Raw genomic sequence first — 144,179 nt, forward strand, 5'->3', positions numbered from 1 at the left:
TGGGTCTTCGGAAGCTGTTACCTCCTCGTGGTTAGACCCGGGCAATGGTGTTTTACTTTCAGCATAATGTTTAACATATTTTATATGCTAAACATTCCATTGCAAGTAAAACCCAGCCAAAGACCGCTTACCATAATCATTATAATGATTATTAGTTTCTTTCATTTTAACAAGTAACAACCTATAGGGTAGTGAAAAGTAATAGGTTAATCGTTCATAATATATAAACAATTGGTAAATATTTTTATTTTTTTCTGCTGTTGCAGTTCTATGCTCAGTTTTTTGTGCTAAAAATATTGGTATCTGAACTTGAATTTCTCCATGTAAGAGAAAACTATATTATCGACGTTAGTAAAACTTACGACGGTAACATGGGGTTGACTGTAGAAAAGATAGACCCTAATGTTGCCGATCGAATCTTTGTATCCGTTGATTTAAATTGATCTTATATTTCTTATTATCAACTGAAAATAAGGAACAAACTGCACTCAAACTGCACTTAATATTTTCGAATTAGACTGTATTAAATAGTGTTACTATGTAAGCGAAATAAAATATAGTTTTAATAACTTGTTACAAGATGTCGGTTGTTCCTACTACTTTTTGAATAGTTATCTTAAAAACTTGTTAAAATAGCAACAAATGTTTGTAAATTTTATTACGTAGGTATTAAACATTACAACACTTTGAAAAAATTTCCAAAGATCTCCAATCTCATTTTTTACTTTTACAAGAAACGAACACTAATCTTTGCTATGCAATTATTAAAATTAATTTCATATTGAATCATGGTTAATGCAATTTGAATAAACATCCTTGTAATTTCTTTTACAAAAATATTATTAACAATTCAACAGCTTTGCTTTTTATATTTGTCTTTTTTCTATTCATCATAAATTAATCGTAAATAAATGAAATAAAACTTAAAACTATAGGTAATGAAATTTTTATAATATCTGTTGTTTTTAAAAAGAATTTTTTTTTTTCTAATAATATATTTTACAATATAATTTATATAATTTGTCTATGTGATAAATTGTAACAAACGTCTCTCTTTTTGTTGTTTCATCGCACGAACTCGTTTTAATTTTGTTAGACTATTACGCTATGTACATATACAGAAATACTTTAATCATAAAATAGAAATTAACGAAAAGTTACTAAAAGGAAAATAATCATTTATATAAACATTCGATGGAAATTTGACAGATTACGATTAAATCACTCCGTACCATCAATGGTGATTTCAACAGCGTAGATGGAACTCTTACGAAATCGTTCCTATAATACAAACGTAACAAATATGATAGATAAAAGAGAACTGCAAATATATTCTTTTATATGATTGATCAAAATAAAAATGTTAAAAAGTAATATTGAAGAAATATTAATTATGATATATTCAATATTAAAACTTCATTTTTGCTCATTGAGTTAAAACAGATTATCTCTCATAATCCCAATTAATAACAATTCTTTCGTTAAAAACTTCCGTATGAATAAACATTATTAAATTAATATCGTTTTCTATTGCCAAAAACGCATTTCCAAATCGTAATTTGTTACATGACATACGATCGATTGTGTTTAAAAATAGAAAAATATTAATTTCTAAAAAATCATGTGTATTTAAATGAATCACATGTACCAATTATATTGTCAATATAATTATACGCTGCCAACCATTTTTTAAATTAATTTATATTCGACAAAAAAATATTGATAAGGAAAATAAAAATTATCTAATGAAATGTTAAAAAGCGAATAAGAGCGTAATGAAATAAACGTTAAATCAGTGCTGAAATTTGATAAGGAACAAATTGTGTGTGAAAATATAACAAAATGAGAATTATTTAGGCCGTTCGTTCATTCGAAAAGGTATAGGTTTGTGAAGCCATTAAGAGAAAACCGAAGTACCGTATAAAACGGTCGCGATGCACCGCCGAAATGTCTAATTAACGGAAATTCGATGATTCCCCCACCGTCGTTGGTAAAGCCAATCGGTGAGTCGTGGCCAGTTGATAAGACACGCCCAGTCACGCGCGGCCGCCAGCCCTCCGCCTCCGCGTCCGCCCTCCCCCGGCCCGCCCCGGTTCCACCACTACTGCCATCTCCCCAAGCACCAGCTCGCGTCGCACCGCGCCAAGCTGTTGCCCTTTTCCTCGTGACTAACCGGCCACAGTTCGTGGGCGAACGTTCACCGAGTGTCGTCTCGCGTTCTCGTTTTCGAACGGAGGTTTCGTGTTCCTTCTCATCCTCTTCCTCGTCGTCGTCATCGTCGTCGTCGTTGTCGTTCAGCGAATTCCAAGCGACCCCTTCGATCGTCAAACTTTATTCTTTTGTTCCTGCTTACTATCGCATATTTCTCCTCCCCTTTTTTATTCCTTCTTCCATTTCCTATTCCATACCCTTTACCTTTTCCTTCTTTACCTAAACCCTCTTCTTAATCCTTCTAAATCCTTCCATTTTTCTCCCGTGCATTTTTTTGTATTTTTCTAACGCCAATTAACAGGGTAGGAGGAAGCCCATAGGTGAGAGAAAGTGTGTGCACCATGTGTCCGGCAATGTCGGGGGCGTAAAGAAAAATGTAAGAAGAAGAAGGAAAGGGGTACGTTATCGAGAAAGACCGGAAAGTAAGAGCGGAAAGGCTCGTAAGCGTTCCCTTAACTAACAGACGCCCCATACTCGACGAGTAAGTCAGCTTTGTGGATAGACAGAAAACAGAGGAGATAGATACGTTAAAAAAAGAAAGAGAAAGAGAGAGAAGAATAGAAATAGATAGAAAGGAAAAAAGAAAGATTAATAGAGAAAGAAAAAGAGATAATATAATGCAAGAAGTTTGAAGAAAAAAACAGTTAGTGCATTTAATCATTTTCTTCAGGAATCCCTCTCTCACAGATTTTTCTTCGGTGTCAGAAGTTTCTGTGTGTTGGGGGATTTGTTCTTCTTCTGCAGAAGAGAACACGATCAACTTTATCGTCTTCTTCATTATTGGAATCGTTTTTCTTCTTCATCCACGAAGATGAGAGGCCTTGTATCAAGCAGCATATTCAGCTTACTCGTTCTGCTTTTTGCATGGCAAAACGGAACGCGGGCTAATTGGTGGTGAGTCTTACTAATCGCTTTTAATCCTACATATTATATCGGACGATTTGAATAATCATAGAGTTTTCTTACTTTTTTTTATATTATATTGCCTGTTTCATTCACTCAGTTATATGAATGTTATTGAATTTTCAGAAAGAAATTAAATTTTTACACAAAAATTTTGAAATAACACTAATTTATTTCAACTAAAGATCGAATGAGATACGTTATATTTAATTGTAAGATTTATTTTGTTAGCATTGATAATTTCAGTGCTTGTGCGAATCAATTTAAATCTAATACATAGTATATATTTATAATTATGTGACTGTGTTTATGGTGTTTTATGAATATATTGTAATTATAATCTGAGAGATATTTTAAATAATAAAAAAAATACATTTCATATATATAAGATTTCGTATAAAAAAAATGTTGAAAATATGATATTATATTTAATCGAAATGATTTCTCCTAGAATAAGAAATATTTATTATAGTTTCCGTTTTATTGTTTTACTTTTTCGCAGGCATATCTTATCGCTTGTGAATATTTTAAAATTAAATAAAAAAAAATAAAACATAAGAATTAAAAATCTCTTATCACAGAGGATTAACATAAATTGAAATTTCAACTGAAAAATGAATTTTGATCGTGATCTATATTTTGTGAATACAACTCGATTGCCATTCTTTTCATTAGATTTTCAAATGTTTCTCGTCTCATCCACCAATAACAATAACGAGAGAAAAATTCTCATCCTATAATATTAAAGTTTAAATAAAAACAACAATTATTACGTGCTTTTATCTCGAAAAAATGATTGATGGGATCGATATAGTTGCATAGCGGCTAATACAAAATGAATTTCATCCATTGGAATCAATGCATTTTCTATTGGAACAAAAACAAATATTATATTGATATCAAAAATCACAGGATACCTTTTACCCCTTGTTTACAATTTTTTTTGTACTTTTTTATTCACTTGTTATTAAATAATTTGTTAATAAATAGTTACAATTAATTTTTCACTTTTTAAATATGTGTTAATATTAACACTTATATAATATACTATCGTACTTATTATTTTTTTTACTTGTAATTATAGAGAATACTGTTCACATGCAATACATATTTCTTTTTTTTTTTTCTTTATTTCTCGATAAAAAGGAGAACATAATCGATACAATGAATATATATCCATTTTTATTGTCGTTTCCCTTCGAGTTACTCACTCGGTACGGAGCGAATTTCCTAGGTCGACCCTTTTCCTTCGATATTATCAATGTTTCATTCCTTTTACCGGTATAGTAATACAATCCCTTCGTCAAGTTCCCTTTACATTTCATATGTAAGGTTCGGCAAAAATGTCATAACGTAAATTCATTGAAAACCAGTCGGTAGAAAGGGATTAAATCATAATTCTATAGGATGATACGAAATTGTTCGAAAAGCGTGATCGAGATTAATGTTCTCTTATCTCGCGGCCGAACCATAATGCAAAGAGATCGGGTAACGAGTAAGAAACGTGGACAATGACCTATTCCAAGTCCGACGACAGAACGCAATAAAACACGGTCGGACGAGTTCTCCAGGCGCTCGAGGAATATCTCGAGGAAGAATTTCTTTCTGTATGTATGTGTGTATGTGTACGTATGTGAGTAGGGAGAAAGAGGAGTGTATGCTGCATCCTCGCTCGTATTTCCTGCATTCATATTATTATTACGTTGGTTGTCGAACGAGTCCTAGAATTAGTACTAAATTGCTTATGTATGTACCTACCAACGATAGAATCATAAAATCTGTGTTCATTAATCGCTCGCTAATTTTGAGGACTTGTTAACAAAAAATTCGTATATATCTTTATGATAATTCTTCTTTTGGATAATTTTAAATAAACTATTTGGATGTGTTCATTCTGTGTATATTTTTAATTAAATACGTTCGTTTACCAATGTTGCAAATATTAACGCCAAGAATAAAAATCTATCATTTATAATTTTTTTTTCGAAAACAATTCTATTTATAATAAAATTCCAAATAATTTCATTTTCCGATAAGATATATCTATAAAAATTAAAATGTTTAATGCATGATATATTTATATTTTTAATAATAAATAATATTAATTTTTTACTAATCACTTTTTCGATATCGTTTAGATATATATGTATTATTTGAAAAAGAATTAACATGCACTAGAAATGGTATAGCAAGTTTTAAAAATATGAAAATTGAATAAAAGACAGTGGAACAAGCGGAATACGTGTTTTTTTCTTGTTCATAAATAAAAGGATTAGAAAAAAAGTATTCGATGTAGATGAGAGAGAAAGAGAGAGAAAGAGAAAGGGGGTAAGAATGCATTTCCCTGTTAAGTCAGAAGAGGGCTCGTTCGCTTATTCGCTTGCGTTCGAACGCTGAAGCCCCGCTGACAGTGCTAATACTACACACTCGTGTTTACACAACTATATTACCCGTAACGGGTACGGCGATGTGATGCGCACCCCTGCCAGGCATGCCTTTTCAAACCCTAGGACTCCCTCGATGGGCCACCATCGCGTTCATTGAAGGAGAGATAGAGATAGAGATAGAACACGGTTCCGATCACGAGGAATATATTTTTCCCACCAGCTGCTAACCACCCCCAAAAAAAAATTCTCGATTAATCGTACACCAACCGGTAATTTTGTTTTTAGTAACCACTTTTATATTCTCTCTTTTCCCCCTTTGAAACATCGGGTATGGTGCAAGTCATTGAATGGGATATGCTTAAAACGTTCACTCCTTCAAATTTACTAATTCGTAACTGTTTAAAGGAAGTTTAGATAAGGTTAATGTTTTTCGTATGTTACAATCTAACTCATCCAATAGATTATTGCAAAGTAATAAATATTAATGCAAGTTTATATAATTTTATCCTCTATAAAATATATTATATTTGGCTAATAATTACTAATATTATACTTATACTATAAATATTGTACTTAGCTAATATAAATATATCGATTTGTTTCACTGTTCTTTTTATCTTTCTTTAAAAAAATAAAATATCGTGGACATTTTTTTCAGGTCGATCTACGAAACTAAGGCTTTTTTTTTTTCGACACATGAGAATACTTCATCAATGTTCAACGAGGAAAATCAAATATCCTCGAACGTAACTTTAGCCATTTTTTCGACCAATCGGGAGGAATTTACGAAGAACGTCGTTACAGTACCTACTATATTCGTTACTTTTATGATATGACGAGATCGTATTACGGATCTCTTTATTCCTGTTATATGAAAAATACGAGCGAGGATCACAAGGGGGAGGGATATGGGAAATCGTTTATAGTTCCACGCTTGTGTCCTATATTGTATACGAAAATGGCTCCATAAAACGTGCCTACGTCCTACGAATCTCTTTTCGTATTAACTCTCACACGTAACTGTACGCAAGTTTTCATTCTTTGTTCTTCTTTGTTAAATTCGTCATCTCTCTCTTTCTCTTTTCCCTTCCTCTATTCTGTTATTTATGAGAAACGCAGGTTTTTCTCGTTGTATTTCAATTCGAGAAGGATATCTTACATTAGCAATACGCATAAACCATTTCTTCCCCCATTTTTCTCTCGAAGGGTGAACGAATGGCTAAGGCTTCGAAGGTTTTTCGTAAAGAATCGATCGAAAGCACCGGACGACTATGACTATGACAATGACAATGACAACGGGAACAATAATAACGAGGAAGCGTACCTTTAGCTCATTTCCCGCGGGTTACGATCGCACGTTAACAACGGAAGGGCCTTTCCACCAGTCCGCGATTCGCCCGCAAATACCTCGCAATACGAGGATATGCTTGTTTCTTCTACGTGGAACACACATACGTATATCCGTGTATACATATATATGAGCATTATACCGCTCATAGTCAGACTCGACTAGTAGTTACGGCTGGKATGATGTAGCCAGTAAGAGAGAAAGAAAAAGAGAAAGAAAAAGAGAAAGAGATAGAACACACTCCCTAGAGAGCTCAAGAGAAAGAGAGGGAAAGAAAAGAGGATATGAAAGTTATGAGGAGGGGGGGGTGGGGAGACAGAGGCCGGTTATCGCGCTGAGGTCGGCCCGTTAATGCGACTTTTAATCGCCCTCGTAAAGGAACGCCGATGCATAACGCGGACCAGCCAGATTCGCGACGGCAGCATCGCCAGCAATAAACTTTTTTTATCTATCTCTTTCTATATTTCATTTCTCGCGAGACTTCATCGCTCGAACTTTCCCCACTTCTCGTCTTCGACTCCTTTATCGGCAGTTATAGTTACGAGCGTGATATCCCACTACTTCTCTCATTTTATGGAGATATCTTTATTTCTGTCTTTTCCTTTTTCTTTTGTGTACTTCAATATTCATTACTATTGGGAATTATAAACAAAAGTAATTAAGGATATATCTGTGTGAAGGATAACAGTATTCCCAGGAAAATCATACGACAGAACACATACTATGTAATTGCTACGGAAGTTATGATCGTCCCTTTCACAAATACTTTCCAACCAGTCTGGGATAAGATTCCTTTGCAAAATAAAACCTTTCTCTGGTATCTATTCTTTTTACAGAGATAAATATATATATATATAGATATGTACACGAAAGATGCCATGTTGCAAAGAGAGAGAGAGGTGATGTCTGCAGTCCGATATTCGGATAATACCCCTACCTCATTCAATATTTCTCATTCGACGTCAAAACGTTCCTTTTGCCTCTCCGTTCTCCTCCTACCTCAACCCCGTTGTTTCATTTTGCCTAAAAAATCTCCGACAAAGGGAGCTACTTTGAGAGAGAGAAAGTCTGCCTTTGGGAACTCTTCGGACAATGTTTTCTTTCGTCCCAAGATATCTTACGTATATTGTCATAAGCATAACGAAGAGACCGCCAGACAGATACGAGATTCCTTTCTCCCTCCTCTCTTACTCCTCTTCTTCTTCCTCTATCCAGGGCTCGCCATTTCCTTTCCCTCGCTTCGTCCTTATCCTCTCGCTCTCTTCTCAGTCTATCTCTTTTTCTCTTCGAACCCCCCCCCTCTCTCTTGTTCTCTTACTTTTTCTTATTTCCACTTCGAAGTTCGCTGCTCGCGCTAATCTAAGCTTCTATCCTTATCGGGAAGAGATCGTGGTCGTTTTCCTTTTCTATTTTCTATTCCTATTCATTTTCGTGAAATTCTATTTTGATCGATCGATAATTATATTTCTTTATTTAATTAATATACGAATTATCGAGGAAAAATTGTTACGTCAATTTCGCATCCAAAAATGTACGATCACATTTTTCTTGTTCTTTTTTGTTTGGTTATATTATATTATGTGACTCGATTAGATTGAAATCAATGGGAAAATTATGTAAACGAAACGATGACTTTTCAATCAACTCGTCCGTCCACTCCTCCTCATTTATTCTTTTTTTCTCGCGCAACAAAAAGTTCCGGCTTATTTGAAAAGGGTTGTGCAAATCGAATGATCGTGGAAGTCCAGTGTTCTCCAACCTCAGCTTGCGTACCCTATTGTGTTCCATCGGACTAAATGAATGCCCTAACGCAACGTTTACTCGCCTTCGCTTCCGTTTGCTAGCCTTTACACGAACCGCGAACTCGCGCTTTTAAATCAACTACATTGTGCCTGTATGTTTATATACATACATACGATATACATACATACTATTCCAGCTGCCTACGCCTCGAGCGTTTAACGATCGTCGACCTACCGATCGTCCTGATTCGATAATGCAACTTTGATTTTTACGCACAGACCAATCATGTGCGAACGATGAAACATTCCTTATTGGTCTACGCTCTCAAATATATGCTTTTAAAAAAAAATATTACATTACCTACATCATAATCAAAAGTTTTCGTTATTATTACGGTTGATTAGCTATTATTTGAGTTTTATAAAGCGAGAAATTTAAATTAAACATACGTTTACTTCTCCCCTTCCCCATTATTCTTATTCTCATTCTCATTTCGGAAAACCAATTTTTCTCCTTATTTTTCTTCGTTCATTTTTTTTGTTCTCCTTCAACGATGAATTATTTTCGAACGTTTCTACGGTAATTTAGTGGTAGCTAGCGAACGATGGAATCATTGATGATCGTTCGCCATATATCACCAACGACGGGATATTATATCTCGTTATATACGTACACGCAAACCTTATACATACATACGTTCATTCGTTCGTTCGTAGTGACGGACGTCCATTATTAGCACACTTCGATAGCATTCGATGTAACGGCGTATGTGGAGCACGGTTGAATGTAACGCAAGGAACAGCAGATGCATAACTACAGAATCGCATCGATCATATAACTTGGTCCCGTAGGCGATGTTGACCGTACCGTTGCTTTGTTCTCTTCTCTTCTCTTCTCTTCTCTCCTTTCTCTATCCTTCTCTCTATCTTTTTTTTTTGTTCGATCAAACCCGTGACTTTTCTCACTAAATCATCGAAACTCTATTCTTGAAGTTACCAACGCCACTTCTGATCATATAATTCAACTTTTATTGATATTACTTGAAACTAAAATATTGTATATAAAAAATAAATAAAGTAACTTGTTATGATTCGATATTTTGATAATCATAAAGATATACAAAGAAACTTTTAGGTATGAGAGAATGATTTAAGAAGAGTATCCAAACAAGTTTTAAAAAGTTTTACCTTCTTTAAATTCTGCAATGATTGTTCTTTGAAATTTCTTTTATCTAAAATGTAACAAATTATCATATATATGATTTAAACAACTTGCGTGTAATATACGTCTTACTTGGTGAATAAATATAATAAAAGAAACAAAATGCAAACGTAAAGAGAAAAAAGAAAGAGATGGAGAAAGATCTTCGAATAAAAATCGATCGTTTAATTGTAAGGTTAATTGTACTTTTCCGTGTTTGGGACTATGTGCTGAATGCGTAAGTTAGATCAATTTTGAGATTGATCACTAATTTTGTTCGTTAAAGGTGTCTTTCGTGTCATGTCAGACCATGAAGAACTGTTGGCGACGCACACTTGTTGAACGCGTGGTTTATCTTCGGCCATAGATCACACAGGGCGCCGCACGTCTTTTGCTACTACTACTACTACTACTACTACTATAACTACTATACAACTATCACTACTACGTTTCTCTTTTTCACCCTCTTTTTTCAACTCAGGTTAACTTCTCTCTCTTTCTCTTTTTCTCTTGCACGCGTTCCTCCTTCTCCCTTGACGATTTCCACGATCTCGCAGTTCATTATACGACACTCGAGTCTTCAGATTTCTTCCCGAGAGGAGAAAATAACTATTCCACTATTCGATAGATTCGCAAAGTAAAGATTCTTGGGAAACATTTACATATTTTTCATTACTTTTTAAGATAACACTTTGTTTTCATCGATATAATTAACCTAACTTTATTTTTATTTCAAATGTTATTCTTGTAATTAAATAATACATTATGTATCATTATCTTATTGTTAAATATTATTGTAACATAATAATTGAATTTTTGGTCAAAACTGTTGTTACATAAATGTATATATAGATACATTTATAAATAGACGTATCAATATATACATTTTTCCGCTTATAAATACTTGATGTAAAAGCTTTCGATTTGGAGTAAACGTAGTTACAACGCAAATCATACCAGCTGAGACCCTTACTATCGCGGAAAAACCATGAGACGGCTTGTATATTTCAAATAAAGCGATGCTTCTCGTTCTTCATATTTCATGTTTCGTTTATTCGACCTCGGAGGAACGTACTCGGCACCAAGACATAATAAACGCGATGTCTCCCTGTTTTTTTCCATCTGCTTCTCTTTCTCTCATTTCCACCCTCGATCTCTCTTTCTCTTTCTCTCTCTCTCCCCCTCTTCCCTATCACCCTCTTCCTCCCCTAACAGCAGCTAAGCTCCTCTTCCAGTCTTTCCACTTTTTCTGCTAGCTTCGTCTCACCATCTCTCCCTTTTTCTCTTTCTCCTTTTCGCGTCTTCGTCCTTTTAACGTTTTCCTTTTCCTCTACGAAGAGCACGGAATGTGTCTTTCTCTTTCTAAAAGAGCTTAGTCGCATGTCAGTTTTATTTCTCCCTCGTCTACTCGTTCGTATTGGCTGGGCAGGCGGTGTTACCCGTGTGGTATCTCGGTTACCATAAATTACGATGGTCCTTTTATTTGCACAAAGCCACCGAACTTAAGTAACTAGATCTGGAGGTCCTGACTCCTCCGCACGAGGGGGTTAAACGTTCCTTCCTCCTCGTCGACTGCGATACGCAAGACTGACCCGCCCTCCGAAAAGCCACCCTTCTTATCCACGGCCACCACCCTTCTCTACCCGTTTCTTTCGATCTGTGTGTGCATGTGTCTGCATTTGTGTCTGGCTATGCTTATGTATGTTTCGTCGAAGCCAGATGCAATTGCGTTGTCCCATGGGGAGCAGAACTGAGGAGAGCACAACCGCGGACTCCTAGCTGGACCAAGGGCTCTACCATAATGGCAATTTGAATAATGTAGAGAAAAGAGAATGAAACAAAAGTAAAAGGAATGAGTTATCGGAGAGAGAAAGAGTGAGAGAGAGAGATAAAGAGGGATAGGATTTTAATTTCGATCGGATCCTTCCAGAAAAAATATCAATGTTACTGAAAATGAATAAAGATAACGACGTAAAAAGGATATATATACATTGTATTTCCTTATTCGTTCACTTTAATCATCATAATTTAGCAAGATTTTAATTTAAGTGATTCAATTTTCTGTGAGAGTATAAAGTATATATAATATAAAAGCTGTGTCTGATCTATTTTGATTTACTTGATTTTTAGGAAAAAAAAAATCGAAAGTTGAAATTCTCGACTCGTATTCCAGAAAAATAGAATAGTATATCCTTCAGAGAGAGTTCTATTTACTGTCTTACGTAAAAGGGTAGATAAACGAACAAGTAGACATTTTCAAACGAGCAAACGAAAAGAAAAAAGAAAGCTAAATCAGTGCTCTTAGTTTTTTCCCGTTTGATTCGATTCGTACCCTTATTCCTACCAAATTTCCTACTAATTTGATCGACCGTTTATCGGCTGTGTGACATGTCCCATACTCTGACTAGGGGAAGAGAAATAGAGATAGATAGATAGATAGGTAGATAGATAGATAGATAGAAAGAGGGAGAGATAGAGAGAAAGAGAAAGATAGGCGGGAGAGAGTGAAAAAATCGTTCAGGGTCTACAATCCCGTGGCCGAACATAAATTAGCCGTGGCTTAAAGCCCGCCCTAATCCATCATAAATAACTCCGTGCGTGCAGATGCGTGTATGTGCATGCGTACGGGGATTCCGTCCCCCTAAATTATTTCGAAAAGATTCGCAGTATACTAGAAAGAGAGAGAGAGAGTAATGTAGCAGTAGTAGTAGTAGTAGTAGTAGTAGATTCGCATAACTTGAATGTGTTGCAAAAGTTTTGACCTACACCTACACAAATTACTTACATTTTTTTCCTCGACTATATACTTGAAATATGTGTACGTACCGCGTATTAGTTTTTCTGTCTCTTTCTTTTTCTCTCTTTCTATCTCTATCTATCTATCTATCTATCCATCTATTTCACAAGTGCGTACACGCGCGCACATTCAACTCGCGTCGACGAACTCGGGCGATCGCGTGTCGAGGGCGCGAGACTTCTCGAACTTCTTTTTTCAACGGTGTCAAGCATTGAAAGAGACGTATATATATCTCCATTAACCTTTTTCATTCTCGAATAAAGACTACGTTTCTTTTCTTTCTTTCTTTTTTTTTCTTTTTCTCTTTTTCTGCTTTTCTCGACTAGCTCGAAGGTATCTCTCGTTCTCCCTCGTATTCTCATTGATAGCGACCTCCGAAAGAGGAATAATAGTTATATATACAGTGTACACATACAACACGCACATACATATATGTACGCATCCGTGATAATATTTGGTGGAAATGGAAATTGTATAACCCCGTCAGCTACATCGTTAAAAACCTGCTTTCAAATTGTTTGACTTTGTGATCTGTATATTGAGATGTTCTCTTTTTCAAGCACACAAATTGTTTGTTTCTGTAATTGATCCAATCATCGAACTTTGTTTAGATTAATTTTGTGAAAATGAAAATTTATCTTGATTTCGAGATCATTCATAATTGATTTGAATTATTTTAAATCATAAAAATAATAATCATTCGTCTCTATCAATCCTAACTTATCAGCTCCGAATTTGTTCAGCTTTCTGAATGAGATCTGAGTTTGTGTTTAACTTAGATTTCGAATTATCGTATTTTTTTTGTATTATCTTTCTTCAATTTATTCGAAAACCTGATCGATTCGGGTTATCTAAATTGTCGCAATGCCTGTTATTTTCGAAGACTATTCGAAACAGTTAAATAAATCAGGTTACATCGGGTCAAGGTGAATCCTCTGGGACAATTGTTATCTTTGAGACCGTTTCATTGCTGTCCTGCTCAATAAGATCTATACTACTTAGATCCGATCTTTGATAATGTTGAATTACTAACAAAAAAGAACCTTAATTGTATTCAAGTCTTGCTTAAATTAATAGCAGTAACTAAAATTATTAATATTTTAATCAAAATACCACTCATTCCAAATCGAGATTCAATTTAGCGACAAACAAAAATGTGTTATATATTTATCTGAAAATAATAATAAAGAGTTGCATTCAGATGCAACATCGAAATAGATTAAAAAATAAATAAAAATATGTCGAAAATAAAAACACACGTTATAATATGAATCAACTTGACATATGAAACTCTTATAAAAACATTTTTTTTCGAATGTAGTAAAATAACGATAAGACGAATAAATTTTTGTTCATAAAAAGAAATAAAAAATAAAGTAAAGTACAATGAATGAAAATGATCTTCTTCTTTTAAAAATGCATAAATAAAGATTCGTGCAGGAATTTCACTAAGAACATAAAGAAAAATCTCCGATTTTAACAAAAAGAAAGAAACGAAGTAGATTTATTCCATCTTTCTCCCCACTATTTGCGTTTTCACGTGGAATGGTAAAATCTTTTTCTGAAAGTGCAAATGGTAAAATTGTCTCGCGAGCGGGCATGCATGTTTGAAAATAAAGCGAAAGCCCGTAGCATGGCTTACGGGGTGGGTAGGTGAGCGCTCGCGCAATGGTCTCTCTCTCTCTCTCTCTCTCTTTCTTTCTCTCCTTCCCTCTCTCTCTCTTTCTCTCTCTCTCACTGAGTCTCCCCACGGATCATTAATATTAATGGACAAGTTAGTAGACACCCTTCTGCCCGAGTGCAGAGTGTAATGATGTCGGCAACGGGTGCCACTGCTGTTACGAATGTGACAAGCTTACTCTTTCCCTCTCTCTTTCTCTTTCTCTCTCTCTCTCTCTCTCTCTCTCTCAGTGTACATGTATTCCAAGCTTGTATTGAGCGAGTGCAGGTGAGTAGAAGTACTTCGTTCTCTCCCTCTTTCTCCTAGTCTTCATCGTAGCAATAGTAGCAGTCTCGGTAGACTGGCTGGATTACATTTCGTCAAATGTCGGAGGAACCACTGCATTGGATTTCTTCTTCTTCTTCTTCTTCCTTCTTCTTATTTTCTTTTTTTTCTCTACTAGTGAAAAAGTATGAAAGAAAGATAGATAACGAAAGAGAGGGAGAGAGAGAGAGAGAAAGACTGGACCTAAAGATGTCTTCCTTCTAAACGAAAATACATACTTTTGAAGTTTTTCTCGTTGTATTATTTGACTTCCGTCTATACAACAAAATCTTTCTTTGTCAAGGTGGTAAAAGTTTTTCATTAAAATTCGACTAAGATATATTTTTTTTTTTGGATAAGATGGTATAAACATGGTATGACAAAAGAATAGTCTCTTTGACTTGTCTTAGATCTTGCACAGAAGAAAGCTTTCCTGACCAAGCCAGAAGAGGACGTTCTGGTGTAGCAAGCAGCAGGTCGATAACCCTAAAGGATACCAACACAGATGATTTCGGAACTTGGTGAGAAGGTTGGAGCTCTCTTGTCGGACTCTTTGCGAGTCGCTCCGTAACGAAACAGGCTCGGTTCGAGTCTTCTTCGTCTGCTTCTTCTTATTCTTATTCTTATTCTTTTCTCTTTTTCTTTTTCTCTCTTATTCTTTACTCTATCGGGTAGGAGAAAGAGTTTCTGGTTTGCTCAGGTAAAAGTCAGGGCCATTTTTTCGTCCCAAATCGTCTCCCCTTCCTCTTTCCTTCCCAACACACTGTCCACTTTACCTTAGAGGTTTACTAGGACCTACCTCTCTTTGCCATCATCCACCTCTTTTTTTTTTTCTATACTCCAACAAATAACTCTCTCAAATTTATTGATTCAAAGATAGGGTTGAACCTATTTGATCTGATTGAAGATAGTTAATTATCCCTCAATAAATATCAATTCTTATAAACTTATTCCTTATGAAAATGAAAAAAGTTTTATTTCGTGACCGATTTCAATCGTAATTTCGCAAGGAAAATATGAAAAACTCGATTAATATTTTCGATCGATTGTATTTATGTAAATGATATTTCAAAACAATCGGTCGAAAAGAGAAGAAAGAAAATTCGAATTTTTCGCGTATAGTAGTACATCACGGACGCTAACATAATTAACTCGGAACAGTGTTGCACTGATTAGAAGCCAGGCATTAGAGTCGGCAATGACCAGTACAACGACTATGACTATGACGACGACGACGACTCGACGGCGTAATTGCTACACAGAAGAAACGTGTAGTGCATTAGAGAGGCGAGTGTTATGCAAATAAAATGAGAGTGTGTGTGTGTGAGAGAGAGAGAGAGAGAGAGAGAGAGATACGCGTGCGGTGTATATTCTAACACGCACTCGCGTGATCCTTTCGAGCTTAGCGCGATGAACCTGAGATTTCTTCTTTGATTGGCCAGATGTTATACCTATACAGATAAATATTTATACGACGCTATTTCTTAAGTTATAGAAACAGTTTAATTAATACAATTAATTACTCATTTGATATCTCCTCGTAATTATTACAGTGGAATAAGTAAAAAAAATGAAAAAGTTGACTTTATGATGTATTTTATATTACCATTATTCATATTATAAAATCAATTTTTTCCGTTTTTTTTTAGCTTACTCCACTGTAATAATTATCGGTCAATGTAATATACCTTTTGACATATCTTTGAACATATAAAAAAAAACAATGTTATATCTGTGTTCTCATTAAAATATTGTAAGATTTATAAGAATCTTATAATATGTTAATTTAATAAATAATAAGATTATTCTCTTTGCTATTAAGAAATTATATTTTTATAACGTTATTACAAATCATAGACAAAAAGATGATAAGCAAAAGTATAAATTAATTTAAAATATCCATATTTATATATACTATAATAATCTATCTATATAGAGATAATATTATTAGAAACTCTGCTTGGTATGATATATCCTAATTCAAAAAAACAAAAAAAATAGAAAATAAGAAAGGAAAACTAATAACGATTAATTAACCTCGCTCGGGTCAAGTTAAAACCACTTAAATGAATGGAATCGATATATTAAAGAAAACCAAGTCAGAGGAGGAAGAAGAAGAGGTGAAAGAGGTGGAAGAGGAGGAGGAGGAGGAGGAGGAGGAGGGGAAGGAGATTAAGGGATGGGGAGGAAGGGGAATGAAAGGATAGGATCTGAAAAGCATAACTCGCGTTCTAGTGAAAGGTCCGGCCTTGCCTCTTAAGAAAGTTACGAAGGTCGCCTCCGGCGATCGAAACGGCAAACGTCCTTTTCTCGAAGAAGAAAAGAACGAAGAAGATATACCGATAGAGAAAGAAAAGACAACATTTGTATGTATAGGATGTTTCTAAAATTGTTGTGAAAAGATTTAAAAAATAATTTCGGTTATTTTTCTTTCCAATACAGTGATATCAAAATTAACAAAAAATGAATTTGGAATCATTTTATAACACCTGTTATATACTGAATCAACTTTCATTAAGTTATTTACTGTATATATGCTCATCAAAAATTACTGATAACTCTTATAAACTTTTCTTCATTTTTTTATTTAACACATTTAAATATTCAAATATTATACTACATGCGTTCTACTGATTTGTACTTTGAAAATGATAAATATTTATAGAATTATATTAACTTCGCATATTTTCTATTCTGTTGAAAATTTCGTTGCATTATTTTAGAAATACTCTGTATAATATAATCATATAATATGTATATTCGCATATATATATATATATGTTAGATACAGAGGAAGAGAAAAAGACAGGGGATATTAGGGACCTAATAAATAGCCTCTTAAATTGCAAAAAGAAAGATGGATATAAGCGGCAGAGAAATTGGCAGGCATTAATACGAGGCTGATCTTATAGGCAGATAGCAAAGTATGGTAGCGAGGAAGCGCGGGTAAAGAAACAACAAAAGTTAGACAAGGATGGCTTGAATGAAATAGGTCGGAAGGTAGACGAGCAAGAGTCCATTACGTTGGCCGTGCTGCTGCTGCTGTTGTTGTTGTTGCTGCTGCTGCTGCCATTGCATCTGGACTGATCTTTTCTTCATCTTGTTTTTTTCTTTCCTTCATGGGAAGGTGATTTCCGTTCGATTCATTCCCGAGACTTACGCGTATAAGAGAAAGACTATGTTTAAGGTAAGAAATTGTATACTGTCCTGTTTTACCTTAAATCAATCTCTCTTATGTATTATTGGACAGCTCGGTTTTGTTTTCGATCGTGCCATCTTTTCGATTGACTCCCTCTTCAAAAAATTTGTCAATTGTTTCTTACATTTTTCATCGGTCATTATTTTTTGTTACTTTCTTTGAAACAATTTGTGATTCGTTCGTGAATTCTTCATGAATCTTCTCTAACGTTGTTGCAGCATAACGACTGAAAATTAAAAAGGAAGAAACTATGATATATATTTAATTCTTTTATACGCTACGTACCTAAATATATTAACTATGTGAAATCTAGTTGTTTATTCGAAGCGTCTTTTTTTTTCTTTTTTTTTTTTTTTGAAGTTATACTTCTTTTAGCGCGTTTTGGAAAGTGAATTTAGATGCGACCGAAAAATCGACACCACGAGGGTCAAAGCGATTTCAAATTTACGGCATGAAGTAATTCATAAATAAATAAATTAGATTGTACATATGAATTAAAACCTTTATCAATGGTTTTTTAATATCTTCATTTTATTTTATCATATTATTATCGTCTTTTCGACAAATGTAGAGTATTATATTGGTACGCGAGATAATTGAAGTTATTTTTGAGGTTATTGAGGTTATGTTCGTTTTGGTATGCTAAAGAAGTATAACTTCTTACGTGCGTACATAAGTACACACATCAGTTTTTTTTTTTTTAATATTTTCTATTGAAGTTAAGAAAAGAGAACGCGTAAAACGAAATTTAACGCTATACATTAATCGATGATTGAAAAATACAATATTCGCCTACGATAAATTATGAATACTTTAAGAAAACACATCGATCGTAAAAAAGATATGTTGTTAAGAATTCGTATCACGATCCTTCAAATCTCAATTGGTTTCCGGTAATGATTCAAGTGTATTGTAAATCGTCAGATAAAAGAAAAAAAAAGAAAAAGAACCGCAGGTACGGATCCCCACATCTGACGTGATGTTTATCTGTCCATTTTTTTTTCCAAATTCTCCTGTATTTCTAGGTATTGTGTTCGGTCGAGAATCGTCATGGAAGAAGCCAAGCATAAGGGCTGTGAAGCTCGGTAACTGGGGCGCAGAGTACAAGCTAAAGAAAAAAAGAATATATGTACGGATAAAAAGGAAGAAATAAAGAAAGAAAGAAAGAAAGAAAGGAGGGAAAGAGAAGGAAGAAAAATGGGAAGCACTCTCGATTTACCGGTAAAGTCTGAATCTTTTACTCGTCGTCGAGCTTTTGTCAAGAGGGAAAGTCTCCACTGCGAGCGTTCTCCAACTCTCGATAGAAGGAAGACGATGGTGATTGCGAGCAAAAGAGAAAGAAAGAAAGAAAAAGAGAAGGAGAGATGTGTGTGAGAGAGAGAGAGAGAAAGAGAGAGAGAGAAGCGAAAAGGGGTAGGTAAAAATGGCGCAAGTTGCTAACAAGCTTTCAAGCTTGTAAGAAACAAGCTCGAGGCTCGTTTCGTGGTTGAAGAACACTCGAGCGGAGAAAAGCCGAGCGTGCACGCGCGTGTATGCTGCATTACTCTCTCCTCTCTCTCTCTCTTTTTGTTTGTTTCTTTCTTTCTTTCTTTCTTTCGTTCTTTCTTTCTATCGCGTATAGCACGTATCGCCCTCGAGCCGTACTCTTGCGCTCCACCCTTCGGGCCGCGATGTCGCTCTCGAAAATCCAACCCTTTTTTAGCTGGCTAACCAATCGATGCCAGGACTCACTCTCTTCTTGCATACGTGCACGTACGGGCCCGATATATTATTCCTCTCTCTCTCTCTCTCTCTTCCTACCTCCCCCGCCCGCCCCCCCTCTTTTTCTCTCATTTCCTTTCCTTTCCCGTCAGCATCTTCTTTCGATCTCTCACTCCTATAACATCTCGCGGGTTCTCCTACCTTTTGAAACTTATCGCAAGTGGCCTCTCCATTTTTTCCACTTCTTCCTGTACCTTTCGAGGAGCCTCTCCTGTTGCCACGATCACTCCTCTTCTTCCTCCTCTTATTTTTCTTTTTTTTTTCCTTCTTCTCTTCTGCTTCTTCTTCTTGTTACTATCCCTAGGAGGATGTTGTTGTTGTTTCAAATTTCATGTACACAATATACCGTTCTTGAGGACTCGCGTAATTATTTATGTGTTTGGAAAGATTCGTAACATCCTACGATTTGATTGATTTCTTCATTCCATATAATAGAATTAGTTAAAAGTGTTAAACCCATATTTATGATGAAATTAAAGACACTTTGTTGAGATTTAAAAGTTCGGTCAGTTTGATTAGAATACTATTCGAAGGAATGTAGGCTTACGAATGTGTTATTAAAATAAGGAATACGACACTAGTGTTACAAAAATATATTTATTTAAAAACAATTGTTTTTACGATCGTTAAGTAATAAATTGTAGATCGAAATGAATCGTCTCGACTTGTCTCATCTTAATTCTATTACAATTAATTTTTCCAAAAGATATTTCTATTGGTTTTTCCCTAATGTTCAATATAAATCTCTACATAAAAAATTATAAATTCCCGAGCCTAAAACTCAGGTCGTTATAGGTGCAAAACGCATAATAATCACAAATATTTATTGTTGTGTAACAATTTATTATTGAAAACTTTATCGACATCGCATTGTTTTTATTCTATCAGAAAAAAAGAAATTTGACAGAACAAAATTCATAATTATTACAATTGACATTTAAATCCAACTTCAGATCGAAGGAAATGAAATTCAAAATGATAAAATTCAAGAGAACCATTCACACAACTGCTTTTAATCATATTTTTTTTAATGTTTTCTTTGGTCGTTGACTTGGAGGATAAATAAAGTACTATCATGAAACGCAATTACCTTTCAGAAAAGCCGTGTTTTTCATTTCTCTTTTATATTTTTTTTTCTACGAACCTTTATTCATCTATTCTTCCTTAGATTCCATATACAGAAAGCCATCCTCGTGATTCAATCGGTGATTAAAAGAGAATAGTGAGCGATCCCAAAAGCGGGGAAGGCATTCAACGAGGCGGAAGGAAAAAGCACGCTCTCTAGAGAGAATTTACCTACTGTTGCTCCTCCATCATGATTTGTATCCTTAGTCTTCTCTTTTTCTTTCCCTTTCTCTCCCTCTCTCTCTCTCTCTTTTGCCACTTGTTTTTGATTCTTCTTCAGTTCCACTTCCGTCCCTTCTCACTTATATGTTTCATTTCTCATTTTCATCAGTTGCTGATGAAGAATGATATGAAAGATGTGGAAGCAATGTCGAGAAGGAGCTATTTCAGCATCATCATCAACTTCCATCTTTCTTTCTGTTCGTTCGATAAGTGCCCTAGGTAATTTCGCGTAAGAGAGAGAGAGAGAGAGAAAGAGAGAGAGATAGAATAAGAGCACGGTTTCAACGATGTACGTGCATATAAACGAGAAACCGGAAACAGACGGGGCAAACAAACAGACAAACAAGCCACATTCAGCCGTCCGTGGATTGTTCCGTGAATTTTGCAGGAGCCATATTCATTTCTGAGATTGGCTTCTTCTTCCGACTCGTTACATGGTGGCAGTCAGGCAAGCAAGCAAGCAAGCAAGCAAGCAAGCAGACACACTCTTGCTGCGAGCTCAGCTGCGTGCCACGGAGGACGAGAGAAATACGAGAAAAAGGACCAAAGGAATCTCTTGGAAGAGAGAGAGAGAGAAAAAGAGTTGCAACTCGGAATGCTGATCTATCGATTCATCTTAAGAACCTCGCGAGAACCGCATCGATTTCGAAATCAATCTATTTGCCGTTCTTCCTTACTCTACAATTTTCTGAAACTTTTCAAACTTTCCAAGTGTTTTATAAAACTAATCATCAATTTATACGCTTTATTTGCAATGTTTCAATAATAAATCTTTACTCGCGTTTACGTGAATATACATTTCACGATCAGTTAGTAAAAACAGAAAATTTTACTTTTCTATAACTTATGTGTATGCAAATATGTCATCTAACATATTTTATTAGATTATGTGCAGATCACAATTTCTATGCAAAATTGAATTTTTACGAAAGGAATCTTTTGCAAGCTTTCATCCACACAATGATATCATTCAAAAATATGTCAGAAGAAACTGGCTACTTATCCTGATTTTTATCTTAATTTACGTGCAATTATGGACAGGTATACATACATATCTACTATACTTGCTAAAGAAAGACGAGGAAAAGGAAGTAGAACGAATTGCAGCACAGGATGCTGCTATAATCGTTCGATTCATCTTGTTGAGCTACGCGAGATGTGTTGATTTCAATTATCGTTATTGGCTCTGGTACGCCTTGTTATATCTTTTTTGGAAAGATACGTGAAATATCGTCAAACTTATTAATTCTTCTATCTATATATTCATTTTGTTCATAAATGTCTATCAAAAAATTATGTCAGTTAGATTCGCATATGAATGCAAAACATTATCCCAGTTAATACACGAATATCGAAAAGTATTATATTCATTAGTTCTACTTGACTTTTCATTTTAGAGTAGACAAAGAAGGAAACATATATACCTACATATAATCCTTATCGCTATATGAACAATAGAGTTCAACGAGGGAAAAGAGAAAAAAAGAAAGAGAGAGAAAGAGAGAGAGAGAAAAAAAAGAAAAGTCGTTAGCCGAGTAACCGTATAGAAAAAGAAAGAAAGAGAAGGAGAAACTGAGAAAGAATTAGCGGTGAAATAAAGTAGGAGAAAAATTGTTTCGAAAATGTGAATCGACGTGCGGCTCTTGTTGCTCTATTACGGTATACAGTATGCTTTTTATTCATCAGCGAATAACCACGCCAAGATCTCATTGGTCCCGGCAAGCTCCGCCCTTAGCTAACTAACCCTCTTTGCTAATTACGTCGTATGTACGCCGGGATACGCGCGCGTTCTCCGAACCAAGAGAGCCGAAGAGAGTTCGAGAGAGAAAGAAAGAAAGAAAGAAGAAGATGATGATGGGGAGAGGGATAAAGAAAGAGAGAGAAATAGAGGAAACATACGTACAAGAGGGCCGACGTGTAAGGGGGTCGCCTCGACATGTACCATTGTTCCACTCCACCGTTTCCGCGAGCCATATCTCTCCCCAAAAGCTAAAGTAAGAAAAAGAAGAGAGAGAGAGAGAGAAAGAGAGAGGGGGGAGGGGAGTATGCTACCCCATTTAACGAATTTCAAAAGATGCCAGCTAATTCTGAGACACACGTATTTCCCACCAAAAATCCTTGTTTATGAAAAAATCCGATAAAATTGTTTTTCATGAAAATCTTATATGTAGTTAAGCATTGTTTCTGCGGGTATATGTATTATATTGTTTTATCATTAGAGATCTTTATAAAAAAAAGTCTTCTATAGATGGTCGTTAGTTTAGTTAGTTAATTATTAAATATACATATACTTATTCTTGAAAAAATCTTATCGAATTACATCTAATACAGAGATCCGAGCATACATATAATCTTGTGTCCTATTTTAATTAAATACGATATTGTAGGTCATTTTCAAGAAAATATTTGAGTTTAATGAAGTTAAACTATCGTGCGAAATTATAAAACATAAGCGTACGGGTTTTGATTGTATCCTAACGTTTCAACAAAAACTATCAAATTATCTTAAACTAATTTTATTAAATAAAAACTACACGGTTAATATCTTAGTATGTAGATATCTATTAATATTAAGATTTATATCAATACCAAAAAAAATGTTTATAAAATATTCTTATGCAGATAATCTTTAGTTTATACAATTGATACTTTTAATTGCATGTTCGTCAACAAAATTGTGGCTTTTGTTGAAAAATTTTATCTAGATGTATGTGTGCAAACATGTGTATTATAATTGTTTTAGTCACATGTAATGTATACTACTGATTATTCTGCAAACAAAGTTTAATTTTAAAAAGATTTCTTATGTTTGTAATGATTAATTTATTTATAATTTAGATCTATTATGAAAATTATTTTTATTTATTTGACAATTTTTAATAAATTTTATTTATGTAATATCAGTTTTTACGAATCCTTATTTTCATTTTACATTTTATCGATCTTTCACATTCACGTAAATACGTCTAACAATAAGTTGCATCGAAATTAACAGTAGTTAGTTAGTAGATGCAGAAGAGTAAGCGCATTACGCAGGATTACTTGTGCACTAATAAGTCTTGGATAGGCTAACTTGCCCGTTTCATAATTTACTTGACCAGTCAGTCGTATTCTAATTCGAACATCGTAGGCTTTGAAAAACAACAAAAACAAAAAATTAATTATGCATTGATGCAAAAGAATAGTTGATTAAAAAATTAGTTTCGAAATTCAAAAAACGAAAAATCGTTCAATAATTATTATTATGTATATAATTGTACACAATTGTAAACGCGTCTTAACATGTTGACTGTTATAATATTATACTATAAAAAAATATTATATTAATTTATTTATTGTCATTAATACTTTTGTTTCTATCATAAATAGAAAAAACATTTCAATTGAAACAAATTGAATTTTTCAATACGAGAAAATCTCACATTTTATTATACAGCAGGTTATATAAAAACAGTAGTCAAAACATCTTTGGTATATGTATACACTATAACCGATATTTTATCATCGTAAGATATTCGATGAGAAACAAACTTTAAAAACAGAACAAAATATCTGCCGCATGTTTCGATACTACGATATTGCACTTATAATAAAACATATAAATTTCGCGCGTAGCAGTTAATATTAAATTTAAGATTTCGGGAAAAAAGACACGTCTTATATATATATAACGAAATAAAATAAAAATCAAATCGTAGAAAATTTTGTTCTCTGTGTCCTTGAAACGACGACCCTTAATATGTCGGACTTCTCACGGCATTCAATATCATTAACTCCACGTGAAAACTGGTTTCTTTACAACTTCGAATGCTAAGAACTCTGGAAAGACTACCGGCAGTAATAAAACTATATTTAGAAGATAGCTAGTTTCTCTTTTACATCTCCGACCCAGAAACCGACCTTCTTCGGAAACTCATCCGTCAATGATAAGACCGATGACAGATAAAACGCGAAGCAGATTATTCTATAATTACGATTAAACTTTTATGTCGTTTGGAATACGAGATTAAAACGGTTCGTTTAATCGTTGAATGAATGGATGATATAATATACAAAATTCATTTAACTTCAAATTCACTCGTATGTAATGTTTGATAATCGAATCGAATTTTTATCATTTTTTTGTAAAGAAAAAAATCTTAAAATATTGAATATCTCTATAAAGTATAAGATCTTATACATATATATATAAATATATATACTTTTATTTTTAAAATCGATTAATAATTAATAATCTAATATTTTCTCTAAACACTTGACTATCCTTCTTAATGATAAGACTGTAAACCAGCTTAGATTTGTCCTGACATATCCATTAAAATGTCAAAATTTGAAGAAAATAAATGTGAAACATTTAGGACAAAATCTATTTCCTTACCTTTCTACTTCGACTTTCTGATAAAGTGCCATTTATCAGATTAATAATACCAGCCAATATTAGAAAACAATTTGAACTGTTAAAGAAATGAATGATCAAAACGATGAATGGATCCATCAAAAAGCCAACAAAGCTAGAAAACTTAAAAAAAAGCTAGCGAGTTTTCGGTATCAACTGGTATTCAATCACGGACAATAAATATTTCCTAATAACGATGCAAGAAGCGTACTGATGTGTGTGTATCTTCATAATTTTTTAGAGCTACTGTACAATGTAAATTATAAACGTCTAATATAAAAAATATTTATGATAAACATTTTTTCCATTATATATTCATATATAAAAATATGTTAATTATTTGAAAATTATCTTCGAAATTAGGTAATTTCTCAAAATTATTCTTAAACGTGTATATGCATGATATATTTTTGTAAATATTAATTTTTAGCATTTTGAAAGAATTATCCTATATCTATCGCACCGGATCCATGGCATACATATGTTACACGTTCTGGTACAATAGTCAGAGAATGAACTATAAACGAACATTCGTGCTGCTACGATTTATCTTCCAAGTTTCTTTTCTTTTCCTTTTTCGAAAAACTATTTGGTTGTCTTAATAGTTAACGGTCTCTTTTTCTTTCTCTATTTTTCCAAACGTAATTTTTATCGCACAAGTCAAGCTCTTGCTATCGATTTATAGAACGACTTTCACGAATCGTTCGATTAAACAAATATCTCTGGTAGAATTAATCAGTGCCAAGCAAGAAGGTCAACGAACGTAAGTACTCCTATCAATTGATTGAACTTTCTTTAATGAGGCTAACGTCAAAAAAAGTTGGAAGAAAAGAGAAAGGACATGCTCTTAAAGGGCGTCGATCGATGATCGAAGGAAAAAAAGTGTGGAAGTCGCAAAATTCAATACGCTAATGGCTATCGAGCCCCTTCCCGAATATCGGCCAACCGGTTTGCAAGGTACACTAGGATAAAATAAAACGACGTGGTTGAACGTTGACGTGCAGTTGGTGATCGTACTCGTTAATACATACCGCGTAAGCTGTGGTAAAAATAAAAGGGTCTACGTTAACTAAGAAAGCAATGCGAGCTTCCTTTCTTCCTTTTCTTCCTTCTCTCTTTCTTCCTTCTCTTCTTATTTTCTATTCATTCGTTGTTCCAAGCTTTTCTCACTATTTTCAAGCTTTTTCTTCAATTTTTCAAGTAACTCTTGTTCCACTAATCTCTTCTTCTGTCTTTCTCTCTTCTTCTTCTTCTTATTCTTATTCTTCTTTTTTCGTCATCGTCGTGGTAGTCTTCGTCTTCTCGGTGATCAACGTCGAACCTCAGCACTCTTTACATTTTTCTTCCAGCAGCAGTAGCAGTGGCAGAACAGCATCAGCAGCAGCAGCAGCAGTAGTAGCAGTGGCAGCAACAACAGCACCACCACCACAGCCACCAGTATTTCGGTCCACTTCACATTCAGACAAGCTTCGAACGGACGTCAGCCATCATCGATCGTTCTGAGCACATCGATATCCGTCAGGTTTTCCGGCCTCTTAACGTGATTCCTTAGAAGGCCTTTCATCTTTCAAATGTCGGATTTCGTGTGCTCCGTTTACTTCTATCCGTTCTTATATATCATCGATGAAAAGGGAAGCTTCTCCTATCAGTCGAAATGAAATCTTTATTTGATCTTTTTTTAAGAAAAAATCTTACCCACCCATTGAAAATTCTAATTCTCCAATCTGAATTCTGAAAATAAAACTTCTTTTCGATAGAACTTTTATATCATTAAAAATCCAAATACTTAAGTTTCTTGTTTATTTCTTCTCTTTGACGCTTAAAATAAAACATTTAGAAGTATACAAATGAATCTAAATTATCCTTTACTCTTTTATATATTCAACAATACTGATCAACTCCACATTATTCGTTGAATATTTCCAAAGATTCCTCTTTTCTTATTAAAACTTGGAATCTTTCGATCGTAACAGGAGCCTTATAAATAGTTTCATCCCTTCGTAGAAAAGATAATCGAACGGATCCATCCCCCTTCTAAACGATATCTCTTCCTTCTTTCTTCGGACCGGACCACCGAGTTGGAAAATCACGCAACTTCAAGTAGGCAAAGCCTACTCAAAGAAGATGAAGAAGAAGAAGAAAGAGAAAAAGACGTCTACTTCATAAGCGAGATATCAACGTGTTTCGCTCGAGTAGTAGTACTCTTGGCTTGCAATGCACATTCAACGAAGGTCCACTTATGCATTTTCCCTATGCAATCTCTTTCTCTCTCTCTCTCTCTCTCTCTCTCTCTCTTATACTTTCTCCCTACTCCCCCAAACTCGTACCTTTCAAAGAGAAAGAACGAAAAGAACGTACACGGTCCCGCGTGCCAGCCCAAGTTAAAGCCTGCCTCTAAATTATCGCTATTCTCGGAAGGTTAAAGTTCTCTTTCCGTGGGAGAGCTATAGAATGAAAGAGAGGATTTCAAAAAAGAAAAAGAGAAAAAGAGTGGATCATGCCAAGGTATCTGCGACATTTCGTAAACACGAAATCAATTTTAATTCCGCTTGTCTCTATCTTTCATGTGTATGCTTGTGTGTGTCTTTCTTTCTTACATGTATAATTGTATGTATCTCTTTCTCTCTTTACTTCTACTTCATCTTCTTCTTCTTCTTCTTTTTCTTCTTTTTCTTCTTCTTCTTCTTCTTCTTCTTCGTCTTCTTCTTCCTCTTCTCTCATGCACCAAATGAAAATGGCCAACATGGGCTGCCGTGTGGCCGAATGAATTTATTTATAAATCTCGTAGCGTTGGCTTCTTTGAATCGTCCTTACCAGCGCATATATATATATGTATGTATATATTTACAAGCCAAGCGATGATCCAGCGAAGACTGTTGCGCTTTCCAGATCGTTTCCGTGCCTTTATATTAACGATTAACATCCAAAATTAGTCACACTAGCGTATTGTTATATATTTGAATAATTTTTAAATCATGGATTATATTTACATATTATTTATATTTATTATCAAATATAATACGGTGTAATATATGTAGTAGGATGATATTAATAATTGCAAATAATACATATAATCTATTTAATTTCATATAACAAGACTTTAATTGATAGATTCTTGTTTCAATTGATATTATTAAGGTATTTTACCTTATATTGATTAATTCTTTCAAATAAATCAAACAAATAATAATGTTTTAAAGAATATTTTGTTACTAGAATAAGTTATTTACGTAACAAGTTATGTGACTAAACCCTATATATTTTACGCAAGTTTCCTCCATTATCAAAGCTATAGATAGCGCGTAACCACAGATATCTCATAACAGGTTATGTCACTTTTGTATCTACCATACTCTTACACATAATACACAGGTGTTTAAAAACATATTGATACACATATATGTACATACAATATAATCTATTTAAAATATTTCTAGTATGTGTTTTTTTTTTTGTTTTCATTAGAATTCGTGCAGTTGTTCCCGTAATTTAATTATAATTCATTACTTCTAATTCGTATAATTTTTTCGGAATCTCTTTCTCTTTTAACTCTTACACTTTTCAACCATCGAAAGTAAAAGATTGAGCGTGTAAAACCTTAACTCGATAGTCTGGACTCATCATTGTCAATCACTCTCCATTTAAACTTCCTTTTCTCCATCACTTCCTCATCCTCATCCTCATCTTCATTCTCCTACTCTTTCATTTCCCTCAACAGCTGGCCGCACTACCTTCCGATCCGATATCGCGACCCGCCTCTCACCTGGCTTATGGGTCTAACAAGAAAATTTCATTAAATTCACGCGTGCCCGTAAATAATCAGCACGTCGATACGAATACGCTGATGTGGCTCCCAAGAGTCGATGGTATGAGGAAGTGGGGAAAGTATTCAATAACACATTTATTATTAGGAATAGCAACTATTGTAAAAAAAAAAAGAAAGGATAAAAAAGGGTAAGTTTATTTATCTTCTTTGGTTATTAATTTCATTACAAGTGAAATAAAAATTAAATTTATTTAATGAGAACGCGAAATTTATTTGATTTTCTTGGATAGTGTTATGGTTATTAATAAAATTAAATATAAAATACAAGAAATGAAAACGAGACAGAAAACAGAATTGGTGAATCTAATTAATTTTTCTGTTGTTATATCTTAATTTTGACAAAATTTTAATGAAAATAAAAATAATATAAAATGCAACAATATTGAGAATGAGAAATAAGAAAAAAGTTAGACATATTGAAACATTCTCGTACACATATAGAATGAGTGAGGTGCAGAGAGATGCGAAGGAGGCTCGAAGCCGTAATATACATCGTGTTATGGTTGCTGTTAGCACCGTTAAACTAGCCTTTACTGTTCCGCCTTGCCTTTGAGCTCGTGCCGGCTAGTCGATCGTAGCAGCTGAGGTCAATAAAATGCGTTCTCCATAAAATGCCATAGAGCTCCCTGACGCTTACCAATGGCGACGACCAAGAAAATGACGATAACCTCGATCATGGTCGAACAGACGAATAAAGGAATTCACCGTAATTCCAAATTATTTATTCATCGAGAATCTTAATTCATTTATCATGCAAACTTGCAAACTTCTCTTTCTCTACAACGGTATTAAAAAAATATATATTATATAAAATTTTTATCTTGACAACAACAAAAAAGAGACAGAAAATTTAAATTACTTTTAGTTATTGTAGATATATATTAAACAGTAAACAAAAATCCTGAAAAATATGAAAAAAAAGGTTTTTATATTTCTGATCTTAACAATATTATTAAAAAAAAAAAAAAGAAACTGTAGCTACGTAACATTTTCCAAACAAACAAAATTTTCATGGTGGTCGGACTGGCATTCCATCGTTCACCAATCTCCGTCTTTCTACTTGTATGATAGAGATAGAACAAAGAGAAAAATTCTCGACGACAACGTCGTAAATCATCGTGTCGACTGTAAAATCCATGCTTCGCAGCGTTTCATGAATATCATTTCAAAAAGTGATCTTTCCTTTTTTCTGTCTCATTGTCAGTATAAAAAAATAAAAAAAATATAATAATTCTAGTATATCAACGCAATTATAAATTTATTGGTTTGCATCCGCAAAGCTGTAGCTACGTATCATTAATAAATCGCTAATTTTAAATAATATATCCTTTAAGAAACATCAGAAGGAAGATCTTGCTGGAGAAATTAACTTTATTTTATCATCTTCGCATCTTTTTCATAAGAAAACACGTAAAACTTTTTAACACAGACGACACATATGTCCTTGACAGTGAACGTATTTTAAAAATGTTCCTTCCTTTTACCTCCTACTCCTCCTCCTCATCCCCAAGCATCACTACCAGCAACAGCCGCATCCGTTCGCGGTTTCGATGCACATTCGTTTATTGCCTGGACCAGTCCCGACCGTTCCTAAAAAGATTCGTACGGTTAACCCGAGTGAAGATTTTCCAATAATCCGCCGCTTTGATGTTTTGCCCGTGAACACCCGTCGGCGGTACCGCTTCTGAACTTTTATTTTAGAACCACGCTACAAAACAACATTGAAAGACGTTCAAGATAAGAATGTTACTTTCTTTCCAGCTCTGTGAACAATTCTATTCGATTAGATGGGATGTTAAAATATTCATTTTCGAATGTATTTGAAATTTATCAATAATTTACGATTTGATATGCAAAATGTTTCATGCAAAGTATTACCAACACGAAAAACAAATAAAAGTAATATGAAAACATGCGTATTCAAGTTCGTCAAATAAAAATAACAATTGTCAAATGAGATTTTTATTCGCTAATTATTAAACATTTTACACATGAATACTTGTGCGTACAGTAGAACTAAAATGATACGTTTTTATTTGGAGCAAGGTAATTTCTATAATTCGTAAGGAACTTTAAGCAACATGAAATGTCAAATGGTGAATAATTATATTATAATGAAAAAGAAATAATTTGCCTTCGATAAATATTAAATAATAATAATAATAGTTAATTGAAAGTATCAATAACTGGAGCTCTATTGTACCGTAATTATATTTAATGATACATCATATACTACGTACACACAATTGGAATAATAATTAAAGTAACGAGCATAATATACGATAATAATTTAAAATCATTAAAATTCTTCAGTATAATAGAACATTACTAGTTGCCAATGCATCGAACGAGATAAAAAAAAAATAAAAAAATTAAAATAAAATAAAATAAAAAAACAAGAAGAAGAAATTATACAAGAACACTCGCTTTAGTGTTTATCATCGCTGTCTTATGAATTTAAATTAGGCATTATCGCTTTTACTGTGACTTTTACAACATATAACTTACATTAGTTGTGACAGCTCAGTGACGGCACAGAAACCACAAAATTACTCGACCGGTATGCGAGTCCTTTTCGACTCGGTCGAAAGGCAACCACGAACGAATGGCGAATACCGATCGTAAATACATACCACTTGCTCCAAATACTTTTCCTCGTATACCGTGAAAGTGGTTATGGTTTTGTCCTCGTCGTCATCGCTCTTCCATGGGATTGTCATTAACCAGCTGGTAATTATTATTCGCGGGGACGTACGACGAGCCCTTCCATGACGTGTATCCCGTTAAGTACCAGTACTTTTGCTACGGTACTCGAGGGTAAAGTGCCTTGTTGCAACGCTGTTCATATACTGCCAATGCAGCGTGATGCAGTGGAAGGATTCCTGTTTACCCTACAAGCTGTGTGCTGTTCCTATCGCGTCCGCCTCGTTTCTAATAATTATCAACTCTTCGAATTAAACGAATCATTAGTAAAACGTAACTCATCGGTATCGGTCCTCACAATATCGTTGATCTTTCAATTGAGCGAAATCACTTTTTTCATGCTCCAAATTTATGATTATTTTCTCAAACGCAATAAATGAGTCATATATTTATTGATTTCTGCAAAGTTTATTTTTCATTTTTCATAGATAAATAAACAAAGTTGGTAGTAAAGAACATAAAGTAAAGATTATAACAGACGATTCAGACAATATTTCATATATTCGAGTACTCATTCAAATATATTCGATGTGCCACTATAATGGCTTTCCTATCATATTTTAAAATATATCATACCCCAATTGTATTATTAATTATTAAAGTGTATTGTTAAATATGTGGAATATATTTCTAAGGAAAATTATAATTTAATCATCAAATACTTTATTCCAATGTATTCTCGCGTATAGAATGAAGAAATGAGAAGACATGAGAAATGTATACGAAGAACATTAAAAAAGAAAAAAAGAAAGAGAGAGAGAGAAAGGGACATGTAAAGAGTCTTCAGAATTTGAGAAAGATCTTGAAACGCTGCCAACTACCGAGCAGAACCTCGCTACTTCCTAATGTAACTGAATTTAATGAATCTTATTGTTAGTACACACTAAAGTGTCGAGCTCGTTGACCTCACGACACAGAGAACACCCTGACCGTAGCGTTCCTTGAGAAGTATCTTCGTCGTTGTCACACGCAACTAAAATCTTACTAATTCCGGATTAGAGTTTTATAAATAATTAACCGTTTAAGTCCCAAGCAACGCGATCGAGCTCTTCCAATTTTCCCAGTACAGTAAAAATCCCAATACATTTCAATGACGATGCTGTCATTGGCTGTCGAAGTAGCGTTAACGCGCTGCTTAGGAATTTTCGCACTCGATTAAGACAATTGCGTTATTCGGGCTTTTTCTACCTGTGGGGCTCAAACGGTTAATTGCACTACCTCCTGTAATTATACATTGTTCAATTCAAGCTGAATGAGCGTGAATAAATTATTATTGTAAACGCGGGTAAAAATATATTTCTCTATTATTTTGTTTGTTTTATTTGTTCTCTTGTTTAAGTAAAAAAGATTTACAATCGTTGGTTAACAGCTCATTAGAATCATTGTCTTAACCTATAGATCATAGATAAGTATTTTTAAGATATATCTTGTACTTTTCTTTCTTATCCGTCAAAAGGTTCTCGACTGGTTGCTAGACTCTTGTATAGTAACGTGAAACAGCTTGTCTTTAAGTAACCGTAAGACGATGTAGATGTTCAATATCTAGAACATTTGCAAGCATACTCACATTAAGACTAAACGCATTTACTGCTACAACAAAACTCCATTGCAAATACGAACTTTATAAATCTCACTCACGTCACTGTTTAAAAAAGAAATAAAGTAATCGATCGTATGATCTCTCGTCCATGAAGAATTTCGACATCAAATTTATATCTGGAAATTGATATAATAATTTGAATTAATAAAGATAAGAGATAAAGAGAGAGAAAGAGAGGGAGAGAGAAAGTAAGTTAGATCAGAATTGAGAGAAAAAAAAGTTAAAAGAATTGGGTAAATACCAAAGTATTAGAGAGAAATCATAAAAAATTTTCTACTAAATTAAGTCGAGATGGAATCTACCTTATCCTTCTCTTTCTCTTTCTGTTTTTCCTTCGTGACGACGTAACCGAAATGAAAGTTTTTCCAATAAGAAAAGAAAAAACTAATCAGACGGGGTTCTCCATGATATCAGACTGAGCTCAATGGTCCGTGTACCTGTAACTTGTAGATATAAGTTGTAGATATACGCCTTTATCAGCAGGCCCTGTACCATGATCCTGATTTTCTTCCCTCTTTTGCCTCTATTCTATCCTTTCCTTCTTTATTTCTTCCTTCTTTCTTCCTTCCTTTCTTTTTTTCTTTCTTTCTTTTCTTCCTTCCCTCTGCTTTGGCGTCTTTCAGAGAACACACGAGATTGCTCCATACGCAATGTACCGTATCGAGCCAACCTTGATTTCGTTTTTTGATCTTTAATCTCTAGCCAACGAGTATATCGTATTCCAAAAAAGAAAAATAAAATATAAGTAAAAGTTTACTTAGTCCTGATTATAATTATAGAATATCGATACGTTTTTATACATATGAACAACAACAAATTAATAAAAATACAATTATTCGAATAAAAGTAATTATTAAACACTACATAATGATATTGAATTAGATAAAATATTAAATATTATTGTTTTGCTTATTTCAAATACGAATAAGGATTGATTGCGTTATAATTAGAAACGGAAAGAGAAATAGAAACGAAAGTTAAAACCAAACCCAACGAACGTTTCCTGATAATCGTTTTTACGATCGTTTTAACCGTCAAGTATAAAGATCAGGATTCATGGAATGTACGCCCCACTCTTTATCTCAAATATTTTTCGAGCTGAGAAAACGAGACATGATTCACTCGGAGTCCCTTGAAAGAATGAAGGATTAGTTTTACGAGAAACACGACAAAGATATGTCCTTATCGGTAAACCAATAAGGAGAAACGGGGTAATCCGTCACTTTACGAGGTAGGATAAAGGTTTGTTAAGGGTTATATACCATGTAAATAGGCGGGCTCCTTTCTTTTCAAACTTACCTGAGGATAGATAGCATACCATTCGAAGTACTTACTTCTTCACTCAAAATTTCTCCTTATTTTACTGAGTAAAGTATTGAAATATCATTCAGAAAAAATATATTTCTTTTATTGTTAATTTAGTTTGTTTTTACTATAACACTTTGTACTATTTTACCAATTGACATGTGACAATCTCGCCATTTATATTAATGGATTCTTCCGAAATCGCGTCTCACACAGTCAAAAAGTTAATTAACAATTATTTAAAGTATGTCAAACACTCTCAAGGTATGTCATATTTCCACTAATCCTTCCGTAAACAAACGCATCTCGCAATAACTATCGATCGACGTATCTCATCGAGCGCGCGCGCACACACACGTACACCATAACACACTATACTAGACTTTTCATAATTTTTTGTCAACTGTCGATCGACTATGGGTTCTATCTCTCTCTCTCCCACTCCCAAAATAGAATATACAATAAAACACACACATAATTAATGAATGACAACACAGTACTATTAATTAATATACTTGATTATAACAATTATAAGTTTCTCATAAAAGTATACAATAAGTATCGCAAATCTGAAGTATTACTTATATATTATTTGTCAAAGAATCGAGTTTCTTTTTATCACTTATTGTTAGATTATTGATGAAACGATCAAAGAACGTAGCTTTTATGTAGATATATTGAAGATCGTCGAGTAGGTCCAAGGCAAAGGAAGAAAATCTTTTTCTATCTCTATATGTTATTTTTCGTTGGAGGGCGCGATTTATAGCGTGGTGCAACGGCCCTCGCACGAAGAAAGACTCGTCGTCCTTTGCCTGATGTTGCTCGTTAATTTTCGTCGCACGTGTACCACCACTTTGATCGCGCGAGTATGCTAATTGTCGTTCGCCGCCCACACTCCCTTGCTCCTATAGATAAGAGATAAAAAGACAAGAAATATGCCGGATATTCTTTGCCATGACATTTGCCAGCAATGTCATTCGCTAAAGTAACTCAAATTATGATTTAAACGAAAATAAATAAATCCATCTCTTAGGTATTATTGACAACACAATTTTATCTTCTTTTAAGTAATCTTTGTTGAGTTTTTGTTTATTCCAATTTGATATTTTAATGTTGGAAAATATGATGATTATATCGATGAAGATCTCCCATTGATATAATAATAATAATAATAATAATAATCCATATAATCAAGCAACAAATTAACATTGATAATAAAAGTCTTAGTTTAAACGATAAAAGTTGTATGGTTCTGTATATATAAAAGATATAAAGAATACGCAATTACTAGATGAGAATTGCAAATGATAGAGATAGAGAATTAACGAAGTGGATGGATAAGAAGAAAGAACGATTATATACCAAAAACACATAAACTAAGAAGAGAGAGAGAGAGAGAGTTAAATAGAAGACGGGGAGGGTTGCTAGAAGAGAAGGAAATACTGAGAAAAGTACCGTAAAGATAGGTGGCGTACATACCAATGTAAATATGAGCGATCCATCCCGCACGATGTCGCAAACAGAGAAACTAGTACTCTATTTGATATCCCTGGGGCTCGAGGTCTGCACTTTCAGATTTACTGCGTGCGTGTATATGCCGACATGTGTACAGCACTACGTGAAAAGGAAGTGGTGGGGAGCTGAGCTGTGTTAGGGACCCTTATACAATGCTGTTCCCGTGAGGGAAGCGTTGCATCCCCTAATTAAGATTGGCCTTGTTTCAAGCGGCCCACGAAATGATTCGCTAATCTCTAGAGGCTGGATCCTACGATATATACATATAAACTCATATATCGTACATTCGTTTATATGAGTATTCGTTGGATGGTGTAGTACGTGTTCTTATACCAACCAATCTCTGTAAATCTCTACGAACACTTTATATTCTTCTTTCTTTACGCATATTAGTTTTGAATATTACGAGGTCATCGAGGCATTAAAAATACGCTTGCCTATAAAAAAGATATTCGTCGATTAATTTTCTTATCATTCTTGACTTTCCCCGCGAATAATGACTTTTTCAGATTTACCAGTCCGGTGTATGAATCTATTTCGATGAATACGATATTCCCATGACGCGAACTCCTCTAAAATCTGATATATATACAAAACTACAAACAAGTATTGCATGAAATATACAAAAATAAGATTAAATGTATTATATTTCAAATTTGTAGTATTTTAATTATAATTATTATTTCTAATCAAAACAATAGAAGAATATTTCCGTAGTAATAGAAATTAGTAAAATTTTCTCGACACATTGTGTACTTTAGTCGAACATCTTCGAAAGTCATAGTTAACTTCTCTAACAAGTGAGACTTTTTTGAGACATACCGAAGGCCTGAGGAAAACTAAAGGGTTGATCAGAATCATGGGGTTGATCCATGGACATGGTTGTTAGAGAGTGTAATCGATACTAATTAGCATTGTACAAAGTTACGTTCGTACGATGGCCGGCGGCGATTCGCATCATAAACGCACGCGTTTCAACCCCTTCTCTTTCTCTCTCTCTCTCTCTCTCTCTCTCTCTCTCTCTTCATCCACCTAACATACCTAGCTGCCTATCTACCTACCTACCTACCTACCTATCCCACTTATAGCTTTTAATACTAAATATAGTATACACGATTGTACATCGTATTGTAGGCTTTTGAGGATTTATCCCTCCATTATACTGCCGCTGGTGAATGTTCCCGACGTAAATGGGCCCTATCGCTGTCACGTGGACAAAGCGCTGACCGACGTGGTTATGACGGCAACGCGATACCCCTTTAAGTAATAATAATAATCGCGGCGGTAATGGTTGTGCCTCGATATACCTATGTGTATGTGAGTTCTCTCGTTTTCAATGCTTCTCGCTTTCTCTCATTCCCAAATCCCCTATTCCACCCCCGCAAATAAGGACTACCTACCCCTTTCCCCATACCAATACTACTAACCTTCATCATCGTCGTTATAGTCGGACGACGCGACGCATCATCGGATCTGAATATGGATTCTTTTCTTTTCTACGGACTCTTTGTCGAGTTATTATTCGCCCTCGTATCCTTCCCCGCCACTGCCGTCGTCACCGAGAACGAACGAGCAACGAGCCTTATTCCCTAACCGTCTCGACTTACCCTTGGCCTTACCCTTCGATAAAAGCCCGGTACTCTCGCGTGTATCCGCGTTTCTCGACTCCGACGAAATCGCGAGACTCCTTTAAAGGAGTCGTCTCAATCCAAATATTCCTTTTCAATTACTTCATTTTCAATGAATCTCCAAAATAGCAATTAAACGATCACGTGATATTCGTCACGATATTTTTTAATCCAACACATGATCGATTAATACGTATTTTATTATTATTAAATAATGCTTTTAGTAAATTAAAAATTATATCAAATTTCATGTATAAATGTCATATATAGGATGATATTAATTAAAATGTTTCACTAGTTTCAACAAGTTCTACAATATACATTTTTAATATTGTTTTTCTTAACATCAAGTTATATAAAATTAACTGTGATTAATATTATATTGTAAATTATTATATTATATTATTCCGTCCGTATATCTTACTGAAAAATATACCTTTTGAAATAATAAATGAATAATTTGACGTTAACGATGAAATTATTTTGATAAAAAATCCTACCGATTGTATTTTAGTCCTTGGAACTTTAGTTTGGACTGCAATGCTAACACAAACTTTAATTAATTTTTGTTGGGGTCTAAAAACGATCCCCTCTTAATAGTCAAGGGTTAATATATACGAGTTTAGGAGCGAAGTCAAGCCGAATATATATCTTGGCGATGAAGGGCGATCGAGTAATACACAGAACATCACCCTCGAAACGTTCGATGAGTCACGACGATCGACCAGGTCGGCAGGATCCTTCGAAGGCTTTACAATTTCTCGTAACGCGTTACGTCTTCGATTTTACGGTCGAGGCTTTAGTTCTTTTTCACTTTAATGGCCCGCAGCGAGTTTTCCTCTTCGGCATTTCTCGACCATATTGGATACAAGATTTGTCCCTTTAACTAATGTACGCGATCAATGTATCCGTTTTTCCACGACTACATTTACATTTACAGGTCGTCTTTACAAGAATTTTAAACAAATTTCAATAAATTATGTCTCAACTATACTGAGAAATTAGATTTAGATGGAAATATATAGAAACTTTAACACATATGGCGTATCTTTGCAACTTCAAATAAACTATCAAAAATTTTGAGTAACATCCTATATGATTACAAACCCACAAAAGAAAATATTCCTATCTATACTATTGCTTTTCGTATGATTTAACAACGAAGTGTAATACAAACATATACATATTTATTCATAGAACCGATTTCATCATATTCGAGACGTCTACTATTATGCTCTTTCTCTCTTTCTCGCGTATCGATTGCAATATCGTGAACGCGCACCCATATCATTCTCCTCTCCTCCCTAATTCTTCCTATCGTCATTGAGGAAGGGTGCTGCCACCTAAATCGGTTATTTGAGCGTAGGCTCAGCTCGACTGTAAACACGGTGCATGAATTCTCACAACACAAGACGGATAACCTATCGTCTTGACAATGATTCAACTGCAAATTTAACCTCTTTCCAAACGATCTTTCTCGAAATAGTAAAAGGGAAAGAGATGCCCTTACTATCTTACTCTCTCTCTCTCTCTTTCTTTCTCTCTGTCGGTTTTTCGAGGTCCATGTATGTACTCGGAAAATACACAAGAGATAACACGTTGAAGATAGAGGCCGAGACACGCGAAGCAGTGTGTAGACCATAAAGACAACGTGGACTCCTGGAAGGGTCGTAAACCGTCGTTACCAAACAAACCCCGAAATAGTCGAAGCGTATGAAAAGTTGGGAATCTCATAGAGGTGGATGATACCTAAAAGGAGAGGCCTTTAAAGCGTGAAAAGTATTTCTTCGTTCGAAAGCAAACAAACGATAACATGATACCAACTGCCGATGTCTTCTAAGGATCCCATATTTCTTTTTTTCTTTCTAGAAAGAAATTCAAAACCTTGTCTATTTTTCCTCGATTACAAAACCAGCATTGTCGACGGTCACGGTCATGGTCACGGTCACGGTCACGATGCGTCCATTCGAGTCACTCCATAGAATGGTCCTTGACCGATCCATCGTGTTAGTTAGTTCTTCATATTTCGTCTATTTAATTCGTGATTTTATAAGAAGGAAAAGATAAAATGTCTCGAGGACACAAATAATTCCTTTCTTCGAAAAATCCTTATCTCTAAGGTTTGTCTCTCTGCAACAAATAAAATTGTATAAATAACACCTTTAGAGAGAATAATATAATGATAGGAAAGAGATAAGATATTTTTAAAGTTTTATTTTTTTTCACTTCAAAAAAGATAAAATAAAGGAGAGCAATCAAACAACATGGCAAGGTTCTGTGTTTTCTTTCTTCCCCTCTCCATCTCTTTTTCCCCTCTTTTCAAATCAGAACACAAGAGGTCTTCCACCCTCTATAATTTTCACTCGGGATACCTGCTCTAATTATAGGTACTTCAGCGAAAGATGCCGCAGTAGGCGTTTTTCTTCTTCTGGTAGCGCGCAAAGACAAGAAATATGTGTGTACGATGAAAAAAAAGATGAGCGATCTCTCTTCCTACTCAGTGTTCCTCTTTTTTCAGGTATTTGGGATTGGAACCTCGCTTGAGTGGATCGGTCCAGAGTGTTGGAGGCGGTGCCGATGGTGCAGACGGACAACAGGGTTTGGGTATCGCTGGCGCAGGTGTGATCGGTCCTGCTAGTGCCGAAAGAAATTGCAAAAGTGTCCACCTCAGTGTCAAGCAACAACAAATTTGCTCGCGTTCACCACCAGTCCTTCAAGTACGTTATTACGTAAACGACTAATAACGTTTAACTTGCCATTAATTGACCGTCGATATCGACGTTTCATCACGAATCAAAAATTGAATTTAATGTATGAAATTGTGGGGTATGAATTTAATTTAAAAAATAATTATTATTACCTTTTTTTCCTACTACAATCTTTTTATCTTTTTTCTTTTTAACTTATAATATTAAAATCGATAAAAAATAGAATTATTATTACTATTTTTCAAAATAACTGCTCACTTGATACTGAAAAGATAATAAATACCTGTGTTATAGGTAAAAAATTTCATTTTTAATTATCTGACGAATAATTATACCTTTATTATATATATATGTATATGTGTAAACATAAATTTGATATATTTTGGATAAAATAATTTATATATATCTTGTTTTTTTTTTCTTAATGCAACGAAAAGAACAGCGCTAAGAGATTTTAACGAGTTTTTAATGGTCAATCAAGCAGTTCGATACAAAGCAACGCGTGATTATTATTTTCAAGCTGGAAAGGGATCGTCAAGACCTTATCTTAAAGCAAAGATTTATGTCTTACGTGAATAATTAATATAAAAGTGATAAATTTCAATAAAATAATAATAATCACATTAAAATAAATATATGAATAAGAGTAAAAAAATATCAATTGCACATTTAGTAGGATCTTTTAATTCTGTCAAATTTCACTTAAAAAAAATCCTTTGATTATTATAACCATTACATTAATTAAATTAAAACGTGCAATTATGAGTTTATACATTCAATAACTAGAAATTTATATATGATAAATACAAATACGTGTCCAGTATCACAATATCTAACATACGCAATTGCTGAATTTATGTCGAATTGATTGAACAGTACAATGACAACGTAATTATTTGAAAGTATGTATTAAACTTAAAATCATGAGAGAGTGAAAGAGAACAATCTCTCACCGATCATGCTGGGAAAGTATCGGCCTAGCTGTTTCGATTTCATGCGTTACGAAATGGAGAAGGGTCGGAAAGATGAATACGACGAGCGAGTTTCCAAACGTTAAACCGAGTACAAATGATGGTCGTCTCTGTTAAAAGAATTACACGGCGAGTTATTCGAAAGAAAAAGACAAGAGAGATAGAAAGATACTTCTTGTTTTCGTTGCACCGTAAAACTGCTGCTGGTGAACTCACCTGGATCACGGTGAAACACGGCTTTACATTCCCAAAAATCGCGTTTACCTTTCTCTAATGCACAAATCCTGTCGGATGACCTAAAGGTGGAAGAAGAAGGTGGTTAGCAGAGGTGATGATGGTCGACCGACTAGGAACCGGTGCCTAGGTAAACTTGAGACTCGATATTTCTTTGAACGTTGCCGACCATCCCGGTTTTCCCAGACTGACTGCCGACATTCAAGTCTCGCTCGAAGTTACCGACAAAAGACACCGACATGAATATTCATTCATCAAATAGGACACACCTATGACCGTCTCTCTTCTTTCTCCTCGTAGTACCTTCATTTTTCTTATCCATTGGTTTTTTATTGTTTCGATCACGAAATCAAAGGATTACAATTTTTAAAAGAGAAATAATTAACTGATGGATTCATATTCTAATACTGATGCTCGGAAATTTGCTGAAATGAGAGATTCATTTGCGCTATTATTTTTGCTGTGTTAATAAAATTTACAAATAACAAGTATATAATATAATAATATTATATATATATAATTATTATATTTATATAATAATAATTTGTTGTATACCTTGTACAAATATTATGTGTATATTTAAATGGATGCTTATGTACGAGCGATTGGTATCTTGCTCCAAATATGTCGAAGCTCACCTACTTAAATTTCCACAGGCGGTAAGTGCAGGCACAAGATTGGCAATCGAAGAATGTCAGCACCAATTCCGGTCAGCAAGATGGAATTGCTCAGTCAGTCCAGACAATCCGGACAATATTTTTGGTGGTGTCATGCTAGTCAGTGAGTACTGATTATAACTTTTCAATAGAATGCGTCATTATACCCATATAATAAATATATATAAATCAATGACTGATTTCCGGCTTTGACGATAACATATATATAAATATCACATAATTATTATCATGCATGTACCATATGTAAACATTTTAAAGATAAATATTTATAGGAAAATTAGATCAATTGCTTATCAATGTATTGGCATTGAAACAATTCAAAAACAATAAAAATAATCATTTGAATTCACAGATAGTCGAGAAGCTGCATTCGTTTACGCGATATCAGCAGCTGGAATCGCTTACAGTGTAACTAGAGCATGTTCAAGGGGCGAACTGACAGATTGTTCCTGCGACAATCGAATTAGGACGCGCCGACCGAATAACTGGCAATGGGGTGGCTGTAGTGAGGTCAGTATATCTCTCTCTTCTTATCTAATTGACTGTTCAGAGAACGATTAAATACTTAAATGGTATTTGACTATAATTGACACAAATTCATCATACGAATTCTTAATTAATCGATGCGTATTTGTCTACAAAAAAAAACTACATAACAACGCTTTCGTCAGCAAATTCGGAGAATTGAGTTCGATCGGCGATGTAAGGTTTCCTTGAAAGAAAGTTTCACTCAATATTCCCGTTGAGTATCATTCTTTCTGATATCTTTTTCCTTTTTTAAAATTAATATTATTTATCAATACAGTATTTCCAGCCGAAAAACGGTGATGCTCCAGTGTAATGAGTCGAAAGTAAAGGTTTCTTTTTACTCTTTTCAAATATTTCTCCTTATAGTTCTTCTTCTTTATACCCGTTACTTGCTAAACTAATCGCCTTTTACTTTTATCTGCGAAACAAAGGAAAAAATAAACGCGTTTTTTATAGCGAACAAAAGCTGGTAATACGAAATAAAATCTAGTTAGGACGGTCTAACGAACTAGAAATTGAAAAAAAAGAAGAAAGAAACTAAAAATACAACGAAAACGAATTTCGTTCCCCATCTTTCGTAACTGCTAGGTTATACCATTGTAGGGGGATTAGATAAGCTACTTTTTAAGGATTACTTTCCCTCGCCCCGTTACTTTCGATACCTCCGGAAGCCCCCAAAGTAGTGTACCTCGTAAATTAAGGTTAAGAAAGTAGTGTAAACTAACCACGGTGGACTTTCAAAACACGATTCTAAAGTTTTTTCAAACGTGAGTTTATACAGGGATGTTTCATTAACTCTTTCGTTACGAGCGGTGACTATGATCACCCAACGCCTGACGCTTGCAATGTACACTTTGTGCATATCTTTAAAACTGTCCATACGAAATTACATTATTAAAAGTTATGTGTATTTTCTAATTGCATTATGTGATAATTCTTACAGACGATTACAGATGTTTCGTAAGTGCACACTTTTGATGAGGCGCCGAAAAATCGGTCCGTAACGAAAGGGTTAATCGTTATAATCAATTAATCGTACCATTGTACACATGGAATGTATTACAATGTGATAATACTTCTCTCAGGGTCTTGATCGGTGCATAAACCAAATGTTAAGTATTGCACTTGCTATTTATTGTTAGTACAAACCAAGTTCTTGTATGTCTATCGCAAGGAGAACTAGCCAAATTTGTCTAAACCGGTTCGATACTCCTGTCTCGATACACTAGCTCAGAAAGTTGAACTTCGTTGAATGATCCTGAAGAGACTACTTTAGTACGTAGCTTCGAAAAATAAAATGATTTTTAGAAATTTGTTTTCTCACGAATATTACTTAACACTTACAATTAGAGATAATTTAGTCACATTGCACACTATTTCGTCAGTCCAAATATATGAATTTCTTTGAAATTTTAATTCTGTTGAATCGCCCAAACTAATATAAATACAAAATTTATAAAATATACTTTAAGAAAGTAAAGGATTTAAAAGAAAAGGCGAAAATAGTAAATTTATTTTTCTACGCTTAAGCATTTCCTATTTTGATATACTCGGATATATGCAGCAATGATCATTCAAGGAGAGCGAGAAAAAGAAAGAGTAAGAGGTTAAAGATAAAGAGGGTAGAGCGCTACCGTCTCGACCTCCCTCTCTAAGCGCGTAAACCTTAACCCTGGTCGAAGACAAAGCTTGTTCTCTAAACGGATGCATTTCGTGCGAACGGCTGACCCCTTGTAGACTTTGCAAGCTTACAACGGGATTAAGGGGGTTAAGCTTGTTAACTTGCAACAATCCGCCGCCGCGCCGACCCCTTTCTCGTTCGTTCTTCGCTCTCCACATGGGCGCAGTGCAACACAGAGAACGATAGCGATGCTAGTGCGATTGCGATGACGATAGCGTTGCCATTGCCGTTGCCGTTGGTAGTAGTATATTGGTGACAGTGTCGGTGGTGATGTCAAGGAGCTCATCGCGTTTCCTCCAGGATTACCATCAAGAGATATGATCGTCCATTTCTCCATTTTCGTTCTCTGCTAGATTCTCGCCGTCTTTGAGCTCCCCTTAACGAGCCAGATCCCATAGGACAGATGTCTTGGGCAAGCGAGCCGACAGATTTTCAAGATAACGATGTTTGTTTTCCAACCTTGTCTTCCTTCCTTCCTTCCTTCCTTCCTTCCAGCGAACAAGCAAGCAGCAGGATTCATCGACCGAAAATATTGCTGGCGTATAATTTCGTCTTGACGTAAGAAATTTCGTTGAGATACGCAAAGGTTGCGTCAGGGTATTAATTAAAAGTCGATTAAACACTCGTTAACAAAGATTTCTAAATTTATCCCATTTTTATGTGCACATGTGTCTACGTAGATCGCTTTACTTATTCTTTAGGACATACATTTTGGGGACAAGTTCTCTAGAGAATGGACGGATGGTGCTGAAGAACCAATGAAGGAAGGAATTACGAATAACGTTAAAGGATTAGCCGGTCAACTGATGAGGAAACACGACAGCGAGGCAGGCAGACGGGCTATCCGTTCGAAAATGAAACGTATTTGCAAATGTCATGGTAAGTTATACCACTTCTAAGCTTAAATACCCTAAATTTATCTGATCAAGTTTTGGTAATAAAAGAGAAAATAAAAGTACGTCATTTTTAAAGAAACATTCTCTCTATAAGTTATATTATCTTATAAAATCTATAAAATATCTTTAATATTTTGAATGAGTATCGTTAATAGATTAAAAATTCGTAGGCATGTCCGGTTCATGCAGTGTTCGCGTATGCTGGAGGAGACTTCCAGCATTCAGAGAGGCCGGGACAGATCTTGCAGCTCTTCACGATGGGGCAGCATTGGTACGACTGTCTCAACGAGGCGGCAGAAGACCCGCAAGACTGAGGCCCGCGCAACCTGATCTCAAACGACCGAACAAGACGGATCTAGTCTACCTGGACGATAGTCCTGATTATTGTGAAAGAAACATCACGTATGTTTTTATATCCATTAACACAAAAACGTCTTACACACAAATGTCTTTTATCAGCTTAGAAAATTATACAAAATAAAGAGAAAAATAAGCAAGTAGATTGAACGTTGGGCTGATCGTAGGTTGGGCATTCCTGGAACGAGAGGAAGAATCTGCAACCGAACATCACCGGGACTCGATGGTTGCCGGTTATTGTGCTGCGGTCGAGGTTATCAGACAAGGGTACGGGACGTCACGGAAAAATGCAGTTGCCGATTCGTCTGGTGCTGTCACGTGAAGTGCGAACTCTGCAGACAGAGGCGCGAGGAACATATTTGCAATTAGAGAAGAGATAGACTGTTGTCGCACGACTCATGCCATGTGACGTTATTCTTTTCGATGAGAAAGGCCATCGATTTCGGGGTAGATTGATGTGCCCGCGAACTAGTTCGTTTGTTCTTATCGCTCAATTTTCCGTAGCGTTGATAAAAGGAAAAAAGAAAGAAATATACCAATATCCGCCGCGAGAGGCTAGAAAAAAAAGAAAAAATAACGATATACGACGTATTGAGAGGAAACATGACAAAGAAGATGAAGAAAAAAGCATTCTGTACCTGACAGTCAGAGTGTCGTAAATAATCCACTCTTCGGCAACGTTTATTTAAGTTTAGTTATCTATAATTTCGGATACTCAGGGTAATACGCTTTGTCCGCGCTTCTCTCGTATGATAGAAAAACCCATCGATAGCGTGCGCGAGGGCAAGCGGATCCCTCGAGTTTCAGTATTAATAATGATATAGGTATGTCAGGCGACGACATAGATATATGTATACCCTCGTTGGAGTTACGAACACGTGGCTCGTTATGCTAGTCTGGCTCTCAGGTGCAGCGTTAACCGCGTGGATATTGACAACTGAACATTGAAAAAGTTTATACAACTGTCGCTCAAAGAACAGAAGACGATGATTGTTTTTTCAAAATCTTTTTTCAAAATCTTTTTTCAAAATCTTTTTTCAAAATCTTCTTTTGTATAGAATATCCCATTTGAAATCAAAACCAAAAATATAAATATTTCTATTGGATAGTGGGATGTTACAGAACGAAATTGCACTGTTCGTAGGAAGAAATACAATAAAACAATTTCTTTTTCTTTTCAAAAACATTTCTTGAGATATCAAGATCGTTAATACTTTTTTACGTGGAGTTACGTTTTTATTTTATTTTTTTTGATATTATAATAATAATATAATAAAGCTCATAAGGAAATACTATTTTATTTAACGTTAAAATGATTTTCAACAAAACTAACGTTTGAACAAAAAATTATGTGAAAATCTTAAACTTACACGTATTAGTCTAATATCGTTTAATATACTATTATTTATGTTTAGATTTGAGATGACACAATATGATCTTAAAAATATGTAATTGTAACTGAAACAAATAAGCTTAAGACTTTTTGGTTTTATTTAAGCATGATTTTCTCACTCTAAGTCATTTTCAAATCAAAAGAGAATACCCATTGAATTTGTTTGGTAACGAACTATCGTATATAGTAACACTAATATACCATTCTATCTAAAAAAACACAATAATTTAAGTACTTCAAAAAAATGACTTAGAAATAATAAAATTCATATCATTATATATTTCCTTCCAAACAATGTAACGTTGCTCTGTGACATTTTTGTATTTTAATCAATTTTAAGAAATTAATTAAATATTCTACTTTAAATGGGACATTCTGTATACTCTTGATGATACTTCCGATTATAAGGAGATATATATATGTATGCCTGTACTACTGCATTGACTGTATGCATTATTATTATAATGAGTATTTGAAATATTCAGATACTTTTTTGATATCGAGTAACTTTTTTTAACTAAATAAATAATAATCAATATTCTGTATGAAGTATGTTAAAGAAGAAAATATGACTAGCTTTAGCAATAAAAGCTTTAGCTTTGGCTTATTGCTTGTAACGACAGAAGAAAAGTAAGTTATATTATAAAGTATATTTATAAAAATTAAACATATACATTTTATAGGTAAAATTGTCGAAAGATTTCTTAAACTTTAATGATATATTGTGTTTTGCAAGACAAAAGTAATTTTAAAGATCTTTGGATGAAATATATATAATTGCTATTGCATTTACAAAGATATCTACAATTTACATTTATGACTTATTAGAACTTTGAAAAAGCTTACTTTATATTTCTTGTCACAATTACGACTAATCACTGTAACATACTTTATACAAACATTGATTTCTTAGTACATTCAATACATTTTAATCAATCTAGAAAAAATTATTCAATTATAAAAATTGTCCAAAAAATGTCTACAACTATGAAGCATATCAGAGCTCTTGTATTACCATATTGAACGATGAACCGTCCTGGTATGCTCGTCCAATGATACATACCTTGAATAATAGTGACTGTTACCACCTTAGTGTTAAAAGCTTGAAATATTCTAATTAGATTGCAATATCCACGTGCAAGATGAAAGAGAGAGAGAAAAATACAGAAATTCAGAAAATGATAAAAGAAAAAAAGAGAATACTCGCATATTCGTACACTATAGTGTGTCTTATCCATTAAATTAAAGAAAAAAAGGTAAAAAAAAGAATAAAATAAAAAGATCTCTGAAAGTATAGGTATCTTAATATATGCCAATGCTCTCTAACACTTAGAATTTTGTCTTTACATAAAAATAAGAATAATCGTAATGCTCGCTGCCGCATTCGGCATAAAAGGTACAATCGTATGTAGATACCTTTTGAATGAAGAATATGATAAAATTGGTAGATTTATAGATATGAAATGCGAAATGTCCATATCGTTCATGTTTGAAAGAGAAGAAAGACAAATCGTTGATATCTATCGTGTTGTCACCGTTAATTCTCTTTTCGAAACGCTCGAAACACTTGTAACGAGAAGAGGAATCTACCAATGAATGAATGTAAATACTATCTTATCGTATTTAGCTTTTACGTCCAGAAATCCGTGTAACTGTATATACGTAAATATAATTACCGCATTTCCGAATCCTGCCCAAGCACGAAACGAACATGTTTTACGAACAAAAAACACGTAAGCACACATCACAGTAAAGAGAATATATAAGTAGTGATGAACATACAATATAGTTTCACTTACAAATTACCAAGTAATTCAATCATCGTAGAGTTTCAAATCGACTTATGGAAATCAAAAATTTTTGAAAATTGTATTTTTCAAAGTAAAAAATGGACTATGAAACCATTCTGAATTTTAAATTATATTCGAAACTACTGGACATAAGAAAAATACTTATTATAGCTTAAGTGAATCTACAAATCTTGGAGAATTATAATACATGGTAATTAAATGCACAGGAAATGCAACATCAAAAAATCTAGAAATAATGCAATCTGGAACAGGTTCTGAACTACTTTTTATATGAGGAAACATTTAACAAATATCGTGTGTAGCAATTTATCAGTTAATCTAATTGAATTAGAGAACAATCTTTGCCAAACCATTATTGCAAACCATTATTGAATTCTCCAAGATTTGTAGATTAGTTTAAGCTGTAATAAATATGCCTCTCACTTCCAACAATGTTTGAATATCATTTTAAATCACGGACGTTCCCGTGTTCCACTTTCATTGTATAATACTTACAATGTAGACAAGTAATTTTTATGTAACAATTATTAATTACTTCTTAATGATTTCTTTGTGATATTCAATATGATTGACTCTTAATGTCAATTGAAAATCAAGCTATTCACATAAGCTTTTTATTTCTAATAATTTTTAATTGTTTTTGGTACATACTCCGAGTGATTTGAAACTTTTGTCATGCATATAATTTCAAGTGATTGATATGCACATCATTAAATATAAAACAACATAAAATTGCCACTTTTGTAATGAATACTTTAGTTCGATTGTATTATTATTATTCACTCCGAATCGAGAACATCTTTCTATCTGTACAGCTTCGATCTCATTTTACAGGTTAATTTAAAAAAAAAAAAACAGAAAGTGCAAAGGATTGATCCTTGTTTGAGTTAAAATTATGAATTCTATTATTGATTTTTATTTAACATAACATTACTTTGTATACTTTTTTTATTTCACAGTAGACAATTAAAAGATTGTATAACCAAAGAGAGAACGATAAACCTTTGGTTAAAATTGTGTCTCTAAGCGTACGCACACGCGAATTCTCAGTGTTGATATGAAGCACTGTTAAATAACAAGTGACTACTAGTACTCGTATATGATAAAAAGTTAAGAAGCAATTGGTGAGACAATTTTTATACGATTGAAAAAAAATATACTCAACAGTTTAACCACGAGCAAAGGAAAGTCTATTAAGCTTGAGAAATTTCACATTTCTTACATTTGTAACTACTTTAATGTATTTTATCTGTTATAATGCTAGAAACTAAAATTGAAGAAGAAAAAAAAATAAATTGAATGAAAACGTCGATCCATATGCAACAGTAAACATCAACAACGTCAAAATCGTTTTCCCTTTTATAAAAAAAAAAGTGAAAAAATAAAAATAAGAAAAAACAAAACAAACAGAAACAACCTAATTGTTAATTTTAATTAGGACTGCGATTTTAATAATACGTTTATACTAGATACCTCTATTCGTCCGTATGTTTATAAGACTATCATAAAAAGCGTAGACGAACGAGAAACTCGTTACTGTGCACACTGTTGTCACACAGAACCGCAGAGTATTGAGAAATTTGTATAATTTATTTTTCCTTATGATAATATATTGCATTATATTCTTAGCTTTTCTAAAATCACTAATTAAACAACTTCTCGTAAATGGTTAGGCCTCTCTCTCTGTTAGAAATGAGATATACCATAGTTCGTAACATTTGTATATGTATGTACCTGTAATCCATGTGCATTTATATAAATACATATGCGACAAAGCGTCTATTATGTGTCTTGCAATCGATTTATACAAGGCATATACTTTCGATGCTTAAAAGATATCTTATCGTTCGTATCTTCCCTTTGATTTGCGCATTTTCTCCGATATTATAATGTATCGCAATAAAAAACCAACTCCAGCCAATAAAACACCAATGACGGCTCCCGTGCAAAGACCGAGGAAGAATTGGAAATCCTCGTAGAAGGTGCTTACGCCCTTAGGTGCAACGAGGAACTTATCGCTATCGCTTTTTGTTCTGGCAATGTAACGAAGCCAGTAAACCAATCTATCTGATGCTGGATTTAATCTATCACGTATCGCTACGGAAATTCTTCTAGCATTTTCACGATAATCCGTTGACGAATAAATGGTATTAATGAGACTAATGATATCTTTCATATCATCGCTCAAGCGTGCGAAACCTAATTCGACTGCACGGACGCTATTTTTAGATTCCTGTGCATTTCTTGGAAAACATATTACCGGAGAACCATGGAAAGCAATTTCCAAAAGTTCGATATCTGCACAATGACTCAAAACCACACGTGTCCGACCATTACCTATAAATTAATAATTTCCGAATTTTTATTTTCCATTGTTAATATAAATTATTTTTTAAATATTCATTATACCTATGAGATCTTGTCTATCGACGTTTTTCCAGAGATAAAGATTTACTGGAAATTCTTCCTCGCTATTAGTAACAGACTCGCGAACTTTCCATACCACTACATGACCTTGTCTACCTTGCGGCAACTTCTGCGCTATCTCTTTTACCAATGATTTATAATGTCCATCCAAAAGAACAACAACAGAACCGAGTCTATGTTCAATAAGTAACTTATGAAGCTCTTCTGGTAGAGGCTGTGGTCCTCTACAGTGATGACATCCAATCTACAGCAACATAATTTTGATAAAACTTTATAATCGGAATGAAGTGCATATATATATATATAAATGTAACATTCAATTTTATTCACCTCGACTAACATTTGTGTCAAGGAAGCAAAATCCATTCGCAAAATATTATCTGTACTCCAAAATACTAAACGTACATCGGAATAAAGATTATTTTGACTGATCTGTAAATTTGGTAAATGTTTCTTAACTAAATCAAAAGCTGGTGTTACATAATTGTTTTCAATATTAGCAGATATAGATCTCCATGCTAGATTGGTAGACATTCTAGACCAGAAAGCACCCTTTAAAATTGGCAAAGCAACACCAGTACGTTCAAAAGCGTAAACTTCTTCATAGGCGTTTCTGGTTAATATTATAGGTATCGACTCAATGGATTTAATCCATGGTAACAAGCATCCATCATGTCTAAAAATGTAATCATTCGATGAAAAAAATTACATTCTATAAAACAAAAAAGAAAACAACAATTTGACAATTAACCTCAAGGCAGGGACCAATGTGATCGTTGCTTGTAATTCCTGTACTTTTCGCGATAATTCCTGATCCTTGAGCAAACTCTCACAAAATTTCAAGGCATGATCTTCTGGATAAACAAGCTTCTCGAGAGATGCCTTTAACTGATAAACTTCGACATCGATGAGATTCTCATACAGATCATTAGCAATCTGTTCGGGTATGATCAATGTCACGTCGATTCCTTGATCCGAGAGTGTATTTGCAAGCAAAGAAAGATCATAAGCATCTTCAAATCCAACCATCAATACCGACAAGGGTGGTGCCGTTAAACTTGAACCATGAATAAAATTGACTAACATGGATAAATAAGTATATATGTACATTAAAATAAACATCTTTGAAGGTATTTTAAATGACAGATTTCGAAAATTTCTTTATATTCACAATTTATCCAAACACTATATATAAATCAAGTCTTTTTCTTCGAATGGTCTGGGTATGAAGACGCCATTAACGACGCATCGCACAGCAAAATGTATATTCTGTAGGCGCAATGATACAATTACTTGACGGCGTAGGAATACAATCGCAGAAATGTGATAAAACCATCGCTTTGCGTAGGAGAACCGTTTAAAAAAAGGCCAAAAAGAAATCACATTAAGGCTGTCTTAATGCGCACCTTGTATATCTTTTCTATTTTAAATATATACATTCAGATGATTTGAAGTATATCTATCTGCTGTAATCTTCCTTTTGTATAATTTACACGACACCGTTCTTCTTTAAAAAGAAAAATTATTTTTAATATTCTACGCATGACGGCTGTTGTTTTCTTCATATTTGTCACGTTCAAATTCTATTTGTGTTTCTTTTCGAATGATTAATATTGTTTCAAGATTTGTCTTCACGTCCATCAAGGTACTCGTAAACAAGATCATATCGTTTACTTGACTTTTCATACAATGATGTTGACGCTATAGGGATAACGAAAAGTCCCTAACATGTTCGCGAGTAGCGACAGCTCGAGGTAGCGTCTCGAAGCATTATCGATACCTCGCAAGGATCGATGTCCTAGGGGAAAAAACTCGGATATCGAACGAGCTAATGTGAACGATAATTATTCAAACGTAGTGGGAGATTGACAGCTTTTGTAATAGCATCATCGTAAATAATTCAACAATTTTATTATCTAATTATATCATATTTCAAAATATTAGGGAAAAAAAGAGTCCGTAAAATCCGCTAATCGTCAAGAAAATATAATAGCAAACAATTGGTCAATTACTTATAATCAATTTTTCATGACAACTTTACTATCTAGGTATAATAGGATAATTCGTATATTTAAGTTGGCAACAAAGTTTTACCTCGCATCAGTATAATATGCAACAGAAATAGATTGAATAAGTTTCTTTGCTATTGAATCTATGTAAAAACGAAAAGTGGCGTATGTTAATATTTTGTCTTTATAAATCGTTAAATTTTATTATTACTTATTCTATACTGATGGACTGCACAATATTTAAAACTAATTTAACTTTGTTTCCTTTATAATTAAACGGAAAAAAAGATTAGTGTTATTGTGCTAAAGAGTTAAACAGTGTAATCTTACATAAAATATGAATTTTGGATTCGATGCTTCAAAAACTCAAGGCAATGCAACAACCACGACGAATATGGCTACACCAACAAGTATATAACACATATATATTAGCCTTTCATATTGTGAATAATTATTATATATTAAAAGAAAAAAAACTCGATCATAGTTTTAACACAATATTACGAAAAATAACTTCAAATATTTATTGTTAACGACTCTAAAAACATTTTTAGGTTTCACATTCGGCGTTACTGGAGCTGGAGATGCAGGTAAACAAATGACACCTGGGTTAACGATTACATCCGTACCAAATAAACCTGGAAATCTTTTCGGATCTGGAATAACTACTCCAGGCCAAAGTACAGGTTTTACGTTTGGCACTACATCAAGCACTTCTGCGCCTACTATAGGAGCAACATATGGTAGTATTATAACGAATAATCCGACTACGGGATTTGGAGGATTTGGTGCAGCCACATTGGCTATTTCTACGGCAAATGCTAGTACTCCTGCTACTGTTGCATCTACAGGATTTACTACACAGGCACAGGCGTCTACAGTACTTACAGGTAGCGAAAATGTGCAAACGTCTGCAGCGACTGGTCTAACTTTTGGAACATTAAGTTCTGCAACCCCTAGTATTACTGGATTTAATATTGGTGGCACCACGACTACCGTTACAACCACTACCACACCTACTTTTACTTTTGGAGGTGCAACTACAACAACACCTACTGTAACAGCATTTTTACAAGATGCAACAAAAACGTCTACGATACAAACAGGATTTACGCTCACACCATTCACTACTGCAGGATTTGGAATAACTAATACATCTGCCACTACCACAGCTGCAGGATTTTCTCTAGGTACAACTACAACAACTTCAGCTGTACCTATCTTTACATTTGGTACAACTGCATCTAGTACTACTGGTTTTATGCTAAACAAAACAACATCTGTTACTGCGTCTTCAAACATTGCAACTGTCACTACTCATACCACTTTAGGAACTACAACTACGTAAATAAATACATGTGTCATGCTATAAAATTATAAAAATAGGTATATTAATATAAATGAGTATTATTTGCTATCTTTTTTAGAGTCAGTTCCTCTGCTAATGCTGTACAGCCAGGAGGTATTAATTTTTGTCAACTTGAGGAGTCCATTAACAAATGGACTTTAGAATTGGAGGAACAAGAAAAAGTATTTGTAAATCAGGCAACACAAGTTAATGTGTGGGACAAATTACTTATAAATAATGGAGAAAAAATAGTAACTTTGAATCAGGAAGTGGAAAGAGTTAAACTTGAACAACAACAATTAAAACATGAATTAGACTATGTTGTATGTATTAATATCTTGCTAATTGTATAAATTATTGTAATATGAGAAATTAATTAAAAGTCTATTTTGATTTGTTAGGTTGGTCAGCAAAAAGAATTACAAGATTGTTTAGTACCACTTGAAAAAGAATTGGCATCATTATCTGTCTCAGATCCAGAAAGAGAATACACTTATCGTCTGGCAGAGAGTATTGATACTCAATTAAAACAGATGTCGGAAGATTTAAAAGAAATAATAGAACATCTGAACGAAGCCAATCGAATCCAAGATTCTAGTGATCCAATTGTACAGATTAGCAAGATTTTAAATGCACATATGAACAGTTTACAATGGCTTGATCAAAGAACAGCTCTTCTAACTCAAAAAATACAACAGATCGATCAAATGCACCAAAACTTTAGACAAGAAAACGAACGAAGTTTCAATTTAGCTTACAATTAATTCTAGCAAAAGTTTTTCTACATGTCTATGATTAATTTCTAAAACACAAAAACAATCATATCTTATATATTTTTGAAAAAGATTGAGAGAAAAAACTTGATCTAAAAAAAGGAAAATAAATATGCTTTTTATTTCATACTTTATAATTTAATTAATCAATTTTTTTGTTATACTGCAATTGCAGGAACAAAGTAGCGAACTTTCAAATACCCTGCTAAATCTAAAAATAAATTAACTATCCTATTTTCTATTATATTACACCTTACAGAATTGGGATGAACTATATCCCAAGCTAAAAAGGTTAACAATTTTTTGACATCTATCGTAGCAGATATTACTCTGTCTTCTTGGCTAGAAGACCAAACTTGTAATCCTTGAAAGTTTGCCGATACATTTGCACTATCGGTTTCTACTTTCAAAATGAACATTCCAGTATTATCTGCTGTTAATGTTAAATGTGGACTCATATTTTTCATTCTTTCCACAATATGGCGCAAATTTCGAAGTAGTGGCATGTCTACGGATATCTGAAATAATAAGATAATTGTTTAATAGAAAGATTTATTTCTAAGTGTAAAAAGAAACTTACATCAAATTCTGATATATTAGGAACTTTATAAGTGGTCCATTCTTTTCGTGGCACAACTCTTACTGGTACATCGTGAACGCATTGTCGTGATTCTACGGTTGAAGAAGATAATTCCATTTCAAACGTGAGACAAGGTTGAAGTTTGTTGGTTAATTTTATTTTGACACTCTTCGAATTTAGACGAAGAGAACTCAAACTCCTAGCAAGCATCGCCGCCTCACATTCTAAATAAATTTCATTCTGCTGTTCGGAAACACCACTCATGATATATTCGGTAAAAAAATGACTCTGAGATAATTCTGCCCACAGAACAGGTATACTATCACAACCGATATTGAAAGAAATTTCTTCCGTAGTTATTCGTAAGACGCATTGTTTTGCTATCTTTGAAATAATGGTGACAATATCTGAAAGAAAAAATTAATATTATATAGTCAGATATTTTTTGAAAAACGTTACTTCAGATCATCATTCTTATCAAATTTCAACATCGCTTTATTTTTAAACATTTACTGAATTCAAATTATTCGTATAGCTTTATTATTTACAATTTTTGGCATTGTTTACAATCAGAAGTTTATTTAACGAATAATTAACACTTTAACATATATTTACAAAATCAAAAATAAGGTTAGAAAGATGCTTACTAGTAAAATCTCGCATAGCTATAGCGTCTATCATTCTGCATCTAAATTTCATCTTTTTAAGCAGTAAAATTTTATGTTCTATTAAAATTTGTTAATAACATATAATAAATAAAGAAAGATTGTTTACATGTTCTTGTCAATATGTCAACCACGAAGATGTCAACATACGGAATGCAACGCACTTACAATATTATCTTAAGTGTGTGTATTGTTTATTCAATACATATACACAAATATTTGTGTTTATGTATATACAATCATAATAGTCTATTTATTTTAGCTATATTTTTAGTTATAACAGAATTCAAATAAATAGTTGAGCTGAAACACTTTCGAAATATTTTTAAATGGATCATTACTACCGCTTCGTTTTCATGAAATCCTATTTGTCGTAATTGAAATCTTATTGGATGATACAGTTAACACAATGTTGTCTTAAATAAAACAAATATTACATTTAAAATGATTCATATATATTCTGATACAAATTTATTATAAGATGTTTACTTTTTACAGGTATAAATTACATTATTTGCATAAACAACATTTTCACATAGATCACTATCAGTAAGTAGAACTAACGTGTACAAAATAATGTAAATTTATGTGAGCCTCATAACTATATCCATAGTAAGCAAAGATTATCATTGCACAAAACAATGTAACATGTCGATCGATTAACGAAAAGAGCGAATGGAATGACGACAGTGGTGTTGTTATCGTTGTTTATCTATATCAATGACTATACAATTTCTTTCTCTTCAAATATGAAAAGTTTTCTAACAGTGAACAATATTTGTATTGTATAAAACGTCAAAGTTACACGTTTTTATTATATAAGGAATATATTGTGATATATATATTCCCCTAATAGTATTGTATATTTTATTGCTATACAAAAAAAAGAGAAAGAAATAAGGTGTGGGAGAGAGGAAGAAAGAGAAAGAGAAAGAGAGAGAGTGAGAGAGAGAGAGAGAGACGTGTAGAAATAGAGTAAGGAAAAAAATTCAAGTTAATAGATGTGTAGGAGAAAAGAAAAGAAAGAAATGGAGAAAAAGATATAGGTAGAAATGGAGATTTTTTGAATCCCTGTGCCGAAGATTGTTTGTCTTTTTACCGATTTTAAGTGATACGCCTAAAGGAGCATATTAATTAAGCAAATAAACTGTGATCCATCATCGAGACGTGGAAGTCGGTGGTGGAAGAACTGCTGGATAGGAGGACGACCGGAGGAGCAGGTCGATGAGGAAGAGGAAGAGGAAGAGGAGCAAGAGGAAAAAGAGGAAGTAACGCAATGGAGAATAGCGAAAAAGTGCGTGTTGTAGAGAACATTGATGGCGAAGCCGCGTCGTCCAGCGATAATTCCGAGAGAGAAGCAAATTCGACGCGTTCTGAAAAGGAACATCGCGTATCACCTTCGGAAGAGAATCCTTCTATTACCCCCACAGATGAAAGTCATACTTCAACCTCAGCAGACGAGTCGACTGCAACATCCGAAGATGATTACGGCTGTGAGCACTATAAACGGAAATCGAAGTTTGTGGTAATGTCTTTTTAGAATGTCCTTTTGTATTTTTATACTGGATATCGTGTTTTGTGAAATGTATTGATTTTTAATAATCTTTCAATTATATATGTATCTCATAATTTAGCATTAATATATTTCTACATATACGTATATAAAGTAATTAATTAAGTTTAATAGAAAAAAAATTAAAAAAGAATTATATATTTTGTTTTTACAAATAAATTAGTTTCGTAACCTGTCATTTTATTCTTATAGACACCTTGCTGCAATAAGGTTTATACATGCCGGTTTTGTCATGATGAACAAGAAACACATACTGTGAATAGAAAAGAAGTAACAGAATTAATATGTGTTCTATGCGATACTCGTCAGCCTGTACAGGCTATGTGTCAAAACTGTCATTGCCATTTTGGAAAATATACCTGTTTAGAATGCAATCTTTTCGATGATGAAGATAAGAATCAATACCACTGCGATGGTTGTGGAATATGCAGAGTTGGCGGACGGGATAGATTTTTTCATTGTGCCAAGTGCAATATGTGTCTCCCTATTCAGCTACAAAATGGTCATACGGTATATATTTCAATACTTATGTTTTATATATGCTACAGTCAAAGTTGAGAATCCAAGCATTCTTAACAATGCCTAGAGGATTTTGGTAAATTTAAAATATATGCTTAATTTGCTGTGTCTAGAGCATGGGAGGGGGAAGACGAAGTGATCTTAAGAGAAAGAGCAGCTAAACTCTTAACAGAAACCAAGCATTTTTTCACTGTGTCTTTTTCTATATTACCTAGTATGGAAAGTGACTGTACAAACATACACCTTTTGTGGTTTGTTTCACTTACAAGAGTTTAAGATCACTTCGCTTCCCCATATGTATATCTATCTAGATATTGATACAATTTGTTTTAATTATTTTCTTCGATCTAATAATATAAATGTTATTTTGATTGCAGTGTGTGGAAAATGTATCACATGCAAACTGTCCCGTTTGTTTAGAGGATATTCACACAAGTCGGATTCCTTGCCATATCCCAGGTTGTGGGCATTTGCTTCATCGGACTTGTTTTGAGGAATTGTTACATTTTGGTCATTATGCGTGTCCTACGTGTCAGGTATCTCTTTTAGATATGACAGACCTATGGAGATTTCTTGATATGGAAGTATCTTTAACACCAATGCCAGAAGAATATAGGGATTATAAGGCAGATATTTTATGTAAAGATTGTCACGAGGTATGTAATAATATTTATTGTGTTTGGAATATATGTATCTTATAATGTCTACTATTATATGATATCTTCATATGCCCATTTTGAAATATCAAATATTATGTTGACTGCCTTATGCCAAAGACAAAATTTATTTTCAAGCTTTTATTATACACACTTTCAACAACATTAACAAATTTTTCCATTACAAATCGTAACAAAATGGAAGTGCCACAGTTCGGCAAAGCGAACCTCATATTCAGAAATAGTATTCTGCAAGTCTTAAAATCTTTCAATTTTCGAATTGATATGGTTAACAATTCATTGTATGCTTTAAGGCATATGCTATAAACTTGTCATGGCAATAATTCAAATAAGAAAATAATAAACTTATATTAAACAAACTTTATGAAATTGCAATTGTATTGGAATCTAAAGAAACAATTATTACACGCGTGATACACACACTTGTGAGACACACTGCTTTTCAATAATCATTCTTGCTAAATGAATTTTCTTTTTGCCAAACTTATGAATACATACTCATACCTCTGGCATATAATTAAAGAGTAATTCAACGCTCATTTATGAATCAAGTTTAAAGTATAATATCGTTGTTATGCAACATATATATTGGATATTTTTACAAAAAATCAAGAGGAAATATAGACATTTAATACATATCTTAACTCATTTGCACATTCCTGACTGTAGCATAAAAGGAATGATATTATTACTACATTCACACAAATGTTGTTTTAGGAATCTACTGTGAAATATCATGTTGTTGGATTAAAATGTTTGAATTGTGGTAGTTATAATACCTGCAGAGTCAAGGGATCTCCTTCGCCTGGTAAAATATTAAATTTTTTATTTTTTGATGAAAAATTTAATAATGGTAATGTAATATTTTTGTCTTTAGATGATAATGCTTTAGACGAGGCAGCTGGTGGTAGCAGTACAGGTGACATGGAACAATCTCAGAGATAGAGTTTTAAGTATTAAAGGATAAATTTATTAATTTACAATAGAATGCGGAACAGAATTAATGAGAATACTTTGGAACGCAATTTGGATCAATGTTTCCACAACGTATTTTTTAATATATTCCATTATTTGTGCTGTTTAATGATATTTTGAGATTACTGTTTTTAATATAAAATTCTAACAAGGGGAGACCGGAGTGCAAGAGGCTTAGATTTTTTCAAACTTTGCGCACTTGTAGTAGTCCTTGAAAATATACATTATACTTTAAAAAAGAACGAAATCTCCAACCGTTTGCGAAAAAACGGGGGTAGAAATTTCGCAAAAATTCTTATATTCACTTTTTTTTTCTTCGGTAGCGTAATAGGTAGCAACGCGGTCCCATGTGTCTCTTATGTCACCGGATCGATTCCTCGACAGGGAAAATTATTCTTTTCCTTGATTTTTTTTTATCTTTTTATTTCTTATTTCCAATATTGTAAAGTATGTTAATTTAGGTTAACTTTTTTTTTTTAGAAAAAAGAAATAAGTGAATATAAGAATTTTTGTGAAATTTCTACCCCCGTTTTTTCGCAAACGGTTAGAGATCTCGTTATTTTTAAATGTACAATGTGTATTTTCAAGGACTACTACAAGTGCGCAAAGTTTGAAAAAATCTCTCTGCCTCTCGCATTCTGGCCTCCCCTTGTAAATAGATAATGACCATTAATTGTTAAAAATCTTAGTTAAAAAATATATTTGCTGTACATTTATATGTGCATGTTTAAAATTTAGAACATAGTAGGTATATTAACACGTTAACTGCTGCGTCAGAAAATTCTGATCAGGCTGCGTTATCCGTATTCGGGTGATGCTTATTTGAGCACTTACAAGGTAAGTTAGTAGGTATTTGGAAAGATATTTCACAGGATATAATTTCACACAATAAATTCACAATTAGTTCGAGTCCATTTATGCATCCGTGAAGATGGGGTTAACTCAGATTTATTTAATTTTTGTTCAGCATATCTATTTGTTTCTAATAATACAAGCAAGTCTATTATTTCGTCATCAACAAACAAAGTAAACACATCGTAGGGATTGATATTGCTAGGTAATTTTTTAATAAGATTGCCTGTTTCAGTAAAAGAAAATGATTGTTGCCGACAACTAAATTCGTTCCATTTTCTAAGCTGAATTGCATGTACTTTTTTTAGTATCCACTGTTCTTTCTTCCTCAAGAACCAATTTTTGTAAAATATGATCAATAATATCTATGTCACATTTACTATTACTGCATTTATTAATATCCGAATCAAAATCTGACTATGTAATTAAACAATAGACCCAATATGTTTACACACCTATATAGAGTAAGTTTCAATCTTAAAAGTGCACCATGGTATAACAGTGCACATGGCTTGACAGAAATTTTCTTATAAACTCGCGTGGCAGTTAACGTGTTAATTAGTTCAATTTAAAAATTAGATCATATTTGAATACATCAATATTACTGAAATAAGCATCACAGCTGGAGCTTCGTAGAAGCTTATATAAGGAGCTAAGGAAAAACTAAATGCCGGTATTTACTTCTTCCTACTTGCTCTGCAATATTAATAATTTATATTTATATTCGTCAAAGAGGCAAGGTACAAATTATGATCATAGTCCGGAAAAAGTCAAAAGAAATATACCAGCATAATATACTCCAGTATTACGTATTTGAAACTGGTATGCATTAAGCATAATAATTGTTTATGGCTTGTTACTTTTTAATTTCATATACGTTAGACTGGAGATAATATAACAGATCTTGTTACTTTTAAGTTGAATGTACATTAGACCGAAAGTAATATATAATTTGTTTTTATAATACTTTTCTTAGATAGCAAAATTATTAATAATATAAATCGTAGGGCATTATTGATTCTTGAAATTGATAAATTTACGTAACTGGCACTAAGAACATCTCTAATATAGATAAGTGTACTAAGGAATTTTTGATCATTACATTCAAATATTTTAATAATGTTCTAACATTTTTTTAAATGTTCTTTTCAAGATAAAGTTTATAATATACTCTTTTAATATGCAGCAACAAGAGATATTTTAAAGCATATTCTGCATGGGAAGAAATAAAATTGGACAAATAATACATTTTTTAATTCACTTTTTTATCTCTCCATAGAATTTTTTCTTGAATTTTATATCGTGCATTTACTTATTTGTTATAAAACTTGTTCACAGTGCTTGGAGTAATTATTTTGTATATTTGAATATAAGTAAGATTAAAATAATTAAATTAACAAAATTACATCATCTTTCAAATACTCCAAAATTGCATAATAAAGTTGAGTCATAGCTGATTATTAGAAACTGATATGGTATTTCATGATTTGATGGAAATTCATTATAAAATTTTAACATGTCTTTACCTAACGTGTTTTTATGAAATTAACAACTATGTATATATATATTGAAAGTATTAATTTCTGTTGTTCGATGGTACGAACCAGTGCAATTATATTTCTGCATCAAAAATATTAAACTAGATGTCCATGTGAAGATAAATAATGACCCATCGAAAGCTAATTATATATGTACATATGTACACCTTCATATGTAGTAGTTTTAATTTCATTCAACATTTGTGCTCATACGGACGTAGTTTGACACATTTTATTCGTATCTAGTTTAACTATATATTGTATATTTCAATGTAGCACAGAATGTCGTATGGCATTTATAGATCAGGTACACTTTAGTCGTATTATATCAGTCAGCAAAAATTATGTGGTGGTTCATGTATATCATATTTCTTCGACTCACTCATATCAAATAACTTAAAATAATACTTTTACTACGTTAAATACCGCATATAGCAATTGAATATCTTCGAATTAGAGCGAATATTAAACAGCACCAGATTTCAACTTAATAAGATACATAGAATAGTTTGTTATTTGAGTTTTACTCATTATATGGTAAAACAAACTTCTTTTGTTTCTACCGTTTTTCCATTCCAATTCATTCCAAGGCACGCCGTTAAAGAAAATATGTGGCACATTATAAATTTAGGATTTAGAATTTAGAATTTTGGTGTATCACATAGTCATATTTCACATCTATTATGGCACCTTCCACAAGGCTTCTCGTTGTGGTTTTATATAGCCAAAGTAAAACACACAAGTTTTGTGTAACTATCGTTATGTTTTTATTATTCAATTGTAAATTAAATATCAATTACAAAGGCTCTTTGTACATAACGGGCGCAATATTATGCTTTTGTTTTATATAATATAGTATATCAAATAAATTGATCATTATTCAATTTTACCTCATTCAAGAGAAAGAAAGAAAACTCTACACCATACTTTTTCTTTTCATTTTTGAAAGTTAAGATTTTTTTCATTGAAAAATGCTTCTTAAACGATAATTATGGAGAGGGTTTGTTTTTGGTTGCCGTTAATGACGTTTCGTTACGTTTGTCGAAGAAAGTAAAATAGAACCGAAACATTTTATTGTACATGATTTTCTTCCTTTAATTTACTCTTTTCTATATTCAAGGAAAAAAGACAACCAAAAATAAACCCTGCAAGTAACTGTATTGTATTCATTTACTTTATTTCATTTACTTTGTTTTTTAATCGAAATAACATTTTCTCACTTTACAATTTGCTTTTTTTTTTACAAAAAAAAAAGTATCATCCTGTGTAATTTTTTCTTTTTTGTTCCTATCTATTAAATAATATATCTTTCTCAAAACGCAATATAAAAAATAAAAATGTTGATATGGCGTGACCTTTTCTCTTTTCTCTTGTTGCAGCTTTTTTACTTTTATTATACTTTTCTTCATTTAAATCGATACACACGACAATTATGGCAGAATTCCTTAAACGGAAATGCCAAATTAGTTTAACTCCGACTAGTTTTACGTAATGATTTATTTTGTTTAACTTTTATTTCTTTTTTGTACCAAAATTACAAATAAGCTCTCTATGCTCGTTATTTCCAGCTTCCAATCCTTCAAAGACATCCCATGAAAGACTCATTAGGACTTTAGAAATTTAGAGACCGAGGACGTAATGGTAGAAAGCCGTGATTGCTAAGAAATCGTCGTGCCGCGCGTGTCATTTCGAGTTGATCGCGTGTACGACCACAAGCAACCGCAGCCCACTGTGTTTCCAGATGCAACTGAAAACAAAACAAATAATATAGAATAAATATTCTTCAACACTGAATAATTAATCCGCTTAAATCGACCATTAAACAATGATCTAGAAACGTATTTTCCAATTAAGAATCTACATTGAAGTGTTATAATAGAATCCTAGATGAAAATACAGTGTAAAATATGAAAATATTTATTGTTGTTATTTAAATATTCTTTTTCTTTACTCAATTGGAATTATATTAAAAAGGAAATGAAGTTTCTGGATCATTTTATCTAATTGATGGTATATAAGAACGTAGAAGATGAAGAAATGGAGAAACTCACCTTGGCACGTTTGACCGGCCTCAGAGGTAGAGGGCTGAGGATACAAGGGCTGTCGAGGGCATCGAACGTGATTGCTCTCTTGGCATTGGGCTTCCGCTGAACGGACAACAAGTCGTGGGAAGTCTGGAAAGGATAGACACACTAGCTACAGCCGGCAATCGAGAAATGAAATTAGAAAATGCGCCTATGTAGAAGATATTACTTTAAAAACGAAATAAAAAAAAAAGATATTATTCTATTAGTATTAAATAAAAGTTTATAAATAAAGGAAAGCTGAAATAGACAGAAAGATTTTTTAAATTAATCTAGAACACGCTCGTTCAACAAATCTCTTTGTTCATTATGATTGTGTTACGAAATTTTCAAACTCCTTTCTTTTCCTTTTATTCGCATGCTTGTTACTCGTTGTAATAAATATTATATCGCGATTGGTACGATGACTAGGCCCTGTGATTTTTTTCTTTCTAAATTTATGAGTTTGAGTCATTTAATTCGTCTTATACGTATTTTGTAGATTATATCATGACGTAGCCGCATACAAATATTGGATTATTCTTTGCATGATGGATCATTAAGGACAGGACTGAGGTACTTTAGTACGCTAGGCCAGGCCTGTATAATAATATATAAAAGGTTATTCTTTTAAAAGTTAGTACAAACATGCGGCGAATTAACCTATTACTAATAATATACATATAAATATATATTTATAAAAAAAAAATCGAAATATATAAATATATATTAAATAAATATATATAGGAATACTATGCATATTCATCGCACAGAAAACTTTGGATATCGCTGTTTAGAAACAAAAAAGTTGATCTAATTTTTGCAACGATTTTACGATTCTCGAAGTATATTTCGAGAACTATTTCTTTTTAAATAAAAAATTTATCGAAGATAACAATTAATTTTTATACAATTACGAATCCGTCACTCCTTCTTTTTTCTTTGAATGCTAAACCAACATTTCAATAATGAACATAATAAAACAAGAAATTAAACGAGCGAAGCAAAGGTCGACAATGATCTACATTGAAAGAAACGATAGCGTCTAATATTTAAAATAAAGAAGGAATATCACTACATTTATAAATATATTTTTAATTTAATAATTTAATTTATATATATATGTATGTTTTTTTTTTATTTATATAATATATCTTTTTTGCTTTATATGTTTTAGCAAGACCACATTGTATTTAAACAGTTGTCTACATAATCAAATAAGGTCAACATTTTATTTTTCCTGTTCTCCCATTCTTTACAGGTACAAATTAAAAAAAATAACTTTATCAATAATTAACAAAGACAAAAGCGATCGCATATTATTAGAAATAAATTAATATAAATAAAACGTACGACTTGAACGTTACTCCGTGTTAATCATTTTGTTATTTTTATATTTAAAATAAAGTTAACAAGACACTAATAATCTTTGGATTGGACGATGTTAAGTGGCGCACAAGAAAAAAGAATTAAAAACAACTTAAATAAAGCGCGCGTGAAGAAGCACAAAAAGACCACCGATTTCTTTCATTGATTTTCTCGTTAAATAATAATGTAATAACGAAAGAAAAAAAAACGATTAGCATTAAATATATAAGAAAAAAAGAGGTAAAAAGATGATAGACAATAGAGAGATAAATAAAAATAAAAAGAAAGAGAGACGAAATGTTAAAATATGAAAAATTAAGAAGGCCGGCTAGCGTGTCTAAAGGCGATTGGTGCGGGAATAGTACCAAGATAGAGGTGATTGAGTTTGGATTTGATTTTGATTTTGGATTCGGTGCTCTACCTTTATGGGACTTTGACCTGCTGTTAAGAAACTATCTTCTAACGCCATGGACGCTGGCGAGAACAACACTGAAGTGTCCAAACTTTTGCTCTAGAAAATAATAAAGAAAAACATAAAGCTTATGATTAATGATGTTTCACTTCAATCCATAAAATGAAATTACTTTTTAAATAAATCTTACCGGAGTTTCAACGACAAAACTTATATCTCCGTTGTCAGATGGAACATTTCCTCCCCAAGCCTGACAGAGAGCTTTGCGTGCTCTTTTTCCACCAGGTGCACTGTTCTCTTTACCTCGCCGTCTTGTAGTAGTGCAATATCCAGAATCTTGGAGAATAATATGACTGGTACTCGCCATACTCTCCCGATCAGTTTCTTGTTTAATAATTTCAGTCAAAGCATCTAAACGGCTAGGAGTAGCAGGTAACTGAGTAGTTGCGCCACTTCGTCGTTCAAGTTCAGCCAGAGCGTTTTTGAATGGAGTTGGCGTTCTAGGAGTATTGCTATCTGAACATTTCAAAGGAAACACATTGAATTTGACTGTTGATTAAATGATATATTTTATTATAATTTATTCTTCGATTGAAATAACCTACCGTTTTGATTTCGTCGCAAACCCGTAGGCTGTGGCGTCGTAAGTGGTCCAGGACTGTCAGATTTTGGAGTACTTGCACAAGGCCAGGCAGACGTTTCAGGACTTAGACTATTTAAGAATTGAGAAGGACTGAATGGAAGTTGTTTTATGGGAGTAGATGGCGTAGTATTGCCATTATGCGTTTGTTGACCAGTTATTATGAAATAATCCGATTGATTCCCACTGTCCGAAGTGTCCGTTCTTTGTGTAACCAAGTGAATATTCCGACGTCTACGCAAAATCGGTGGAGGACTGCTTTTCTCTCTTTCAGTAAGGTGTGTCGAGGTTTCTTCCAAGTCGGGCATTGGAAGTAATCTTATCTCAGTGTTCCTTGAATCCACAGTTTCGTTCTGTAGATCCATACTGAAATATCTATGGGGGAATGATAAACCTAATAAGAAATAATTTCGAGAGAAATAGATGCATCAATATTTGTTCGTACTTCGTAAATGGCGAAATATCTTCCGTTTTCACTCTCGAAGATGCATCTGTTCGTCTAGAAAAAGATTCGATTTCTCTTTCTTTCGTATTACTCCGTTCAGATTCTGGCACAGGATGAATATACGGATGCCCATTGTTTTGTTGTTCCCACGTACTGGTCCAATCCAAAGTTTCCATTTTTATCGATTGAGTAGCGTTACTGGATGATATAGGTAAACCATTATCGTTACTCGTCGACGCAGATTTCGTTCGAACATTATTTATGTTTATTTCTTCGTCCACCGAAAGATCCTTTCGCATCGTTATAGTTTCCGATGCTTTCCTCCTACCCCTTCCTATAAAGGTGCATACTATATGGAATCATTTTTAATTTGTATATTTTATATTAATTTTAATAAAAGTCAATGATATTAATATTTCGAATATATACCTCGCGTACCAATGGTGCACCTTCCTTCTTCAGCTTCATACTTCCTTCTCATTGTACTATTCCAGTGATTCTTAATAGCATTATCAGTTCTCCCAGGCAAAAGTTTGGCAATCTTAGCCCACTGATTGCCTACTCTACGATGAGCTTCAACGATTATTTTATCCTCTGCCTCGGTCCATGCGGTTTTTTTAATTCCTGGATTCAAATGATTGTGCCATCTTTCACGACACTGTTTGCCGATGCGGCCCTTTAAATGTCGTGCGATAAGGGTCCACTTTTTAGGGCCGTATTTTTCCACTAGCTCAACAACTTTTTCATCTTCCTAGAAGAAAAAGACAAAAACTATTAAGAAATGAGAAAGGTTACAAGAGAAAAAGTATCTTCGAGGAAAAGAAAATCAAGATGAACGTAATTAACCGGTTGAAGAACAGTTGAGAAAAATTCAAAAGAGAGAAAGAAAAGGACAATAAGAGGAAAAAATTGTGATTGAGATACATGATATTATAAATATGAAGGAAGAGTAAGAGAATAGACGAAAGAGAACTTGACGTTATCTAATATAAGGTTTTTATCCATTTAACGCTCGGTGATGTGATATCACGTTCATCGATATTGTTCAGTAATAAGTAATTAATTAAAATCTTCTTTATTATTAACATGGTTGCTATTGAAAATAAAAACTAAAATTTGCAGAACTTTTTTCTTTCGATTTTTGTTGCAGAAAGAAAAAACAATAAAAAGAGAAAAAAAACAACAATGTAGTAAAGTCTGAGTGCCAATGCAAGATTCAACCATGGAGAAAGAGCTTTGTAAGGGCCGGGAAGAAGGAAAGGTAGATGAAGCGAGGAATGAACAGGAGAGAGAACATAATCGTTCATAAATCTAGGCAACATTATGCTCGATGTAATATACTACAACATCGTAATGAGATTCAACGGTACAATTATTCATCTTATTTTATTTCTATATGGTAGATCAATAGATACAATAACTTAATTAATGATATTTGATCTTCGTAAGGTTATTAAAATGATAAACTGTATTATCGACGGAGTCCTTTTGAAGTGGTTCATTCGAATTGCCCTTGGCTGTTGCCAAGTGCATTGGCACGGGACTTGACGACGACGCAACATCACCGTGACCGAAGATCTTTTTTCTTCTTGTATACCCCCCACCGAGTCTACTGGCAGAGTTCTCGCGTAGGCGGTTGGTAACTATGTATGGTGTTCGTTCGTACAGGGTTTTTCATAAATGCATGTCAATACACCAAGAGATACATCTACAGGTCACCAAAGTAATTGAAAAATGTCATATGAATATATGTTCGATATATTTTAGTTCTCGAATTATAGATGATTAAAAATCATCTTTGAAGTATACGCCATTTACTTCAACACAAGCTTCTGTACACCTTGACCTTATCTAATGTTTGTAAATAATGTTCATCGACACGAAACACAACAAATTTTATCTAGTATGTGCCTTTCTTATTCTTGTGAATAATGTTATTCGCTGTTAGTAGTGCTTCGAAATCTATAAAATGATTTTGTATACTGATACTGAAATGACAAACATATCATATCCATTTATGGATGGGCAAACGGAAATGAACTGGAAGTAGGGCAATTATACTAAGAAAACTTCTCGAAATGTAAAATTTCGAATTGCAGAATGTGTTTTCATTCATTCATTGGAATAGTTAAAGCAGAGACGAGCACTTAGAAGATTTTCTTTAATCACTTATAATTCAAAAACTAACTAATCGTAAGATATATTGAACATATATTCTTCAGACATTTTTTATTTGTTCTATAGTGTGTAGATATACCCTTGAAGTATTGATATGCATTTATAAGACACCCTGTATACGTTTTGTTACCGAGTAGAAGAGATTTTGTGCTGTACAACGAGCTCTTTTCCAGGGTGTCTCCTTATTTTTAGAAAATCTCATAAAAAGTTATTCTGTGGGGAAGACTTATCTTCGATGGTGGTCATTTTCCTTTTTCTTTTATTTTGTTTTGGGTTACTTGTAAGAAAAGCTTTGAAAAATAAAAATTTTTGAACAAATTACAACAGGGTATCAAATTGTTACTCAAATAAGTTTTGGTTCAATTGGAAGTCCTTTTCGGAAGAGTTAAATAATAGGAGTACGTTTCTTATAACAAGAAACATTGAAAAAGCTTCGAGTTAAGAGTGCCAGGTAGAAAGAGAAAAAGAGAGAGAGGAACCTGGAGGATGTTAAGGAGTCAGTCAACTATTTTTCGTCAAGAAACCGTATGTCTTAGATAAATTTGTTCTTACCTCCTTGGTCCAAGGGCCCTTTATTAATTCCGGATTTACGACCTTTGCCCATCTCTGTTGACACTGAACGTCGCTTCGTTCGGGAAAATGAGCAGCTATAGTGTCCCATCGTAAACCCTTGCCAAGTTGTTCCGCGTTACTGACCAACTGCTTTAATAAAGCGTCCTGTAACAAAACAGACAAGTTGATAGAGAATTGAAAGACTGATTGTTTAAATAAAAATTAAAATAAAATATGTTTAGAAAACATATATAGTCTTGATAATGATTTTATTTGCATAGACTTAGAAAAAATTCAGAGGAGTTCTTAAATCAACGATGATTACTGTCCATCCCTTATTCCCATCTCCTCATTCTTTTTCATGGTTATAATTCTCTCATGAAAGGTGAATGTGTACACGGGTATAGTTCACGAAAACACGATCGATTCTCGCGTGTGCTTTCCCACGGGAAACCATATGTCGTCGTGAGCACCGCTCTGCGAATCTTCACATATGTATACATATATATATATGTACATATCATGGTATATGGCGGCCGTAAGGCATTCAACAACACGAGGGCATCTGCCCCGAGGCACGATGCAACTCGTTCAAAAACGGGTGGCACTCTCAGGGGCTGGTCCTTTTTGAGGGTACGTTCCATTGTTCGACTCCTGCCGTCCTCTTTTTAATTCGCATGAGAGTTAGCGCCGTAATGATACGCCCGATGGATCCAGAATTTGGAATTGCCAGACGGATAAGAGAGAAAAAGAGAGTGAGAGAGAGAGAGATGTTCTCTTACCTCTTCCTTTGTCCAGCGACCCTTATTGATATGTTTCCCTTGGTTATGAGAGTTGACATTCGAGTTGCCAGGATTATTCTGTGACTGACTGCTGCTTGGTCGAACGATATCAGTACTAAATTCTGATTCGGAATCTTCCCCACTGCTAGAGTCGTAGCCAGATCGCGATCTACAAATTGAAGAAATTGGATAAGTTATCTGTTCTAATTATATGAATTTTTTAAAAACATTTAAAATAAAAATAAAAGGAAAGGACAGACTCGTAATAATAAAATCGATTTTTATGAATTAGCGATCTTTTCTTTAGCAGGAAATCTTATTTTACGTAATAGTTTTAAAAAACGAGTTAGTTAAAGCAAAAAAAATCAAAGTTTGTTAATCTTCTTTTTTGAAATAAAATGCTAAATAAATTTCTCTCTGTAAATATAATATATAAGAAAATTTCAGAAGGATGGGTAGAAAGATAATTTCTCGTCGTGAAACCATTGTCGTTATTCATTTCCTCCTACTCTTTAACTCCTCAATGAAAAAGTAGCTTCCAGACATCATCCCTAACCACATCCTGTCCAGTGTCAGCCTGTGCAGTCGTGTGTTCTTTCTCTCATTGTTTTTCCCCCTTTTGCACGTTCTAATGGATGCACAGGATAGGTCTTTTCGACCAACCTGATACAATTTCTTTGCGCTGATTTTGTTTCCTTCCTGTCTCCAAAATCGAATCATTTTAAAGTTGGTCACATCCAAGAAGAAATAATGTTATTGTTGGAAGAACAGACAGGAAGGAGAGACATTATCATAGAGGATGATTAATAGATAAGATAACTTTGTTAAATAGGAAGACAAAATAAAGAAAACAACGGCTGATAAGAAACGTGGACCATCTTCGCATCGCATATGTTTATGTTACACATGCGTTTACAGTATATCGTAAATGTTACTTTTGCATAATTTTTCCTCTAACTCGTTCCTCCTCGTTTGAGGAGCACACCACATGCGGGTAACAATTTTTCAAGTTTACAGCTGTTGAAAGTAAAGAAAAATAATCGAGAAAAATTGTTGAGATAATTGACAACGACGATAATGGTGTGACGGAAACTTTTTTAAATTCATAAATTTTATTGGAATTCTAACTATTTATTAAATATTCGATATAAAGTTTGTCGAACTATAAGAATGTAAAATGTTAGAGGGGCTAAGATATCATGAATGAATCTTAAATTTATTTGAAGGCAGTGAGGCGTGTCTCGGGTTACGCCTTTCAACGTTACGTAAGTAAAGAAAAATCTTTCACCTTCGTAAAACTTTAAACAGTAACTGACGATTATCCTTAAGCTTTGTTTCTCAAACGCGTGGCATGCCATAAGATTTATTCGCAATTTTTTACGTTAATTTTATGTACAGTATCCTGTGATCTAAAAGTATGAATTTGTTAATAAAATGAAAACGGTTCAATTATTCACATCGATATTTATTTTATTAATAATAATGAAAAATTCCGGATACTTTTGGATCACAAGGTATATCCTAAAAAAAATAATATGAACTGAATTTGTATTCTATAGCATATTAACATTATTTATACATATGATTAATTTCAGATATATAAAAAGAATCGAATTACGCTATTTTTTTTCATATACATACGCTCTATTACTGGATATGCTGTTTAGAATTTATTGTTTTTACTTTTTGTTTATTGACAATTAAATTTAATTCGAAAAAGAAGAATCATTGAAAAAAAAAAGAAAGTTAATTTTCAAGAACTCGAATATTAATTACTGTGATCAATTTTTATGAAAGTAATATTTGAACTTCTATTTCTAGTTTTATTGATCAAGAAAATATTTCATGATAATCTATATATTATTATATATATTCTTTTGTTTTAAGAAGTATAATTTAATAAGTTTGAAATACTTAATATGAACAGGAAAAGGAATTCTCCTGTCGTGCATATTCACGAATAAAAGCTGTTAAGTGTCCTTTATATCTTCCTGTGTTTTATATATCTTTCTTACTAACTTCCTTGCACGTGAGCTAACAAGGAAGCAGATACAATTTAATGATATATCAGTGATGGTATCATTAAATGCGCATATAGATATACATATATTTGTAGAATACAATTATTGTTAGTTATACAATATTACATATTTCCTTCGAATTCATTTCTAATTACCGAATTCAAATTAATTAATTCTCTCAATAATCCCAATTAATTCAAATATATTTAGCTTTCATTTAGTTAAGTCAGAGCATAACAAATCTTAATCTTCATGATAAGATTCCATATAAAATTAAAACAAAATTATAAATCAGCTACCTAAGATTCGTTTATGTTGCATGATTAAGAAACAATATTATGTTTCTTTTGCTAGTGATTAAGTTAAAAAAAATCGTAATTAGGTTTTCTTTGAGATTTAACAATCGGTAGCAGGTGCCTGTAAAGGAAGAAACAGCTGTCACCTAGTTTTCTCTCTCTCTTTCTCTCATCATGTCTTATCTTTAGCATTCTATTAGAATTGCTAAGTACCTTTAAAAGAATAAGGATTCCTCTTAAGAGTTATCAACTATGAGAGAGAGAGAGAGAGATGATTCAATATATATAATTTATTTGTGAAAATTCTAATATTAAATTATTAAAATAGTCACCGTTACGAAAATTTATGGTGTATTTTTAGACAATAAAGTTCAGTTAGATAAGTGGAATAATAAAACAAAGTATACTATTAAACGGATTATACTTAAGAATCTGATATGAGTTTATTTGGAACATCTAAATTTCGTTTCACGAGTTTCAAATATTAATCTAAAGTAGTAACGTTTCAATGATTATATTTAATCAATTAAAGTTCGAAACTGTTTGCAAAATATTCTCTCTATTCCATCACTAATTACGATAAGTTATACATTTCTTATACATCTTAAGGATAGGTTTGTTTATTGTAGTTGCATAAAAGAAAAGGCTAATATAGATACTGATTGATCCTTTATAAAAAATTCAGAAAAGAAACTGAGGATTGTTCTAATAGAATTAGACAAACCTGTTGTCGTCCTTGTCACCATTGTGAATATCACTTCACGATAAGTGATGACGAGCCAAATAATATATAAAAGGAAGAAAAAAGGGTATAAAAGTTACATGGCCATCCCACCCGTCAGTACATTCAATCGGGGACAAAAGGAAATGGACAGGTACTAGAAAAACACCATCGGTAAAGTTTTCTTTAATTACTGCCATTAATATGCACTTCAAATTTATTTATTATATATTCTTATGTTAATTTAGTTTTATAACTTTTTAATTAACTATTTCATATAATCTTCGTTTTATATTTTTTATCAGCACATTTAGTTCTGATGTATCTAAAACGTTTTACGATGTGTTCATTCGATTTTGATGGCATTTGCGAACAATCTTGTACAGTGATACATCGTTTTCTATCACGTCTCTCAAATATTATAAATTTATTCTATACTGTGCACTGTTTTTTTGATACACTATACTTCTTCGTTATTGTATGATAACTGATAGTTTTTTTTGGAAGCAATTGGAAACAACACATTTTGAACTTGTAATGAAATTTTACAGTCATCAATACAAGTGTTTAATTGAAACTCCGATTGATTTATTTAAAACAATTGTATGTAAGTATAACCATTGACAAATGTTTGTTTATATATGTTTAAGCTTTAAATAACATATTTACATATAATCAGATAATTTTTACATTAGAGATACAACTTATTTCTACAAAAATGTAATATTAATTTTTTAATCAAACAAAATCTATATACACAATAAGGATGTGTATAATAAATAAAACTTAAGTGCATAATAATTACAATATTTTGAGTAAACTCCAATGAGATAACTACTTCTAGTACCTGTCCATTTACTTTTATTCCTGACTATATGTACCGAAGTACATATAAATATACACACATACATAGACAAAGACTCGTTGCGTAGCAAACCACGAAACATCTGCCGAATTATCGAAAGTTTGCCCCCTTTTTTCAAATATGCTTCCTCCATTCTCCTGTTCCAAGGCACAGCAAGAAGGTTTCCCTCCCCTTTTTCTTACGACTTCGGGGGCGCCCTTCGGCATTCAGCGTCGTCTTCTTTTCTACTCAACTAGCACCTTCCTTCTCCTTCTCTTCCTTCCGCCGGCTGTCGTTCGTCACGCAACAATAAGGTCATCGTGCGAGCTACTCACACATCTTCAAGAATCTCTCTCTCTTTTTTCCTTATATCGCGAATTCGTACATAAGTAAGGGAGAGAAGGAGAGGGAGAGGGAGAGGGAGAGAGAAGGGGAATGGGAAGGAGAACGACGAGTCTGGGTAGCTTCCCCAAATTGAACAATTTTAATAATTTTAATTACATAACAATATATAAAGATATTAATTGTTGAATTATTTGTAACAACAACAACCAAAATTAGCATTTATTTTATATTATTATTTTTATATTATTATGAGATGAAGCGTTTTTTGCGAGGGCGTCAATGAAGTATAGATAGAGAGAAAGAAAAAAAAGAAAGAGAGAGAGGGGGGAAGAGAGAGAGAGAGAGAGAGAGAGAGAGAGAGAGAGAGAAAGAGAGAGAGAGAGAATTTGCTTCTGTCATCGATTTTTCTTAGTTACCAGGGAGACCAGGTGCATAAATCTAAAGAGCATTTGTTCCTATCCATGTCAGCTGCTTCCCTTACGTTTTACCCTCCTCGTTTTTCACCCTTTGTATCTTATAACTTTGAGAGAACGATATATATATACTCTTTCCAATCGTCATTTCAAAATTAATGTCTCATTTAAAGATTTTCAATAAATTTCATTGGACTTAATTATTTCATTGTCTATATTTCATCTTTATTAAATCATCAATCCTATGATTTTGAATACCACATTCGAAAATAAAAGTACAATTTTATTTTATAACCTGAATTTCTTCCTTCGTGAATCATATGCATGGAATTAAAGAGAAGCTTCTTTTTAAATGGCAGTCTCGGAAATGAGATTCTTAAATGACTGCTGCTGCTGTGTCTGCATCGACATAAAAAAAAAAGAACTCTTTGAAGGTTGTTTTGGCGGCAACTATAGTGAGCTCGTGTTAAGTGAACGTAATGACATTTAATGTGTTTGGATCAAGTAAACGGAATTATTCGTTAGATCGTTTCCTTCAGGAATAAGAGATCGTTGACCATATGAGTATGTTATGTTACTTGATGTAATGATAGGTTGATTGACGTAAACATAAGTCAAGATGAGGAAACATTTATTTCCAAAACGAAGAGATTTTAAAAAACAATTCAACCAGTCATGAATTTATCCTTCTTTTTTAGTGGCCAAAATTGACTGACGGTTACTTGACCCATGCTTCACAATCACTCAATTGCATCAATGTTTAAATACACATGTTTTCTAACCCGATGATCTTTTTTCCGTCCCGCGAAGGAAAAAGGTTGAAAAATTCTGAGTTATCTGATCGATGTTTAGAATTAAAATGAAAAGAAAAGAATACTATATAAAAGATCTCTCTTTGACAATAATTAATATTTATTTTATTGATCCTATTGTGACTTAATAAGAACGTATAGATAACGTGTCTTTCATTCTTCGATCTCTAATCCGACGTTATCCATATTATTTTGTTAAAATGTAGCAGTGCAAGTGTTATTTGTGTTCACCAAGGCGTATTTATTAATAGATCCTTTACGCAGCGTGGTATCTCTACGATTGTACACGTACACATGAATGTTTATGGAAAGTAACTTCTATCAACCCCATGCGGAGTACCTTATGACTGATTGATTCTATTTGAGAATGATAAAGAATCTTCTGGTTTTATAACATATTCACAAAATCTGTTAAAAAGTGATCGGATATTTTTTGCTTATTTTATTTCGTATTCAATGAATTATCTTCATTAAGCCTTTTCAATAATAATGATAATCAATTAATGAAATAAAAATCAGAGAAATTGAGAACTATTGGGATGGGGAAAAAGTTTCATCGTATTTTCGCGATAGATGGCTTTAAAATCACATAACTTTGGTAATATTAATCGAATTTTGCGATGCTTGTGTAGGTTTAAAAGGTAACATATATATATATATATATTATCACCGTAAAAGACCGAAATTGGAGAACGTTAAGATTCACAATTGTCGCTTGGTGTATATACGAAATATTAATACAGGTAACCCTACTATAACACGATAGATAGGTTCCTAGAAAATGCTGTGTTGAGTGAAACCATGTTATATGAGACCCAAAGTTCATTATTCCTTCACGTCATTATTTTAAGATAAGAGCGAAACCGTATTGTAGAAGGGTTACCTGTGTATAAAAATAAACCCAAATATTCGATCTAATCACCGATGTATTTGGTATGCGTTGACAAGCGACCATGTGAATATTGAAAATACATAATTAGAGTAAATATCGATACTGATAAATTTTTCAATAATAACATTGTTTTGCTTGATAAAATGCAATCTTTAATATCAGAACATATCACTATTCCAAATGATATATTTAATATTATAAGCAACAGATTATTTGAAAATGATAAAAATCAGACAGATCATAATATAATTACGAGATAGGTAAAAACGTGATCCTATGCTTGTATATTCTTTTCTTATCCTATTTCGTGTTTCCCAAGTGATTGCTTTCAATAGACTGACTGTGACCGAAGACTAACTCTCATTGAGAACTCTAGAATATATAAAATGCGAATAGTCCAGTTAGCTATACAGATTTAAATAGTCGTCTTTTTCGGATTGCGTTTCTTACAAAGTATTGACATAATAAATTCAAAAAGTTCGTTCGATTCTATGTCCGAACGAGCCGTCCGTAGCCTGTCCGACTTGAACAAGCATCGAGGAAAACACCAGGACAACACCAGGGTGGAAGCCCTTACAAGAGACATCTGGCTACCACCTGCCCCAATGCACTCGCACCGACGTTGTATTTCCCCACGTAGAAATACGAAGAAGAGGAGAAAACGCTCGCACCCGTCATCCCTATGACGCACGCGTGCGTTTCTAAATATCGATGCTAGTTTGTGTTAGTATGGTGGTGTTGCTAGTGATGATGACGATACTAGTGGTAGTAGTAAAAGCCAGGTTGAGTATCATCGAGGGGAGAAACATATGCGTATATGTATACATGCTTATTGCCCGCACATTCACGTATACATGAATATATCTTCGACCCTTTTGCGAGTCCTAAAAAACGCGGGAAGTCTTGGGGTCTTACTAGTTTTCATCCCTCTTCGCATATATATGTATATATATATATATATATATACCCTCCATCTTTTTCTTTCTAAAGGTACCTCCTTTACCGATTGAAAATATGTGTATGTATTGAATAAAAGAAATTCCCACCCGGTGCTCATTCCCATGACAAGTGCGATGGATAGTTTCGTCCGTGAATCTTTAATTCCAGCGTGGGAATATACGGGGTGATTCGAGACTTGTGCAATTCGGGTGAGAGGACGATGCGATACGATGTCAAGTTCCTTTAGCGCACATAGAATAGATATATGGTGTGAAAGTATAAACCCGAAGGGGTGAACTTCTTTTACAAATATGAGACGTCAGTAAATGTATGTCACGAGAAACGGTCAAAGATCACTCTCGCGATTCGATATTATCACTCATTCATTTTTATTATGTTGGTTATATGTAATATAGAGGGTGAACTGTTTAATGTATAATTGATCAAAGATTGGTCTGTTTTAAAATGAATCTGAAAAATGTTTTTTATTTTTAATTAAATTTTACCTAAAGATTCATAAATTTTGAGGTCGCTTGTTAAATTTTAGAATAAGTTCAAATATTCAGACTAAATATTTTATTCTATAGTACAGTAAAGGAACTTTGATTAATGTGAAGAAATAGGGTATTTGAATTTTTATATTTATCCAAAGTACATATTTAAAAATTGATTCTTAAGCATAAAAATTCTTTTATTTATTTATTTTCTAATGAAAATAAAGATTTCCCTTTAGCCGTCATTTAAATCAAATCACAAATATTTTTTTTACTTATTGTCATATCAATCTGATCCACAACATTTAAATACTCGAGTGGTTTTTTCTCGTTATCAATCATTCCTACGATTTATAATTTTGAAAGTCAAATATTATGAAAAGAAATTCTTCACGAAATAATATCAGATGTAAAGATCTGAATCATCTAGGTCTGACATCCAAATTCATCTTTTGTCCTTTTTTTTATTTTTACGGATTGGTGAAATTTATAAAAGTTTGGAAGGAAATGGGATATTAAAAAGGGGTTGGAAAATTTGGGAAAGGGTACAAAAGAGAATGCTAAATATAAGCAAATTTTGTATTATTGGGTTTGATCTTAATCTGTCTTGGTCATTGATCGCGATGTATTATAATAACCAGACTTAAATTCTTCAAGGAACTTTAAGAGTCCTTGACTCGAACAGATGCCAACAAGCTCGAAAGAAATAAAGAGAGAGGAGAGAGATTGTGTATGTATGGTTTTTTGGGCCCTCGTCGACATTCAACACAGTCGAGCGTAAAAAGATCGTCAGAGCATCATATGAAAACAGTATTTGTGAAAGAATGAAAAAACGAAACTAGAACACGATAGAAAAGCGGTCGCTGTCCTTCTATCCCTTCGCTAATATTTGGACCCATCTTATTTAGTAACGACCTTCGTTCCAAAGAACTTCAACCCCTTTTGCAAAATTCGTAACTTGATTTATTTTAAATACAAACCTAACAGAAGATAAAAAGAAGAAGAAAAACAGAATCTGTCTGAAAGGGAACATAATTTGATGTATTTAGTTATGCATCTATCACAAAACATATTTTATCATTTGGATTTCGTTTCATTTATTTCCAAGTTTATTGAAATGATTAAATTTCGTCATGGGGAGAAAGAATTGATGATATTGTATGTAAGAAAATGTATATTATACTAGGTGGAGTTGCGGTACCTATTCACAAGCTATTCCTGTATTTCAGATATCAATATAAAAAACTTTTAACGGTACCTTCATGAATATTATAGTTCGAATAATCGTTTTGAATAATTGTTGGGATAAATAAAATAATGACAGAGTATTTAATCTTATTCCTATTCATGACAATGAGTTGCGTCACGTTGAGAAAATATGTTTATATTATATACAAAATAATTGTATATGATTCTTTTAATATAAATATACAAGAAAAAGAAAACAATAGATGTTAATTAAACCGTTCTTAATTTTCATTTTATTATCGAGAAAAATTAATCATTAAAGAAAATTGTATTTCTCTAGATTCTCTTTTTTATTTATCTCGCTAATGCGGAATACTGGACACAAAATTCATTATTTTTTACTCTATGTATTTTTATTATTTTGTTGCGGAGGAGGTTAGGAGGTTTATAGACAAGCATGGTGTATCTCCCACGCCAACTTACAATCGCATCATATATACGTCGAGAAAAAGGAGATGATACATCGTCGTTGCGAGTCGAGTTTGGAGATAACCATAGAGGAATTTAATAAGCCTTTTCTAACAAGCTGTTCTTAAATAAAAAAAAAAAATGATCGAAATGTAAGACTTAGAAATAGTGACTAAAAACTCATTGAAATAATATTCGGGACACGTTTTATTTTTTATTTCGTTTCTTCAATGGTTCTTTCGAATAACAAGGCCAACCAACAACGAAAAAAGTCTTTTTTTTTTTATTATTATATTCATTTTCTGCCTTACAATTTAGGTAAATTTTGTTTTGTTCAATTTAAATAACTTGTGGGGGGATACTAATTTATTCATGTACTCATTACTGCTAGAGCACATTTTTGTGCTTTTCTTTTAAGGGGTAACACCTATTTAAATAGCGTTTTCGTTAGAAAATTCAAATAAAATCAGGTGTAACTAAAAAGAAATTTGATTTATAAAAAAGATATTAAAAGTTTTGACTTATAATATATGTGAGAGACAATATTGGTGGTGGACAATATTGGGAGCCTATACATTTTGAGAACGATCAATTTTTGAATATTCTGTTAATGACATTTGATTTTTAAGTCCTTAAAGTTTATTTCAAAGGAAAAAAGAATCAATTTTTTTAAAAATTTACATAGATATTACCCCTTAAATGGATCAATATTTTAACGTAAATATACTGCCCTGTTAAAATATATTAATTTTAAAATATATAGAATATATATAAGTTAATATTATAACTTATGGTTTATTAACTCGGCATAATTTTTTTTTAGAAAAATTCATCTTTTTTTTATAGCTTTAAGTTAAATTGTTATACTAATCTGTTATTAAAATAAAGAAAAATTCGAATTATTTATTGTTAGTAAAGTTGTTTAGCTGTTAAACACGAATGTTAATTCGAACATATGTATATTTACGACGAAATCATCGTTATAGCTTAATCATTCATTCATTTTCACATGCGTGGGAGGATTTTGAGTTTGTTTTACGGTATCTTAAAACGGTTGAAAACTATGAAAACAAGGTATTCTCATATTCTCTTCTTTTCGTTTTATTTTTATCCATTCCCGTTCGTTCATCCTGTATCTTGAATCACTTTGACCTTCTATCATCAGCAATGTTTCAACGTTTGTGGAGCGGTAATGTCTTTCTACCTGGTGATTTCGCATTGAGAATATGCTAATATAAGATTCGTAAAAATTTCTTGATTTACTAATTTAACTGTCACGGCCTCTCTAAGATATACCATCTAACTCTTCGGCGAATATTTTGGCTTACCTAGCCACACCTTATACATTCCTGAAGAGAATACTACTGATTAAAGTTAACGATACAAAAAAAAAATGTGCATGTGTACGCTGCCTGAAAAACATTTGATGCTCATATTTTAGTTGGCAATGATTATTATTGTAATATGTTCATGAACAAATTTTTAATTGTTACCGTTAAAATGTATATTTAAGAGAAAAATTGTCCCTTTAAGTTAATCTTCAGACCAATGAACGAACACTACCAAAAAATAGAATATATTCTCTCACATCAGAGATATCCGAGATACAAAAGAGGAAAGAAAAGAAAGAGAAACCGGTGTGAATCCTGTTTCAATAAAATGACTTGTCTACCTATTTACTTTCCCTCCAATTCTTCTCTATCTCTTTTTTTTTTGAGTAAATAATAAAATTTGATTAATAATACAATTTTCATTCGTATTGAACAGTATTGATTTTTCATTACTCGTACATGAAATTATCAACGTTTAAATTTGTAATGTTGTTAAATGAACGAAAAAAAATAAAATTTCCAAACCATTTATCAAGATGATGATGAATTAATAACAATAAAAGTATTTTACATAGCCATTACGGGCTTGTTATAGAACTTTTACTCATACTTAACATATTAAGACAATCAAAATATGAATAAATAAACATGCGTTTGTAAGTAGAGCTATTTTGTTTGCTTCCTATGACGTAATACATCCATGCCTTACGTATGTATGTATGTATAGTAGATATTTTGATAGCACGAGTACAGCAGCTCTAAAAACGGTTTACGCTGCAATCTATGTCACGATAAAAAGCATCCTTTGATAGGAATACATTCAAGCCGGAAACTTGCGCTATTGCTTCTACGAATGTTTCAATCTACGTCTATAAAAAAAAAAACAATATGCATGTATGTATCGATAAACTTGATGCAACTATTACAAGGCCATGTAGTGCAACGTTTTAACATATATCTATGCGAGATAAGGGTTCTTCAAATATATTATGAATAAATTATGTTACGTACAAAATATATATACAAAATTAATAGAAAAATAATAAAATATATATCTCTCTCTCTCTGATAAATTATATTTTTAAATTATATTTAAAATATATACTCACGCTTCTGTGGTTGGTGGCGAATAAAATGAAGAATTATAGTTGTTTACATCAATAGCCTTTAGTGGCACCAACAACCCTCTTAGCCGGCCGTCCATTATCTCTTCTCTCTCTATCTGTTTATCACTTTTCTAACAATTGTAATATCTTCAATGAGATGCAATCGCATAGCACTTGTAAGTCAACACTAATCACAAACAATATATATATATATATCAAATATATACTTGTATAAAACACACCACCAATGTAAAATCCAATTTTCCCAATGCAATAATCGTGTATATCATTCGTCCTTCGTTTGATAAAGTCTCATCGTCCAGCCTTGTCGAGAAGAAAAGGAGAAGGGAGAGAGAGAGAATGGGCCACGCTGACTCTCTCCCTTTTTCTCTCCCTCTCTCTCTTTCTCTCTCTCTCTCTTGTCGAAAAATAAGATGAAAGACACGTTTGAATTTCCCGCGTTTTTATAATACAGTCACACATCACACCCAATGCCGCTGATTTCTTCTTCTTTTTTTTTTTTTTTCATGGATCGGCCATGTTTATAAAAGAATTGTGTGTCGTATCGTTTCTATAAAAATATACGTGTGTGTGTGTATATATATATGGATATGTAATACTTAATACTTTCTTTGCTTCTCTTTCGTGTTTTACGCAGTAGTTTCTGTCTCTATTTCTTTTTCCTCTTTAATAGTATAAGAGTAATAGAGAGAAAAATATGGCGACCATGGACGATAGACGCTCTGTCTCTGGTAAAGAGGTTAACTTCCGGCGTACTCTAAACGATGACAATTGATGATTACTCCAACTTTGTTTGCTTTTATCGATTCATGTGATACGACAGTTTATTGTCGTATTTCGATCTTTCCAAATTACACCTGGTCAACACCCTTCGCGATACTTTCCGCTCGAAAAGCAATTAAATAACAGCACATACCACCACACGCGGTACTCCACTCTCGACAATTTCGATCGATCACCACGATGGTTTCTATCTCTGTTCACGTTTCCTACCTTTGCTATTATTCGACGATGTTTCTCTCTTTTCTTTCTTCAAGGATCAACACTAATTCACGTTTTATTATTCCCCGTGTCGATGATTACATTCAAACGTGTCTCCATGTAAGATATATATATATATTATATATATATATATAATTTTAAGAAAGAAAAGGAAAAATAGAAATAAAAGAAAGAGAGAGAAAAAAAAGGGGAAAGAAGGAGACAGTGTTCTCGAGCCGAGATCTCACTGTAACAGCATTTGATTACAGACTGAATGTAGTCGTCGTACCGTCGAGTGCACTGAGAATCTAACATCGGGTTGTTTCGAGCGAAGAAAGTTAGAAAAGTGGGGGAAGCTTGTTCCAAGAGGAAGGAGTTTGGTGGTAGGGAACAAGAAGAGGGGATTGGACGTACAGGGTGGCCATCAAACTTCGCCAAATGCGTTCCTAGGACTAAATGTTCTTTCCGTTTGCCGAGTGAGAGAGTCATTTGGTTGAGTGCCCTTAATTTCTTATTGTCTTTCTCTAAATAGTATACCATCTTCTCAGTTTTTATTTATCTTTCCCTTTTTTTTTTTTTTCTTGTGCGGAAACAATAAAACAAAACATATACAGGGATGGTTGAGAACCCAGCTTGATTGACTCTGTAAATGAAAGACTCGACTTAAGTGGTAAGTATGATACGTCTATGGTCCAAACAAAGAGAAAGAGATAGATAAAAGGATAGTTGTTGTATCCGGTAAAATTTTTAGGCACCTTTTTCCACGTGCTGATCGAAAAATATCGATTGTTTTCGAATATAATTAAGTATACAAATGATTAAAGGAAGACGTGGAGGAACGTTAATTCATTTGGTTGTTTCTCGTCGAGGTATATTTAAACGCGCTAATATTTCATTTGTAGATTCTATTCGACAAAACGATATGATTACATCAAAATATTATTTTGATCCGAAACATTGGTCACTCGAAAAAAAACAAATAAAAATTGATATACAGCACGATTAATCTTTCTAACGTGGATACATTTCGTTTAAATGAATTTTAAGTATTGTTTATGTTTAGAATATATCTAAAATAGATGAATCTTTTGATGAAATATCTTTCAAAGAAAAAAATGTTCACTCATAAGCTTATATTGCATATCATAATATAATTTTGAATGAGATTAGATTTACCTAAAAATCTGAATGAAAACGAATTAGAAAGAGTCAATTTATATTGTTATATTGAATAGTACCTATAGTTCGATGATTATTTTTTATTTATTTAGTTATATTATATCGATAACATTTCTAAATAAATTTTTCCAAAAGCAATCTCAAAATATTATTGTTAGTAATTGAAATTATATTGACGAGAGTATTTGACACGAAGCCTTATCTTCGTTGTATTTGATATCGATGATATATCATCTTTATAATAAAAAAAAAACAAACATGAGAAGTCATTTTTATTCGATACTCCTTTATTCATATCAAAATCAATAAAGCAGATTGCGCGTTCATAAGTAAACACATACATATAAAACATATATAAGTACATATATGGTACTCCTAAATACCAAACATTATATGCATTTACGAACTACTTTATATGAGAAGGGTGTGACTTCCGCTGTGTCAAGCTCGATTGTAATCCACACAGGTGTAAGATGGATGCCCTTTATCGTTTTGATGTGTTCAGTATTAGACGATACGTTCTTCTCATTAAATGACGCAACCTTATTTGTAGGCGAGAACGAAAAAAAGGAAATGCGTGTCTTTCCCAACTTGAATATTTTTCTTGTCGTTACATTTGTGAAACAAACTTAATTCATTCCTCGTGTTAGTAGGTATAATTGTGTAATACAAAAAAAAAACAGAAGAAGAAATACCAAAAATGGGTTAAAAAGCGCGGGAATAAAAACAAAGGGAGAAGAAGGATAGAATGAAGAAATAAAAAAAGATAGAGATTTGTGAAACGAACTGTAGTCAGTTTCTCGCGTTGGAAGGTACAATTGTGTAAGAAAAGAACAAAATAAGAAAAAGAAGAAGAGATACCAAAAAGATCCAAAAAGTGAAGGAACAAGAAAAAAGGGAGAGGGATGGAACGGGGGAAGAGAAAAAGATAGAAAGAGATAGAGGGAGGAAATGAAGAAGACGAAGAGACGATGCGGAAGAAGAAAAGGAACGCGATGAGGAGAAGAAGAAGAAGAAGATGAAGAAGAAGAAATAAGAGGAAGGGGTCAGAGAGAGTTGCAAAGCTTCGCAATTTTGTTCTTGCTTTCGGAGAAATCGAATTCTCGAAACTTGGTATACTTAAATCTATTTATCAATAGAAAAATTGTTTTATTTAACAAATAATTATGAAGTACAATCAATCGTTCGGATATTTCCCAATTCTTATGCTAGATCTAGATGATTTTCGGTGTTGGGTCTTATGATCATCATCGTAAAAAGCATTTATGTACTGTAATTGGATATTTTTCAAGTTTAAGATTTATTGAATATGTGTATTAAGGATTTATGTAATTTATTAGAGCAAATGAAATAAAACTTGTTACGAAATTAATCTGCTATATAAAAATATGTCGTATCAAATTTTAAAATAATTAATCATTAATAATTGATTAATGTTATACTTGTACACATAATATATATATATATATATATATATATAAATATATGTAACCACATGAGATATGTGTCGAACGAATGATAATTGGAATGATAATGGATCTCGTGGCGATATTCACATGTCGAGTTGCATGTGAACCAAACTGGAGATATCTCATAGCTCTCTGTTCGATGGACACGATGGAGTGATGCGCTGTGGGTTGCATGCAGGTCATTTCGTGGTACAGACAGGTTTTTCACGGTGGTACATAAGAGGAGAACCGCCTCTTGGATTCCCATCCATTAAGGACAGGAATCTCGTACCGTTTGTTCGTATCCCTTAACTGAGAGAATCCTATAACTGACATGAGAGAAACACCATCTTCGATCTTTTATTCACACTTTCAAATATATGCTCGATCATTTTTTTTGAGTAAGGAAGCTATCAGTAATGATAATTGCATTGAAAATGTACAATTGCAATATAATCAAATTGATAGTTCCTCTCCGATACAGATTATTATTAACATTATTATTATTATTATATATACATATAATATAATATAAAAAAGCGCTTTGATATGCTTGAATTTTATGGATAGAAATGAATCTTAAGGAACATCGTCTAAAAATGTTAAAATTCTCCAGCAGATGTTAGTTTTTGTTAATACTAGAAAAACTGAAATTTAGTATATACCTGTATTGCCCAAAAACAGTCAAAATAACTGCATTGTAAAAGAATTACTAATGTGTAAAGAAATTTGTTTAAAATTAATTTTTATTATTATTTATATTATTTAAAGAGTTATATAATAAGTTATTAATAAATATTAACAAAGAAAAAAATTTACTTCACTAGGAAAAAAAATAATTTATTCATTATTATTTATACATTTTGAATCCCCATATACCGAGACGCTGCTATCCCCACTCCGTTGCCCGGCTGTGCGCTGTAACTTGTCCTCGAACATACTAATACTTATTGGGCAACTGCAACTTATCAAATATACGCCCAAATTGACAATTTATCATGTACTGTTATTTCGATACAGAGCCGAACTGGTCATATAAGTAATTTACTTAATTCAATAATAAAAGTCATTTGATTATTTCAAATTTCTTAAGCAATCAAAATGACTGCTTTTGGGCAATATAGATATAACACATATATATACAGGAAATGAAGGAGAGGGGAGGTAACTACAATTATTAATAAACGCATTTATATATTGTACAAAAAGTTACAAAATTCTGTGAAATTGTGTCATTATATACATAACTGTCTTTTCTAATTGAAATTAAAAAGAAGTCAAAATGACTTCCTTAGGCAATCTAGTGTTAATTGCTAAGTCAATGCTTTATGAACTGTTACGAAGATAAAAGAAACCTTTGACATAAAGTTTTATGCATGGATAAGAGATATATAGAAAATAATAATATAAATAAAGTAATGCAATCTTCTTTTTATCACGAGACAAAAACTTGTGTGTATGTGCCAAAGTGACTGTGTATTTACTAGTAAAAAAATGGCAGCGTATTTATTCTCAACGAAAATTACGCTAGAAAAAAAACAAAATATAAGTGATAAGCAATTATTACAAAAAAGTCATTAAATATATCAATGACCTCGAACCTTTCGTATAGAAACTGGACTTCCGATTCGAGATAAAAAAAAAAAAGAAAAAACGAAGCATGCGAGTTGCCGCGTATCTGTCAAGGAAGAGACAAACAGTAGACAGCTGGCCTGGAAGACCGAACGAACATATTTCATCTCTCTCTCTCTCTCTTTATTTGTTTTCTTTTTTCTTCTCTCTATCTATCTGCGTCTTTTTTTTATTTGACACGAGTTATTCGTCGCTCACGCGCTTTTCTGACAAAATGTAAGTCGTGCTGTTTGGAAGAGTATACGAAAGAGAACGCGTGCAATTTCCAAAAAAAAAGTTTCTTCCTGAGAAATTTTGACCTGTGAAATATGTTTACCGGATTCTGAAGCATCTTTATCAACCATTTGTTATGGATGTTTATGCACACCTGTAAATTATCAATTAAAACGTGAGCGTCGAATGCATCGCATTTGAGACTCGCTGCACCCTGAAAATTACGGTCTCTTTAACGTATAAATATGAGATCTCTCTTTGCTTGATGATAAGTATAATTAATTTATATTTATAGAAATGTGCATAAATAAGAAATGTAGTTGCTAAGTGAGACTATATCGCAACCTGTTTTTCGCGAATATGATATTAGAAATATTTTTTCATACAAGGATGAAGTTACAAATCTTACGAGTGCCCGTGCTATAATTTAGTTTAAATTGTTAATTGAACCTTTATCTGAATAAAATATCTACAAATTAGCATCTGTCCCCTTTTAACTTTTATCCAAGATTTTGCACGGTAATACACAATCGTGGTACGTGTAATTACAAATAAATATTATTACAAATGAATGTAATATGAGGTAATAAATAGATAATTCTATAAAAGGAAGCCCTTTTCAAATATTAAAATTTCAACAATAAACAAATTTTGTTTTTAATTAAAATTATCTTTAATTTTGAGTTTCTGTTACGTTTAAAAAAAAAAAATAATTTTAGATTCGTAATCAGCGACCCGAAAAATCCTTAAATAGCAATTTTCAACAAAATGAAACCACATCTTCATATGCACCCTGCGTTTTCGGGATTTGGGACCATTATGCGTCACGTCATTTCGTTGTCGAACTCGCGAAGTCTCGGAACGCTTGCCACGTGCTCATACACCCAGAAGCGTGTATAGTGGGTTGTATTTGTCCTTGTGTCTCAGTTTCTTCGCTGGCAGTTGCCATGCGGGACCACTGGCTGACGTCATACGTGTATCTCCCAGCGGGCAACTTAATATTGATAAGTGGAAGCGTTAGAAGTCTCCTTCTCGATATTTGGTTTAAGGATTCAAATTTCCACACGCTTTCTCTCGATAATCTCGATATATGTATATTGAGATAGTCATCTTAGGTGATTTTAAATTCACCTAAATTTCACCTAAGATTAAAAACGTAACTACCTTTACTTTTTAGAGAAATACTTTTTAGAATAAAATAAAATATATTTCATACTAAAAGGCTGATGTAATATAGAAGAGATTCATATAATCCCCTAAATTTTCCATCCTAATAATAAGAATTAAGTTGTTAATTTATTAGCTTCTAATGTTTACTCAATATTTCATTTGAAATAATACCGATTTTAGTATGGTGCTTAACAATATATTGATTGATAATATTACGCAGGGTTGAGGAAGATGTCGAACGAAAAGTCTCACGTCCTTCTCAATAATGGGCACGACGATTGATATCCTTACAAATTTTCATGAAAAAGATATTGCTGTATTTTATTTATTGATTTTCATTCATTTAAATGTTTTAAATAAAATTGTAGAGATGTAATGGCAAATTGTATTGTATAAAACATTATTAGTGCATTTCTTGACATTATTGATATCGTCGAATAAATATTTTTTGGAGGTGCATGAATGAGTGAAATATTTTCAATAATTTTTCAGGATAAGTAGATGAGGAAAATTTTTCGATTTTCAAATTTTTTTAATTATGCCTGCATTTGCGAAGAGACACAAGGGCGCGGAAATTTAAACCTATCCTGTTATTATTAAATCGCCGGTGAATGGACGAAATTGACGAGTAATAAAGAAAAGACCTACGAGGAGGTTAGGGCACGAATTTAATCGTCTCGTATCCCCTTACGTGTGTGTAATTTTATATGCGTCTCATGTTATATGTGTACGCGTAATAAATACGATGATTTTACAACACGCGTAAATATTTATTTATATATTTAGTTTAATATATTAATATTATAATTTTTGTCATACGCGAATCATGTGAATTTTGTGAAGGAACATGAAAAGTTCGTTTTTGATCAATTTATCGATCCAGTATAGAAGCAAATAGTTACTTGATTTCTTTCTTTTTATCGCTTCTAAAGGGACAAGAACGGGTAAGAAACGTGAGAAAAAAGGGATAGAAGAGAGGGAAAGGAAGTACGAAATGAGATATGCCCGAAAGAAGAGACTGGTGCAACTTTTCTACGCATACCACGTGTTTTACCACCTGCTATACCTCCCCTCTCAAGTGACGGAACATAAATCGATATTTCAATTTGTAAGTTTGAAAGTGCATGCGATGTCCATGATATCTAGATCACTTATAAATCGCTGAAAGACTTTGATCAATGATTTTCATTTGTTGTTGGATTTTAATTTAAAAAAAAAAAACACATACTTTTGTATACTTTTTTAAATATAAACAAAAAATCGATAGAAATGCGCGATCGTTGTATTGTCAACGAAAAAATCATGCGGCGTTTAAAATGATGTAAATTCTAATAAAATTGTTTTACACGTATTCCTTTTAACATTTAACGTAACGCGAAAATGAAAATCTTTTGAAAAATCAAACTATCAATGTATATTACTGATTTTTGTATGGAGAAAATAAGTAATGTATTTCGACGTACATTAAATGATACAGAAATAAGAAAAATTAAGTTTTAAATTGTCCTTCGTAAGGAAAATATAATATAACATATCTATCGATACAAATCAATAACCGGAAGACTATTTAGCACGGAGCATGACCTTGTGAGTGTGATAAATGTTTATATTTATTATTTAGAAAGAAGAAAGAGAGCAAATAAAGTTAAGGCCAATACGTGAGAGACAATAATATCAAGTGTCAATTATAATGTCAGATACTCACTTAGTTGCGGTGATCCACATATCGTTCAATTCTGCATTGTTTTCATTAAACGATTTCTTGACCAGGATTTTATACTGTGAAGAAATACGAAATAAGAAAAACTAATTGATTTAAACGATCACTTTTATTATCGCAATATGGCTGAAATTCACCCTTGAGTGAAGGACGATTTGTTTTTCTTAATCGCAACGATTGAAAGCGAAATGTTCCATGAAGTTGTTATTCCTCGTTATAGATTTAAAAAAAAAATGTTCGCTTGCGGAATCGCGAGAAAAACAAACGTTCTCGCGTCGAATATCTTTCTTTTCTTTAGAAAAAATATTAAATCTCTCTAATCAAGTATTTGAGTAAAGGAACTCGACCAGAATTCGCACAGAAACACAATTCGCACGCGCTATCGATCTCCCGCGGATTCGCACAATACCTTCTTACTTTGTGTTATAATATTCGCAAACTGGAGTAGTGTTCTGTGTTCAGTACACGTTCTGACATCTTCAAGATGTTTCTGATATTAACTTTTTACCAACAGTGAATTGAAAACATAAACGATAAATATACGTGTGCACTTCTATATATTCTTTGGTTTAAATGAACATGCGCGTGAACGTTTACCAACGGTTGATAATTTGAGGGTTGATGAAAATAAAAGAAAAAATAAAAATGGTGGTCGACATGGAACTCCAAGAAGCAAAAGATGCGGTTCTTCAGCTTATGAAGGATAAAGATAAAATCGAATTAGACATACGTATGTTTAAAGATATATTGGATAATGTATGTATCACATTAAATTATTATTATTTTATTATAACAAATCTCTTTCTCCAATGACAATATATTCTTGTGTAAAAAAAACTTGTACTTCATGCAGGATGATCTGTCATATTCCTAAATAAATGAATTATATATTTTAGAACAATGTGGGTATGAATGATGCTCTGGTAGATTCTGAGGGGTATCCAAGACAGGATATTGATGTCTATCAAGTTAGACATGCAAGGAATCGGATAATATGTATGTCAAATATTTCAAAATATTGTCATCGGTTATGCAATTTTATCATTTTTTTTATATCGGTCTCTTTGGTTCCTTTTTAGGCCTTACAAATGATCACAAAGCATTGATGACAAAAATAGAAGCGGGTTTACATAAAGTACATTCTCTATCTGGGAATCAAGCGCAGGAGGCTTCAACCACCAGCGATATCGTTGAACCATTTTCATCAGAACCTTTTTTGAGAGTAAATTTAGTCTCTCCTTCTTCTCCAGCTGAACTAGCAGTAAGTTATAATGATACAACTTTAAAAAAAAAAGCTGAATAAATAGGAATTTAGAAAAAGCAACATTAATTATATTAGTGTAAACATACTGTAGAAATATGGTTTATGGTATATTTTTTCATTTTAGGGGATTCAAGTCAATGATTTGATCATTGAGTTTGGTTCTATTAATTATAAAAATTTTAAATCCTTAAAGGATATCGCAACATTAGTTGAGCACAGTAGGTATAAGTCTTTAGATATAAAACTTAAGCGTGGATCAAATATCTTTGCCCTGACTTTAATACCACGTCCTTGGATTGGCAAAGGTTTAATGGGATGTAATGTAATACCTCTGGAAATTGTTGAAAGATAAATTGTTATTTTATAAAGTATAAGAAACGTAATTATTATTATTATATATATATATATGTATATGTATATATAAATAAAATTATTTTTATCTGTATTTAAATTGCCAGTAAATTAATATTTATAAAATATCATTTTTGTATCGTTACATATTTTAATTCCTTCATTGTCTTATTGTGCATTTAATAATGAATGTAGATAAATTTCTTATAATCCTTGGAAAGAGCTTTGGTAGTTAGCATTGTAACTTGATAAAGATAATCCATCTGAGTGAGTTTCTAGTCTGCATTCCTTGACAGTCGGCACAGTATATAATGGAAATAACTCTGTTGAATGTCAGTTAATGAAAAGTAGTGTCAGCAAGATGAATACCCAGGTAATCGTAAGTTATATTTTTCTATTTTTCTTTAAACCTGTAATAGCATAGTTGAAGACAATTTTTTTTTTTTTTAATGCAGGTAACATTCTGTTTATTCGTTCTCATTTTTGGGGTATCATGCGAGTCTACGTCGTACGAACAATCTAGTTCGATACCCTTGACGTTTGTTTATGCTGTGTATCCATTTTATAATTCTGAAACGCTCCTTCAAGTTTGGAAAAATGATGAATCCGCTGAAGTTTACGCGAATGTAGTCACAGTGAATCCTGGTGAACAGGAATATACTATTTTGAATGCCGGTAGTACGATCTCGCGCAACGAAACTACAGATCCTAACGTGAACAGAAATTCCCAAGTTTTAAAAAACGATGCTGAAAATGTGAACGCCGATCGTTTGTCACAAACTAGACAGCAACTTCGTAATTACGTGAGTTCTTTGTAATTTATATATATATGTAAGTATAATTGTAAAAATTCGATTAATTTCATTAAATTAATACATTTTGAAACGTCTAATTGGTAGAATTTTTCGTTACATATATATATCTTTTTAAAATTATATATTATTCATATATTTATTCAATATTTATATATTATTACAGAAAACCTGGCGCAGGAGTACAAATTTTCAAAATGAATAACAGATCTATAAGATACTCGATGGAGGATGGATTGAGATTTATGAAATAATTATGCTGGTATATGTATTTTGAATATGCATTAAGTGCTTTGTAGTGAAAGTTATTAAACGCAAATGATATCAAAGATAAAATGTGTATTTAGTTTTCTTCTATTTTATAAATCTTATTCTATATATTATAGATTTAAATTGAATTTTTCATCAAATTAATTGCACACATACATAAGTTAATTTTCGATGCTATTAATTGTTAATATTAAATTATTTATATGAGAATTCTAAATTCATTCCTTTTTATAAAGTAAAGAGAGTGTGTGGTAGATCGAATAAATTTGTGATAAGACTGATATATCATGCTAAGTATAGATGTTACGCTCGATAAACTATTAGCATAAACTTAAAGCTGTTACGTCAACGTCCATTGGATTACGTATAAAGTATATAGTACGTAGATACCAAAATATCCTGTTGATCTGAATGAATGGGCGTGTCATTCAGTAGGAATTTTTTTCCCAAAGCTACAAAAAAAAATGGTAATCGTAGGAAGTAAAATAAAGGGAAACGAAAATAAACAGTTTAAACAACACAATAATATAATGAAGATAGAATGAAACTAAAAATATAATTTTAACATGATCCGATTCGCGTTGGTTTTCCATTTATTTACATTTAAACATCGAGAGAGAATTCGTGTAATTTAATTTAATTTATTTCAAAATGATTTATCTTTTTGTTTAGTTTTTGGAGTAGGTAGTGCTGGTTCGTACATTGTTATCCCTCTCGCAACTTTTGTTCGGCTGAATAAAAGCGCCACGCAATCGAGATTCGTTTTGTTAGAGTTCCACTCGCTTCGTTCGGATCAAGAACGAAAAGGGTGAACGCCCTTTATCATTTTGTTTCTCTTTCTCTTTCTATTTCTCTCGAACTCTTTTCCCCCTCTCTCATTTTGGGGGTTGCGTTCGCCGTTGCACGGAAACTTGCGCGCCACGTAGCCGGGAAGGGTGGAAAAAGGGTTTGCGCAAGCATTCTGTAATTACGGCGATTCGCTGCAATTAAAGCTCGGTTAGCCTTAGCCACGGCACGTGGATCGCGTGGAGAAATCCATCTGCCTTCGCGATTTTCACCATTTCGAGTAATTTTTTATTTTCTAATGTAAAAGGAGAACATTTTTCAAGTCTAACGATAATTTACGACCAAACAAATTTCTGACATTTCATAACAGCTATCTTGTATTATTTACTTATACAAAATAATTCTATATTTGTACAAGTTTCTAATGTTTTGTAATTTTTCTTTTCTTTTTATGATCACAATGCTTTTACCATCGAAGATGTTATTTTGAGATTTGAATAAAGGAATATATGAATATATGATATTATCATCAATTATAAATAGTCTATAAAAAAGTATTTATCATTTTGTATTATTTTATAAAAATTTCACGTAATATGAACGTTGTACAATACTTTTTATGAGGGAAGATATTATATAGAGCTATATGACTCGTGGCAAGGATACAAAGATATAATGAAAAAAATGAACTGAATAAATCCCACATACATCATTATTATATGCTTCGCGTTTTACATAATTTCACATAGTAAGTATGGAAAGAAAGAGCATAGGATCAACGAAAAAAAAACTTCTTCGGATCGATTTTATCTTAGGATGAAACTCTTGGCTTGGAGCTATTCATAGCTCATTGGAGGAGGAAAATGGAGGATGGTTAAGGACGTCACATTAGAATTATATTACCTTTAGCATTAATGATGTTTGGTTCAAACAATCGAGATCAAATTTTGTTAAGTTTCCTGTTATTTGTTTCGGATGATTTGATAATATATCAAAGAGAATAAGACGTCAGTTTGTATTGTTAAGTTTCCGTTTCTATATCTATATCTTTCTCTTACAATCTCTTTAACTATCTCTATTTGTATCTTCGTTATTCAGGTTAATGCAATTTCGGAGTAGGAAGTTTGGCTACTTGCCGTCGTATCCGACGAACATCAACCCATCCGGCTCTATTCGACCTTTGATACACGCCAGTTGCCAACTACTATGTGCGTAAACGTGCTCAGGAAGATTTCCACTGTCATCTCGAGCTTTGCTAATTAGTAGCCCGTTTCGTTCCTATAGCCCTTTCTCTCCCTTAATATCACGGAGAATACGTTCGCGGTGTTAACTCGTTTTCTGCCGGAAATACGCCTCCCTTGCCCACGATAAAGTATGGGGTCACTCTAGTATGTTTATTAAAGTAGATAGGGACAATACTATCGGACATTAAACGTGAGAAGCGAGAAACAGAGGATTTCAGAGAGTGTGTGTGTGTGTGTGAGAGAGAGAGAGAATGAGAAGGGTGTAAAAATATCCATTGTCCTTTAATCGATGTCTTTTTTATGCTTCAACTTTTTTAGAAACTTTCTCTACACGCTTTTACATTCGATTACGTTGCGTTGGTGCTTGTAGCGATAGTAGCTTGTCAATTGATGACCATAACAGGTGTTTTTTTTCTCATCATGATTTATATAATAAGAAGTAGACGTACTTATTTAATATTATATAATTAATTATCCACGCGCGAGTATTCATTATTACGTCTAAAGATATGCAACATTTTTGATTACAAAGTAATCATAAATTAATTTTGACTTTATGAATTTTGCTTATTATTGGACGCTTACACATTTTTATTTTATCGATAGATGGATGAAATTTTTAAACATTGTTATCGACGAAGAAATAAAGAGTTGCGTGCAATATAGTTAGTTATTTTAAATAATTATAATAAACAAATAAATACAGTTAATAATTAGGAATTATTTTAACTTTACGAAAACGTAGATTGGGTTTATTCAAATTTTGAAAACCGTAAAATAATCAGCGAGTTGATTTAGAAGGAGCACAATTGTAGAATGGCGGGAATATTTGCATGCGAATTGATTTGGTTTACATCGACTAACTATTTTTTCTTCCGCATATTTTTTTGCCTTTTCGAAACGAGTACTGCTTTGGAAAAAAAACGAAAATGATTCGAATCGGATGACGTTTCAACGATTAATGTACTTTTACCTCTTGAAAGCGGAGAATTTTATTCGTTCTGGCAAATAAAAAAGTACATATATAGAAGGATGTAGGAACTTCTATCCGATTTCAATTTTTCGGCAATATTCATTCTGCGAGGGGATTACTCACGTACAAATCGTAACGTGATTCCGAATCTTTTTCTCGTCTGCGAAACATTAGATCGAAATCCATTTCGAGATCGTGAAAAAAAAAAAAAACGTTTTGGAAAAAGTCGTTTTATACAAAATCGATCATTTTACAGATTTTCAAATTAATTTCGATACGTTTGATACGTTTATCCTACTTAGAACACAGTCTATACAGAATATTTCAAGAATAATGATTCTTAATTTTCGGATCTAATAGAGGATGTGCAATTAAAGTTCTTTTTCGTAATAAAATATAATGTCGTGAAAACAAAAGTTTCCTTATTGAGATTATAAGATATGAGAAAAACTAGGACTTGAAACAATTTCAACGTGAAATATAATTTTTTTATTCTATTTTAATAGCTATTTATTAATGAAATATTTTATGGAAATGTTATTAAAACAATGATACAAAATTGATCCTAATAAACAATGAAGCTTTAATTGTTGATACACGATATATAATCTGGTACGATTGAACGACGTGTTATCCGAAATTTTTAAAAGCAACAATAATACTAGCAATTAACTTTTTTTTCTATATCAATATGTATATCATTAACGATTGATATAATGTAATACCTGATTTTATTACGAAAAAGTGTTTAATTACATATCTTTCGTTATATCTGGGAAAATAGGAACAATTATTTTAAAATAACTCGTATAAGCATTATCAGTTAAGATTATCATTTTATCGATCGATTAATTTAATCAAGATAGAAATAATTGTCAATAATATAATATTAGATTAATTAACAAGATTTTAAAAATGTTCCATCGATCAATACTGAAGGACCGTGTATGATGAGAGGTCAACACAGATGTCTGTCGTTTACCAGATGACATCGTAGGAGGAATGTCAAAGCAACCAGTTGCGTGACGTTTCCCATCCGCAGGATCCGCCTTGTAATAACTTTGGCCAAGCCACGCCGAAGGCATGTCCTTCCAACTTATATGTATACATAGACATCTTATATGTAGACGTTTACGTACACGTATTTACCATCGTGTATACTGCTATCTACTTATCTATTCGCTTCATCTACATGCACGTGTATCCGTAAACCCTTCTCTTTGTCGTTTATACGAGATGTATGAGTTCATGTAATTCATCGTTTTTAATATTGAAACCATATTTTCATAAATTGTATCAGTTTAAAATGACGAACAAAAAATATATGCATTATGTATATCGTTTTATAAATTCTTTTATGTTTTCCAAATAATTAGTTAATTTGTATTGAAATCATTTAATTATTTTAATAATATTATATGAGAGTGATCAATATAGAGGAAGATTATTATCTTGTTGTTAGTATGAAAAATAATGTCAGCTACTCTGATCTAATTTTGACAAATGAAAAATATATGATATTACGTATATCGTGTTTTATGGATTTTCTTTGTTTTTAGATTATTAATAAATTTGTGTGAAAGTATTGAAATTATTTGTATGACTTAAACTAAAAAAAAAATCAATATTATTGTAAAATACTATAGAATCTTTGATAGTATCTTATGATACTTAACGAGTATCGTTAATGTATTATAGAATAGAAACCGAATATTTTTTGGAAGATTTAATGTCGTGACTCGAAGATCGTAAGGAAAATGTGGTCAAGGATGTAACGGAATTACGTTTGAAAAGCATTTTCAGCACGTCTCGTCGTTGCCGTTCTCTGCTTCTGTTCTCGCTTTCTATCCTATAGAGAAATGATAGATGGGCAGGAACTATGTCGCAAAGCGAGCGAGCGAGCTTCGTCTTTTTGTCGAAATAATCTCGCGGTAGAATTTTAGTGGAACGTGATAACGTCTCCGCAACGACCCTGGGATGTTTTAAAGCGATTAATATATTACCAGCTCGTGGACGATATCTTCTTGGTCATTCTGCCATTATTAACGCATTTTACTGTTAATTTTCTCATTTCGAGAGTCACCGGTGCAAGAAAATCTAAATTATATAATTCCCCATAACGTTTATATTTATATACATACATACATATCTGAAATATCATTTGAAATGTTAATCCATATCTTTACGTTGAAATTATAAATCAGTTGATTATTATAATTATTTCATTATTTATGTATCATATCATTTTTTTATGAATGTTTCTTACTTCAAATTGTGGCAAATTATTTCACATCATTAAATAAGTCTTAATTTTGGTTATCATTTGAAATTATATCAACATACGTAATATATACTATTTAATTTGTTGATTTTGAATTTTCTACAAAAATGATTTGGAAAGTATTTTTCGGTTTATCACAATATTTGATATTTTAAAATAAAATAATTTACTTCTATTATACCCGTCATTTTGATTTATTTCATAAATTTAATAATTCACGCTACGTTAATTTGCTTTCGAAAAATTATTACTTTCTCCTTGAGCGAATTTACAATCATCGAATTTAAAATTGACGATACCCAACGATTCTTTCATCGACGTGTAATCCTTCAGAATACCATTTAGTAAGTTTTCAAATTCGTGTGAATTGTCAACCGAGACGGTGTATTTACTTACGTTCTTCAACGTTCCTACCAATTTACTTTCCAATTTCGAGTCTAAAGTTTTAAGTTTCACATAAGAATTCTGTAAATCGCCAATTTTCGTTCTAAGATCAGAGTTCGCTTTTCTGAGGAGCGTGAGTTCGTCTTTCAAAGCGATTTTTTCTATTTTTAAGTTATCCACTTCTTGTCTAGCTTCGTCCAATCGTATCCCGAGCGTTTGTTTCTCGTTCCTGAGCTTTATCAATTCGACTTTAAGAGCTTTCAGTTCATCGAAAGCTCGGTGAAGCTCACTAACAGTTTTCTCTTTATCGGTGATCGCAGCGTGCATGCTATCTCGCAAAATATCTATTTCAGTTTTCAAAGCGCCATTGACAATCCTCATTTTCGAGAGTATGTTAGTCAATGTATCAAACTTTTCTCTTAATTCCAGATCAGAGTTCAGAGTTTCGTTATTTGTTTCGTTTGACAATACAATTTGTCGAGAATTTTGTTCGGTTCGTGGTGACCACGTTTCGTTCTTTAGACTTTTCATATAAACGTTTCGAAATTCGGTAATTTCTAATTGATTTGACTGTTTGTCTATACTTAAATTGTCTTTAATTCGTGCCAATTCGAGTTTGATTTCCATATTTTCAGTTTTTAAATTAGTCAATTGAAATTTCAAACTTTCGTTTGCAACCTTTAATTTTTTCGTATCGTTTTTCTTCTTTGATTTGCCCTTGATCTTGACTTTATCAGTAGATCTTTCAAATTCCATCGCTTTTCTGTTCTCTGTCTCTTCGTTTTCGTAAAATCCAATATCGTCTTCATCGTTAAATTCCAAATTTTGTAGTCGTTTGAGGAACTCGTTTGAACGAGCCTTCAATTCATCGTTCTCCGAACGCAAAGCTTCGTTGCTAATTCGCAAATTTCTCGCACGATTATCAAGTATTCTATATTCGTTTTTCATTTCATTGTACTTTCCTTGCAATTCATCGATTGTTCTCTTAAGATCGGAATTGTTCGATTTCGTTTCGTCAAATTCGATTTTTGATTTATTCAATTCGACGGAAAGATATTCTCGTTCGGTTCTCGTTTTATTCAGGCAATCCTTCAATGAGAAGTTTTTCTCATTGAGTTCCTTCGTACGCGTCATCAGGTGATTCTTTTCCGTCGAGATAACGCGTAGTAGAGCTTCCGTTTCGTTATTCTTCATAGTCAAACCACTTAAATCGTCGCTGAGCGTTAAATTTTCTGTTCGAAGATCTCTTAGCTTCTCGTTGGTTCGTTCAAGCACACTTGCAAACTCGTTCGAGCGTTTTTTCCAATTGTTCGCTTCCTCCTCCAACGACGATTGAATTATTTGGAATTTTGCCACTTGCTCCAAAAGCGAGTTATTTTTCTTATTCAATTCGTCCATCGTTGTTTTAACTGTCTTCCCTTCGGCTTCTAACTCCAAGATCTCAGCCTTAAGTTTGTTATTTTCTTTATCGTAACGATCAACTTTACTTTCTAGCGTTGCCTGTTTAGACAACAACAATTCGTATTCCTCACGAGTCTTTTCCACGATACTCGATCGTTCTCTCAGTATTTCGTTTTCAGAAGTTAAACGTATAACGTCAAGCTCAAATCTTTTATTTTCAATATTTGCAAGATCGAGCTCCTTTTTCAAATCATTTATCATAGATTTCATTTCATTCAATTCACTTTGTAATTGTCCACGAGAACTTTCTCTCTCCGACATTTTCATTGACTTCTTCGATTCTTCGTTTAATTGTTTCGACGTTGTTTCCAGACTTTTCTCTAATTTTAATTTCGTAGCACGAATCTTAGATAATTCTTCGTTCCTTTCCATCAACTGTTTATTTATTTTTTCCGTTTCCGTGAACAAATTCTTTTTATCGTTTCGAAGACTCTGTAATAAGATGAATATAATGAATAATTTTTATACGATGTGTGTAATATATATTATATTTATAAGTTAATGAAGAATCGTTACCTGCAACTGTGTTGTCAAGCTATTCAACTCGGCTTTCATTCGTCGCATCTCTTCCAATCGATTTCTCGAATCCTTTTCGAATTTGTCGATTTCCTTGCTAAGCTTCGTGTTTTTCTCTCTCGTTTCCTCCAATTCCTTTTTACCGAATTCGAGTTTATTCTCTAATACACTCATGCCTTCCGTTTTATTCGACAATTCGATTTTTGACTTGACCAACAATTCTTCCAATTCTTCGATTCTTCCGAACAATTTCGTCTCGTTGCCAGAATAAACGACACTTTCTAAATCTCTCGATTGATAATACAATTCGTTGATGAGTTTTCTCAATTCTTCGAGCGTCATAGAACGAGACGTTCGTGAGTTATCTTCATTTAAATTCTTATATAATTCGTTGATCTTTTCTTTGTATTTTTTCAGTGTCTCATTCAACGCTGTTACTTTTTTCAAGTATTCGAGACAACTGGTACCACCGAATTTACAATTAGCTACAGGCTCGATTTTTAAGGAAGCAAGTTCGATATTCGTTTGTTCGATTATTTTCTCCAAAATTTCAACCCTTTCAACGTAACCTTTTTTAGTTTTCTCATTTTCATCGTCTTTATATTTCTCTGTTAGAGTTAAAGAATTTTCCAATTCCTCGTGCAACTGTTTTAAAATCAATCGAACTTCGACGATCTTCGTTAAGTAACGGAAACAATCAGGATTGCCAGTAGTTATAAGAGCACGTCGATCGTTTTTCAGTTTGTTCCTCAATTCGTTAATCGTCATATCGATCTTATTAATAGCTTTGATATAATTCTCAAAATCGAAAGTATCATTACAAGAACTATCGTCGAGATTTTGTTTCATAAAACATACGTTTTTTTTCAATCCTCGCAAGATAGTTTTAAACTCGATTATTCTTTTACGATAATTGTTGGGATTGCCGATCTGTATTCGTAACATTGCTTTGATTTTATCGATTTCGTAACGCAATTGTGCGTTCTCGCAATTCGATTTGTAAAGGTCCTCATTAGCGTTCACCAATTCCTCCGAAAGATTTGGTACAGTCGTAGCCATTCTTTCTACGATATGTTTAATAATTATTTCCATCGTATGATCGCCGTTTACAAATTCTTTTAATTTCGATTTTAATTGGCCTATAATCTGAATTTGATCGTTACTATACCATCGTTTTTCTTCGGCTTCTTTAACTCGTCTTTTCAATCGTTGAATTTCATTATTAAAACGTTTTTTCTCACACGCAAATTTTTCTCTTATTCTAACGATATTATCTTGCAATTTGTAGGCAGTACCTCGCATTATATCGTCCTCAGCTTCGGCTAACACGTTTCTTAGATTATTTATTTTCATTTCGAAGCTGTTCTCACTTTTGCCAGTCGTTCTTTTCAGTTGCTTAGACATTTCTATGAATTTTACTTTATTTTACTTTTCTATGATTTTCTTCATAAATCTCGCGTGATCATTTCGACGAGGTTTTTATTATTATTATTATTAATAATATTAATATATTTGAAAATTAAAGCTCCAATGCTTCAATCTTTTATCTTTTATTGTTCACAATAAATTCTCATTTACTTGACTTTAATGACTTTTCAAAAAAAACCAAAAAAAAAGTGCACTAATACTATCGTATATCACGAATTGATTTTCCTTATCCGAATTAAAATCGATAGGGTTAAGTGGTAGTTACAGTTAATTACTTTTTAGGTTCTCTTCCTTTCCCATGTTAGACACTTGTAAGATTAACGTTTTGGGAGATTAGAGAAGTGAACGATCTCGATTATATCAGAGATACTTCGCATTTCTTTGACGTTGACGTTAATTTCTAACTGTTAGAATGTTATAAATAAAATTGATTGTCCTAAAATGACACCATTCTCTTTTACTAAAGAAAATTTATATACTTACCCCTTTTCTTTTTTTTTACCTAAGAACCGGTGATTTTGATAAAAATATCTGAAGTTACGTTCAGAATATGTTAAAACAAAATTCGATTAATCGATCTTATTACATCTTGTTGTTTAACGATAGTCAATGATAATCGATCGATTATTATTATATATTTAAAGGATCATTCTTGTTAAAAATTGTGAAAAAATTAAGATGTTTTGCATTTATCGATTGATTTTTATATAGTTTTGAAGACAGAACAACTTTTTCCAGCTTATGCAAGTATAAACAAGAAAGACCAACAAAATCGATTGCACTGAAATCTTTGTACATATAATATTAAATAAATTAATTGTACACATGACCACATTAGTTTCTGAATAGACTAAACTGAAAGAGAAGAAATATTAAATTTCGATACTTCAATGTTGGTAGTTGAAACATTTTCAGTGGTGTAATATTGAAGACAGCTTTGTTATTTTTTTTGTTTAGAGAAACTTGTTTCTTTTTTCCTTTATAAAATTATTTTCAATTAATTTAAAGTATAATAATAATAATAATAAGGCATAAAATATTCGTAATTTTGGCTCGACGTTTTCAAAGAGAAATGTAATTGAGAAAAGTCTTATTTTCAGTGTAACTTGATCAGAATGATTAGATGACACCGTTAGAGTTCGTATAATATAATATATTATTAATGTCTACATGTTATTAAGTCAATGACATTTTCTCTCGGTGTTTGTAATTATCGATAAAATTTAATTGATAATGTACTCCTCTCGTCGATAAAATCTTCGATGTAGCCGGACGTGGCTCAAAGTACTCTCGAAGCTCTCTAAAGTAAAAAAAACGAGGGTATCGTTTTCCAAGTTACTCGATATCGGATCGCGTTATAAGATAGACGATAGTATAACGAGAAATTGCGAAAAGGAGCGAGTTCAATGAAACGAAGAAAATTTAACGCGAAGTCACTGTGTCGCAAACGTCGATATAATTCTTTCCTTAGAGAAATGAGGAAAGTTACGTTCTCGAGAACTGTTAGTAGGATTTTTCAAGAGGGAGATGAAAAAGCACGGGGGGGAGGAGGACGGGGGGGGGTTACCTTAGACTCCAAAGCGAGAAACTTTTCAAGCTTTTTTAATCGCGCCTTTTCCGATATGGAATTTTGTTCTTCAAGAATGAAACGTTTTATGATTCTTTACACGATTTAATCCAAATAATTAATATGAAGGTATCACATTATTTTTACGTACATCTGATGACATTTATTATAGAGTATTTTTTGCAAGATTATATTAGATTGATTATGAATTAATATAATTGTAGATTTAATTATACTTTCGATTGAATAATTTAGAGATGAGAGACAATCGATTATTTACAATTTTATTTTGATATAGTTATTATATGGTAAATATACATTTCTTAGATGAAATAAATATAGAATTATTTTAATTGTTATATCAAGAGATTTACTTTATATTATCTTTACACAAGTATTTAATATTATAAATATAAAAATAATTATTCTGAAAGGTCAATATATATTTATGATTAGATCGTATTAAAAGAATCTATGAATGCTTATGAAAAAGTGGGTTATGATATTTTCTATCTAACAATAAATTTATTGAGGTTATCGATGTATCGATATTGTTAATCGATAATAAAAGGATAATATCTTTGGTTGACTTTGAGAGATCGATAGCATCTAACGTTAAGTTTCTATTGAAAAAAATTACTCTCATGCTCTGACATAGTTTCGCAGCGACGAGTGTTAGAAGGAGGAGGAGGAGGAGGCTTTCTTCATGATAACTTAAAATTTTCGTGCGACTTTACTCGCATCAGGGTGTGTAGAGTAAGACTGTTTGTAGTAAGAGAAATAAAAAAAAGAAAAGAAAAGAAAAAAAATATCGTAAGTATCAGGATGGTAACCTAGAAAACTTTTTCTCATATTTACACTTTTATTTCTCCAATTTTTTTTTTTTACGTTTTCCCATTTTTTTCCATTCCCTTAATTTTTCTTTTTTTTTTTTTTTTCAATTAGAAAAGTATGGCAAAACTAGGCGTTTGTCCGTGTGGATGCGATGCATTACAGTCTCGTTATATTTTACATTCACCGAGCGAGCCATGCTGTTGCTGCACTTATGATCCTTTCAATGATAATTCGAAGGACTCGGAGATTCGTGATCTTTCGTTTGCCCTTAAAAAGCTAGCAGCGATGCGCTGTCAAACGAAGAAATGGCGGATGGAGAGACTTCAGCTCGAAAGCGAAACTAGGTCTCTGAAACAAGCCCTACAATCATTCGGTACCAATATATCTTGAGTGCTGCTGTGTTGAACAAAAATATATCTATATATAGATATCTTATAGATATATATTTGTATCTTAATGTTATATTTATTCGGGGGGTTGGGGAGGGAAAGGCTGATTTTACATTTCCAACGCTTTGTAGGTGTTGACACGAACGTAGCGTTAAAACCCGATCCTCTGATCGTACATTATCGCCAAGAGAACGAAAGATTACAAAATGCAAATGAAGAGCTCGAGGAAAAGCTGAAGGATCTCGAGGAGAGTTTTGCCGAACGTGAGTGTTGGGAAGATCCTGAAGAGGAGGTTATATATGTCAGGGAGAAGATGAAAACGTTGAAAGAACGTTTCCTTGCTGAAAAGAAACAGTAATTTATATTGTTAAATTAATTATGTTGATTCTTTAACATTTGTATTAATGAAATGTTAAATCTTTCGCTGATTTTATTGTATATAATAATAAATATTGTTATATTACATTATTATAATATATGAGTTATTCGATTTGTCAAATTGATTAACTTCGCAAAACAAAAAATAGAGAAAATTGAAACAATTAATTACATTGTCGTATCGTTTATCATTTAATGGTCGTATTAATTTTTGTCATTTAATTGTGTGTTAAAATTATATTATTAAGAACACATTTACTTTTAGTATAAAAAGTTTATCATCTATCGAATGAATTGATATTAAGATTTTTCCTAATTTTCAAAATGAAATAAATTACTTTGTATGAATGGCTTATATATTAATATTTTATTATTATTATTATCATTATATATAAGATAGGAATAGGTGTTTTGAAATAAATTTCGTAACAGATTCAAAGAAATGATAAGCAAACTGCGATTGAAGCTGGCCGAAGCGGAAGATGATACTTCTTGTGCAGCTTTGAATCGTCTAAGAGCAAAATTACGAGAATTGATGAAGAATGGCGAAGAAGCGGATCAGCAGGTCGCGGATGTCGTCGAAAAGTCTATGGATACGATGCTTGATCTTTCGAATGGCTGCGAGAAATTGAAGTTAGATAACGAACGACTTTACCGTTTATTGGAAGATCTTGGTATGAGTTCGGAAGAGATCGATGAATATCTGAAAAATCTTTCCAGTGATCCTATAACGTATAGAAGTAAGATATCTATTGATTGATTTTTCATTCTTTTCAACGAATCAATCTCATACTTTTTGTCTTTAGACTATTTTTTTCTTTCGAATAAAAAGGAACAATATTTCTTTTCCTTTCGATCCGAAAAGCAATTCGATTTTATATTTAAAATTTATCTACTGTTTGCGTAAAGAAAAAGATTGTATTAAGCAATTGTAAATGTAATATAAGGTTACCTGAGGATTAAATATAGTTTGGTTGTCCTTTTGAAAACAATATTTGAATACTTTTTCGCGTATGTCTTTTTTGGATGGCGACTTCAATAATTATCAAACCTTAGGCGAGAAATATAACAAGGTACCTCAGGTATATCTTATATATAATTTAATATAATATATAATATAAATAAAATGATTAGTCAATAATAATAAAATTTCAACGATAACGTAGAAGCTATCCAAGAATCACCTCAGAACAAGTTACTGAATCTCGAAAAAAAATTGAAAGATTGCGAAGAAGCTATGAAATATATGAAAGATCAGGTAGACGAAAAGAATGCTACCCTCGAGTCTTTAAGGAAAGAATTAGACAGAGAGAAGAGTTCTTCTACCGCTATTGCATCGGATCTTGATAAGATTTCTGTAAGCTACAAGACTTTGATGGAAGAAATAGTTGCGGCAAAGGCGGAACTTCAAAGAAAAGACGAAAAAGTAAGACTCTACGATAATCCTTTCTTGGTGTTATTTTAATTTGTAATTTTATTTTATTTTTTCTTTATATTTTTATCACACCTTGTGTATATTTTATGAGATTAAATATAACAAATAGAATATTATTTTTGTCAGATATATGATCTCACTCATGAACTTAGACAATCGACGATTAGTTTGCAAGGTACGAATCGTTAATAATTATTTCATTGTTTGTTTCATATACAAAGTTTATCATTTTAACCCTAATTTATTTTATTTCTGTTTTCTTTTTTTTTTTTACAGATATGAATAAGTTGCAAAAAGAAATAGAAGATGTTAAGCCTCAATTGTACAATCTCGAAGTTGAGAAAGATAATCTTTTGGAAGAATTAGCAAAGATACGTGAGATCGTTACCGAAAGAAATGACCAGATTATCAAGATCCTCGAATCGAAAGAAAAATCAGAGAAGGATTATATAACGAAGTTGGGTGATTTGCAAGAAAAATTGGATGCAAAATTATTGGATGAAACTAGCTTGAAGAAATATATCGCCGATCTTGAAAATGAACTAACCCGATTTCGAGATTTAACGGAAGATTTAGAAGAGCAACGTATACTTAACGAGGAATCTTCGAAGATAATCAAAGATTTGGAAGACGAATTGGCTACGTTAAGAAATAACTTAAAGAATTTAAAAGATGAAAGAAATGATATCATTTCTAAGTTAGACGCTATGAAGATCGAAACCGATGAATTGAAGAAGCGGCTTGCCGATGAAGAAAAATTGAAAAATGATCTCAATAATAAACTCGATGCGATAGGAACGGAGATGGAAAATTTACGTAAAGAAAATTTCAATTTTAATGAACAATTGAAAGAATTACATATGGAGAAAAATGATAAAGAAAAAGCTTTGGAAGAAGTTAAACGTTTGGAAAGTGAACTTGTATCAACGAAGGCTCAGAAAGAGAAGGCTGAAAAGGACAATGTAATGTTACGCGAGGAACTGGCGAAACTTAACGAAAAGAACGATAAATTAATGGGTGAAAACGAGTCACTGAAGAAAAAAATAGAAGAGTTCGATGGCGTACTCGAGGCGTTGAATAAATGTAAAGAGGAAAATAATAGTTTGAGAGGTAGGATAAACGAGTTGGAGTCTATAAATAATGCATCGAAGGAAGAGAGTGAACGAGCAAAGGCGGATGCTGAGAAGATAAAGAACGAGAGTATAGCGGTGAAGGACGCACTTGATAAGATGATAGAGGAGTTGGATAAACTTAAAGATGAAAATGAACGCTTGAAAATGCAAAATGACGAGAATGCTCGGCTCAAGCCCGAACTAGAAAATTTGAGGTCTGGAAACGTGACTCTTAAAAAAGAATCGGATACGTTAAAAGCAAAGCTCGACGATACATTAGCCGAATTGGACATTGAGAAATTGGCAAGAAACAACGCTGAGAAAGAATTAATGACTCTTAAGAATGAGTTGAAAAATTTGCTGGTTAAGATCGACGAATTGAAAAAAGAAAATGAATCTCTCAAAGAGGAGAAAGAAGAATTAAAGAAAACGCTGTTAAAGTTTGGCGATGACTTGTCAAACGTGAAGAACGAAAATTTAGAATTGATTAAGGAAATGGATACGTTAAAAGCTCGAATAGTTGATCTCGATAATCAGATTTTCAAATTAGAAGAAGAAATTGAGCATTGGAAAACGGAAAGTTGTAAAACCGGTTTAAGCGTTGATAAATTGAAGAAAGATTTAGAGAAAGCTATGAAAGAGTCTGTCGAATGTCAGGTAACGATTTTTATCATTTAAATGATTATTCAAAGATGTTTATAGATTTTGATTGTATTTTAGGTATCTAAAAAGTTATTGGAACAACGAGTTTCTCAATTGGAGCAAGACAATTTGAAACTTGAGAAACACAACGAAGATATATTATATCAATTAGATCATTTGGAAAAGTCTCATGAACTCGACAAATCATTGAAAGAAGAAGTCTTAAAAGACCTCAACGTAATGAAAAACGAGAATATCAGTTTGAAGGATGAGTTATCAGCATTGAAGGCTGAATTATTGAGACTCAGAGAGGAGAACAAAGATCTGAAAGGTTCTTTAGCAAACACCTTGCAACGATTGACATCGGCCGATTCTGAAATAGAGAAGCAGAAAGCTGAGATCTTAGCATTGAGAACTGAGAATACTTCGATGAAAGGGGAAGTTGAGAGATTGAAGGACGAAACGGAGAAATTCTCGAGAGAAGCAGCTAAGTTAGAAACGGATTTGGCGAGCTTGCAAAGCGAGAATGACAACCTAAAGGTCGGCCAGCAGAAGCTTCAAGAAGATTACGGTAAACTTAGGGGCCAGGGAGATGGGCAACTGATCGAAATCGATAAACTGAAGTCTGAGTTAGCTGCAGAAAGATCTAACGTTGATAAACTCAAAACAGACTTATCTTCTTGTCAAAAAGAAAATCTTGAAATAATGGGAGAGTTGAGGAAGCTTAGAGAAGAGAAGGAAAAGTTGTTAAAACAATTAGAGACTGATGAAAAAATGCTATCGGATACGATGAATAAATTGAAGAATGTAGAAGAGAAGGTATCAAAGTTGGAAGAAGAAAAATTTAATCTTCTCGACGAGTTGACGAATTTAAGGGCAAAAATTGATAATCTCGAAAAACAATTGAATACTGAAATAAATATTAAAGAAGCAGCAATAAGAGATTGTAACGCTTGCAAGGAAGAATTGGCCGCATTGAAAGAGGAATTGGCAAGATTACGCGTAGAAACGGGAAAATTGCAAACTGAAATGGACAAATTGAAAATCCAAGCGGACGATGCGAATAAACTGCTCGAAAATTTACGTAAGAAAGAAGCAGATTTAAAATCGGACGGTGAGAGATTGAAAAAATCTCTCGAGGATGCGGAATCGAAGATAGGATCAATGAAAAAGGAAATTTCTGACTTATCGGCGGAAAAATCTAAGGTGGATAAAATGATCGAAGATTTGCAGCATCAAAGAGATCTTTTTGCAACACAAATCGATGGCTTGAAGAGAGAACTTGCAGAGTGTAACAAGATGAGGGATGTCTCGTTAAAGGATATTGAAACTCTACGAGAATTGGAGAAAGAATTATCCCGGTGCCAAGAGGACAGAGAAAAATTAAAATCGGAAAACGAAAGTTTGAAGAAAGATATTAATAAGACACGTACTGATCTCCAAGCATTGGACACAAATTATCGTCAATTGAAAACTAAAATGACGGATGATTCAGAAGCTTCGAAAAAAGAGATAGATCGATTGAAATTAGAGAACATCGAGTCGAAGCTTCAATTAGATGATATCAAAAAGATTAACTTTGGCCTGAAAAAAGTCTTACCTGTACCAGGTTTGTTATTAATGTTATTTTCTCTCTATTTGTATTAATTCTTATAAGAATTTTGAACATTTCAATGTTTAGTAAGAGAAGATAAATCAACGCTTTCGGATGATAGTGATTTTATAATCGAAGTGATCGAAGCGATGATGAGAAAAATAAAACAACAAAACGACGGTAAGATGCGTTCGAAAATTCGTACAGATATTTTTCTGGCATGTAAGAATTTTAACGAGCGGAGAAATAATGATCACAAAGTATTTGAAACTTTTAATTGGCGAAGAGTTTGATGCTTTTGAATAAGTCTGTGGCTTTACGAAGTTGGAAACGATAGATGCACACATACAACTTTCAGGAAATAATGTCGATCTATAGCAGTTGTAAAGTCACGATTTCGAATTCGAATTTCAATTACTGTAATTGCATCCAATTGAATTTCAACATATATAGCAATTTCGCGTTCTTAATTATATAAGTTATTTGTGTATTGTATTATATTACATTTTTTTTTTATCTTTTATTAAAAGAAGAACATATAAATTTATTATAAGCTTTTATAAATTTATTATCTTGTGAAACAATGATAAGCAATTTAGCTATGATAATCATGTAGAAAATCAGTTGTTTGTATATGTAAATCGATTTATTTGAATAGGTTTGAGTCGTGTACGAAATTACGTGATGTTTTTAACTGGTAAAATAGAAGAGAAGCCGAAAATGGCTTCAACTTTTGAAGAGGATGATGATTTCGTTCGAAGATTACTTTCGCCTTTCGATATATTGCTGCCGATTTTCCATGAACTATCCGATAATATTTATCGTGTTGAAATCGAGATACAAGAATTGGATGATCTACGGAAACCTATGAGAGAGGAGGACGAAAATTTGAAGAAGGTTAGTGAAACCTCGATAAATTTAATTGGCAATTTTTCTAGCTAGGTAATGTAAATACTTATTTAAACGTTTGCCAACGTTTTCTAACGAAACTTTGATATTGTTAAAGGAAAATTTTAAATTATCCTTAGCTATTGTTTTTTTTGCACGCGTTTGCAAAAGCTTCAGTTTTTTGAGCAAATGCGTTACTTAAAATTCCAATATAAAAATCTTTAAACTATGCATTATATGTAGTGTAATGTAATGTTTACTGCTACATTTGCGTCTGTTTATTTGCCTCGTGATAAACAAATATTGGAATTTTATCATTTATATACAGGGTGGCAAAAAAAAAAGAATTCAAATTTTTTAAAGACATAATATTTATCAAGAGGATTAAAAAAATGTCTCGTTAATATGGTTCCTAAAATCAACCCTTTCGATGAAAAAAAAATTTTAATTATTTATAAACGTTAGATATTGTATAAGTGTTTCAATATATTAACAAATGACTCACGATATCGAGAGAGAATGTTTATAAGTAATTAAAGTTTATTTATATATCTATAATAGAAAGAGTTGATTTTAGGATAAATGTTAATTAGATAATTTTAACTTCATTTGATAAGTAATATAAGCCAATAAAATATTTGACCATTTTATTTATCACCCCGTATATACATATAAATTTACATTTTGATTTTGTGAGAATTCGATATACATTTATTAATATTTGATGTTGTAAATCAGTCAGTTTGATACCCTTTAATTTTCTACCAGCGGGTAACGCGTTTGCATATCCTTTCTTATAGCATGGCACCAGGAGCTTTGTTTACGGAATGACGTTTAACGTTACCATGAGCGGGACACAAATCGTGTAATTACAGTTATTAATTAGTTCGTGCAGATCCAAGCGCTTGGCACTCTCTGACGCTGATGTGTAGCCATCAAGCCGTAATAATAACGTGCAGTTGAGAAATATCTATTATTACGCGATATGCATCGTTCTCTCCTGTAAATTTTTATGCTTTTGTTGTTTCAATGTTACATAATGAAAACTTATTATAATAATCGTTTAGAAATTCATGGAAGAAGACATTCCCGAAGAAAAAGAACCACTTGATTCGTTCGATTCTGATGTTTGGTTAAAAGTTAGTATCGCACACACGTTGTCCTATAAATTAAAAATTATTATTATTAAATATTTAATCCTCCATAACACGTGTTATGTACTTTTGAGATTAATCACATATTCATAGATATATCTGTGTAGTTTATTATTTTATTTCATTCTATTGCAACGAACATAATTGTCATTTCATATTTGATGTTTTGTATATTAGTATAAATATTATAAATATCAGAAAATTATATAAGTATATATATATATATATAAATTTAAATATTAAAAAACAATTGAATTATAATAGAGGATTAATTATAAATAAAATATATTATTATATTATAATTAATTAATAATCAATATTCTTGTCCCAACAGTATATTAATATATATGAGTTTCAAAGGGAAAATTGAAGACAGTTAATAAATTTGTTCATCAAAATTTATTAACTGTCTTCAATTTTCCCTGTGAAACTCATATATATTAAAATTAATTATACAAAAAAAAAGAAGATAAGAAAAGTCTAATAAGTATACTTGTATAAATAAAAAAAACAATGCAATTTTTGTCTTCAGTCATTGACACTAACACAAATGGCAGATCTTCACGATAAAATTTGTTTACTTACGTCGAGTATGGTTCGAGACGATAACGATAGACCAAGTTTCGATCCTGTTTTTACCGTTCCTTGTCCTGGACGAAGTCCTTCTCAAGAAGATTACGATGTTTTGAACAAAAGAATTGCTGCGTTGCAAAGGCAAATAGCCGAGAAACAAATGGAAGCATCTTGGAAACTGCAGGAATTAAAGAATGCTCTTCGTTTCGAACAGGCGAATCTTATAAGAATATCTGACGAAATGAATTTGGAGAGAAAGCGAAATTTGGCTCTTCAACTTACTATGGACGACGGCTTCGTAATCTCGAATCAAGAGAAGTTATCGAATTAAAGTCTATTCGAATTCAATTCATTGTTATTAATATTCGTGTTTCTGTAATCACTCATATAATATCGATTAAATAAATATCATGATCATCTTTTGAAATATTAACAATGACGTATTTTTTTATGCACTATACGTGAGAAAAGTTACGCGTCGAAATGATTTACACGTTTCTTTTTTTCTTTTTTGTGAAAAAATAAACATTATCTTACATTGTATTAAATTTATCGAATGAATAATTTGCCGTTCAATTTATTTTGAAAATATTTCCTTTTTTTTAATTTGAAAATAATTTAAAATGATGAAAAAATAAGATTGTTCGTGCATATTACACACTATTAACGAAAATAATGTACAGGAAACACCCGTACCTTACATTCGTATATGTTAATATAATAAGAGAAGAGAGGTTTTTTAAGTTTAACAATTGAACATCCTTTGTTTTTACTATTATTAAATTGTTTTTTAATATCAGATTCAATTTAATACCAAAGTAAGAACAATACAAAGTACATATGTTTAAAAATGACATATTAATATATTTGAAATATTAAACAATTTCGATCTGATATTTTATTAGATGAAAATTTTCAACTGGAATTCATCACTGGACAAGAGCGTTAAAAAAAATATATTATAGTTTCTATTCTATTTACTATACATATTACTTACGTTATATATATATTTAGTCTTCGGAAAGTCGTATGAACTATAACCAATAAACAAAATTTTAACTGACTTACATAGAGGACAATGAATTAGTTTACTGTTGGATTTCGAAGAGGACGGAACGTCGAATTTATTCTCGGTATTTTTAAACTACAATATACATTTCCTTCTATTAATTAACAATCATTTTAAGATAAATCGAACACAGTATTGTACTCTACTAGTATTTTGAATTGTTTTAACGTTCCTCTCTGGCTAGTGATGACTTTGAGTTGAAAATTAATCAAATATCAGATCAATAATATCCAAATTTCAGAATTTCGTTCAACTGTCAATCAACTTTATGTTCTTTCTCTTTCTTTCTCTCTCTTTTCATGTCGTTTCATTATCGTCGTTTAAAAAGTTTCATTTTAACAAAATGTTACTACCACACTTTTTCTTTTCAACTATTTAAATCTAATCATACAAGGTATATTTTGTTAAAATACCATGAATATTATGTAAAAGATCTTTCCAATAGGATATGAGCTATTTGGTATTAGTCATTAGACGGTTTCGATTTAATACGTACGTGAATATAAAATATTATTAAAAATATCTATTTCTTTCTTTCTCTCTCTTTCTCATTCTCTTATTTTGCCAAATAGTATTGCAAAGATTAGGGAAAAAGCGATTAGGGAAGTTTGATTTAGTGGTTCATGCGACTGTGGCTTTCACTTTCGAAAGAGGAGACTACGCGAGATTCGATCGCGATTAATTCAATTGCATGGGACTTTGGTGGTTGGATGTAGATGGATACGAGACTGGATAGATGAGTGGTAGTAGGTTCATTGACGATGCTTCTCATCGTTTTGTGCAATTGGAAGCTGACTGACAAAGAGTCAAAATATAATTGAAATACATGCATGGATCAAATGTTAAATGTATTGTTACTGGGATTAATTTAACTGACGGTTCAATCAATCTGAAATCAAAACCATCCTCATGAAATTTTCATTCGATAATTTTCCCGATTACGAATACCAATTTTATTATTATCTTATTTCCTTAATCAAATCCTCATTTATTTATGATAATTTATAATAGAATAAACAAAATATATATATGTTTCATAAATAAAGTTAACTTTTACATTAGATATGACTAAAACAATAGTAATTTCTTGGTAGATTTATACATATTCACACAATTGGTTTTCATTACTATCTGTAAAAGATATTTATTCGGATGGTGATTATACAGGGGTGTGATTCTACCTGTATAATAAAAATAAGTCAAAAAATGGAGTAAAATTTTATTCGCTTGAAGCTTTGTTTTCGTAAAAAATTGTGTTTTTTGGAAATTTTATAGAGTACACGTACATTAAACTATTTTCGGGTTTAAATGTGTTGAAAAAAGACTTATGTTAAACATAATAGAAATAAATCGAAAGACTGAAAACAAAAACATTACAGAGGGCAATGAATGCAAAAATGTTAATGAAGAAAAATGTTAGTAACTGAAAACTTATAATTAGAGAAATACATAATTTAGCGTATACAAGTAATCCGAAGAACTTTTATAAATGATCTATTTTCTTAACGTAAAATAATGTATATACCTATGTCCATATTTTTATTTCCTATGTGAGATAAAAAAGCATACAGTTGCGTAGATTGTAATGAGTGTTGTATGATACTTTATTAAGTTTCATTCTTACCTAGAAAAAAAAAATCGAGGTTACGTGTTATTTAATATACCGTAGATAAATTTTAAGCTCGCGCGTATTATTTAAAACATAAATGTGATTATTTAAATATGCCGTAAATAAATTTTAAGATCATAAAAAATTAGAGACCTTTTTATAAATTTCAGTTTTTTATAAAAAAAGAAATCAAAAATGGTAAAAGAACGGTATGAAACTTAAGTAATTTATACTTATTTGCAATATCAACGAACTTTTGCAAACACCTAATACCAAGTTGATCCTTTTCTTCGATGTTCCTTGTTACTTGTAAAAGAACACACTGTGGGATATCAAACAGGGTAGTCATAGTTATAACAAACTTCAATGTCGCCTTTTCATAACATTACCTTAACTTATCTTTTCATTTCTCTCTCTCTCTCTCTCTCCCACTTTTTCCTGGAGTTACACTACTAACTTGATGCACTCGTAGTTACGTCCCTCGTTCCAGGTTCGCTCGTGCGAGCTTTTGTAAGCGGCAAAAGCCGGATAGTCGAGGGTAATGAAAACAGGTCACGTTATGCACCTCTTTGTGAGTGCACTGGGCGAATGCCAATGTTAACAGTCGATGGGGTGGTATTCGGTGCGGTTCTAGCGTTCTTCGCGATACAGCGGCACGCCATGACAGTGAGCGTGATAACAAGGAAAGATTCAGGATTAAATGCAAAAGGCTGTGTTGAAAAACCGGGCCCCGGCTCTGGCCCCAGCTCCGACACCGGTTTCGTTAATTTGCGCTGATCAAACGTTCATTTTAAACTTACTTTCGCGAAAAAAATTCAACGATTGCTTGCTTATCGATTTTTTTTCCTACTCTTTCATTTATTGGAAGGTAAAAAAAAAAAAAAGAAAGATTCGAACAAAATAAATATTGTTCAAAGTTACTTATGTGCTCGCTGTAATATAATTTATAGAACGAATTTTATTTTATTAAAATAAGTTGGAGAGAGAGAGTAAGTTTATTGAAGAAAAATTGTTTGTAATACTCGAAAGTGTATTCATTATTATTTTAATTAACCGTGTCGAGGATATTATTATATTCATTGAATTATTTTTAATAGATATTAAAAAGTGATTAGAACGGATCTTATTCAATTCTATGTTGTACCTTTTAATAATATTAAGGATAAGTACTTATATATACTTGAAAGAATATTCAATGATTCATTATTAAAAGTAGAATTAAAAAATAATTAAGACGACTGAGATTTGATTCTTTTTTTTTTTTCTTCAATAAAATGAAAACTTAAGTAAATTGTAACTTTCGATGGAATATTCATTATTATTTCATTATTCATTAATTTATTATGAACAAGAAATTATATAAAGTTATATTGTTTCATTAGTTTAGAACGGACTTATTTGATTTTATTTTTTTCTTTAATAATATTAATTAGTGTTCTCTTTATTCGTGTTACATGCTACAAATTTATATTTTTTATATTTACGAGATATCATGTAACGTGTGTGTTATATAATATTGCATTTTTCGATTATATTTTTTGTTTAACTATGTGAAACTTTTTTCTTTTACTCTTACTCATGCTACAAATGTTGTTTATTATTTCAGGAACAATTAATTTTCTTGTTCGGCCTTAGTGGTCTGCTTTTAATAATGATCTTCATAAATTAATAATTACTGGTTTTCATAGAGGTGTCAATATTGCTATGCGTTACGTATACACGTAAGAACAATTATTAATGATCAACCGGTGACAACAATGAGCATGATCCTATCGCATTAACGTGAATCAACGTTTCGTGTCTTTTTTTTTTTTTGTAATAAAATAACCGATGATATAATGAACTGTGATAGTATGAATTTCAGTAGTTGTGATGAAACAGGCATAACAAGTGTAATGATGGGTTGGCAAGTGTTACTTTTATTGATTGGGTTGTGTACACTTCGATCAGGATTAGCACAGGTAAAACATTTATCTTGTTTTAATAGATTACTTGAATATTTTTTTCTTTAAAAAATATAGGGAAAATATTAGAAAAATATGAGTATACATATACAATATATATAATCAATTGGAAATATAACAAAAATACAATTATTTATGTGTTTAAATATTTTTTAAGATTTTTTATTTCAAAAATGTTCGATAATATTCCATTTCTGATATATTTAAAGAAGAAAATTCTAATAAACAAAGTCTAACACATAATTACGTAACTCACAATAAATGCACTGAATTATGATCTTCATTTTATTTCATAATGATGCTTACATAATTGTATTTCGGTAGGTACTCTTCTTATTTATTTTCTTACTAATGGCTTATTTCTTACTAATTTCTATTTCCTTCCGTTTTCAATCCTTATATCTTATTATCTTCATTGTTCAATTTTGTCATACTATCTTCCTTGCACCTTTATTACAATATTTTTTATATACATAATACCACGTAAGACAGGCTATGTCTAAAATAAACACAATAATCTTAATGAGAATGGTTTGTTTTTTCTTCGAAAAAACAAATAAGTCATAAAGATTAATCATTATTCAATTTTTTTTGTTTGCAGAGCGATTTGCAAATTATCATCGATAGCATCGATTTACAAGCTGATGAGGAATATTTTCAGAATTGTAAAATAGATGCTTGCGATAACGACGAAATGCTACCCAGAATTAAATTTAAATGCGATATTTTGAAAGAAATACCTATGGAAACAATTGTAAGAATATTTAAATAAGCATTGGATAAGTGTTCAAATTTATCAAATTTCTGTAAGAATATCGATGTATAATTTGAATAATTATAAGAACAAGTTCACTTCGTATGGTGAATTTTAATTACTAAATTTATTAGTAAACTTAATTTATATACCTATAAATGTGTTTGTGTGTGTGTGTGTACGCGCGCGCGCGTTTATACAGCATAAGCAAGTTTACGAAATTTGTACTTATAATAGTTATGTATATTATTTGAATGTATACAATAATTTATATTTAAGTACATATTTGAACGTGTGCTGTTGTTTAACGTGTTTTAGTTAAAGTGTGATCTATATGGAATGGTTAATGGTGAGCCTACTGAACCAACTGGTATTGAAATTGAAATGACTACGTGCCAAATGACAAACGATACCAGCTTTATTGGTCCAGTTTTGCAAATGTTGAAGATACCCATGGAATGTCCTATAAAACCGGTATAATGATTTATTATTATTCTGAATCTTTTGAATCGATGTGATTAATTTAATATATTTGAAGGTTTATCACGATTTATTTATTAACTTACGCCATTTTTTAATATTTCAGATATTTTTAGATGTCGATTGTTTCACTATGCCTACGGATAACTTTCCTGATTTTTTTCCATCCGGAGACTATAAGTTTTTTTTTAATTTGAATATTAACGACGTTAATTTGCTTTCAGTCGATATGTATTTGTCTTTCTATTAACATAATTTCTTAACGATTTTCGAAAAAATTTATGTAATAATTTGTTTCTATTTTTCTTATATTTATGTAGCTTGAATATAGAATAATATAAAATTTTTCTTCTCCTTAATTTTATCGTATATTAGATTGATAGTATAAAAAAAACTAAATTTATATCTATTACAAAATTCATATATCTATATAACAATTAATTGGATTAGAATATAATTAAGATATTATTTTCCATCCTGTTTTATTTCATTTCGATGATATTTCGAAAATCGTGAAATAAATGATTTAAATATAATCATCATAATGTATAAAAATAAAATTAGAGAATGTGAAAAAAAAGAAAAAAACAATATGAAAAATTTAATTCACGAATTGAGAGGAACGAATGATTAAAGAATACAAGATACCATCTCGAGGTTTTCTAACGGTTGTGGTACTGCGGCATCGTGGTTCTCTACGGACGCGACCGTTTCCGTGACGGATAATTAAGGCAGAAGAATGACTGTGACATTTTTGTTAGCCCGTTTCCAGGTTCCGTCGGAAATGCTATTCACACGCTTTGCACGTTTTTTTTACGTTGCTAGAAGAGCCAGACTCGAACGCGTCTTATTGACGGACCGGAAAGTAGGAAAAACTCCATTTCCGGTACAGGCTAATGAAGGACGACGTTGCCTCGTTCATTCACGGCGAACAATTCTCGAGGAAAATGGGTTGGAGTTCACCTTTAGTCCATACCGTGATACACACAACTCTTTTATTCTCGCTTACCCGTTTAAATGCTTTTTTTTTTTTTTTATATTTTTTCGTGAAATTCTTTTGTCGATCCTTTTTCTTTCTTCTTTATTCTTTATTCTTCTTCTTCTTCTCTTCTTCTTCTTCTCTTCTTCTACTTTTATTTTTCCATTGTTATCTACTATACAATCAAATAATCGAAATTTCAAATGTTTATTTATTTATCGATTGTCTTTATATATGTCTTCATATATTTATTTTTTTGATTATTTTACTTGAGAGTATCGATAGAGAATCTTTTTAAAAAGGTGTTACATATAAACGTTGAATAACAGTTAATTAATCGGTATATAAATAGCACTTGAAAGTAATATTTATTGTTGATAAAGGGTGGAATGTTTTGTTAACTCTGATATATCAGTATACATTTTGTTATTTGAATGTAAATATTGAGGTTATAATATCATTTGATTATTTAACGTACCAAGCTAATGTAAATGTAAATGTACGAAATATTCGCTTGGTATATATTATAATTACAGTACTTATTAATTTATTGAAATTTATGATAATAATGTAACCTAGGTGTAGTACAAAGGAGTAACTCTACAACTAATATATAACAAAATTATTAAATTAGAACTTAAAAACGTGTTGTATGTGTGCTTAAACACCCCATACGTAAGTACTCAATTAATATATATTTTGTAGCTTTATGAAAAGATATTTGGAAGTTTAAAGATAAAAGGTTTGACAACAAACCTTATTGTTGAATAACAAAATCGACTTTTAATAACAGAAAATTTTAATTTTTTCCAACTTTCTCATACAAATAATATTAAACAATACATTAAAATATATTAATTATATTAGAAGCTCGTTAGAGGATTACATGATATTTACTATTAATATTACGAATCTCGAATAGTAGAAAACTTTACATACATATTAATCAACAGAATAAAATATGATTTAGAGACATATTCCGATCTCCAATTTTTTGATTGATGATATAACACTTTTATTATAATTTGATTATTGCTTATTGATATTTAATGTAATTAAATTAAGAAAATTCTTTTTATAATCTGACTTATTAATTAACATGAGATTCCTCTCCATGAGAATATTTTAAAAAATTAGTTCTCGTACGATTACTTGAAAACTGGGTTTTGTTTACATATCTAATCTTCTCTTTCGTAATAATTGTTATTAGCATCAAAACTAGATATAAATTCAAACACTGTACTGCATATCACTTGAATAATTAATCACGTATAATAACACAAGCAATAAGCTGAACACAATAAGTGTGAATGAACTAAGTACAAATAAAGTATTTACTCCAGAAAGATGATAAAAGTTGTAATAGGAAAGTTCCTCAAAACCCTAAAAAGAAGAATAATAATGATAAGATATAATGTATATTTCATGCCAAGTAAATTTATACAATGTGTATGGCGATGTAGCAATTTCTTTTTGAATCATTATGATAAGATAATTATTGAAGTTAAGTAATTTTTGAGACATCAAAAAATCAGTGCATTTACGGATATTTTTAACAATTTATTGAATTTAATTAATAATTAATTGAAATCATTTCGATATTTTACTATTTTTATTATTTTAACATCATGACGCATAACATATAAAAACACATGCAACACCGAACAAACAACTACGTCACGCCTATATCGGCATTTCTTGAGACAAGATAAAATAAAGATACCATAGCGTAATATCGAGCAAAGAATCGTTACTTCAACAGTATACGTATATTAATTAAAACGAAAACACAATGGTTTTTAGTATAGAAGTAATATGTTTTATATTAGCGAGTTTATTATTTTTGTATTATTATCTCAATCGGACATTTGATTATTGGAAAATCCGAGGTGTAAAAGGACCAAATCCCACAATAATTTTTGGTACTATAAAAGATGTGATTTTTACTAAAATATCCTTAAGTATATATCTCAAGAATTTGTATAATAAATATAAGGACGACCAAATGTTCGGTATTTTTGAAAAGGATATACCATCATTAGTTCTATGCAATCCCGATCTTATAAAAGATGTGATTATTAAGGACTTTTCCATATTTCCTGAACGACCGGTCTTCTGTAACGAAAAAGTGAGTCAATCTAGAAATGTAATATCTCATTAGCTCAAATACTCAGAAACATAGATAAATGCAAATATGTTCTATTCCTATTAAACTTTATTTTGTAAACCTTTAAATTGTCGATTATAATTTTAATACAAATAACGATAGTGCATCGAATTTAAGTTACAAAGTGGAGTGAAATTCTTTTGTGCACAACTTTTATAAATTTTTGTATGTTTATAAAAAAAAATTAGATATATATTTGTCATTTATATATTACGTAAATTTAACGATAAAAAACAACCTCTTGGATTATAATTTTATGAACAAAATACATATGTTTTTTTGTGTGAATGAAGTGTTGAAAATATTAATTAAAAAACATTTTAAATCATTGTCTGCGGTTATCATTCACGTATATATATATATATATATATATGTGGCATATGTATATGTGTAATCTAAAAGTTCAAAACTAGAAAAAGGATTTTCTTTTTTGTCTATTTTTTTTTTTAGTGCGAACCCATGACGGGCCACCTCTTCAGGATAGGAGCAGCTAAATGGCGACCGTTAAGAACAAAGTTAACGCAAGTCTTTACAAGCGGAAAGTTGAAGAACATGTTTCACTTGTTACTCGAGTGTGGCGAACATTTCGAGAAGCATTTAAAGTGTATTGTTAAAAAAAACGAGCCAATAGAGTGTCGAGATCTTATGGCCAGATATACCACTGATGTCATTGGTTCTTGTGCTTTCGGTCTTAATATTAACGCTATCAACGATGATAACAATGAATTTCGTCAAATGGGAAAGAGGATTTTCCGCAATGATTTGAAAACTTATGTCAAAGAATTAGTTAGAAACACTCCGTGGCTTTACAATATTATTGGCCGACTATTAGTTGATATAGACGTAGAAAAATTTTTCATACGGATTACCACGGAGATGATAGATTATAGAAAAAGAAATAATATTCGTAGACATGATTTTATGGATGTTTTGACGAATCTAAAGGATCTGCAAAGACTCGGGGATCTTGGTAAGGTTTTCATAAATTTATTATTTATTATTTTTTTGTTCATATATAAATATATTTTTCTTTATTTTTAAATTCAAACACGCGTTTACGTGCACATTCGTAAATACAAAAATATATTGAAATATTTGATTATTATTTGTAGAACTCACTGATGGTATTCTTGCTGCCCAAGCTATAGTATTCTTTGCTGCTGGATTTGAGACATCTTCGGCTACGTTATGCAATGCCATGTACGAATTGGCAATGAATCATACAATACAAACGAAACTTCGAAAAGAGATCAAAGAAGTGCTTGAATCGAACGATGGAAAGATTACTTACGATTGTTTAAAGGAAATGAAATATTTGCATGCTGTTATAGAAGGTACATACGTTCGTATAAAATAATAATTATGATGAAAATAACATTTCTTCTTATTTTTTTTTTTTTTTTTTTTTTTTTTATTACAATTAATTTTATAAATATTTTTATGAAACAAAAATTCGTTCTTTGTCTCGAAAAGTAACAATTCCTGTTAACTAAACATTATTTCCATTTTAATTTGCTAGCACGTACTGCAGGTTTGTAAATTTTCAAAAAATCTTTTTTTATATATCATATAATATATATATATATATAAAATTATATAATTATATATTACAGAAACTTTAAGGATATACCCACCAGTGATGTATCTCGTTAGAGGCTCATTAAAGGATTATACGTTTAACGGTACTAACGTTACGATCTCGAAAGGTACAAAAGTTTTCATACCGATTTACGGAATCCAACATGATCCAGACATTTATCCCGATCCCGAAGTTTTCGATCCTGACAGATTTACGGACGAAGTTACGAAATCAAGACATCCCATGCATTTCCTACCATTCGGAGATGGTCCTAGAAATTGTATTGGTAAGAGAAAATATTTTTTATTAAACAATTTTTTTGTTATTAATTCGAACTATAATATATTTATATTATTATGCATGATTATAAATGTATTATATATTATGTATTATAAATATATATTTATAATATAGTAGAATCTCTAGTATACGAAATAATAGGGAAACATAACTGTGTTTGTGTGTGTGTGTGTTCGGATGAGGGAATTTTCGTATAGTAGAATACTAATTATTATCATGATTGTGAACTTTTATTTAGAAAAAATGATACAGTAATGAGAAAATATTAAAATCGAGCATATATATATAGATATAATAAAAAATATAATAAAGTAATAAGAACAAAAATTTTACAAAGGACGTACTGCATCGTTGAGACTATTTCTTTTGATAATAAATGATGCAAGAAGGAAAATATATTATAGTGTTCGCATAATAGAGCGTTTCGATAGAGAATATTAGAACGTTATCGTAAAATCGTTGAATACTGGAGGTTCTAATGTAATAAATTATTGAAAAATAATAATAACAATTTATTACAGGTCTACGTTTTGCGTATCTTCAAATGAAAATAGGTCTGATCACAGTTCTTAACAATTATGTAATTGACGTTTGCGAGAAAACACCAATGCGACCGTATCCTTTGAATATGCAGGATGCAATGATGCTCCAACCAACATGTGGTATCTACGTTAAATTATCACCTATTACCGCATCCTGATGTATTATGCACAGAATTATACCATCATTTGTGATTAATAATACTCTTACACTCTTATAGTAAACATTGATATTAAATGCGAAATTATCACTATGAAGCAGATTATAATGATATTTATAATTGTAATCATACAGAATCATAATCGACCTTAATTGTATATGTGTGTTATAAAATTCTTATTTTGTCAATTTATCGATGACAATCTACGTAATAAACAATCAAATTATACGATCTACGTATAGAATACAGTTATTTTTTTAAAAACATATTAATTTTTGTATTATTATGTATGCTATAGTAATAGAAAATAATTTCTACACAAAAGTAATTCACATTTGATATAGAAAAATCATAATATATTAAAGATAGAAAATATCTATATTGAGAGTGTAACAATGTAGAGTAAAAAAGAAACGTGTTTTTTTCTATTTTCTTTTTTTCTTTTTTTTTTTTTGAACGTTTATCCAGGTAGCCGATCGTTTCGTAAGATGGCCAAGAAAAGAGTTTGTTCGTCCGGGTCGAAGAAGGTGGCTATGGTTGGGTGGTAATGTTCAGGTACGATCCGTGGGTTCGTATTGGTGCGCGGCTCGATGGCCGGCCGAGGTAGAGGAAAAGTGATCGGACGAATACTTTGAGCGGCCGTCGGAGGGCGACGGAGTCGCACGATTCGTGCCGAGCCGAGCCGAAAGCTTGGTGGCCCCTGTCAGTAGGCCTGCCGCAACGCAGCAGTAAGCGCGCCTTCCGTCTTGCGCAGGGGTTTAACGCTATTCGGAATCTCTTTCTTCATTCGAATTTTATTTCTTTTTTCTCATTTCATTATTATTATTATTATTATTATTGTTGTTGTTATTATTATTATTATTATTATATATTTCGTATCAAGTGTTGAATTTTTTTCCGAACAATACAATCAATTTTGTACGATTATAAGTGGATAGAAAATAAAGGAGAGGACGATTCGAATGAGAATAAAAAAAGAAAAGGATCTCTCGATCTTAAACGTTTTTACGAAAATTGTTTCGCGTTTTTTTTTTTTTTTGGTAATGAACAATATTATTATTGTAATATATATATATTGAATGACGATATTATAATTTCGTTGATACTATCGCATAGTGGAAGTTAATTATCGCCGATACGGATTGTTGGAAAGTTTATTTGGATATAATTGAAATGATTTCTATAAATAATTGAGATCGAACAGAAGTGATTGAAAGATTAGAACGGTTTGAGAAAAGAGGAAAGAAAAATAAAGGAAAATAGTGAAACGGAAGAAGGATCGAAGCGAGACGTCGGAAGAGGAGTCGTTGAAGAGTGCAAGGATAATATCCTCTTAAGAGTACGTGTGTGAGATGTAATCGATGTCGGGATAAAAATCGTGTATAATACGAAGATATACGAGTATAGAAAGGGCATCGATATGACGTTCTCTCGTTTGCAGTCGAGGTGTTGCAGGAGGAGTATCCATTGGTTTTCGATTTTTATAGGTTGCTCGTAAATCGGCCCATTACGTCATTATCGTTAGACGATGACGGAAACTCGTTGGCGCATATGATAAGTTTACCGATGTATATAAAGGGTCGTCGATCGTTCGAGCGTGTACGGATATACTATATAAGGGATAGGATCGTTCGATCGAGTAAGTCCATTAACGTCGCGGCAATGACGATACGTCGAAGCATAAATAGACAGGTTGCTGTCGTCTTATGGTGAAAATGAACGATCGTTCTAACGAAGAAGAGAATAAAAGGGAGGACGACGACATTGTTGTAAGAAAGAAAGAAAGACAGATATATATATATATATATATAGTTTTATTTTCCTTTCCTCGTTCCATGAATGAAGAAACAAGAAAATCTTATCAGGAAAATATTCCTAAGTTTGAAATCAACAATAATTATCTTACGTGAGAAACTCTTACGTCAAATCGAATAAACCTTTTGTTGGTATTGATACGTGTCCTATTATTATGATGTGTTATATGTGTGTGAGTTAGTTTAAGTGATAACGAAGTAGGAAGAGGGAAAGGATCTAAATTTCGGATTATCGGAAGACCTGACTCATTGAAACTCGACTTAGCCAGGTACTTTGGGAGAAGTTATACCTTTGTGGAACGTTAAAGAGACTGATATTTGAACGAGAACGCCAGACAGGCGGATTGATAGAGATAAAGATAGATATTCGTCTATTCAGTTATAGCAACGCAGAATGCTCAGGAGAATGCTTTTACTGATGAGCGTTTTCGCTCGGTTTGCCGTTGCGGAAGTTGTCCTCAGCGACGTCGACGAACCCAGTAAGTCCTTTAAACTACGTATAACTGTTCTATCCTCGTTTATACTTTGGAAAATGAATAATACGTATATACGTATATTTATACTTATGTACGTATTTTATCTATATATCATCGTATGCAAGTATATTGTCATTGAGTAGTTTTCAGTATGTCGACAACTTTCTACGAACGACTTTTAACTTTCTTACGATTATCTTAATTTCTGATCGGAACTTTTTTTCATTCTCTCTATTGTTTCACCAATGAAATCTTCTACGTTTGAATATTATTAACGCTTTAAAAGTTTGACCTGTTTTAAATTAGATATTAAGGATTAAATTAGACGTTTCTACAAGTAACGAAGTATTTTTCGAAATAGTTAAAAAATAGTAATGAAAAGTTTGTAATCCGGTTCGATAGATTTATTGTATAGATATAGAAAAGGGAGAAAGAGAGAGAGAGAGAGAGAGAGAGAGAGAGAGAGAGAGAGAGAGAGAGAGAAATCTGTGAACAATATTTTCCCAAGAATGACATCCAGACAGATTAAAACGTACTGTCGTTTTTCATCGTTGACATTCTATTTTGTGGATTTTCCAACACAATTAGTTTCCAAATAATTCAAACAACAATTCGAACGAATTTCTAGGAAATTGGTATGAGTTCGTATAAATTGTGTTAATTGACTCAGATAATTGTACAATTCTTGTAATTAACTTACAGCATACGTTTTACGAATCTTACATTTAATTTTATGTTTAAATTTATATACGACAAGATGATTTCTTTATAATAAACGTGAATGATACTACGACACAATAAATATCCCAACGATAAACGATTTAATCTCGAAATATCGATTGTTATTATGGTTTAATGTTTTCGAGCACTTTTTCGTAATATGATACGTCGCTTGGCAGCATTTTTACGCGTCGCTCGTTGCTTCTCGATGTGAAGTAAAAAAAAAAGGAAAAAAAGAAAAATGTGGAAGGGCGTGGGTACTTTCAGAAGAGAAAAAAAAGTGAAAGAGAGAAAAAGAGAGAAAAAGAGAGAGAGAGAGAGAGAGAGAGAGAGAGAGAGAGAGAGAGAGAGAGAGAGAAAGCGTTTATCTAAAAACATGTGTAAAATAGAACGAGCTCGGATTAACAGAACCTCCGCTCATTTATCGTTGGCAAAGGTAAAAATCGTGCTTTTCATGTTACGCTTTGTCCTTGCTTTTTCAAGAATGGGTTAGTGTCGAAGAATGAACAAATCCACGCTCTTTAGTACAATGTATCATTCTTTATGATGTTTATTTACGATTCGCGTGATGTTACGTGATCAAATTTTGTCGTTTTTTCTAAGGTTAATATTATAATATTAGCTTTTAATTGACATAACGATTCGTAGGATCGATTAATGTTCTTTTGCTTAGATTTTCATTGCAACTATGTTAGTTAATGTAAGATTTTTTTCATTTTTACGAATAGAATATGCTTGTAAATTTATTGAAGTATTTTGGAGGAGTAATATTGATATGAGAAGGAAACTTTGAACAGCAGAAATATCCTTTCTGTTACTCCTTCTTTTGCATTGTATTAAAATTTGATAGGTTTATTTAATGATTTTAATCGGTCAACGATGTAAAAAGCAATATTGTTGATTGTTAATCATTATTAATTACATTTAGGAGTAATGTGTAATTTTATTATATATACAAGATATCCAAACATTATCTATACAAGTTTATAATTTAATGAAATTTCTGATGGCACGTGTATGATTATTAAACAAGAATTTAGGGGATACATATATATTTACCACATAATTAATTTTACTACAGTAACGATGTTACGAATATTTGATATATATATACACTATTAGTGATTAGCAGAATATCCAGTTAGTAATTAAATATTGACACCAAAAGGCTACAGAGTATTATATATTAATTTATTAGATATTAGTTGTGATTTTTGTCGTAGAGAAAATTACGTATTGTATAGTAGATTTTCGGTGAAAATCGACATTGACCTCAAATACTTATCTGAAGATATTGCAACACTTTGTTTTTCAGCAACAGGCATATGCAATTATTCATCATTTTTTAACAAGATAGCGAAAATTCGCAAGTTTTTAAATGAAACATTTTGAAACACAGGTGGATTGGTAATGTAATTTATTGACCGATTAGATCGTCCCATATCATGCTTTGCAATTTTTATTGAAGATAATTAACGGGATAATTTATGTATATAATATTATAATAATCCAAAAACGATATGTATTCGTTGAAATCATAAAAACGAATGAAAGTTAACAGCAATGAAAGAATCAAATGAATATAAATGTATGAATATTTTAAAGTATTTAATATATAAAGTAATGATTTATTATGTATTTCAAATATGAAAATAACTAAAATGTACGTGTGTCCGAGAACGATCGAATCAATTATGCTCATCAATAATGATCTAACGTAATATACAGAACGTTCACAAATTCTATACAAGCGTTATCAACATCAAGAGTAAAAGAAGACACGGCGCTTATTAATTTTGACACGGCCTAAAACGCGAATGGCATGGAGAATTCGGTTGTCAATAATTGTTTTGCGGTGTGTCCGCGTGTACGGCAGTCACGACTCGAGCCCGTACTCGACGACATCGGACAGGACCACAACCCGTTTATTTAATCGATGCATTATGCAAATTGACATAACGGCTCCACCTCGGATCCGGTAATCGACCAGTGTCTCTACGGATTCGCAATAGGTATATGACGTATATGTCGAATAATTACCAATAACAGTTCGTAAATTAAAAATCATACAAGTCTTTTTTAAAGTTCCTCATTATTATTATTATTATTATTAATATTATTTTTCATTTCTCCCCGCCCCTTTCCCTCTCTCCCTCTTCACTTCTTTTCAGAGGGTGCAAAATTGGGATAAGAGATCTAGCTAATCTCGAAGAACGTTATCATTTAGCGCGAATCGTGAGAAGAACGCGAAACTTCTTGACAGTTATACGGGAATCGTAATTACGAGCTAGTATTTCGCACGCAATGGGTCGGTCGTTGCCGTGGAGTCCTAAATTCAACCGAGAGGAGAAAAATGAAGAGAGTTATCGTTAATAGGCACGCGAATCTCGAACGTGAAAGACGTTAAAGTCGAGTCGAGTAGCCGAATTCTCTTATTAGGGTGTCAAAGATATAAATAGACTTTCGCCCGAACTAATATCGATGATGTTCGAATAAATGTTTGTACGAGTTAAATAGAAGAGTATTAGAAAGAGAGAGAGAAGGAGAGAAAGTAATAGTTTATTTTTAGCTTTTAGTTTTATCGCGAGAAATCTAATTTTCTTATTAATAGAAATAAGATATATCTTATATAAAATTTCTATAATATTATTCACATTTTATAAAATAATATATCGAATATTCATAGATTATAAATTCATTAAACTAATTTGTACAAATGTTAATTAGTTAATTAAAGTTTATAAACAAGATTGGATAGTTTACAAACACGTAACCTTTCTATAAGGAAAGATTCCCTGAGGAAATTTTTACTCGCGAAATATCGTTATATTTTCTATACGAACGATCGATTTTATCTCGCGTTGGGATTAGATGAGACGTTTCGTAGTTCATAAAGTATAAAATGCGCTATACCACTATGATCGTCCCCCTTTCTCTTTTTCTCGTCAAAAAAAAAAAAAAAAAGAAATACAAGTGTAATCGCGAGAGCATACAAGTTTGTGAGAAGGGAGAAAGAAAGAGAGAGAGAGAGAGAAAAATAGTCAAGATGGAAAGGGCAGACGATGTTTCATAAGAGAGAAAAGGAAAGACGATCCCTTGGGATATCATTCTTGTCTATATAGCTGTAGGCTATACTAGTAAGAGAGAGATGGAGAACAAAAAAATAGGTTTCAACGTCCAATGCGAGATACGCGGTAACGATCGGTGATTCGAGATAACCGGAAACTTCGCGTAGTTCAAGCTTCCGGGCATACGATGTCGTCTCTCTCTCTCTCTCTCTTTTTTTCTTCTTCTTTTTCTTTTTCTTGTTTTGTTTCTCTTCTTTTTTCTCTGATATACGTCGGTGGTTTACCTGTATATTCACGATACCAGAACATTTTACATTCTGTGTATGCGAGAAACGCAACGTTATCGTCCACCCTCTCAACTCTTAAAACTCGTTTGTAAAACGAATTGAATTGACATAATAAAAAGGGCCATTTTTTTAATTCAAACGTAGGATTATTCTTCCATAACGATGGCGAAAGAAATCGTCGTAGTTGTTCATTGCATTAAAGACGATTCGTTGATGTTAATTACTTTTTAATTGAAGAAGAGATTTACAATTAGATGAAATAAAAAAAAAAGGAAAGAAGAAAAAAGAAGAGAGAATGAGAGAGAAGAAGAAATATGAATAAAAATTGACGGGCTAAAAAAATAAAAAAGGAAATAATTGAAATTTAGTAAACGTATAACATCGGTCTCTCGTCCGTCTTTTCGTTTTCAGCTCATCGCACTTCCGTTTCACGCGTACGTAGACGTAGGTATCTATTCTTGATGCAATGTCGTAACATTTTCCATTTATAAAATAACGTCGTGCAAGCGTCATCCTCCTTTAGCAGTAGCTGCCAGAGCACGACCAAAGTTTTCGATTCGCATGGGAAACTATTCGATCCGATTTCCCTCGTCGCACGTGCTTCACGTAGATTCTTTCTATCTGCTATTCTAATAACAGAGAACGGAATATTCTCTTTCTCTTTCGACTATTCCTTTTGGATTTCGAAAAACTTGTCGGCACGTTTCCTACATTCGCGTGTATTTTATCCGCTTTTATTATATAATATTATATCGTCTATAAGATTATTTTACGATAAATTCTTTATCATTTTCTCATTTGTATCATTCGTTACTGTCAAATTTCTTACCAAAACTTTTTAAAGAATTTGCAAAGATGCACAATTTACTGCATTGCATTATCTGACATTTTTTGAACATTTTCAGATTGATTTATAACTCGACAAAGTATTCTACGCGTAGACAAAAGAGTGTACTTTAATTTAATATAARWWTCATTAAAATMTATTCACTTTTAGTATAAAAAATATTTACCAAAACTTTTCAAAGAAATTGCAAGGATGCACAATTTACTGCATTGCATTCTCTGACATTTTTTGAACATTTTCAGATTGATTTATAACTCGACAAAGTATTCTACGCGTAGACAAAAGAGTGTACTTTAATTTAATATAAGTTTCATTAAAATATATTCACTTTTAGTATAAAAAATATTTACCAAAACTTTTCAAAGAAATTGCAAAGATGCACAATTTACAGCATTGCAATCTCTGATATTTCTTTGAAAAGTTTCTGTACAAATTTTTATACTAAAAGTGTTTAAATAGTAATTTGATATTCTATAGGATATCAAAGTATTATATTTGATGCCTAGGAAAATTTCTCTAAAAAGTCTTATTTCCGACTTCTTCTGAAGGCTATTTGCATTCATATTAATGCCGAGGAATTACTAGTAATGACTGATTTCCTGCTTTGACGGTAACATATATATATGATAATTAGGAACCAAAGTATAATCATTGACAATTGCTTATACTTTAAGTTTTATATAATAATATAAATAAACGAGATTTTATATATACGGTATATAAAATGTAATAATGTTATGCTTTAATAAGTGTTTCTACAAATTTCATATTCCCTTTTTCCCTCGATATTTTGTCGAAAGTTCTTTTACGAAACTCGCGGAAAAGAAAACTTGGCAGGTGGTTTTTCTAATGTTAGAGAATATATTGAACCAATGGAAATGAAAAAAAATAAACAAAGAATCGAGAAACATCCAAGGATTATTTTTTTCGTCGGTGCATGTGCAATGACTTATTCTCTCTTTCACTCGCAAAAATAAGTTGGAAGCAGCCAGGCGATATGTGGTAAGAGAGAAAACAGGAGAGCACGGTATTTCAAAGTCCGGGTTGGGACTAACGAACGACTCACTCTCTCCTTCTCTCTCTCTCTCTCTCTCATTCTATCTCTCTCTCTCTCTCTTTCTGTAGAAAGATCAGTACAGGCTACTCGTAGCTGGTCAAACTTTTCGCTAGAGACCGTTTCGCGAAAAGCATAGTAGACGAAAATTTAGCTGGGAACTCCGACAAACTGTGACTAATGGACCACTTCGAAAGCCGTGGCTGAGTATTAACGGTTCGGCAGTCATCAGCTAGGCCCTTTTTCCTTCCCCCTTCTCTTCTTCCTCCTTCACCTCTTCCTACAACTCTTTTTTTATTTTAGATCATTTCTTTTTTACTTTTTAAATAGTTATATTTTCCTGAGATTCTCATAGGAATCAAATTTTCTTCTTGTCTCGCACATTCCAATTTATTTCTACTCTTTTCGTGTGTGCCCGGGTTTGTTTTATATTAATCGGACGTGTTTCGTAGTCGAGTTTTTTTTTTACGAGTAAAGAGATTCTATATGTTTTATTTGACAAACTTTTTAAGTGGCTCATATTTGTTGATAGCGTGGAGTAAAATAGAAAAGTATTATGGAATGTGTTTACAAAATGATCAATATTAATAGAAACTTTGATACGATACGTTGAAACGTTGAAATAGAATTAGTTGACAATTAATAATATCGTTGTTATTTTATTTTAGATTATTTCTATTATATATATATATTGGCAAGTGCAAAGAATCAGCTGTGACCCGATGTATAATATCGTAATAAAGTACTCATTTCAACGTCATAATTCATGTGATCATCGAAGAGAATAAAGAGAGATTTGCATGTAAAGTAAAGGATTTATTGTGTAGCGAACGGAGAGATCATTAGTTTTTTTTCTTGAACTAATTAGCGTTGAATTTTCACTCGAATCGCTTTACTCTATCCATTTTATTTGCATGTCGATTGTTACATAAATTATTTCCCGAGCATGGTTGTTTTATTTCGATTTATTTGCAAGCGCGCGGAAACTCAAATGTGAGTTATTAATGCTTTGATCGTTTACGTTGAGTGTGTATGCATATACATACAAAATTTGTATCCAACGTGAAAAATGTATAAAAATAAGGTATACAATAATTATATTTACAAAAGCATTATTTTTAAATTGTAAATAAAGCTTCAATTAATTAAGTAGTTAAGTCTTGCAAATAAATTTGTGTGTGTGCAATATGTTATATGTTATATGTTATATTATAATATTATTTATTATTTTACGGCATTTATATATTTTTTTAACATTTCACGTAAAATTGTTCGTGATTATTAAGTGTAGAAATTAATTCGATTCTTTAAAAAAAAAAACAAAGTTAGTATTTATTTTATTACAGCGAATTTTAATTTCAATACCTAATAAATGATTCCATTTATAATAATATCATTTTTGTTTTTATTCATTCGTGTTTATAATTTTATTTAATTTCTATATTTTATAATCTAAATATTTTTGTAACATCAATATCGGTATCAGTATCACTGGTGAATTTATATTCGATCGAAGAAAATAATTGTAAAAAAATCCAACGAATGGAAAAGACGTATCTTTCGTTCTTATTAAAGAGAAATTACCATCCGTTAATTATCATAATCTCTTTTGGAAGCAACTCAGAATTGGCCCTTTCTACGAGCCCTTTTCTCTTCATGGGTTCTTGTATATCGTTCAGGAGATATCTTACATTATCGTTATCTCTCAATTCCTGAGTAGGATCCAATCCGAAATCGTATATAGTTGAGGTATGCGATCCTGCTTTCAACGTCCGATTGGAAGAAGAAGGTTTCTGGTTGAAGGTATCGGTTGTGACCTTAGCTTTACAATAGCTCTCTTAGAAAAAACCTGGGTCCTTCTTTTAACGGAGGGATCTTCCTTTTTTTTCTTTCAAATGAAAATATTTGATTAGAACAGAATGTTGAAAGAATATATATATGTAAGTAAAATTGAAGTAATATATATATATATATATATACATATATATATAGTGATGGGAATGTTAAGAAGAGGAAAAAATAAAAAAATGGAAAGAGAGAGAGAGAGAGAGATAGAAGGGGGTAAGAAAGGGGCACAGTTCAGTATAAATGTTTTAATTAAAAATCTTTCGAAAATAATTCTATCCTTGTTGATATCAATTTTCGAAAGAATCCTTTTTATTATAATTCCATGTATCGTTTTATCATTTATAAGTATGTAAGTAATACGAGTAAGACTTTGTTTTCTCTTGAAGTAAATTCTAGCGAGAATATGCAAACATCGTTTACATTTGGAATAGTAAGCATCGAGGATATTATATTAAGCAAACAAATGCAAATTAGTGCTGAAGTAATAGTCGATATTTTGACTTTGTATTGCTTCGATAGACGATTTTACAGATAAGAAGTGTTTTCTTCTTTTATCGACAGTACTAAATGTAGTAGAGATATAAGAAGAAGAAGAAGAAGAGGAGGAAGAAGAAGAAAAAGAAGAAGTGGAACGTTGCTTCGTGTTATTTCCAGTTCGATGGATCGACAAATCACTCTCTTCCTAATCTCTTCCATTAAGGTTAATACATATATTGAACAACTTACGTGATTTGTACACTGATCGTGCTTCCTCAAATTAACATTGTAAACGAGCCTAAACTGATATAAGTTTAAACTATTTCTATATTGTAAAAGAACGAGATGTTTAATAAATTAAGCTAATCAATAATTCATATGAAAATATTGTATTTATATAGAGTGTTAACGAAAAAAAGGTATCCGATATTTTAAAAGATTATAAATGATCAAAAAATGTTTCAAAAAAAAGAGTTTCAAAAAATTAATTCTTTTCGTTATAAATTAATAATATAATATACTAAATAAACATTTACTAAAGATTTTTTCTTCTTTAAATATTAATCGAATCTGGTGATATTTGCGAGTATTTGAAAGTCTCTATATGTATCACAGAATAATTAAAACAAAAAACCGTTGTGATATTTGTTTCATTCAATCGAAAATTCTCGTGTCTGGAAAATATGTAAAAATTAAGAAAAAATTTGATATATTTTGAAATTTTATATCCAAAAAGGAAAGAATGCGCGCGACTCATGTTGGTTAAAAAAAATGTGTGATATTTAAGGACATGATGCAGTGACAGGAGCGGGTGACACAAAGCTGATTCAACGTTATCAATCAAGAAATTTTCCTGTCAAAGATGTGTCTCGCTTTGGTTGCCTAATTAAAGGAAAAGTTGATAAAATCGTGGACAAAATTTGAGCGGAACAAATTGCGAAAGGTCGTTGAATGAGAAATGGCACACAGAGATTTGGTTCGATAAATTTCATTTAAAATATAGTTAAAAACACATATTGTTTCACTTATACATTTATTTCCCACAATCCAATACGAAAAACGTAATAAAAATTTTTCTTACCAATTCCCGATAAAAAAAAAGATATGTTAAGGTAATTTTAAATAATTTTTTCGATCGAATAATTTTCCAAATGCATTTGATATTATTTTAATATATTCGATGTTCTTCTAAGAAGAAATAGAGAATGGGGAGAGTCATGGATATTAATGGATTATCGGAGATATCGATACGAGATTAATTATGAAATTAGGAGAGAGGAAATTATTTAGTCTACATGTATATATATATATATAAATGAGTACGTACGCATGTGTACTTTCGATATTATGTATATGTCTCTGCGTGTTTCTAGGGACGTCGCATCTAATGTCTCGATCTAAGCTTCAAATGTATTCGGATCTATGTTCTATCTAACCCTTCTATTTATCTAACTGTCGGTGCTTCGGTTTGTTTCCAATGTATACACTGTAACGTCACTGGAGCACTTCACGATACTAGACACTAGTTGAAGCAGCACTTCACGATACTAGATACGTCCAAAGATAATATTCGGACGTTTACATGGGAGAATACGTATGTATGTACTTCGTCGTTTGGTAGGATCACCCAGGACATTTTATCGTTTCCTGTCGTAATTTCCTGTATATTCGAAACTTTATCAATGTTAATATAAAAAGATGTTATATATATATATATTTTTTTTTTGTCCTTAATATTTTGCTACTTTTTTCTTTTACATAATATTTTTTTTTAGTTAAACATTAAATCAATTGAACTATTTTATTCATATTTATTATACGTGAAAGTGATATATATACTTTTGTAGAACAATACGAAAAATAAATTAAAATGTAATGGATGTAAACGCATTGGGCATTTTTACTGGGAATAATATACAATAAAAAAGAAAAATGTATTGTGAAATTTTTTAATTATATAAATACTTTTGTTATTTTCACTTTGGTTATATTTCAAACGATTTATACTTTTGTACGGAACACGTAGAAATTCTATTACAATGAAAATGCGTATTACTTAGAAAGATGCAAAAGGGAAACATTGTCGTGTAATTTGTATAAACAGTAGTTGTGAGAAACTTCTCTAACAAGAGAAAAGACGCATAACCCTTTGCTTGATGTACCATAAAATTCATTTGTAAGATGCACTGAAAGAAACTCAAGGTACAACGCATGAAAAACATTAATAAGGAAATTTGGTATTGCAACATGACCGCGTTAAATTAATATTTATCAAAAAGTTTTTCCTAATTTATTTTTCTTGTTTATATTATTACATTTTCTTTTTCTTCTTTTCCTTTTTATTTCGAATTTTTTCAATGAAAAGATTAAATAGGATTTAATATAAGGAAAAATTTATAAACGTGGATTGAAATTACTTCTACTAATAAATAAAAAAATAAAAATAATAAAAGAAATTATACTTAAAAGATGTTATACAAAAATTTTCATGCGAGCGTTTAGTAGAAAAAAAAAAAATAATAATGACGATAAAAAAAAAGAACAAGAGAGAAGGGAAAGGAATTAAGAACAGCAAGAATAAAAGGAAGAAAAAATAAAGAATAAACAACGAGAAGGATAAATTTTGAAACAAGAATACTTGATATCTTATAAAAGAAGTCAAAAGAGATCTACCGAAACATTAATCTCCTGAGTTGCTGATTCAGATAAAAAACATTTAAGTTCAGAAAAAAGATAAGAAAGCTAATTCGTCCGTTTCTCATAAGTTTGGATAGCCAGTCTTGATGACTTTCGAACCTTCAACACAAGTGGATTGCTACTAGAGAGTGATCAACGTAAATGAAGGCATAAGTAAACATTAGATTTGTGGAAAGCTAATGGGATTATTAAACCGAGGAGTTCAGTAAATGAGGTAACATAAATTAGTTTCCAAGATCAATGGATAACTTTTATCCTATTTTCTTTTTTCTTTATTATAAATAATATAATAGCAATTTTTTCGTTAAAATCGATAAGAAAAATATTAGGACAAAAGTGTTATTTAACAATTGTTTATTGACTTTAAAGACAATTAATGTTTCATTATAATATGCTTTATGTATAGGTGGAAAATTGATAGTCCTGTCTAAACTATCACGATAACAATGTTATTCACGGAAATAACTTGTCTTTTCTGTTCAAGTATTCGTATGATAAAGATGATGGTACTCGTAGATGTTTTTTTCCTGCTCGTTTAATCGTTCAACAACTATTCGTAGAATGAATTTTCTTGCTTGTAATGTTTGATCACTAATGACTATACTCCTTGCATGTCAACGGTGATAATTTATGGATGGATGATAATTGGCAGAAATTCTTTCGACCCTCGTTAACGTTCTACTTACGATGATTCAGCATAGAATTAATATAATATAGATCGTGTGTGAACTCTGAAATAAAAGTTTCTTTAACTTTTCGTATTTATTATAAGGATGTTTGTTATTTTTTTTTCTTGTTTAATATTTTGTTTCTTTTTATTTCCATCCATCTCGTTCCATCTAGCTTTTTTTTCTTTTAATTTAACGATCGATACAAATATTCAAACGTTCTTTTGTTGTACGTTTCATTTTTATTTAATGAATAAAAATGATTATATATGTTTTCTTGCTATTTTCATTTTTATTTCAAGCAAAGTTTGAATACGTATATCGTTCTATTATTTTTATTTTCATCGCGTTTATTTTGATAATAGCTTATTAATTGATTTGTTTTGGAGTTTTACTCGCATATTCGTTACTCGTTATATTTGTTATTTGCAAATGAGTTTGCCAAATACTTTAGTTCGTTGTTATAATATTTTAAATCGTCTAAAGGGAACAAAATTTACGATAGAATGGATGCTTATCCACGTGTGTATATATGTGTTTATGTATTAAATATTTTAATATTTATATATACGTAGAACTAGTTGCAACGAGTTTCATTCGTGAATTCGGATTATGGATTCGCCTAATATACAGTATACTTGGAACGCTAACAAGCGATTATATCTGACGACATGAACGATGATTATACGCATATAGAAACACGAGCGAAGATAATGTCTGTGTATATGCGTTCGTGTCTCTGTGTATGTGTAAGCAAGTACAAAGCGATCATAGATCTGAATTACAGACAGTGTTAACAAATCCGTTATTATTATATTTGCTAGTTTAAATAGCTTTTTGTAATATGTAAAATATAAAAATAGGAAAATATGAAGAAAAATAAATGAAGAAATTCTGTGATATTGTTAAAAAAAAAATGTTAATAAAAAGGCAGAAGTTTCTTTTATTAGATATAAAAATGAATGTGAAATTATTGTTAAAATAAGATAATAGAATCGAGAAAATGCACTATTCTTGGTTGACGTATTCGCAGTTTAGATCGCGTGAAAACGTATTTCAGTGGTCTTTAAAATGACGAGGAAGGACATAAGAACGATAGAAACGGATGGGAGTTAGGAGAAGGGAAATTCAAATCGCAAGCTCGTAGTCGAATAGTTAACGACTGTCGCGAAATGCGTGTTTCTTCTCAGTAACATAAATTATATCGATATGATTAATATTGCTATAGTATCGTTCAGGAAATGTTGTTATGTTGCTCGTAAAATAATAATAGATGATATAGCTAGCTTTAACGAAAGGAAATAATCTTCGTGTGTTATGCAGATAAAAAGTTCTAAAATGGAATGTTATATATTAACATATGTATGTATTTAGGTATAGAATTATTTGATTGATTAGGTAATATCTAAAAGTATAATCTATTAATCAACTAAATATTTTTACTTGTCTTTTCGATCGACACATTTTCTTGCCTTTTTTTTTTATTTTCTGCACAAGTTTACGTATTCTAGTAAAATCTTCATTTAATCTTATACCAAAAGGATTGTTACTAATGTATCATATTAATAGAAAAGTAGATAAATTTGGATATATATTTTTGTACGTGCACGTTCCGTGAGAGGACATTGTAATAAATCTATTTTTGTTTTTGCTATTTTTTTGTGTCTTTGCCCATTAATGGAATACGTTTGTATTGTAACCACGGCATACAAAGGTAGTTGATACCCTGAATACAGAGAAGTTCACTGGACTTCTAACAATTTGCAGTTAAGTCGTACGACTCGCGTCAGAGGAAATCGACTAAAACTCGAAATTTGCGGTTGCGGCAAGAAAATCTACGACGTCTTTGCGAACGTTGCGCGAACGGCCAAAGAGAGATAGATATCGGTTCCGTGTGTCTTCGCTTTTCTCTGGATCTAACGAAGTAACTCGGCTACGTGACTTGTTTTTAAACATTATTACTAGCAGTAGTCTTTACCTCGTGATTCTTTACTTCTCTTAGGGAATTTGATCGTACCACCAACTCGAAAGAAAGATAGTCCAATTAAATACCCTAAGAGAAATCGTTAATGTCTTTGTCATTTATTTTAACGATTGATGTAAATTCTAACAAAAAAAAAAAAAAAAGAAGAGAAAAAGAAAAATAAACAAATTACGAGTTAAAAGTAACATTATATTTTTATGTGTTTTTACCAACGAAGAGAAATATTTTTAATGTTAATTGAGAATAATATTAATTTGATGTTTAAATTATACAGTTGATTGCTTCAAATTTATATTAAATTATTAGAGTAGAGAGAGAGAGAGAGACAGAAAAAAAAGGTATAATTACATAATAGTTAAGAAGGAGTAAGTAGAATAGTCTATATATATATATATATATATTTCTATATAAATAAATATAATAAATGTAAATTATTGGAGAATGCGGCTTAAAGAAAGTAGAAAAGTCACAAAGCATTCGATTTTTCAGTTCCCGTATTAGACATAACGGCGGTGTCTGGTTTCAAAGCGCAAATACCTTGTGATATCGAGCCACCGACGAAAGACGAGATGGTTATCATGGTCTTTTGGTACAAAGACGGGAAGGAAGGCGAGCCAATATATAGTATGGATGCCCGCGGTAGAGCCGTAGGTCAAGCAAAGCTTTGGTCGGATCCATATGTATTTGGGGAAAGAGCCACTATGAGGACGAACGTGACGCCAGCTGAATTAGAGATCGATCCATTGCATTCGGACGATGGAGGAGTATATATATGTAGAGTGGACTTTAAAGATAGCCCAACGAAGAATCAGAAGATCAACCTAACCGTTATAGGTGAGCTTAATTTATCCTTTCGGTATCATTTCCCTACCCTTCTTCCATTTTTCTTCGACTATTCTTTTTTGAACAATGTAGGTCAAGTGTTTTGTCATTCTTTCAAATAATTACGAACTCATTAACCGAGAATTCGAAAAAAAAGCCCGCGAAATTTCAAATCTTTCCTAAAAGCGTAGAAAAGTTTAGAAGATGAAGATGAAGAAGAAGAAGAAGAAGAAGTAGTAGCAGTAGTAGCTTATTTAACTGGAAAAAGGGAAGTTCCAAAGTCGGATAGATCTCTAATGAAGTATAAAAGAGAACGAAGATGGGTCATCGCTTAACGAGTTTGACTAGCTTTCGATTGGCTAAAGCTAACGCGATTTCGAATTAATTAATTTAGTATAGTAATTGTTCAACAGGTGTTGACCTCATCTGCCGTTAGTTGCATTTTTATTTTATCTATTGGATCTGTCAAACATAGTTGACTAACTTTACTTTTTTTTATTTTATTCAAACATTTTAACTGACCAAATTGATTATTATCGAAATAATTTTTTTTTGAAGATTTTTACTTCTTGGTTGAAATTTTTTCTTGTTTGTTTTTTTCCCCCTTTTTTCTTCCATTCGAAACCTTCGAATTTCATTGATTTATATGTTATTATTATTATTATTATTATTATATACCTATAAATTCCCAAGCATTTCTCTAAAGTGATTCAGTAATTACTGTTATTACTAATAGAGTTCCATGATAATATAAAAAAGTAAATAGTTTGACGAATTTGGCTAAAGAATAATTTGTGGATTTTTATCGAACGGCAGTGCCACCCTCGAAACCAATAATCTACACGGGTTCGAATAAAGTTATGGCCAAGATATTGCAACCCTTCAACGAGGGTAACGAGATGTCGTTGTTGTGCGAAGTGATCGGAGGTTCACCACCACCGAGAGTCTGTTGGTATTTTGAAGGAAAATTGTTCGACGATACGTATACGTTAGAGCATGGGGATGTTACCATAAATCGTTTGGATGTGTCGCGAGTTACAAGGGATTTTCTAAGAGCTAGACTGATTTGCAGGGCGAGCAATACTCAACTCATGTCTCCGTTAACGTCCGAAATTATTCTCGACATTAATCGTGAGTTTTCCAATACTTCATTGTTTAATTAAGAGTGTTTTCTAACTTTGCATGATATTAAAATGACTTACATGTAGGATATAAATATTATTAATATCGTTTTAAAAAATTAATTCGATATATATATTCGAATAAATATTTTCATTTTAGTCAAACCATTATTCGTTAATATAACAAATAAATTAAATCACATATCGGCATTAAGAACGTACGAAATAGAATGTGCTAGTTCCGGTTCGAGACCCGAAGCTATAATGACTTGGTGGAAAGGTACTCATCAAGTGAAACATATGGCCAGAAATGTGAGTGGAATTGCTATTAAAGTTGTAAAACGAAATATCAAATGTTTAGATGGAAAAGTTCCTTTCATTTTATACGAGCTTAGATACTGAGTTCTTCATAGTTTGCAGATAGTCCGAACATAACAAGAAGTATGTTGAGTTATGTCCCTACCATCGAGGACGACGGAAAGTATTTGACTTGTCGTGCCGAAAATCCGGTTGTACCTGACAGTGCCTTGGAAGATAGATGGCGATTGCTCGTTCATTGTAAGTGATTTTGAGAGAACTTGGACGTCCAGCACAACTTGGAAATAGATTAATCATTAAGTGAATTATTCTTTAAATCCTC

General features: G+C 32.1%; 13 protein-coding genes across 19 annotated transcripts in view; 9 read left to right on the top strand and 4 right to left on the bottom strand.

Moving 5' to 3' along the window:
- The first annotated feature begins 2,155 nt into the window (after positions 1–2,155).
- On the top strand, positions 2,156–47,184 carry LOC106790923 (protein Wnt-1-like). Of its 2 annotated transcripts, none has more exons than XM_014756186.1 (8): positions 2,156–2,692; positions 2,882–3,105; positions 40,372–40,570; positions 42,423–42,546; positions 42,796–42,953; positions 45,354–45,531; positions 45,719–45,950; positions 46,073–47,184. In XM_014756186.1, the coding sequence occupies exons 2-8, from the start codon at positions 3,023–3,025 to the stop codon at positions 46,272–46,274; spliced, it is 1,176 nt and encodes a 391-aa protein (XP_014611672.1). In that variant the 5' UTR covers positions 2,156–2,692; positions 2,882–3,022; the 3' UTR covers positions 46,275–47,184. The 2 variants fall into 2 exon arrangements, with proteins under 2 accessions (XP_014611672.1, XP_014611673.1); XM_014756187.1 differs by having other exon boundaries at positions 2,156–2,608.
- Positions 47,185–48,061: 877 nt separating this feature from the next.
- LOC106790922 (UDP-glucuronosyltransferase 2B30-like) lies at positions 48,062–53,219 on the bottom strand. Its single transcript, XM_014756185.1, has 4 exons — positions 52,288–53,219; positions 51,867–52,212; positions 51,519–51,780; positions 48,062–51,446 (listed from the first exon to the last, which is right to left on the bottom strand). Exons 1-4 carry the CDS (start codon positions 52,656–52,658, stop codon positions 50,950–50,952), a joined length of 1,476 nt encoding a protein of 491 aa, XP_014611671.1. The 5' UTR covers positions 52,659–53,219; the 3' UTR covers positions 48,062–50,949.
- Positions 53,220–53,574: 355 nt separating this feature from the next.
- Positions 53,575–55,853, top strand: LOC106790919 (nuclear pore glycoprotein p62). Its single transcript, XM_014756182.1, has 4 exons — positions 53,575–53,955; positions 54,100–54,889; positions 54,973–55,216; positions 55,295–55,853. Exons 1-4 carry the CDS (start codon positions 53,883–53,885, stop codon positions 55,655–55,657), a joined length of 1,470 nt encoding a protein of 489 aa, XP_014611668.1. The 5' UTR covers positions 53,575–53,882; the 3' UTR covers positions 55,658–55,853.
- LOC106790921 (checkpoint protein HUS1) lies at positions 55,760–57,277 on the bottom strand. The gene is made up of 3 exons (XM_014756184.1): positions 56,894–57,277; positions 56,247–56,653; positions 55,760–56,184 (listed from the first exon to the last, which is right to left on the bottom strand). The coding sequence occupies exons 1-3, from the start codon at positions 56,943–56,945 to the stop codon at positions 55,825–55,827; spliced, it is 819 nt and encodes a 272-aa protein (XP_014611670.1). The 5' UTR covers positions 56,946–57,277; the 3' UTR covers positions 55,760–55,824.
- A 580-nt stretch (positions 57,278–57,857) lies between these two features.
- Positions 57,858–63,929, top strand: LOC106790920 (RING finger and CHY zinc finger domain-containing protein 1). Its single transcript, XM_014756183.1, has 5 exons — positions 57,858–58,436; positions 58,677–58,994; positions 59,381–59,659; positions 60,398–60,488; positions 60,558–63,929. The coding sequence occupies exons 1-5, from the start codon at positions 58,188–58,190 to the stop codon at positions 60,623–60,625; spliced, it is 1,005 nt and encodes a 334-aa protein (XP_014611669.1). The 5' UTR covers positions 57,858–58,187; the 3' UTR covers positions 60,626–63,929.
- A 393-nt stretch (positions 63,930–64,322) lies between these two features.
- LOC106790918 (myb-related protein A) lies at positions 64,323–92,112 on the bottom strand. Of its 5 annotated transcripts, none has more exons than XM_014756181.1 (11): positions 91,857–92,102; positions 91,705–91,778; positions 71,486–71,654; positions 70,704–70,868; positions 68,403–68,724; positions 67,974–68,322; positions 67,494–67,903; positions 67,079–67,404; positions 66,898–66,987; positions 65,097–65,219; positions 64,323–64,792 (listed from the first exon to the last, which is right to left on the bottom strand). In XM_014756181.1, the coding sequence occupies exons 2-11, from the start codon at positions 91,722–91,724 to the stop codon at positions 64,658–64,660; spliced, it is 2,109 nt and encodes a 702-aa protein (XP_014611667.1). In that variant the 5' UTR covers positions 91,725–91,778; positions 91,857–92,102; the 3' UTR covers positions 64,323–64,657. The 5 variants fall into 5 exon arrangements, with proteins under 5 accessions (XP_014611667.1, XP_014611663.1, XP_014611662.1 ...); XM_014756177.1 differs by lacking the exons at positions 91,705–91,778; positions 91,857–92,102 and adding exons at positions 83,359–83,486; positions 83,598–84,452 and having other exon boundaries at positions 67,974–68,307; XM_014756176.1 differs by lacking the exons at positions 91,705–91,778; positions 91,857–92,102 and adding exons at positions 83,359–83,486; positions 83,598–84,452.
- Positions 92,113–92,334: 222 nt separating this feature from the next.
- LOC106790914 (26S proteasome non-ATPase regulatory subunit 9) lies at positions 92,335–93,382 on the top strand. The gene is made up of 4 exons (XM_014756172.1): positions 92,335–92,475; positions 92,616–92,715; positions 92,799–92,980; positions 93,108–93,382. The coding sequence occupies exons 1-4, from the start codon at positions 92,341–92,343 to the stop codon at positions 93,333–93,335; spliced, it is 645 nt and encodes a 214-aa protein (XP_014611658.1). The 5' UTR covers positions 92,335–92,340; the 3' UTR covers positions 93,336–93,382.
- A 222-nt stretch (positions 93,383–93,604) lies between these two features.
- Positions 93,605–94,482, top strand: LOC106790915. Of its 2 annotated transcripts, none has more exons than XM_014756174.1 (3): positions 93,605–93,707; positions 93,790–94,137; positions 94,313–94,482. In XM_014756174.1, exons 1-3 carry the CDS (start codon positions 93,675–93,677, stop codon positions 94,349–94,351), a joined length of 420 nt encoding a protein of 139 aa, XP_014611660.1. In that variant the 5' UTR covers positions 93,605–93,674; the 3' UTR covers positions 94,352–94,482. The 2 variants fall into 2 exon arrangements, with proteins under 2 accessions (XP_014611660.1, XP_014611659.1); XM_014756173.1 differs by having other exon boundaries at positions 93,654–93,713.
- A 5,443-nt stretch (positions 94,483–99,925) lies between these two features.
- On the bottom strand, positions 99,926–103,465 carry LOC106790910 (paramyosin-like). Its single transcript, XM_014756167.1, has 4 exons — positions 103,305–103,465; positions 102,500–103,259; positions 102,062–102,439; positions 99,926–101,977 (listed from the first exon to the last, which is right to left on the bottom strand). The coding sequence occupies exons 1-4, from the start codon at positions 103,463–103,465 to the stop codon at positions 99,926–99,928; spliced, it is 3,351 nt and encodes a 1,116-aa protein (XP_014611653.1).
- A 2,542-nt stretch (positions 103,466–106,007) lies between these two features.
- On the top strand, positions 106,008–114,386 carry LOC106790911 (myosin-10-like). The gene is made up of 10 exons (XM_014756169.1): positions 106,008–106,263; positions 106,411–106,633; positions 107,090–107,397; positions 107,809–108,083; positions 108,219–108,267; positions 108,369–109,861; positions 109,925–111,455; positions 111,528–111,620; positions 112,099–112,337; positions 114,015–114,386. The coding sequence occupies exons 1-10, from the start codon at positions 106,008–106,010 to the stop codon at positions 114,384–114,386; spliced, it is 4,839 nt and encodes a 1,612-aa protein (XP_014611655.1).
- Positions 114,387–118,584: 4,198 nt separating this feature from the next.
- On the top strand, positions 118,585–120,274 carry LOC106790916. The gene is made up of 4 exons (XM_014756175.1): positions 118,585–118,694; positions 119,299–119,451; positions 119,770–119,925; positions 120,038–120,274. The coding sequence occupies exons 1-4, from the start codon at positions 118,587–118,589 to the stop codon at positions 120,179–120,181; spliced, it is 561 nt and encodes a 186-aa protein (XP_014611661.1). The 5' UTR covers positions 118,585–118,586; the 3' UTR covers positions 120,182–120,274.
- A 2,424-nt stretch (positions 120,275–122,698) lies between these two features.
- On the top strand, positions 122,699–125,874 carry LOC106790926 (probable cytochrome P450 6a13). Its single transcript, XM_014756189.1, has 5 exons — positions 122,699–123,038; positions 123,528–124,047; positions 124,190–124,411; positions 124,691–124,942; positions 125,478–125,874. The coding sequence occupies exons 1-5, from the start codon at positions 122,703–122,705 to the stop codon at positions 125,654–125,656; spliced, it is 1,509 nt and encodes a 502-aa protein (XP_014611675.1). The 5' UTR covers positions 122,699–122,702; the 3' UTR covers positions 125,657–125,874.
- Positions 125,875–126,366: 492 nt separating this feature from the next.
- The window catches only part of LOC106790924 (hemicentin-2-like), a 24,976-nt gene continuing 7,163 nt past the window's right edge, over positions 126,367–144,179 (top strand). The window contains exons 1-5 of the mRNA XM_014756188.1: positions 126,367–127,949; positions 142,086–142,430; positions 143,235–143,549; positions 143,700–143,851; positions 143,953–144,097. Of these exons, the coding sequence (XP_014611674.1) occupies positions 127,865–127,949; positions 142,086–142,430; positions 143,235–143,549; positions 143,700–143,851; positions 143,953–144,097 (1,042 nt within the window). The 5' untranslated portion in view covers positions 126,367–127,864. The remainder of the gene's footprint in view (positions 127,950–142,085; positions 142,431–143,234; positions 143,550–143,699; positions 143,852–143,952; positions 144,098–144,179) is intronic.

This window comes from Polistes canadensis, unplaced genomic scaffold (assembly GCF_001313835.1).
Source record: "Polistes canadensis isolate GaletaPanama2010 unplaced genomic scaffold, ASM131383v1 scaffold_269, whole genome shotgun sequence".
Classification (NCBI taxonomy): Eukaryota; Metazoa; Arthropoda; class Insecta; order Hymenoptera; family Vespidae; genus Polistes; species Polistes canadensis.

Bases quoted from the DNA above. Each gene is read 5' to 3' on its own strand.
- LOC106790916 (XM_014756175.1), top strand. From the start codon at position 118,587: ATGAATTTCAGTAGTTGTGATGAAACAGGCATAACAAGTGTAATGATG. The intron at 118,695-119,298 runs GTAAAACATTTA...TTTTGTTTGCAG, and splicing joins TTCGATCAGGATTAGCACAG to AGCGATTTGCAAATTATCAT. The intron at 119,452-119,769 runs GTAAGAATATTT...AACGTGTTTTAG, and splicing joins AAATACCTATGGAAACAATT to TTAAAGTGTGATCTATATGG.
- LOC106790923 (XM_014756186.1), top strand. From the start codon at position 3,023: ATGAGAGGCCTTGTATCAAGCAGCATATTCAGCTTACTCGTTCTGCTT. The intron at 40,571-42,422 runs GTACGTTATTAC...AAATTTCCACAG, and splicing joins GTTCACCACCAGTCCTTCAA to GCGGTAAGTGCAGGCACAAG. The intron at 42,547-42,795 runs GTGAGTACTGAT...TTGAATTCACAG, and splicing joins TGGTGGTGTCATGCTAGTCA to ATAGTCGAGAAGCTGCATTC.
- LOC106790918 (XM_014756176.1), bottom strand. From the start codon at position 83,645: ATGATATACACGATTATTGCATTGGGAAAATTGGATTTTACATTGGTG. The intron at 71,655-83,358 runs GTGAGTATATAT...TTCAATTTGTAG, and splicing joins TCGCCACCAACCACAGAAGC to ATCGCGATCTGGCTACGACT. The intron at 65,220-66,897 runs GTAGAGCACCGA...TATCCTTTCCAG, and splicing joins CAGGTCAAAGTCCCATAAAG to ACTTCCCACGACTTGTTGTC.
- LOC106790926 (XM_014756189.1), top strand. From the start codon at position 122,703: ATGGTTTTTAGTATAGAAGTAATATGTTTTATATTAGCGAGTTTATTA. The intron at 123,039-123,527 runs GTGAGTCAATCT...TTTTTTTTTTAG, and splicing joins CGGTCTTCTGTAACGAAAAA to TGCGAACCCATGACGGGCCA. The intron at 124,412-124,690 runs GTACATACGTTC...TATATATTACAG, and splicing joins TTTGCATGCTGTTATAGAAG to AAACTTTAAGGATATACCCA.
- LOC106790922 (XM_014756185.1), bottom strand. From the start codon at position 52,658: ATGTTTATTTTAATGTACATATATACTTATTTATCCATGTTAGTCAAT. The intron at 51,781-51,866 runs GTGAATAAAATT...ATGTTGCTGTAG, and splicing joins TGACACAAATGTTAGTCGAG to ATTGGATGTCATCACTGTAG. The intron at 51,447-51,518 runs GTATAATGAATA...ATTAATTTATAG, and splicing joins CGATAGACAAGATCTCATAG to GTAATGGTCGGACACGTGTG.
- LOC106790920 (XM_014756183.1), top strand. From the start codon at position 58,188: ATGGAGAATAGCGAAAAAGTGCGTGTTGTAGAGAACATTGATGGCGAA. The intron at 58,995-59,380 runs GTATATATTTCA...TTTTGATTGCAG, and splicing joins AGCTACAAAATGGTCATACG to TGTGTGGAAAATGTATCACA. The intron at 59,660-60,397 runs GTATGTAATAAT...ATGTTGTTTTAG, and splicing joins TATGTAAAGATTGTCACGAG to GAATCTACTGTGAAATATCA.
- LOC106790914 (XM_014756172.1), top strand. From the start codon at position 92,341: ATGAAAATAAAAGAAAAAATAAAAATGGTGGTCGACATGGAACTCCAA. The intron at 92,476-92,615 runs GTATGTATCACA...TATATATTTTAG, and splicing joins TTAAAGATATATTGGATAAT to AACAATGTGGGTATGAATGA. The intron at 92,981-93,107 runs GTAAGTTATAAT...TTTTCATTTTAG, and splicing joins CTTCTCCAGCTGAACTAGCA to GGGATTCAAGTCAATGATTT.
- LOC106790919 (XM_014756182.1), top strand. From the start codon at position 53,883: ATGAATTTTGGATTCGATGCTTCAAAAACTCAAGGCAATGCAACAACC. The intron at 53,956-54,099 runs GTATATAACACA...AAACATTTTTAG, and splicing joins GAATATGGCTACACCAACAA to GTTTCACATTCGGCGTTACT. The intron at 55,217-55,294 runs GTATGTATTAAT...TTGATTTGTTAG, and splicing joins AACATGAATTAGACTATGTT to GTTGGTCAGCAAAAAGAATT.
- LOC106790910 (XM_014756167.1), bottom strand. From the start codon at position 103,465: ATGTCTAAGCAACTGAAAAGAACGACTGGCAAAAGTGAGAACAGCTTC. The intron at 103,260-103,304 runs GTGTGAGAAAAA...ACGATTGAAAAG, and splicing joins AGAATAAGAGAAAAATTTGC to ACGAGTTAAAGAAGCCGAAG. The intron at 102,440-102,499 runs GTAACAGCGTTG...GAATTATATAAG, and splicing joins GTCTCGAATACTTGAAAAAA to AATTTAAATGAAGATAACTC.
- LOC106790915 (XM_014756173.1), top strand. From the start codon at position 93,675: ATGAAAAGTAGTGTCAGCAAGATGAATACCCAGGTAATC. The intron at 93,714-93,789 runs GTAAGTTATATT...TTTTTAATGCAG, and splicing joins AGATGAATACCCAGGTAATC to GTAACATTCTGTTTATTCGT. The intron at 94,138-94,312 runs GTGAGTTCTTTG...ATATTATTACAG, and splicing joins GACAGCAACTTCGTAATTAC to AAAACCTGGCGCAGGAGTAC.
- LOC106790911 (XM_014756169.1), top strand. From the start codon at position 106,008: ATGGCAAAACTAGGCGTTTGTCCGTGTGGATGCGATGCATTACAGTCT. The intron at 108,084-108,218 runs GTAAGACTCTAC...TATTTTTGTCAG, and splicing joins TTCAAAGAAAAGACGAAAAA to ATATATGATCTCACTCATGA. The intron at 111,621-112,098 runs GTAAGATGCGTT...TTATTTGAATAG, and splicing joins AATAAAACAACAAAACGACG to GTTTGAGTCGTGTACGAAAT.
- LOC106790921 (XM_014756184.1), bottom strand. From the start codon at position 56,945: ATGAAATTTAGATGCAGAATGATAGACGCTATAGCTATGCGAGATTTT. The intron at 56,654-56,893 runs GTAAGCATCTTT...TTTTTCTTTCAG, and splicing joins AGCTATGCGAGATTTTACTA to ATATTGTCACCATTATTTCA. The intron at 56,185-56,246 runs GTAAGTTTCTTT...TTATTATTTCAG, and splicing joins CTAATATATCAGAATTTGAT to ATATCCGTAGACATGCCACT.